Source organism: Bufo gargarizans, chromosome 2 (assembly GCF_014858855.1).
Source record: "Bufo gargarizans isolate SCDJY-AF-19 chromosome 2, ASM1485885v1, whole genome shotgun sequence".
Lineage (NCBI taxonomy): Eukaryota > Metazoa > Chordata > Amphibia > Anura > Bufonidae > Bufo > Bufo gargarizans.
This window is the reverse complement of record NC_058081.1, coordinates 521,106,557-521,250,735: the sequence shown is the minus strand read 5'-3', so window position 1 is coordinate 521,250,735 and position 144,179 is coordinate 521,106,557. Positions and strand designations below refer to the sequence as shown.

The following is a 144,179-nucleotide window of genomic DNA, read 5'->3' as shown; positions in this document are numbered from 1 at the left end:
AAATGTAGTGCCAATATTCACAAAGGGTCCAAACAGAGCCCGGAAACTATAGGCCGGTGAGTTTAACATCTGTTGTGCATAAACTGTTTGAAGGTTTTCTAAGAGATGCTATCTTGAAGTACCTCAATAATAATAAGCAAATAACTCCATATCAGCATGGCTTTATGAGGGATCGGTCATGTCAAACTAATTTAATCAGTTTCTATGAGGAGGAAGTTCTAGACTTGACAGTGGCGAATCAATGGATGTCGTATATCTGGACTTCTCCAAAGCATTTGACACTGTACCACATAAAAGGTTAGTATATAAAATGAGAATGCTTGGACTGGGAGAAAATGTCTGTATGTGGGTAAGTAACTGGCTCAGTGATAGAAAACAGAGGGTGGTTATTAACGGTACACACTCAGATTGGGTCACTGTCACTAGTGGAGTACCTCAGGGGTCAGTATTGGGCCCTATTCTCTTCAATATATTTATTAATGATCTTGTAGGCTTGCACAGTAAAATATCAATTTTGCAGATGACACTAAACTGTATAAAGTAATAATAAATTAGGCTGGCTCACAGTATATTTGCATACACAAAATTTATTTCCCCAATAAATGTATTATTAAAGTATTAAAATATTAAAACATGACCTTATTCTATATCAGCATATACATATATAGATAAATATAATGCAGAGCTCACACATGTATCTATAAAACTGGAGTACTCCAATAAATGTGACCTCTTTGCTTTCAGATGTTATCGATTTTCTCCCATATAAAGAGTAATTCGACAATTTAAGATTATAACAATCGTATTACTATGTGTGATTTTACTGCTAGTTGGAACCTTTGTGGTTCGAAGGAAAATGTCCTTGTTGTGATTTTCAAATGGTGGAAAATTTGCGCTCAAACAGCGCTTGCAGATGGTGGATACCTCGCTTTCAGCCCGTGCTTGTCCGCTGCCGCCTCGTTCTCAGTGACCACTCGTGTCGGTCTACGTGGCGTCCCACGTGACGAACCAGGGAAAGGATTCGCTGACCCAGATAGGTGTAATAGAATATGCGACTCACTTTTGTCTGAAGTAGCCGGTATAGCAAAATCTGATTGGCGTGATCGATATAGCAGAGGCCGATGTAGCAGAGTTCGATTTGGTATACAATTCGATTCGATGTAGCAGAGTCAAATCGGTACAGAAAACATACCAACACAGGCGGATCGGCTGAGATGGTATTTTAGCCTGATATCCCTTGGTGACAGTATTGGACTCACCACCATCGATGTATATAAATTCGATAGAATAAAAATAATCGCAAAGTCATTTAGCGATAATTGGGAGAAATGCACAGAAAGCTGGGTCACATTCACACTAGATGTGTTTCGGAACACAAGTTCCTTCCTCAGTAGTGAAATATAAAATGCTAAAATGGGAACCTGTTGGTCATGCCTATAAATACCCTATTTGGGCATATTGCAATACATGGACTGGATTCTGGATCGCACAATGGCAAACTAATTGCAAATTACACACACAGTCAATACTATAAAAATAAAAATAAAAAATTAAATCTAAAATAAAATTACATATTGTAAAACATGAAAATACAGAAATACAAACATTCAGAAATTTTGAAAACTCAGAAAGACTTAAAACTAAGAAGACTTAAATCTAGAATGTATTCAAAGCAGGAATTGAGCAATGAAATGGCTGCATTTAGAGGGGCAGTAGAGGCAGACATAAGAAGACTCAACCCTAAGACGAAGGGAAGTGTAATTTTTTTCCAACAAGAAATGCAGGCGATAAAAGAATTTCAGAAAGACCTCAAAGTCATAATACGCCCAGCCGACTAGGGTGTCGGTCGATCAGGGGCAATTATATACCAAAATATATAAAAGAGAATGTCTGAGACAGCTGCCAGACACTACAACATACATACAGTTGCATGAGGACACGATAATTCCCTATTACAAAGAATTATCATCATTGTGCAATAGGGCAAGAGAAAAAGGCATTCTGAAGGAGACAGAATTTAATTTTATTTTGGGCACACAGAAAAGAATGCCCATCTTTTATTGTATCCCCAAGGTGCATAAGGATCCTACGAATCCTCCAGAAAGGCCGATTGTCTCTGGCATAGGGTCATTAACATAGAACCTGTCGCAATACTTGGACAGCTTCTTACAACCCTATATCAGAGACACTCCCTCCTACCTTGGGGATACTTCGACAATGGTAACACTGTTAGAGAACATGTACTGTCATCCAAACTGGATGTTTGTTACACTTGATGTGAGCTCATTATATACGAGCATTAACCATAGTCAAGGAGTACAAGCAGTATCCAAAATATTGTCTCACAAGGGCAATTCACCAACAAAACAATTAAAATTTTTACTAGAGGGGATTAATTTTGTACTTAGCCATAATTATTTTTATTTTGAGTCTAGTTTTTATTTGTAGATCACTGGCACCGCCATGGGTACCAGGTTTGCCCCAAGTTATGCCAACTTGTTTATGGCAGCATGGGAGCAGGATACCATCATCCCTCTATATTGATGATATTTTGTTAATTTGGGGGGGACCACATCAATCTCTATTACAATTTATAGAAGAGCTCAATACTAATAGGTTTAATTAGAAATTTACACCCAATATTAATTTACGAACAGTGGAGTTTCTAGATTTAAAGATAGAAAAGAGACAAGAAACCTTTGTATGTAGTACATATTATAAGGATGTAGCTAAAAATAGCTTCATCCTCAACACAAGTTGTCACCTTCCAAAGTGGCTCCTAAATGTTCCTTTTAGCCAGTTTAGGCATCTAAGAAAAAATTGTACCGAACAAGAGCAATTTGAAGTAGAGGCACAACATATGAAAATACAGTTCCTGACGAAACATTACTCAAATGAGCTACTTGAATATTCCATACAAAAGGTGAGACAATTAGACAGAGCAGCCTTTTTTAAGCCTAAAGAAATGCCTGATATTACCCAAAAGTAAAAGATGACGGCTACAATTATTTTACTGTTTAATAAAGACTATAAATTGGTGAATAACATTATTCGCAAACATTGGCATTTAATAAAAGATGACAAGCTTCTAGGCCCTATACTTCCAGTTCAGCCTCTGATTGTCTACACCCGGCCCCCGAATTTGGGACTGCAGGTGGCTCCAACAATAAGGAGGAATACAACAGAACCAATGATAACTCCATGGTCCAATCTAAAAGGTTTCTTCAGATGTGGCTGCTGCCAGACACATTTTGATAGAAACATATAACAGGTAGTATCAACTACTAATAATTTCAAATGGGAAATTAGAGAAATCTTGTCATGTAATAGCAAAGCAGTGATTTATATAATCCAATGCCCATGCCCAAAACAGTACGTAGAATCACAGAGCATATTAACAATATTAAGAAATAGTCAGAAACACATCTATTATCCAAGCATTTCAAATTATATCATGCAGGTGACCCTAGTAAGATTAAATATATGGCCATCCAATCGGTCAAGCAAGACTGGAAATGTCCAGACAAGAATCGAAGAAGATTTTTGAGTTTGGATCTCTGATGCCTTTGGGACTAAATTCGGAGATAGAAATATTCGGTTTTCTATAGAGGGAGGTGGGATGGATTGCACAGGGAGTCGATGTCAGGCTGTGTATCAGCGCATTGACTCCCTCTGCATCTTTCCCCCCTCCCTTAGACGTCTGGAGTCTCTGAGTTTTCGAATTTTTGAATGTTTGCATTTCTGTATTTTCATGTTTTACAATATGTAATTTTATTTTATTTTATATTTTATTTATATTTTAATATACCTAAAGTATTGACTGTGTGTGTGCAATTTGCAATTAGTTTGCCATTGTGCAATCCAGAATCCAGTCCATGTATTGCAATATGCCCAAATAGGGTATTTATAGGCATGACCAACAGGTTCCTATTTTAGCATTTTATATTTTACTACTGAAGAAGGAACTTGTGTTCCGAAACTCGTCTAGTGTGAATGTGACCCAGCTTTCTGTGCGTTTCTCCCAATTATCGCTAAAGGACTTTGCGATTATTTTTATTCTATCGAATTTATATACATCGAGGGTGGTGAGTCCAATACCGTCACCAAGGGATATCAGGCTAAGATACCATCTCAGCCGATCCGCCTGTGTCGGTATGTTTTCTGTACCGATTTGACACTGCTACATCGAATCGAATTGTATACCAAATCGAACTCTGCTACATCGGCCTCTGCTATATCGATCACGCCAATCGGATTTTGCTATACCGGCTACATCAGACAACAGTGAGTCGCATATTCTATTACACCTATCTGGGTCAGCAAATCCTTTCCCTGGTTTGTCTCGTGGGACGCCACGTAGACCGTCACGAGTGATCACTGGGAACGAGGCGGCAGCGGACAAGCACGGCCTGAAAGCGAGGTATCCACTATCTGGATACCTCAGCGCGAATTTTCCACCATTTGAAAATCTCAGCAAGGACATTTTCCTTCGAACCACAAAGGTTCCAACTACCAGTAAAATCACACATAGTTATACGATTGTTATCATCTTAAGTTGTCGAATTGCTCTGTATATGGGAGAAAATCGATAACATCTGAAAGCAAAGAGGTCACATTTATTGGAGTACTCCAGTTTTATAGATACATGCGTGAGCTCCGCATTATATTTATCTATATATGTATATGCTGATATGGAATAAGATCATGTTTTAATATTTTAATACTTTTATAATACATTTATTGGGGTAAATACATGTTGTGCATGCAAATATACTATGAGCCAGCCTAATTTATTATTAATTTATTTTCCTTTTTGATCAGCTGGTAACTGATAGGCTGGGCTCCAGTAGCTTACTGGTGGAGCGTCTCTAGAATTATATCCATTTAGTGTGTAAAGTAATTGACATGGAAGAGGACAGTATACTGCTACAGAGGGATCTGGATAGATTGGAGGCTTGGGCAGATAAGTGGCAGATGAGGTTTAACACTGACAAATGCAAGGTTATGCACATGGGAAGGAATTTTAGTGAACAGCAAACTAAGCTGTAAAAACCAGTGTCAGGCAGCTGCGGCCAAGGCCAATAACATAATGGGTTGCATCAAAAGGGGCATAGAGTCCTGTGATAAGAACATAGTCCTACCACTTTACAAATCGCTAGTCAGACCACACATGGAGCACTGTGTACAGTTCTGGGCTCCTGTGAACAAGGCAGACATAGCAGAGCTGGAGAGGGTACAGAGGAGGGAAACTAAAGTAATAACTGGAATGGGGCAACTACAGTACCCTGAAAGATTATCAACATTAGGGTTATTCACTTTAGAAAAAAGACGACTTAGGTGAGATCTAATTACTATGTATAAATATATCAGGGGTCAGTACAGAGATCTCTCCCATCATCTATTTATCCCCAGGACTGTGACGAGGGGACATCCTCTGCGTCTGGAGGAAAGAAGGTTTGTACACAAACATGGAAGATGATTCTTTACTGTAAGAGCAGTGAGACTATGGAATTCTCTGCCTGAGGAGGTGGTGATGGTGAGTTCACTAAAAGAGTTCAAGAGGGGCCTGGATGTATTTCTGGAGTGTAATAATATTACAGGCTATAGCTACTAGAGATGGGTCGTTGATCCAGGGAGTTATTCTGATTGCCTGATTGGAGTTGGGAAGGATTTTCTTTCCCCTTATATGGGGAAAATTGGCTTCTACCTCACATTTTTTCCCCCCCTTCCTCTGGATCAACTTGCAGGATAACAGGCCGAACTGGATGGACAAATGTCTTTTTTCGGCCTTATATACTATGTTACTATGTATGACCACCATATGCAATAGATGAAGTATTGGTTATCTAGCGGGTGACTTCATACAGCGCTTGTGACATAGAACCCTTCTCTCTGGTGACATTTGTGGTGTCCCACTCCAGTTGGATGGGAGCACTCCAAATTGCTATATGTCATTTCATGTCATTTTATACAATTCCTTTGTCACAGCTGCTAAATTCCTATTTCAGGCTGGTGAATGCATTACATACATACATCAATAGAGGTCTCTGTAACACCATTTATATAGGTTAGCCACAGGAAGTTAGTAGGAGATTAGGAGTGAGCAGTTAGGAGGAGAGGAGACAGACTTGGCTCTGTGAGCTCATACTACTGCAACCTTTGTAGTCCAAGACTAGGACTTATTGATCCTTTACTGTAATACCCCTTCCAGGGACCCTTCCGGGGTTTAAGAGAATAATTGCTGTATCTTGTGCAACCTTTTCAAAGAATGGAGCAGAGAGTTTGCCTGCCATGAAGGAGACCGCCTTTGGGTTGCTGAATTACTGAATCACTGATTATTGCTGAATTGCAGAATAGAACTTACAGAGGATCCATACTATTATTGAAAGGCTGAGTAACCAGGACAAGATCAGGAACCAAGTACAAGTAAGATCATCACTCCTATACAGTTGAGCTGGAACCTACATACACCACCTCACTGAGCCTGTTATTGGGATTTACAGCTTTACCATCTGTATTTATGACAAAGTGCCTGTACCTGCCTCTCTCATCACTCAACTCTATCTCCTAATTGCAACTTACGGTGCTGGCATCACGAACAACACAGGGGCCCAGCCACCAAAGCACCCTAAGCATACCCACTACCATCAAGGGCACCTCAATTTCCATCTGGCTGGTATTCCCTGTGGGAGAGTGCCCCAGAGGATTTAGTGCTGTCTTCCCATACACTGCATGCCGGCCCAGGGAGCTACGGTAAAAGTGAGTAAAACTACTACACCCATTCGGCACACCATTACACTCACATATCGCCCCTGCGGTCTGGCACATTGCAAATTTCTGGCCTCCTATCCCCCCTTAAAGAGGACCTTTCATCGATTATGACACTGTGAACTAAGAATACAGACATGGAGAGCGGCGCCCGGGGATCTCACTGCACTTACTATTATCCCTGGGCGCCGCTCCGTTCTCCTGCTATGCCCTCCGGTATCTCTGGTCACAAAGTTATGGTAGGCGGAGTCTGCCCTTGTTCTTCTGTAGCGCTGGCCAAACGCATCGCAGAGCTCACAGCCTGGGAGAAAATAACCTCCCAGGCTGTTAGCTCTGCGCTGCGATTGGCCAGCGCTAGAGCAGAACAAGGGCAGACTCCGCCTACCATAACTTTGTGACTGAAATCTCTGCCTACTATAACTTAGTGGCCGGAGATACCGGAGGGCAAAGCGGGAGAACGGAGCGGCGCCCAGGGATAATAGTAAGTGCAGTGAGATCCCCGTGATCCGCTCTCCATGTCTGTATTCTTAGTTTACAGTGTCATAATCGGTGAAAGGTCCTCTTTAAGAAATAAGTGACAGGGGACATCACTTTTGGTGCTGGTCCTTTAATTTCTACATTAGCTTTTTGCAACTTTTTAAATTTTTATTTAAACAGGGGTGGTTCCCTGGTACTGAGAGGATAAGGCATGGGTGGTGAATGTAGAGGGGAGGGCGTGCTTTATCCAGAAATGTAATTTACTGTCTTTTTTCACCAGCATTAATGGATTAATTATTCCCATCCTCTCACCTTTTTTAAAACCCTTTTGGAAGGTGTAATGGCAGCTATGTTAGTTTTTCTAGAAAAATATATACGGTAACTTATAAACGGCTGAATGCTTGGTCTACAATCCCTGAACTCAATTTCTTCATCCGTGCAGTTGCATCTTTGCCTGTCTTCTTGCACATTACAAATCTTACATTTGTTTCAGTTTTACTCCTTCCTTTGGTGAAGTTCTACCTTTTTGAAAAATCTCAGCACCTACTACATCATCTGTGCCTTATTCTACGCTCTGCACTCATTTCCCCCACCCACAAAGATTGCTGCCCTTTTCAGGAAAATGTCACTAATTGTGTAGACAACTTTGTCTTCCTTCACTAAAACACCTATGGCCGAAAGCTGTTTTCTCCCGAGATAGATCTATGCTCAGTGATCCTCAGAGTAACTAGAGGTGACATTACCTGTCTCACATTTTCAACCCTCCCCTTTAACAATTTTAGACTCCTTGCCATGTAACATCCTGTCATTAAGACACAACACCCACAATAATTAAAGGGTTCACTGAGAAGGACAAATGGACAATAAACCTGCAGTATGTCCTCCACTAGTTGTCCCCTGTTATTAGCCATTTCAAGCAGTAAAGAGGTTGACTGTTGGACAGTTGAATGCAGGCTATTGTTCCCTGCTATCAGTAATTTTAGGCTATAAAGAAACTTAAAGGGGTTGTTGGCCTAGGAACCGTCAAAGCCAATGGTCAGAAGTGTTAAACTTTAAAAGTCCCACCCTTCTCACGCCGCTAATCCGTCAGTAGCCTCAGCGGTCACATGTGTTAGAACTTCAAAGGCATTGGACATGTTGAAGTCCAACTGACCCATCCCTTTCTCCCAGGACATTTCCCACCTGGGGAGAGTCAAGAGGCCCCATACACATTTGACGTTTAGCAAGTTTCGCCAAAATCAGCTGGTTTGGCTGACATACAGTACGTGACCAGCTTTATGGCTAGCAGTCCTTAAAGAGATCTAAATTCTATAATGTAAAGGGACATTGAGATCAGTAATCATCTCAAAGTACAACTGTCCTTTCAGGTGACTTTTCAGAATATGCTGTCATGTGTTAGGAATAGCCGTATTCCTGGCCTTATATGACTTGTATTCTGCAGGATCTTAACAAGTGTCCGATAGATGGAAAAGAAGCATTTTTTTCTGTAATAAAATACATTACAAAGTTTCATATCATCATTTGAGTTATTAAATGATGTTGGAAACATAGAATCAATGTTTAAGTTTTGTAAAGCTCAATTAAAAAGGTATATCTGTTTCTAGAACGGCTGGCTGACAATATAATATGGCTGCTCCCTGACCTTGCCTTTTTGCGCTTTCTGAGATGCACAAACGGCAGGTTTAGACTAGATATACAGTATGTGGAATTTGTGCCCCATTGGTTACTCTACTGCCAGTCAGAACGGTTGGAAAAGCTGAGTGATCGTCCTTGTGGTGGTGACCATCCGTTGTATCACTTACCCAGCTTTCCCAGAAACAGATTTTTTTTTTTTATGCTTTGCTTTATGCATGATCCTACATTAGGTTAGCAGTGGATTTTTTTTATATATATAAATTCCACCAGTGATCATTTTGTGCGTTGTCGCAGTAAATGGTACTCCACCTGCAGCATCACAGATACTGACACTCTGCTGGTATACATTTATGTCTTCTTCCGTTGAACATTGGACTAGGGTTCCACAGACCCCTGGCTCTCACCATATGGGGGACTTTATTTCCCCCTGTAGCCTGACCCAGACACTACCACACGGCTCTGCAGCGCTTGCCATCACAGATGTCACATTACATTACTTTTGCATCAGTAAAACTCTTTAAAAATAAACTGGTTTCTTATCTAGTAGCACAAACCTGCGAGGCGAGAGAACTAGAGCAGAACAAGGGGATTAACCTGTGCCAATCCACACTATCAACCTCCATTAGCGCCCCAGGTCATTTCCTGACTATCTAATGGTTCTGCTGATTGGTTACTTGCTTATAATTTATTTATGTGGCAGGCCTGGAGGGAGCTCCGACAGCAGTGCTGTACCTATAGGGGGCGCAGCGCATGCAGTCATACATCCTTCCTGAGGAGGCAGTTCCACTACGAGAGAACAGCAATACCAGTTGGGGAAGATAGTACAGGTCTTGCATTTTCACCCCCCCCCCACCCCCCCCCAACAACACACACACACACACAGCTTAAAGTAAATCACTCACTTATTTTTTATCTAAATGGGCCAACATATAGACGCCAGAGCCCCATTTTTCTGAAACATTATACATTTTTCTGATACATTATGTTGGCTACCTGTAGTCACCATTACAGCATACGGTTTATTACTGAGCATACTGATAGCTGTTTAACTCTGTATGCTGTGAGCTCCCTCTAGTGGTAACTGTAAAAAAAAAAAAGCTGAATATTACCCTGTAACTTGCTTGGAAACCCATTATGTAGGTGCTGCAAAATAACTAATTCAACTGCAGGTTTATGAAGTTCCTAACCCCTTTCATAAACATAGAATTCAAGGAAACTAATTCTGGCTGCATGCAGCTACCACTAGGGGGAGCTCATTGCACATGGTTTTATGACCGATAGGGGAGTGCTGCAGTACATGATATTAGGGAAAGAAATGAAGCTCTCTTTGACTGCTCTGTTTGTGTGTCAGTCTTTATTGTCATTCTAGCATTTCATTCATGAACCAGGTAAGGCTACTTTCACATCTGCGGCAGCAATTGTGGCAGAGAACAGCCTGACAGAATTCTCCAGATCTGGCACTGCCGGATGCAACGGAAATGCCCGCCAGCCCCCTTTGAGTATAATGGGGTCCAGACGGAGATCCAGCCGTATTCCGGCAAAAATGCAGAGAATCGGCTGGACTCAAACCTGCTACATGCTGAGTGTCCAATCAATTCTTACCATTTTTGATGGATCTCCATGCCTCAGATGTGAAAGTAGCCTAACTCATGAACCATAGTAACTAAGTTCTGTCTATTTAGGTAAGTTCTGTAGTGTGCTGAATAATGGCAGAAAACAGAACTCTTGAGTACTGCTCTGTTAGTGTCAGTCTCCACTGTACTGAGATTTTATTCATGAAACTGTAAGAAGTGGATGAGCAGAAGCAGAGGATTAGAGAAGAGGGACATGGCCTGGGCTGGGGGTAGGGGGTGGCAGCTAAATATAACAGGTGACAGTCCAGTAACACATCACTGAGACAGTTAAATGTCTGATTGCTTGAGGCCAGTCCTGAAGGCTCCCGCTCTGATAGAAAGGAGCCTGAATGGAAACACAGAGGAAGCGGACGCTTCTTTACAAGTGGAAAATGTGTGAGTGTGGCGGACTGGCAGCGCTGCCAACATGTGACGTGAGCTGAGCTATTTTTACCCTGCTCCGAGCCAAATAACCAGTGAAATGGGAAGGAAATCAGACTGTACTGTACACCGAGGTGGCAGAGAGGGGGTAGTGGGGGCTGGGGACAGGCGCTCACATCAATGACCCTTCCTGTGCAGCCACTGAAGGCAACAATTTATCAGCACGTACAATGTAGCATTCCCAAAACAGTGAGGGTATGGTCACATGGTGCAGCAGTGCCATGGGTGCAATGCAGCCGCACAAGCTGCAGCGGGCTTAAATTAACTAATTAGGACCGCATTATTTATTCTGTCTTCATTATTAAGGGGTTGTGTCATCTCAGACTTTGATAGCAGATCACTAGGACATGCCATCAGAGACCAGCATCCATCTCCAGAATGGGCGAAAGTGAAGGAGAGCGCACAGCGCATGCACAGTGTGCTTTTCTTTCATTTCTATGGGACTACCGAAGATAGCCGAGACACTGCTCTGCTATGTCTGGTAGTCCCATATAAATCAATTCGGAGCAGCTGCTCTTCACACACTTTAAGAGTCCAATTTTGGAGATAGGTACAGGTTCCTGGGACCAACAACTATCTTACATTGGTGGCATGTCCTAGTGATAATATGAGACAATCCCTTTAATGAGTGATTTTGTGGGTCTTATGTCAATAAAGCTGACTGAAAAGTCCTGCGACTCAGATTTATTAAACTGTCCACAGCAACCAATCACAGCGCAGCTTTCAGTGTGTACAGCAGAAAATGAAACGGAAGCTATGCTGCCATTGGTTGCTATGGGTAACAAAGCCAGTTGTTCTCTGAGACTGATTCATTAATCTCTGTGTTACATACAGTGAAGAACAGAAGTATTTGAACACCCTGCGATTTTGCAAGTTCTCCCACTTAGAAATCATGGAGGGGTCTGAAATTCACATTGTAGGTGCATTCCCACTCTGAGACAGAACTAAAAAAAGAAAATCAGGAAATCACATTGTATGATTTTTAAAGAATTTATTTGTCTTGCACTGCTGAACATAAGTATTTGAACACCTGAGAAAATCAGTGTTAATTTTTGGTACAGAAGCCTTTGTTTGCAATTACAGAGGTCAAACGTTTCCTGTAGTTCTTGACCAGGTTTGCACACACTGCAACAGGGATTATGGCCCACTCCTCCCCACAGATCTCCTCTAGATCTGTCAGGTTTCGGGGCCATCGCTGAGCAACACAGAGTTTCAGCTCCTCCAAAGATTTAGGTCTGGAGACTGGCTAGGCCTCTCCAGAACCTTGATATGCTTCTTACAGAGCCACTCCATGATTATCCTGGCTGTGTGCTTCGGGTCGTTGTCATGTTGGAAGACCTAGCCACAACCCATCTTCAATGCTCTGACTGAGGGAAGGAGGTTGTTGCTCAAAATCTCACAATCAATGGCCTCTTTATCCTCTCCTTAATACAATGCAGTCGTCCTGTCCCCTCCGCAGAAAAGCACCCCCAAAGCATGATGTTTCCACCCCCATGCTTCACAGTAGGGATGGTGTTCTTGGGATGCAACTCATCCTTCTTTTTCCTCCAAACACGACAAGTGAAGTTTAGACCAAAAAGTTCTACTTTAGTCTCATCTGACCAAATGACTTTCTCCCATGCCTCCTCTGGATCATCCAGATGGTCATTGGCAAACTTCAGACAGGTCTGGACATGTGATGACCTGAGCATTGGAACCTTCCGTGCAATGCATGATTTGAAACCTTGCCTGCGTAGTGTTCTACCGACAGTGACCTTTGATCTATTTTCACCAAGCTGCTTGGCAATTGCCCCGTAGCCCTTTCCAGCCTTGTGGAGGTCCACAATTTTGTCTCTGGTGTCTTTTGACAGCTCTTTGGTCTTGCCCATGGTAGTAGTTGGCGTCTGACTGACTGGGGTGGATAGTGGTCTTTAAAGAGCTCAGACCGGAGTTACTAAGTTAGATTAATGAGTGGCGTAGAGGTGGACTTTTTAAAGGCACAGTAACAGGTCTTGAGAGACAGAATTCTTGCTGTTTCTAAGGTGTTCAAATACTTATGTTCAGCAGTGCAAGACAAATACATTCTTTAAAAATCATACAATGTGATTTCCTGATTTATTTTTATTTTTATTCTGTCTCTCAGAGTGGGAATGCACCTACAATGTGAATTTCTGACCCCTCCATGATTTCTAAGTGGGAGAACTTGATAAATCGCAGGGTGTTCAAATACTTCTGTTCCTCATTGTATCCTCAACTTTTTCAAGATCACTGCTTACTTTTAGTGAATGAAAACATTCCTGCTACATCTAAAACATTAAAACCCATCCTGACCCAATACTTGCTAGGGTGTAGCCACACGTGACAGAAATGCTACAGATTTTCTGTTATGGTTTTTAGTAGCCTGATTTTAAAACATCTCATCCACACTCAGAAAATGTCCTCCTCAAGAAGTCACTTGACATGTGGTGCGGATTTTAAATCCACAGCAAGGCAGAAAGATTTATGCCACAGATTTCACACAATGCATTGCAGAGTGACATCTGCATCCATATAGAGCAGACATCCTCAAACTGCGGCCCTCCAGCTGTTGCGAAACTACAACTCCCAGCATGCCCGATCAGCCTACAGCAGGGCATTGTGGGAGTTGTAGGTTTAGAACAGCTGGAGGGCCGCAGTTTGAGGATGCCTGATATAGAGCATGGGCAGTATGGTGGCTCAGTGGTTAGCACTGTCGCCTTGCAGCGCTGGGGTCCTAGGTTCAAATTTGATCTGTATGGAATTGTTCTGGGTGGGTTTCCTCTGGGTACTCTGGCTCCTTCCACACTCCAAAACATACTGATAGGGACCTTAGATTGTGAGCTACCCTGGGGACAGCAAGTAGTATGTAAAGTGCTGTGGAATATGTCAGTGCTATGTAAGTGAGTAAGGCCTGTTTCACACTGGCGTTAATGGTTCTGGCAGGCAGGGCCGGTTTTAGACAAAGTGTGGCCCTGGGCAAAATTTTAAGTGGGGCCCTGTAAGATGGAGAAACAGCCACTGATTCTTGAATGCTGTTTCTGAGACTGTCATTCAGGTTTTTTTGCCACAAGAGGCTGCTGTTTCCCCACACAGCGAAGTTACTGCCGGATCTAGATATGCAAAACAGATGATGACTCATGCTGCTGTGTGCCAGACTGAGCAGGAAATGGTGACATGAGGAGACATGCTTGTGCTGAGTCTGAATACAGGATCCAGTGCCATCCTCAGGTCTGTGGGACTTGGAGTGGTCAAAGTGACCGTCAGAAGTGACTGAAGCCTGTCAGCAATGCAGATGTTGCCAAGGGAGAAAGGATCGGTTCCCGGAAGGTCAGTTGGACCGTGGAATGTGGTTACAGACCCTGTGAGGCCTCATGGTGAATGGAAGGACCTGCAAGTTGGTGTAAGTCCCCATCGGATAAGGACCAGGCCAGGGTTAGCGATTCAGAAGGCTTCCCAGAGAGAGAGATAGAGGACCGGGTCCCGGAAGGGCCGTGGAACGGTTGGAGTTACTAGGAGAGGTGGAGTTGCTCATCTTGGAGAAGAAGTAGTCCGCCATTTTGTGAGCTGCATGAGAGAACCGTGTGATTCCGGATTCTGTTCGCAGGAATGAGTATCGGCATCAGGAAGCTGATCGGAACAGAGGGTCAGAGTACAGGTTCTGCAGGGTCACATGTTGTGGCAGGGACTCGCTGTCTATCTGTAGCAACCAGTAAACACAGGACATACCCAGGTCAGTGACTTAGCGGCACGGTTATTGACTTGCAGGCTCTGCCGTGTGCGCCAGCGGTCAGGTCCGTTATCCCTCCCCAGTTCATGGTCTTACAGCCCCAAAAGAAATATTGCACAAACAACACATTCACACATAGCCTACCTGCAAGGATTGCGGATTACACATGGTTTTTCCACGCAGATTATCGTACAGAGAAACTGCAGTGTAATACAGTACCAGCAAGCTGTATAAGATTATCTTTAGGATAGGTCATCAATATCAGATCGGCTGGCGTCCTTCTCCCGGGACACCTGACGATCAACTGTTGGGAGGCCAGTGATGTCACTGTATATGAGTCACATGGCCTAGTTGCTGTTCAGTCCAATTCAAGTGAAAGGAGATGAGCTGCATTATCAAGCATCGCTGCTGTCTAATGTACGGCACTGGGCTTGGTGAACTATAAAGAGACCGCAGTGCTCATCGGAGCTCTGGTGTGCTCCGTGACCTCTTCAAAGAGCTGATCAGCAGGGGTGTCAGGAGTCGGATCCCCACTGATCTGATACCGATGACCTATCCTGAGGATAGACCATCCATATCAAATTCTCAGGTAAACCTTTTAACTGAAAAAAAAACAAAAAGCAGATTGGAAAAACAAACAAATATAGTCTTTAGGCTCCATTCACATGTCTGCAACGTGGTAAGCGGCAATGTGCGTTCCGCATTTTGCGGACCGCACATTGCCAGCACTAATAGAATATGCCTGTTCTTGTGCGCAATTGCGGACAAGTATAGGACATGTTCTATTTTTTTGCGGAACGGAAGTGCGGACCCGGAATGAATGCGGAACGAAATGCAAAATGCGGAACGAAATTGCAAACGTGTGAATGGAGCCTAAAAGTGTAACTCTCCTTTAAAAACACTTTCTACATGTCATAGTGACCACATAACTCTTACGTCCAGGGACATCTCCTGTCATGTAGACCTTCTCTTTCCTCTTCTCCTCCGTTTGACCCAGACCGTCATGACAAATTCTTTCAGCCTCATCTAGTCTCTATAGAGTTTGTAACACAGACACGTTAGATTTCTAAATTTCTCAACCTCCCCATCCTAGTGTCCCCACAGTGTCATCCTGCTGCCACTCCCAATACTGTGCCTGTGGTGCTCCCCAATGTCCCAGGTACTATACTGCTGAAAAAATAGTGACCCTAATAGACATAATTGGGTTCATTTATCAAACTCGTGTTAAGTAGAACTAGATTTCCAAAAGAGCTGTCAAATATGAAAGGTGGAATCTGATTGGTTGCTATGGGCAACTAAGTCAGTTCTACTTTACACCAGCTTGATAAATTACCCCAACTGTCCCTATAGTGTCCACAGCAGCTATAATGTCCCCTAGAGTGCCCCCAGTAATAATAACACCCTATATTGTACTCCAGGTAATAATCCCTGTATAGTGTCCCCAGAAATAACAGAATTGCCCCTACAGTGCCTCCCCAATAGCAAGGCCCCCCATGCTGTCCCCATATAGTAATCCCCCCATAGTAATTTGCCCCCACACACAGTAATTTCCCCCACACAGTAGTTTACCCCACACTGCCCCCACACAGTTTACCCCACACAGTAGTTTACCACACACTGCCCCCACACAGTAGTTTACATTACACTGCCCCCACACAGTAGTTTACCCCACACTGCCCTCACACAGTAATATCCCCCACACTGCCCCCACACAGTAATTTCCTCCACACTGCCCCACACAGTAATTTACCCCACACTGCCCCCACACAGTAGTTTCCCTCACATTGCCCCATATAGTAATTTTCCCCCACATAGTAATCCCTCCCATAATAATTTTCCCCCACACAGTAATCCCACCATAATATTCCCCCCCCACATAGTAATTTGCCCCCATACTGCAATTTCCCCCCGATGTACTGTCTCTTCACATGTCCTCATGTGTGTGTCCCCCATGTCCCCCAAAGTTGGCACATAAAAAAAAATAAAAAAAAAATAAAAGCTAAATACTCACCTATGTGCCAGGCGCGCGATGGCAGGCTCCCGTGCCCTGCCGCAGTATGTGGGCATTCGGGTCGGCATTGGGCCCCCGAACGGTGCTGGGCCTGGGGCTGCCAACCCGAACGTCATCCGCCACTGACTGGAAGGGGGCCCCTTTGGTGACGGAGGCCCAGGGCAATAGCCCAGTTTGCTCCCCCCCCCCCCCTTAACGCCGGCCCTGCTGGCAGGGGAACACTACCGTGCACTGCCAGAAGTCCGTCTGGCCCCATTCACAATAATGGGGACTGGCAGATATCCGGACGCAGGACAGAAAATATGGCGAGAGGTGGCTGGACGAAAACCGCTGCTTGTGCATATTTGCTGTGCTGCAGCTGGATCTCCACTAGTCCCTATTAAGGTGAATGGGGCCAGACGGACTTCTGTCTGCACACGGTAGTTACATATCCAACAGTGGAACCATTAGGCCTCTTTCACACGGGCGTCATATTTTTGGCCCGGATAAGAGGCGGGTGCGTTGCGGGAAAATGCATGATTTTTTAGTGCGAGTGCAAAACATTGTAATGCGTTTTGCACTCGCGTGAGAAAAATCGCGCATGTTTGGTACCCAAACCCGAACTTCTTCACAGAAGTTCAGGCTTGGGATCTGTGTTCTGTAGATTGTATTATTTTCCCTTATAACATGGTTATAAGGGAAAATAATAGCATTCTGAATACAGAATGCATAGTAAAAGAGCGCTGGAGGGGTTAAAAAAATAATAATAATAATTTAACTCAGCTTAGTCCACTTGATCGCGAAGCCCGGCATCTCCTTGTGTCTCCTTTGTTCAATAGGACCTGTAGTGAGCATTAAATACAGGTAAAGGACCTTTGATGACGTCACTCCGGTCATCACATGGTCTTTTACCATGGTGAATCACCATGGTAAAAGATCATGTGACGTACCATGTGATGACCGGAGTGACTTCATCAAAGGTCCTTTACCTGTATTTAATGCTCACCACAGGTCCTATTCAACAAAGGAGACACAAGGAGATGCCCGGCTTCACGATCAAGTGGACTAAGGTGAGTTAAAAAAAAAATTAAAAAATTTAACCCCTCCAGCGCTGTTTTACTCTACATTCTGTATTCAGAATGCTATTATTTTCCCTTATAACCATGTTATAAGGAAAAATAATAATGATCGGGTCTCCATCCCAATCGTCTCCTAGCAACCGTGCGTGAAAATCGCACCACATCCGCACTTGCTTGCGGATGCTATGCGATTTTCACGCACCCCATTCACTTCTATGGGGCCTGCGTCGCGTGAAAATCGGACTATATAGAGCATGCTGCGATTTTCACTCAACACATAAGTGATGCGTGAAAATAACCGCTTATGTGCACAGCCCCTTAGGAATGAATGGGTCCGGATTCAGTGCGGGTGCAATGCGTTCAACTCACGCATCGCATCCGCACGGAATACTCGCCCGTGTGAAAGGGGCCTTAACGCCAGTGTGAAACAGGCCTAAAGTAAACTTTTGCTGCAGAAATTGGTGCTGATTTTCTGCTACAAAATACGTCATGTGTGGCTGGACCTTTACAACTTTACTCCGCCTGAGGCTGAAGTATTTAGTACATTGTCTAGATGGGATACAATTGTAGCCCACTCAGCTGGGTGCAGACAGATTTTCATTTTCTGTCTATAAATAATGCATGTTTCCACTCACTGAAAGCAAGCTGATATCTAAACTGGAAACCCCCTTTTAAAGGGGTTGCCCAGATTTTTATGTTTTTTAAATTCCCCCCCCAGCAGTAAATGTGAAGAGATCTATACTAACCTGCTCTCCACTGCTGTGTTCCGGCTCCACGGCTCTCAGGCTGCTTTTACTGCACTTCCGGTCCCCGTCCATCATGTCCACAGGGACACATGTGCTACTGCAACCAATGACTGACCGCAGTGAGGATGTGTCCCCAAGCAGCACATGACTCAACAGTGACGTGCCGCTTGGGGACATGTCACCGCTGAGCAAGCCACTGGCTGCAATGGCGCATGTGACCCCAAGTTGACAGGCATGGTCCAGAAGTGTAGGAAATACAGCACGAGAGCCATGGAGCTGGAACAGAGTGGGGGAGAGCAAGTAAGTATAGGTTTCTTCACAGATACTGCTGGGGTCGAGGTATTTAAAAAAAAAAATCCTGGACAACCCCTTTAAGGACAAGTAGCTCAGATAGGAAAGGGTTTCTGTACTACTATATACCTGTCAGATATCTGAGTTTTTCACATTTCTGTGGCAACACTCTTTTGCATATGTAATGACCCAGAGTGCCATTACCACTCCGCACCCCGCTACTGTCTCCTATAGGCTAATTCCATGTCATCTTGTGCATTTATTTCAGGTCTGTCACAATGTCCACATCTATATCTTGTAACTGTTATGTTCAAATGTAATGTACCTGATTCACCAGAAGCCGGCAGCAAACATGGCAGTGCTAATTTTGCAGCGGATGGAACCCTTCTTTCCATTCTAAACTCTCTCTCTAAGGAGAGGAGGAGACTAGTTAGTTAGACTCAGTTCAGCTCACCCCCCCTGCCAAGGGAGGAAGCAGGTCCACGTCCCTGCTGGACGTGTCCTGCCTAAGCCAGCTAGAGCACCTTCAGCTATGCTGGACATGGAGGCCACAGCTTGGAGCCTCATCAGCCAGGAGGAAAAGTTCCCTGGATTGATCTAGAGTCAGACTACAGAGAGAGAAGTTGCAGCCTAAAGTAAGAAGCAAAGATTCTATTTAAGCCTGTCAGCACAGCAGAACCAGAGAGCAACAGATGTAGCAGAGTTGAATTTGTTTGCCATTTTAATGTTAACGCCTGCTGGAACCAAGATAAAGTCTGTAAACCGTTTGGAGAGTCGTTTATCCAAAGTAAAGCTGTTATTGAACTTCACCCAAGGTCTGGACTCAGTTTACTACTTTTCTTTTGCACCTGACGGTGCTGCCGTCACGAACACCAGGGACCCTGCCACCAAGGCACCTTAACAAAAACCCATTCCACTCAGGGCACTCAAACACCATATGGCGGGATTCCCTGGACAAACAGAGAGTGCCCCTAAGGAACTGGTGCTGGCCTTCCCATCACTGCACGCTGGCCCAGGGAGGCTCTGCTAACCGTGAGTAAATCAACTACTACCCCCATCGGCCCACTGTGCCTCACGTGTTGCCCCTGCGGACCGAGTCGCTGCACATACACTGCTTGGCTAGGAGGAGAAATTTTACCCTTCACTACATACTGCAAAAGATGCTTGCTGTCAGTGTGCCTTTCCTAACCCGCAAAAAAATAAAAATAAAGACTGTTTACATAATTATTTCTAATAACTTTATGAAAAAGCTGCTCCCAGTGGTCTACACAGTATAACGACATAGAATTTAATATACATAAAATTCCAGTGCTTTTTTTTTTAACCCAGTGGCACAGGTTCACATGCATAAAAACGTATTGGACAGAATGGAATGTGATTTATTTTAGTAAATTCCTTATTTTATTCAATATCGACATCTAATGGCCAGAAGCAGTATTACCAAAAATGCAAACGGCTTGTAATATTTTATTATAAAATGTCTGGAGAGCCACAGGATTGTAGATGCCTACTGGCCCCGATTCCCACCATCACAACTATCAGTTCAGAGTATTGCACTTTTTGTCTTCTTTCTGTTCACAGTGCATCTAAAGCCAAGCTCAAAAACCCGGATACGTTATTTTGAGCATCCGCTGTTCTGTCAGAGATCCATTATTTTAGACGTGAGAGGAAGTCCTCCGTACAATAACGGATCTCCGACAGGAATTACAAAAACGGATGCAAGAAGAGCATGACGGAGGCCCCACACCCGTCCTGACACTTCCAGAGTCAGGATGTAGTACACGTAGATGCGCACTATGACCTGACGCTGTGCGCTGTCAAGTCACAGTACAGCGCGGTGGAAAGAAGACCATGAAGTGTAAGTGAATCTGCCAAGTGGCAGCACAGTCCGGAGCAGGAGAGGTAAGTTTATTTTTTTATTTTTAAATGTCTGATCTGAGGTCTGATTGGGGCTATGAGGCTAATGGAGGATGGGAAGGGTCTGATATGGGTCTGATCTGAGGCTGGGGTGTCTGATGGGGGTCTGATCTTTGGCTGGGGGGGTCGGATGAGGGCTGATCTAAGGCTGGGGGGGGTCTGATGGGGGCTGATCTGAGGCTGGGGGGTCAGATGGGGGTCTGATCTGAGGCTGGGGGGTCTGATCTGAGGCTGGGGGGTCTGATCTGAGGCTGGGGGGGCTGATCTAAGGCTGGGGAGTCTGATCTGAGGCTGGGGGGGGTCTGATCTGAGGCTGGGGGGGTCTGATCTGAGGCTGGGGGGGGCTGATCTAAGGCTGAGGGGTCTGATCTGAGGCTGGGGGGGTCTGATCTGAGGCTGGGGGGGTCTCATCTGAGGCTGGGGGGGTCTGATCTGAGGCTGGGGGGTCTGATGGGGTCTGATCTGAGGCTAAGGAGGGTCTGATCTGAGGTTGGGACGTCTGATGGGGGTGTGATCTGAGGCTGGGGGTCTGATCTAAGGCTGGGAAGGGTCTGATGAGGGTCTGATCTGAGGCTAATGTGCTTTAATTTGAGGGTATTTACATCCAAATCAGGTGAACGGTGTAGGAATTACAACAGTTTGCATTTGTGCCTCCCATTTGTTAAGGGACCAAAAGTAATGGGACAGAATAATAATCATAAATCAAACTTTCACTTTTTAATACTTGGTTGCAAATCCTTTGTAGTCAATTACAGCGTGAATTCTGGAATGCGTAGACATCACCAGATACTTGGTTTCATCCCTGGTGATGCTCTGCCAATCCTCTACTGCAGGCATGTCCAAACTGCGGCCCTCCAGCTGTTCCAAAACTACAACTCCCAGCATGCCTGGATAGCTTACAGCTATTAGAGCATGCTGGGAGTTGTAGTTTTGCAACAGCTGGAGGGCCGCAGTTTGGACATGCCTGCTCTACTGCAACTGTCTTCAGTTCCTGCTTGTTCTTGGGGCATTTTCCCTTCAGTTTTGTCTTCAGCAAGTGAAATGCATGCTCAATCGGATTCAGGTCAGGTGATTGACTTGGCCATTGCATAACATTCCACTTCTTTCCCTTAAAAAACTCTTTGGTTGCTTTTGCAGTATGCTTTGGGTCATTGTCCATCTGCACTATGAAGCACCGTCCAATGAGTTCTGAAGCATTTGGCTGAATAGAGATAATATTGCCCGAAACATTTCAGAATTCATCCTGCTGCTTTTGTGAGCAGTCACATCATCAAATAATGTTTTTGCTATCTCTCTCTGATGCGTTTTGTTTTTTCAGCCTAATGATGGCTTGCTTCACTGATAGTTATTTGGATCTCATCTTGAGAGTTGACAGCAACAGATTCCAAATGCAAATAGCACCCTTGAAATGAACTCTGGACCTTTTATCTGCTCATTGTAAGTGGGATAATGAGGGAATAACACACACCTGGCCATGTAACAGCTGAGAAGACAATTGTCCCATTACTTTTGGTTCCTTAACAAGTGGGAGGCACATATGCAAACTGTTGTAATTCCTACACCGTTCACCTGATTTGGATGTAAATACCCTCAAATTAAAGCTGAAAGTCTGCAGTTAAAGCACATCTTGTCCGTTTAATTTCAAATCCATTGTGGTGGTGTATAGAGCCAAAAATGTTAGACTTGTGTTGATGTCCCAATATTTATGGACCTCACTGTATAGTGCATGCGCCATTTTGTGCTGCAAAAATACAGCGCTCTAGATAATTTTTTTATTGAAGCGCAATGTCTGTAACTTACCCCTAAATCACTTATGTGTTTGAACAAATATAGCAGTCAAATTTTTAAGTTGAGAACTTTGTAGGGCCTCCGAACAAAGTTACAAATATCCAAATGGCCCTTGACAGTAAAAAGGTTCCCTACCCCTGCTTTAGAAGGTTGTAGTGGTCCAACACTGTAGCCGAGGATCCTTTGGGGGCCCAACCACTATAAAACAGGACCCCAACAGACCAACTGGACTGGATATACCATATGTACAGCTGCACAGGGGCCCAGTAGGAAAAGGTGCCCAAACACCAATGCCTCCTAATGTATGGTGATGATAAACTCTGTAAAGTGTTGCAGAATATGTTGGCACTATATAAATGAGTAAAATAAGAAAAAATAAATGTATATTTCATTGCAAGTAAAGTACAGTTGAACAGGTTTTCCATGATCCTGATATTAATGACTTAGGCCGCATTGACAAGACTGTAGGTCCGCCGTGCCCATGTTGCAGACTGCAAACCACAGGTCCGCAAAACATGCGAACTGGCTGTGTGTGCTCCAAGTCTCAATGTGTCCACAATCGGCAAGATGCAACGAAACATAGGATATGTTCTATCTTTTGTGATGCGCGGGCACGGACCCTGAAGCACACATGTGAATGTGGCTATTCGAAGGAAAGGTCATTAATATCAGTGAAAAACCTGCAGTCCCATCAATCAGCTGTTCCCTGCAGACTCCTGTGTTAGACCTAGCACTTTGAATGGAGCAGGTACTAGCACAACTGTTCAAAGTGTAATGGCCGCGCTTGGTTACTGCAGCTTAACTCCCATTAAAGTGAATACATTTCCACCGTTTTAGGGATGAATGCTGTCCTGCCAGAAGCACACATTGCTGCCCCTGTCTGTGCCCGCTCCTGGCAGCTGAAGTCTGGCATAGCACATTGGCATATGGTCTCCTATACTGATGTACTATGTATAGTTTTTAGCCGAGCAAAAGTAGCAATGTGTGCTTCTGCCAGTACAGTGCTCACTACAGCCTCTATGCCTACAATGGAATCCATGCACCCGTACACCACATGTCAGCGGTGTTTGGTTCCAAAGAGCCATAGACAGCCTGAACTGTAAGTGCCTATTTTGTCCATAAAACAGCAAAAAATAATAGTTACAAAAATTAATTACTTTTAAAGAGGCAATCCAGACAAAACGGGCCAGGACAAAGGGAATTAAAAAACACCAAAGACAGAACTCCTTTGCCATGCCCCTTAGGCCGTGGATTAGGGTACTTTCACACTTGCGGCAGGACGGATCCGACAGGCTGTTCACCCTGTCGGATCCGTCCTGCGGCTATTTCGCCGTGCCGCCGGACCGCCGCTCCGTCCCCATTGACTATAATGGGGACGGGGGCGGAGCTCTGGCGCAGCACGGCGGTGTACGGCGAAAGGCCGCCGGACTAAAATTACTGCACACTGCACAAATTATTAGTCAATGATAATACTTCATTTTATAAATGAAATAAAAAAAAACTGTTGCAATTCTATTTTATTTACAGTACTGTACTCTATCAGTCCACTAAAATGAAGAAATTCACTTTGTGCACCGTAAATATTTTTGTAAAAAAAACCATAATCCTCTCCCCCTGTCAATCAAAACCACACACCCCTTCTGTGCGTAAACATGTTGGCTAGTAGCATATATTTATGTATTATGGGAAATGATAATGAGTGCTTGAAATGTTGCTGTGGCTGTGAGAGAGGGAGAGGGAGCTGCCCTGTTTACATTCAGAATACAGAATGGTTCACTTGACTGCTCCAGAGATGTTGTCAGTATTTCAAATAGCAGCCATCTAATAACAAAAGTCTAATGTTTTATTTTTAATCCATTTAGTACACCTACAGTATAAGGCCGAATGCACATGGCCGTTTTTCACAGCCGTGAGCGGTCCGTGGAGCCACGGGCTGGTTTTCTGCTGAGAGCAGGAGTGCACGGCGTCATTGGTTGCTATGACGCCGTGCGCTCCCTGCTGCCGCCACAGTACAGTAATACACTGGTATAGATCATACCAGTGTATTACTGTATTGCAGTACTGTATAGCAACCTTACTGTATAGCAACCAATGACGCCGTGCGCTCCTGCTCTTAGCAGGAATCCAGCCCGTGGCTCCACGGACCACTCACGGCCGTGAAAAACGGCCGCGTGCATTCGGCCTAAGGCCCCATGCACACGGCCGTTGTTCACAGCCGTGTGCGGGCCGTGGAACCGCGGCCTGGATCCCTCCTGAGAGCAGGAGCGCACGGCGTCACTGGTTGCTATGGCGCCGTGCGCTCCCTGCTGCCGCCGCAATACAGTAATACACTGGTATGATCTATACCAGTGTATTACTGTACTGTGCCAGCAGCAGGGAGCGCACGGCGTCATAGCAACCAGTGACGCCGTGCGCTCCTGCTCTCAGGAGGGATCCAGGCCGCGGTTCCACGGACCGCTCACGGCCGTGAACAACGGCCGTGTGCATGGGGCCTAAAGCTGTATAATCCTCATTGCAACAGTATATCTATATCCATAGTATCACTGACACAGGTCCGTGCAAACTGACGGGGCATGTCCTGTTCAGGGTTTGCATTGATATATTGATATTATAACAGCACCAGGCACTGTATGCACTAAGGTGTCATTTGCAGCATTACAAACCATGTAATGGTTTTAGTAGACTAGTGTCATCTACGTATAACATCACGGTTTAGAAAACATAGTATTTCGAAAGGCACAAGTAAACCATAAGACATTTTACCTAGGGTCACTAATAGGGTCAGTATGGTGTGCCGAGTGCTACTGATAGCTACACCTACTGTAAGTCTCTAGGCTGAAATGTGCATTGCCCCCTAATGGGGGATATCTGAAACAGCATCCCTTCCTTTGCTGGTAAAAAAAAAAAAAAGAGGTCAGGTTAAAAGATAGGGATGAGGATGTAATGAGTGATATTGTAGGTAATTATAAAACCCAATGTAATTACAAAAGGAGTGATTCTACAGTATTGTGTCCAGTGGGATGAGGCCCAGAGAAGTAGGGGACCTCTGGCAAGACCCACACTGTTACAATGATGCAATATGTTGGACAGGACAGGAAGTGGGTTGTCAAGGGCAGTAAATGACTGATTTGGACTGCTGGTGTCCAGATACCCTCATGAAGGATAAGGTAGTGGAGTAGGAAAGTCCTTGGCTGTACAAATTCCTTAGTATAGCCGTATCAGAATCGCGTCTCCGTATTTGGCGAGATGAGACCATCTGTTACTTTAACCGCCAAGACTCCACTTTTCTGGAGTTCGCTGAATTCTGAGACATATTTCTTGGGCTGTGGAAGGTCGGGGTGTGGAGTGACAAGCTGCTTCAGCCTCTGAAAGACATGATATAAATATCCAGATATGATATATACAGTACATCCTCATTCTATATTTTATCTAAGTTTTTCTAGCTCTCTGAATGGCTGCCTAAGAATATTCGTTATTCAGTAGTCTGGTGTCACGGCTGTGTCACAGTCTCAGTGTTGTTCACTGTAACACGTTTGCAGTGTATGCTGGTTGCCTGGGGCAACGTGTAGTTTATGCAGCATGTGTGTGCACTGCTCCCTGTATCCTGTTTCCTTCTCTGTCTGGTACTGGTGGGGTTAAGTTCTTGGGCTGGGTGTGGTCCCTAGGTGCTATTTATCCTGTTGCTGAGCCCCAGGAGTTTAGTTTTTCTCCAGCCTTTGTTTGATGCTGGAGCTATGCTTGTGTCCTTGGTGTTCCATCTGCCCGGTTCTTAAGGGCCACCTAATGAGACATCAATGTCACCTCCCCTTCCTACTCTGTTTCTATGTGTGGTATGTCTAGTTGTTGTCCCATGTCTGGTCTGTTTCTGGTGTGTATAGTCCTGCATAGATGCTAGACATTGCCCCTGTCTGTGCCTTTGGTGAGAGGGCTCTTGGGTTCCCCAGAGCGGCAACAAGAAGTCAGTGTGCAGCTCTGCCTGAGGCTGCCATGTATCCTCACTGCGAGGGGGGGTCCAGGCAGTTACTGGTGTGCTGGGTTCTTTGTTTGTTATTTGTAATGTGTCCTGTATGGTGTTTGGATTCCAGTACATATGCATGGGTTCCAGTCATTGTTGTTTGGACTGCTGTTGTCTCTTCCAGCAGCCGCGGCAAGGTAAGTGGCCTAGTATATCAGTGCTCTTGGCCCAGTGGTAGTTCTTGCCACTGGTTTCTTACCGTTCTAGTTTGCTACTCACTATCATTTCTGTGTGTGTGTGTTTTGGTGTTATACTTTAGTCAGGGACATTTTTTGGTGCGGGCAGGCCGGGCAGCCGCCTGGGGCGCTGTCAGAAGGGGGGTGCCGGCAGGGCACATCTGGAGATGAGCGCTGCGCTTCCATTGTGGAAGCACTTACTTATCTCCAAAGTCATCTCATCTGTATCGCCTCGGGACGGCGATACAAATGTCTGTAATGCGGCAGGGCAGGGAGAGGTGTGTCCCCTCCCTGTTCCTCTGATAGGCTGCCAGCACTAGGCCGGCAGCCTATCAGAGGCCGGTGCAGGCGGCGCAATGATGTCATGGCGCCGCCTGAGCCAGCGAGGGACACAGGCCGCAAGAGGCCTGCATCACATCCTGGAGGAGGTAAGTATAAGTTGTGTTTTTTACATATGGGGGAAAAAAAAAAAGACAGTCCTGGCACATACATAAGGATAGGAGGGGGGCTGCTGGGCTGGCACAGACATAAGGATAGGAGGGGGGCTGCTGGCACATAAGGGGGTGGGCTACTGGCACATGATATGGGGCACATCTTACTGGTACATGATATGGGGGCATCTATTGGGGCACTTATTACTGGCACATTATTGGGTGTCACTATAGGGACATCTACAGAGGCTGACAAGAAGGGGTATTTCATATGGGGCATTTTATACTGGGACACATTATGGTGGGTACTATGGGGAAGGGGGGAGAGGAGCACTATGGGGTCATCTAGGGGGGCACTGAGAAGGGGTATTTTATATTGGCACATTATGGGAACATTAGCTTAACTGGGAGCATTACAAGGGGGTATGTTTTGCACATTATAAGGAGAATTATTACTACTGGGGGGGGGCATTATGGTGGGCTTTATTTCTCCCCCATGGTATGACCCCCTAGTAGCAGCACCAGCCTCTCTCTGCTCTGCTATCCCTCTGCCCCTTAATCCTTATTATGAAATCTTTCTCATTAGGATAAAACACATCAGCTCGGCCGAGCCCCCGACCCAAGTGTTGAAGCGGCGTCCGAGATCCCCAAGGGCCAAGCCAAGTAATTGAAAAATGTGAAATATGTTTGTTCTACACACATGGCCTAGACTCTGTGTGGGGGTTAGGCTCCATTCACACGTCCGCATGAGTTCTGCAATTTTAGTGTGTGTGTGTGTGTGTGCGTGTGACTTTAGTTGTAGGATGTTCTAGGGGTCAGGTGGACCCATGCTAGAACATGACAGTAAGTTTTGTCTTCCTCTTGGCTTGAGATTGTGGTTCATCCTTCTGGTGGAGGAACCGATCGTATCTTGTCCAGACACTATTACCAAGGTTCTACAGGGCGAGTAATGGGCCCTAGGTTCTGGTGTATGAACTTCCCTACTATCGAGGCCTGTTCATACTTAGTCAGTACTTGCATCAGGGTTGCTCTAGGGGGTGACAAGCTCCCTTACCCCTTGTGCCCAAGCCTAGTTTCTGTTCCCACTTCCCATTGGTGTTCTGTGTGGAGTTTTCCCCCACATCGCACCATATCATCTGGGCACTCTGGATGACGACCACTGTAATGATGGCCATATTTGTTGCCAACAAGCTTTCCCAGAAACGGGTATAAGTGAGAGGTGGCTGAAAAGAATATTATAAGACTACTCAGGAACATGAAAGTAACACACAATATTTGGGCCAATCTGATTGCATATGATTAATATTGAAGCACTAAGCAGTTCACAAAGTTTGTTTGATGACAGTCATGAGTACTCATAACCCATTAGCAGGTTACCTGAGTAAATGGACCCTTTGTCTTCAGAGTAATATAGGCGGCATACACTGGTATGCAGATCATGGAGGAGATGGCCATAAGCCAGCCAATGGCGTAGCCCCATGGTGGGTACACATAGCGGTTATTGTACTTCAGGGGTGTGTACTTGATGAGAGAGAAGAGGAACGTTCCCTAAGGAAGATGAACAATATGAGATGGGAGAAGACAGGAAGTCTGAAGATATAGGAGACAGACTTTTCTGACATGGTCTCCAGGAGTTGGGAAGGAATTATGGTTACCCCAAATAGTAAGCAATCACACCTGCAAAGGCTTAGTAGGACTCACCATGCACACTGCAGGGGTGGCTATCAACCAACAGTACTTTACCAGCGGCCACGGCCGGTAGCCGATCATGTCTTCTATGTTATCATAGAAACGGTCAGCACCTGCAAGGGAATCATTGTTAATCTTCATGCCATCTGTGAACTCAAACCTTCTTTTTGTCTTTTCCCCAGACTCACCATAAACCCAGCCAACACAGACCACTTCAAAGATGGCAACACAGAGCAAGCAGGTCCCACTGGCTGCATAATAGTCAAATAGCTGGAAGACGTACATCCCACCCTATGTTGATAAAGAAGGAAAGTACAGACTGGTCACTTCATGAGAAAAATAACATTTAAATAAGAAATTTACTTCACATGGTGCTAATCTGGATGTTCCTTTGAAACAGTAACCTATATATCATTACAGCCTTTGGTCCATCAAAAGGTTGAATATTGATACCTCAGTCAGGAGGATAAGACCCAACAGATAGCAGATAATAGCAATGCCTAAAATGAGGAGTTCTCGGCGGTACTTCTTTCGAAACACTTCAGGAAACATGTCGACAATGGCGGTGACCAGACTCTCCACGCAGACGAACTGGAAAGAATGATACCAGTTCAGTTTTCCAGTGACAAAAGTGACACAATAGGACACATTTACAAATTCTGTGGATAGCGTAATCTTAGACAGGCTGCCGAGACATGCACCAAATTTATCACAGCGACAATTATAACTTTATACTAACCATGTAGTGTCCCACTAGAACACTATTGAGCAGGTATTGGAGCTGTAAGCCACACTTCATGTGTAGCCCCAGCCTTAGAATACATTTTTCTGTAAGGCTACTTTCACACTAGCGTTTTTCTTTTCCTGCATAGAGTTCCATCACAGGCGCTCTATACCGGAAAATAACTGATCAGTTATATCCCCATGCATTCTGAATGGAGAGTAATTAATTCAGGATGTCTTCAGTTCAGTCATTTTGACTGATCAGGGAAAAGATAAAACCGTAGCATGCTATGGTTTTATCTCCGGCGAAAAAAACAGAAGACTTGCCTGATTATTATGATTTTTTTTCCCACAGGAATGTATTCGTGCCGGATCCGGCATTCAAAATAACAGAATGCCGGATCCGTACTTCCAGTCTGCGCATGCGCAGAGTGAAAAAAAGGTGAAAAAAAATAAATGCCGGATCCGTTTTGCCGGATGACACCGGAAAGATGGATCCTGCATGCGCAGACTGGTAAAAATGTGAAAAAAGATACAAGACGGATCTGTCTGTCCGCATGACAGGCGGAGAGACTGATCCGTTCTTGCAATGCATTTGTGAGACGGATCCGCATCCAGATGCGTCTCACAAATGCTTCCAGTCACATCCAGATCGCCGGATCCGGCAGGCAGTTCCGACTACGGAACTGCTTGCCGGATCACACTGCCGCAAGTGTGAAAGTAGCCTAAGTCAACTAATGTTCTTAACTCTGGAGGAAGCATTGCAAAACAAATGTGCTTCAGCTTGCAAGTAAAATAAATGTGTAGTTTACTTCCCTACAGCCTGTCTATTATTCCCATCCTATCCACAATCCCCCTAGGTTGCGGCACATCATTTTGGCATCACGGACAGGATTCGAACTAATGTGGGGAAACCCCATTGTATTTTGAGGCCAAACATTATGTGCAGGGGGGTGTGGAGAGGACGGGAGTAGTAGAGATGAAGCCGAACAAGTATATCTTAGATGTAGAAATGTGTTTCTCATGATACAATACCTCAAACAGCAGATTCTGTGCTAAGGTATGTGCAAATTCCATATCTCTAATTTTCTGCACTTAAGAGCAGAGAGATGCAGAACTCCAAATTATAAGCAGCATGACCGCTACAAAAGATGCTAAGCCAGGCCAGAAGCCTAAGGCCTAATCCATGTTATAAGGCCTGTAACCAAAGTGGTCTTCTCGCAGACTATACCATGCACTCCTCTTAGCTGCACACTTATCAGGTCAGCTGCATAAATTGCTAGGCCAGGCTGGAAGCCTAAGACGTAGTCGTGGGCTGTGAGACTCCTGACCTATGTCTTCTCCTCACAGATGCATCCTTCTCCTAAGGGCTTATTCACATGGCGTGTGAAGCCTGTGCCCGTGCTGTGGACCACAAATTGCGGTCGGCTAAGCATGGGCACCTGCCGTGTGGCAGCCACATAGGGATAGCGACCCCATTTACTTGAATAGGTCCGCAATCCCTCCGTTCCACATAAAGATAGAGCAAGCTCTATCTTTTTACGGTGTGGAAGCACGGAACGGAACTTCAGAAAGCACTCCTTAGTGCTTCCGTAGTGTAACGTTCCGTGGTTCCGTTCCACACCTTTCCACATTTCTGGATTTGTGGACCCATTGAAATGAATGGGTCCGCATCTGTGATGCGGTATGGCCATGGAACAGGACCCGTGTATTGCGGATCAGCAAATGCGGTCCGCAATACGACATGGGCTTCACGCGGTCGTGTAAATGAGCCCTAAGACTGCTCCATACTAACTACACTGGAAAGGAAGCACAAACTCAAAGCTAGCCTTGCTCCGCGCTCCTTCAAGAAGACTGTTAATAGAAAAGATAGAAAGTTGCCCCAGCCACATCAATACATGCTCAAGACATATTTAAAGATCTATTACAGCATTTCTTAGCAAGTAAAGACAAACTGTGTAAAACTAGTACAAAATAATAGAGCATTCTCCTGTAAATGTAGAATTATGTTAAGACATATCAAAGAGCACATAATAGTTACCATTTATCCACTAGTACTATCCCAGTTGGGACACTACAACTATTGGTAAGCTTACTTTGCGACAGAATTCTGGCACTATTTTTTGGACTAAAAAGTGTCGCATCTCAGGCCCCTTTACTGCTAAGCCAGACCCTCTGGCACCAAATTTTGCTGCAATTTACAAAAATTTATAATTGCACTCACATTAGTAAATAGGGGCCAACGTATACAACACTGACAGATTTGTCAAAAATAGTGTAAGGCCATTTGCATGCCAAATAAAACCCTGTTTCCAGCTTATTTATTTCTTAAACCAATACCTGGCTATCAAGTCCCAAGAAGATGAGCATAAGGAAGAAGAGACAAGACCAAAGAGGAGACACTGGCATCATGGTCACCGCCTTTGGATAGGCAATAAATGCTAGACCAGGACCTATGAGAAACAGAATATATCAATAAGAATATTTCAAGACTCTGTTGAGATAATGATAAAACATATGACGCTTACAGTGCATACTGAATAGCAAGTATATTTTTGGATGATCCCGCCCCAAGAGAATTACCATTTTTAGTTGTCAATTAGTTTGAGATTTTCTTTTCCACGTGACCTTACTTTTCATGAGGTCAAGACCAGGAGGTCTAGAATGAAGGCTCTACTTCAAGAAGTTAGCAATCCAGGTTCTTCTCAAAGAGGTCTATAATCAAGGTTCTACTACAACAGGTCTATAATGAAGGTTCTACTATAATAGGGATGCATTTAAGGCTTTTCTACAAGATGTCTACAATCAAGGTTCTACTACAAAGAGATCTACAATAAAGGTTTTGCTACAAAGAGGTCTACAATCGAGGTTCTGTTTGCAGAGCTCTATAATACACTATAAAACTACTATAATCTACTATAAAAGGCCATCATGGTTCTTCTACAAAAGGCCTACAGTCCAAGTTCTACTACAATAAATGTACAATCAGTGTTCTACTACATGAGATCTACACTAAAGGTTCTACTACAAGAGATCTAAATTATATGTTCTTGTACAAGAGGTCTTTAATCAAGGTTCTGATATAAGAGAGGTCTGAAAATAACGTTCTACTACAACAGGTCTGCAATCAAGGTTCCACTACAAGTGGTTTACAATCAAGGTGTTTCTACTGGGGGTCTAAAGTCAGGGCAATAAACCATCCTCAGTTGGGCCCCTCTTCTGCATGGGCCCCAGAAGCTGCATGGTTTGACTCGACACTGCTATATTTTTTCCCCATAAATAGTGATTTTGGTCTCAGGCGGCCCATGCAGTCATTTATCTAGAACTGAGAGCCCTTAACTTACCAGATTCAGCCACCTGTGAAATTGGGACACCCTGCTCCCGTGCCATGAACCCCAAAACTGAAAAGATGGCAAATCCAGCCACAAAGCTGGTTATGCTGTTCAGGAAGCAAAGAGCAATGCAGTCCCTGAAGATGAAGAAAAGAAAAGACAATGCTCTGTAAGATGTGGCCAAGCAAGTCAAGAGGCATTTAAATAGCTTGCCCCTTGGTCACTGTGGAACAGTGATAGTTTGCATACCTGTAGCAGTTGTTGTTGTATTTATTATAGCTCCCCAGTGCTGTCAGACAACCCTGACAGATGGCATATGAGAAGAAGATTTGGGTTCCAGCATCCATCCAGACCTGCAGTGGAAACAAAGTACAAGTACAATAATCATGAAATGTCCCGAAATATCTAAACTTATTATGCATGATACTATTTGCAGAGTCACTGTGTCCATCCTTTATTTCCTAAAACTGCTAGGATACAATGACATTTTCAGGACAACCACTTATGCAGAAATGTGAGCCTCCCCCATCCCACAAAATAGTAGCGTATTCATTATTGCCCGCCACCCACCTCACCTGAGGGTCCTTGAGCCTCGTGATGTCAGGTTTCAGATAAAACATGATTCCTTCATATGCTCCAGGAAGAGTGACCCCTCGAACAAGCAGGATGATTAGCATCACATAGGGAAATGTGGCTGTGACATATACCACCTGATACAAGCGGGAGCAGTATTGAGAAGAGTTTGTTAACATATTATGTCATATATGCCTTCAACATAATCGGGAAGATTTACTAAGCTAAATGCACCAGAAGTCTGGCTCAGCTTGTGTCACCTGTGTGGCCCTGCAGGGCACAATAACCTGTCATCCTGAAAGGGGCGCCAGATCCGCTCTCCCAACACTATCCCTGCCCTTTCTTCCCTCAGACTTTACAAGGGGCCATCAGCTCCTCTTACCAGACAGCAGCTGTAACTCGCTGCAGGTTTGGTTGGACTGGCCCTCGCTTCTCATGACATTAAGCTTCCCTGTCTGCTCTAGCAGAAGAGAAAGCTGGATCAGTGCCCCCCCCCCCCCCAACAGCCTGCAGCAAAGGTACGTGGACATATGTGTGTATGTATATATGTGTGTGTATATATTTATATATGCACAGAATAGGTGTGTGCGTGTATATATTTTGTGGGGTTTCACTCTGGTAGACAGGATTAGCGGACGCAGTATAGAGGCAACAACAAGTTCTTTGGATCAAACAGTTCAGAGTTTTATTCACCCTTTAGGCAAGTGACAAAACAAGCAGTCATAATCAAACAAAAAGTCACCTTGCGGTGTTGGTGGTAATTCACACCATGCAGCAATTCTGCCTCAAAGAGTCCTTGACCATAGCAGCACCAACCTGTTTTCATGCCAAACAGGTAGCAAGCCTTCATCCAGACACAAGGCTCCCAGATCCCAACACAGAGACACGGCTTCTGAGCCCAGCTGCCTATTTAAAGACAGCCAGGTGCTGCCAAAACCTGGACCGGCACTTCAATCCGGTCCGGTATTTAACCTCGTCTGACTGTAAATCAGCCTAGCAGCACATGCTGTGTATATAAACTAGCAGAAGGACCCGGCTTCGCACGGGTATATTTAATCTATTTCATTTTATGTTTCCGTGTGTCGTAAAAAGATATCGACAGTTTTCCCCATAACAGTGACCTCTACAGTACCTGCCCCTTTAACATTGACCTCCACTGTGACCGCCCCTTTAACATTGACCTCCACAGTGACCGTCCCTTTAACATTGACCTCCACAGTGCCCACCCCTTTAACAATGACCCTCACAGTGCTCATCCCTTTAACAGTGACCTCCACAGTGCCCGCCCCTTTAAGGCCCCTTTCACACGGGCGAGATTTCCGCGCGGGTGCGATGCGTGAGTTGAACGCATTGCACCCGCACTGAATCCTGACCCATTCATTTCTATGGGGCTGTTCACATGAGCGGTGATTTTCACGCATCACTTATGCGTTGCATGAAAATCGCAGCATGTTCTATATTCAGCGTTTTTCACGTAACGCAGGCCCCATAGAAATGAATGGGGTTGCGTGAAAATCGCAAGCATCCGCAAGCAAGTGCGGATGCGGTGTGATTTCCACGCATGGGTTCTAGGTGACAGTCTATTCACTGAATTTTTTTCCCTTATAACATGGTTATAAGGGAAAATAATAGCATTCTGACTACAGAATGCATAGTACAATAGTGCTGGGAGGGTTAAAAAAAATAAAAAAAGTTAACTCACCTTATCCCCATGATCGCCTAGTTCCCGGTCGGTCTGTTCTTTAGCTGTGACTAAAGGACCTTTGGTGATGTCAGATCACATGCTCCATCACCATGGTGATGGACCATGTGATTGGAGCATGTGATCTGACATCACCAAAGGTCATTCAGCCCACAGCTAAAGAACAGACCGGGATCTACACGATCATGGGGATAAGGTGAGTTAACGTTTTTATTTTTTTTAACCCTTCCAGCGCTATTATACTAAGCATTCTGTATTCAGAATGCTATTATTTTCCCTTATAACCATGTTATAAGGGAAAATAATACAATCTTCAGAACATCAATCCCAAGCCCGAACTTCTGTGAAGAAGTTCGGGTTTGGGTACCAAACATGCGCGATTTTTCTCACGCGAGTGCAAAACGCATTACAATGTTTTGCACTCGCGCGGAAAAATCGCGGGTGTTTCCGCAACGCACCCGCACATTTTTCCGCAACGCCCGTGTGAAACCAGCCTAACAGTGACCGCCCCTTTTAGCATTGACCACCCCTATAACAGTGACCTTCATAGTGGCCACCCCTTTAACAGTGACCTTCACAGTGCCCGCCTCTTTAACAGTGACTTCCACAGTGCCCGCCCCTTTAACAGAGACCTCCACATTTCCCGCCCCTTTTAACAGTGACTTTCACAGTGACCATCCCTTTAACAGGGACCTTCATAGCGCCTACCCCTTTAATAACAGTGACCTCCACAGTGCCCGCCCATTTAATAACAGTGACCTCCAGAGTGCCCACCCCTTTAATAACAGTGACCTCCACTGTACTTACCCTTTTAAAAACAGTAACCGCCACAGTGCCCGCCCCTTTAAGCAGTAAAGAAAAATGGCTGGGTCGTTATGGAAACCTGGAGTAAAACTGTGTTTATGGCAGTTGGGATATGAAGAGAAAGACTTGCATGCTTGTATTGGCTAATGTGAGTCATTTTTGGGGAATATATCAGGAACAGTACGTTCTAGAGAGCTGAGACCCGGTCTAAAACCTTCCCGGACACCTGATGTACCTGTTTGCCAAATTTGGTGAAGATCGGTCCAGTCATTTGGTCGTGCATAAAGAACGTCCAGACAGATGTCTAGACAGACAGAAACTCATTATTATAATATAAGAGATTCGTTTCTGTCTGTCTGTCTGGATGTTCTTTATGCGCAACCAAACGATTGGACCAATCTTCACCAAATTTGGCACACAGGTATCAGGTGTCCGGGAAGGTTTTAGACCTGGTCTCAGCTCTCTAGGATGTACCGTTCCTGAGATATTCCCAAAAAATGACCTGCATTAGCCAATAGAAGCCAACAAGCCTTTCACTTAAATCCGAACTGCCATTTACACGATCACATGTCCCTTATTAGCCAATAGAAGCTCGCAGGTCCTACTCCAGGTTTCCATAACAACTGATCACAGCTTTTAGCTGTTCGCAGGTCCTTAAATATTCAGTCATATGAGGTGTGGCGGTCAATATAAGTTCATATTTAAGTTATCTAGGTTTTGATAACAACACAGCCATAAATAGACCGTACACACGGTCACATATCCCTAATCAGCCAATAGGTCACAGTTAAAGGGGTGGTCACAGTTAAAGGGGTGGTCACAGTTAAAGGGGCGGTCACCGTGGAGGTCACTGTTAAAGGGGGTGGGCACTGTAGAGGTCACTGTTAAAGGGGTGGTCGATGTTAAAGGGGCGGGCTCTGTTAAAGAGTCATATGAGGTGTGGCGTAGGGGTGGGCGATATGGCCTAAAATCTATATTGCGATATAATTTTAAGCATGTGCGATATGCGATATATATTGCGATATATTGTTTTCTATATTGGGGGGGGGGGGGTTTAAATTTTATTTATTTTTTACTTTTTATTTATTAACTATTGGCCTCCTTAAGGGCTAGAACCCTTGTCATATTCACCCTAATAGAGCTCTATTAGGGTGAATAGGACTTTACACTCTCCCTGCTGCCCTGTGCATAGTGCACACAACAGCAGGGAGCTGACCATGGCGGCAGCCTCTGATCTGCCCCCCGCAGCCTCTGATCTGCCCCCCGCAGCCTCTGATCTGCCCCCCCAGCCTCTGATCTGCCCCCCAGCCTCTGATCTGCCCCCCCAGCCTCTGATCTGCCCCCCCCAGCCTCTGATCTGCCCCCCTTCCCCAGCCTCTGATCTTCTCCCCAGCCTCTGATCTGCCCCCCTTCCCCAGCCTCTGATCTTATCCCCAGCCTCTGATCTGCCCCCCTTCCCCAGCCTCTGATCTTCTCCCCAGCCTCTGATCTGCCCCCCTTCCCCAGCCTCTGATCTGCCCCCCTTCCCCAGCCTCTGATCTGCCTCCCTTCCCCAACCTCTGATCTGCCCCCTCTGGTAACGCAAACCCCCCCTCCCTCCCTCGCCAGTATTAATCATTGGTGGCAGTGGCCACAGGGTCCCCCCCCCCCATTGGTGGCAGTTTGCAGTTCCGATCGGAGCCCCAGCAGTGTAATGCTGGGGCTCCGATCGGTTACCATGGCAGCCAGGAGTCACGCTGCTGAAGTCCTGGCTGCCATGGTATGTTAGTGAGCAGAGAGCTCCGATCGGAACTGCAAACTGCCACCAATGATGGGGGGGAGGAGGGGGACCCTGAGGGATATGGCCGGCACATTCATTGGTAGTGCAGTGGCCACAGTCCCTCCCCTCCTCCTCCTCGGTCCTCATTGGTGTTCAGCGGCAGCCGCGCACAGTGGGGAGGGAGGGACTCCCTCCTCCTTCCTCCTCCCTCCGCTGTGCCGGCCGGCTCAGAACATGGTGCGCGCGATCATATCGCGGTCCGGCGATATAGGCGATATGGCGAAAATCCATATCGCATATCGCCTATATCGCCCACCCCTAGTGTGGCGGTCAATATAAGTTATCTAGGTTTTGATAACAACACAGCCATAAATAGACCGTACACACGGTCACATATCCCTAATCAGCCAATAGGTCACAGTTAAAGGGGTGGTCACAGTTAAAGGGGCGGTCACCGTGGAGGTCACTGTTAAGCGGGTGCGCACTGTGGAGGTCACTGTTAAAAGGGTGGGCACTGTAGAGGTCACTGTTAAAAAGGCGGGCATGGTGGAAGTCACTATCAAAGGGGCGGCCTCTGTGAAGGTCACTGTTAAAGGGGCAGCCACTGTGAAGGTCACTGTTAAAGGGGTGGTCAATGTTAAAGGGGCAGGCACTGTGGAGGTCACTGTTAAATGGGAGGGCACTGTGGAGGTCACTGTTAAAGGGGCAAACACTGTGGAGGTCACTGGTAAAGGGGTGGACACTGTGGAGGTCACTGTTAAAGGGGCGGGCACTGTAGAGGTCACTGTTATGGGGGAAACTGTTGATATCTTTTTACGACACACGGAAAGGAAACATAAAATAAAATAGATGAAATATACCCGTGTGAAGACGGGTCCTTCTGCTAGTATCTTTTATATATAAAAATGAATTTCTGTCTGTCTGGACGTCTGTCTGTTCTTTATGTGCAACCAAACAACTGGACCGATCTTCACCAATTTGGCACACAGGTACATCAGGTGTCCGGGAAGGTTTTAGACCGGGTCTCAGCTCTCTAGGACGTACCGTTCCTGAGATATTCCCCAAAAATTACCTGTATTAGCCAAAACAAGCCCCCAACTGCCATACACACGGTCACATGTCCCTTATCAGCCAATAGAAGCTCGCAGGCCCTTAGTCTCCACATACACACAGTTTTACTCCAGGTTTCCATAACAACCCAGCCATTTTTCTTTACTGCTGTAGGTCAGCTTTAGGCTGGGGCTAAACGACGATAAGTCGCACGACATATAGGGCCCAACTACACTGCTATATGCATCCATCTTGGAAGGATTTTTTGCGACTGTCGTGTCACAGTCGCAGCATGTCGCAGTGCAAAACCATAGCCTATCATTATAAAAATTGTTGCACCACATTGGTACGACTAAATGTCACACGACACATGTCGTCATGTAGCCCTATCCTTAAAGGGGCAGGGCACTGTGGAGGTCACTGTTAAGGGGGCAGAGGCTACTATTAAAGGGGAAGCTGCTGTGGAGGTAGGTCACTGTTAAGGGGCAGGGGCACTATTAAAGGGGGAGCTTCTGTGGAGGTCACTGTTAAAGGGGCGGGCACTGTGGAGGTCACTGTTAAGGGGACAGGGGCCACTATTAAAGGGGCAGCTGCTGTGGAGGTCACTGTTAAAGGGACGGGCAATGTGGAGGTCACTGTTAAAGGGGCGTTCACTGTGGATGTTACTGTTAAGGGGACGGGCCGCTGTAGAGATCACTGTTAAAGGGGCAGGGCACTGTGGATGTTACTGTTAAGGGGACAGGCCGCTGTAGAGATCACTGTTAAAGGGGCAGGGCACTGTGGAGGTCACTGTTAAGGGGGCAGGGCACACTATTACAGGGGCAGCTGCTGTGGAGGTCACTGTTAAGTCAGCAGGGTACTGTGAGGTCACTGTTAAGGGAGCGGGGTACTGTGGAGGTCACTGTTAAGGGACGGGTGCTGTGGAGGTCTCTGTTAAGGGGGCAGGGAACATATAAGGGGACGGTCCCCTATGGAGGTGAGTGTTAAGGGGTGGGGTGCTGTATAGGTCACTGTTAAGGGGGCGGACCCCTGAGGAGGTCAATGTCAAAGGAGTGGGGAGCTATGAAACTCACTGTTAAAGGGGCTCCGTGGGCTGTTGTGAAGGTCAAAGTTAAGGGGATGGGCTGCTGTGGAAATCCCTTGTTAAGGAGGTGGGGCACTGTGGAGGGGTCAGTGTTAAGGGGTGAGGGACTGTGGAGTTCACTGTTAAGGGGGCATGGTGCTGTAGATGTCACTGTTATGTGGGATACTGTCGATATCTTTTAAGGACACACAGAAACATTAAATGAAATACATGAAACATACCCGTGCGAAGCCGGGTCCTTCTGCTAGTATATATATATATATATATATATATATATATATATATATTTATATATACAGTAAAAGTTGTAGGCAGCTGTGGAAAATACGCTGCAAAGAAACAATTATTTAAAAAAATACAAGTGTTAGGCTACTTTCACACCTGCCTTAGGTGCGGATCCTCTGGTATCTGCACAGACGGATCCGCACCTATAAATGCAAACGATGGTATCCGTTCAGTACGGATCCGTCTGCATACACTTAGTCTAAAAAAGTCTAAGTGTAAGTCAAACGTATCGGTCCTGACTTTACATTGAAAGTCAATGGGGGACGGATAAGTTTACAATTACAACAATATTGTGCCAATGTAGACAGATCCGTCCCCATTGACTTACATTGTAAGTCAGGACGGATCCGTATGGCTCCGCACGGCCTCCAGAGCGGAATGGAGCCAAACTGATGCATTCTGAACGGATCCGCATCCATTCAGAATGCATTGGAGCTAAACTGATCCGTTTGGGGCCGCTTGTGAGAGCCTTGAAACGGATCTCACAGACGGACCCAGAAACGGCAGTGAAAGTAGCCTTAATAGCTTATCTTTATCAATTAAAAATACAAAGTGAATAAACAATCCAGTCAATATTTGATGTGACCGCCCTTTGCCATCAGAACAGCATCAGTTCTTCTAGGTACACTTCCACACAGTTTTTGAAGGAACTCAGCAGGGAGGTTGTTCCAAACATCTTGGAGAACTAACCACAGATCTCCTGTGGATGTAGACTTGCTCAAATCTATCTGTCTCTTCATGCAATCCCAGATGATGTTGAGTTTAGGGCTCTGTGGAGGCTATATCATCACTTCCAGGACTCCTTGTTCTTCTTTACTATTAAGAAGTTCTTAATAACGTTGACCATATGTTTGAGGATGTTGTCCTACTGCAGAATACATTTAGAGCCAATGAAACACCTCCTTGATGGTATTGCATGAAGGATAAGTATCTGCATATATTTCTCAGCATTAATCCTGACCAAATCCCCAAGTCCATTTGCTGAAATATAGAACCAAACTAATAAGGAACCTTCATCATGCTTCACTTGTTGCCAGCGCTTTGGCAAACAAACTGCCTTGTGTTAGAGCCAAATATTTCAAATTGGCAATTTTTCTGCATCCCATTCCCTATCTTTTCATGCATAGTTGAATTGCTTGCAGGATTTTATTTGCAACTAGGCACTGGAGGCCGTGTGCCTTGGACATCAGCATGTGGGTGGCGGCGGCAGAGAGCTGAAATGTATTTATTTTTCCCATCTACCAGGCACTGATTGAAAGTGATGATACTCACCACTAACCCTTTAGGTCATTGCTGCAGCAGGATTTCATCAGCAGCTTCTGACAGCGGGAGACCTGGTGAAGTCCACTCCACATCAGACCCCCGCCTGCATTGGTAGGCTAATAACTTCAGAATAAGACAGTTTTGACAAATGGTGGTATTTGGGGAAAATGCGGTATCTGGGGGCTATTTATATTAGTGGCACAACCCCTTTAATAGTGTCCTAAGGGTCCATTCACACGTCCGTAATTTGGGTCCGCATTCGTTCCGCAATTTGCGGACCCATTCACTTTAAATGGGGCTGGAACGGATGCAAATCCACATTTCCTGGATCTGCATCCGCATTTTCGGGATCCGCATCCGTTTTTTCGGGATCCGCAATTTCGTTCCTGAAAAAATAGAACATGTCCTATTCTTGTCCGCAATTGCGGACCAGAAAAGGCATTTTCTATTATAGTGTCTGTGATGTGCGATCCGCAAATTGCGGATCGCACATTGCAGGTGTCCGTGTGTTGCGGATCCGCAATTTGCAGATACTTACCCATCATGGAATACCAGCAGGAAGGTGTCTTATTGGCTCCAAATACTTATACTGCAGCTGGACTACAGCCCCAAACATACAGCCAAGCTTATTAAGGCCTCATGCACATGACTGTACCCATATTGCAGTCTGCAAACCATGGTTCCGCAAAATACAGACACCTTCTGTGTGCAAGTCTCATTTACTCCCTTTACTAGAAATTACTATTCTTTTTTTTCTTTTTATATATGGAACGCTTCACGAATTTGCGTGTCATCCTTGCGCAGGGGCCATGCTAATCTTCTCTGTATCGTTCCAATTTTTTTTATATGTGCTGCCGAAGCGAGCATGAAATGACTATTCTTGTCCGCGATATGGTCAAGAATAGGACATGTCCTATATTTTGTGGAATGGACACATAAATGTGAACAGCACACAGATGACATACAGTATGTGTGCTGTTTTTTTGGGTGGACCCATTGAAATAAATAGGTCTGTATGCAATCCACAAAAAATGTGGTTCAGACAAAATACAGTCATGCTCGTGAAGCCTAATAAGAACTATCTTGAGGCTAAAGAAAAACGAGGAGACCTGGACGTGATGATATGGCCCCCACAGAGCTCTGGTCTCAACATCATTGAGTATGTTTGAGATTACATAAAGAGACAGAAGGATTTAACCAAGCCTACATACAGAAAATCTGTGGTTAATTCTTCAGGATGTCTGGAACAACCTCTTGCTGAGTCCCTTTAAAAAATTGTGCACAAGTATACCTAGAATTGATGCTGTTTTGAAGGCAAAGGGCGGTCACATCAAATATTGATTGAATTTATATTTCTCTTTTGTTCATTCACTTTGCATTGTAATTGAAAATTTTAACTATTAACACTTCTATTTTTTTTATGCATTCTGACTTTGCAGCATTTTTTTCACACTTGCCTAAGTATTATAGTGTGTGCAGTATGTGCATATGTGTATGTCTGTATATGTGTAAATATGAATGTGTGTATATGTGTTGTGGGGATTTGCTCTGGTAGACAGAACAAGTGGACGCAGTATAGAGGCAAAGACCAGTTTGTAACAAAAAAAAACTTCAGTGTTTTATTCACACTTATGGCAACAAAACAGTACGACAGTCCATTTGCAGTTTTGGTGTTCGTTCACACCTAGACAGTTCATACAGCAACACAGTCATCTGTTATCCTAGGTGTTAGTTCACACCCGATCGGCATTGCTCAGGACAGAGCAGACCTCCAGCCTAGCACACGGCTCAGATCCCAATCCAGCGATTGCCAGAGCTCCTCTGTCAGAGAGAGAGGTAATCACACACAGCTGACACCACCGGCTGTTTTTTTTATAGGCCAGTCAAGACCCGACCTGGAACATGGGGAGAAGTCACCCACCCAGCACTTTGACTACTCCCAGTAAGAGCCGTCCCGGATCAGCTATACAACTATACGAAATAGCTAGGTGTCAAACAGCAACTGCTGCTGACACATGAAAACTGGCTCTTAGTCCACCAAAGCCAGTAACCTCGGTGACACATACCTTCCGTCAACGTTGGACCCTTGCGCCTTCCTACAGTGTATATATGTAAGTTTGTGTATGTGGGTATATGTATATATGTGAGATTGTATGCATGTGTAGTGCCCTGGAGCAGGGGTACTGTGAAGTCTGGATATTTGTGGACATTTGCCTATTTCCCCTATGAAAAGTTATAAACTTCTTATTTTATTTCACTTGAAAGGGTTAACATGAATTCTCTGTGGCAACTGGCTATACAGGAGAAAGGGGCAAGTTTATCTTCACAATAGTCCACTCAATGTGATGGATGATGGGCTGACAATTCAGCTTGGACAGCTCATGTGGTCAAAGTAACTGAGTGAAGTTCATTGAATGGGTTGTATATTTGGGCATAAGAAGGTAAAAAAAAAAATATATTTGACTAGCTTCCATAAATATGCATTATATGGTTCCCCCACAGAAGAGAAAGACACTCTTACAAATCGCCAGGGAACCTAATTTACAGAAAGGGTTTATCTATAGGGGATTACTACTCTAAGCTACAACACCCCTTCAGATATCCTGATACGACTAGTCCTAGCCTGGTAGCCCAGGTCTGTCTGAGTCCAACCCAAAAAATAGAAACGCAGTGATATTTTGGAATAAAGAGTCCAAATTCACCTTTCCAGTAGACTTGACCCCTTTCCAGATGCAGAAGTAACAGATTATCCAAGCCAGAAGAAGACACAGAGCAAGCTCCCATCGGATGTTTCCCAAGTTCTCAATCCCATTAGAAAGACCTAGTGCTCTATTTCTAGTTATAAAGGTAGAGAACATGGCAACATATATCTTTGGATATGCGGACTTACAGGTATCATGCAGTACAATGTAATATCATGTGGTCTACGCTGACTTACTCCCAGAATTCCACAACAGGGGATGTAGCATTTGAAGATGCTGTAAAACTCTCGTTATTTCCAAGGTCATCAACACAATTTTCTGTGGAGAGAAAACATATGTATTAACGTACTGCATGCCCCATTCCCCTGCCACATCTTGATTCTATAAGGGCCTATTCACACAATATTCATGTCTAAGTGTAGGGCAGAATTAAAGAGTTGCTTAGTTGCACACTGCTAATAGTATACTGTATACATTTCTAGGAGTCGGGTTCCCACCCCATCAAGCAATGTGAAAAAGAACTCCAGAAATGAATCGTAGCTTAATGAATCATACGTGTTTTTATTGGATCTGCGGCAGGTGTTGCGTTTCAGCCAATTTAAGCCCTTATCAAACTTGTGCCGCTGCGGCTCATTCCCTCTGCAGAGTGGACGCACGCTTTCTTCTTTTAAGCGCTTACTGCACAATTTCTATCTACCCTCTTCCCACAGTGACACCAGTTTGATAAAGGCCTAAATCGTCTGAAACTTAACACCAGCCGCAGATTAAATAAAAACACGTATGATTTATTAGGCTACGATCAATTTCTGGAGTTCTTTTTCACAATAAATATAGGGCAGCTCACAGACTGAACACTGACACATTATAGTCAACGGGCCAAGTCACAAGTCCGGTTTTTCACATGGGCCAAAGCATCCACTATTGTGGTCCAATGCTCATGCTAGACTTGCCCCTTCAAGTCCATTGGTCCACTCAAAAAAAAAACGGACAGCACACAGATGGAGAATGGACGGATTTTACACCAAGTGTCTGAATAAGACCTTGGAATGGAAGTTTTCTGTATTCCTAATTAGGCACTGAGTTATAGGTCTGGCTTTCTTACCTGTGTTCCAAACGTGATTGCAGCTAGCCCATGGCAGCTCAGCTGTAAATGAGTTGAAGAGATAAAACAGCGCCCAGGCTAGGATGACTATGTAGTAGATGTTTAGGTAGCTTTCAATCACCTGCGAGGCATAGCCAATACCTAAAGAGAGTATTTAGTATTAGTATCTGGGGTAGACAGTAATGTAATTTACAGAAATGAAGAAAGATCCTCTTAAAGAGGACCTGACACCTCTCCTCACCGCTCTGTTGTAGTAACTAAACAGTTACTGGAGCATATATTCTTAGGACTTTTTGTTGTGCCATGCCTCTACTAGTCCTACTAGAAGTTTATGAATGAATTACCTACAGTCTGCAAGTCCACCTGGGTGTTACCAGATGGAGGTGTCCCTGTCCAATCAGTGCAGCCAATGTTAGACTGTGCAGGGACACATCCCCAACTGGTAACACCCACTTGAACCTTTATTGCAGACTACATTCATAAACTTCTAGTAGGGATGATATAAGAATGGCACAACATAGAGTCATAAGAACAGAGGCCCCAGAATTGTTATTACATGGGGAATGCAAGTAGTTATTAGAAGACATGTCAGGAGAAGTGACAGATCATATGTGATTGTGCAAAATAACAAACCAATAAGATGTGACTTAGATACAGATCAGCGTACTCAATATTTTCTATGTTTGGCAAGCCACATGGTGTAAATGTAGCATAAACTGACATCTAGAAGTAGCACATCATTTTACAACTTTGTCCGTGCTCGCATATTTCACGGATCTACTGCAGGTTTAACTGACGGTCACGCTTGCGCCGTGACATGTGAGTATGGGTATGGCTACAAGATCGGGTTTCTTGATGCAGTTTTAGAAGTCAAAGGGGTGGTTCATAAAAGGAGGAAAAGCAGAGAGGACAGAATCAACTTCTCTTTTTTTAATTAACTTCTGGTTTTGGCTTATAAAACTGCATCCAGGCAGGCTCGGACTGGCCCACAAGGTAACACGTGAATCCTCCAGTAGGCCCCTTGCACCTCCTGCACAAGTGGCACATGGCACAGTAGACCGCACAACATATACTGTAGATAGACAGCATACAGCATTTCAACAACCGACCTAAGTTCATATAAAGACTGGGTACCCAGTTTGTTATTATAGATGCATAAGGAGGCTGAGATGACTTCTAGGTACATAGGCAGACTAGCCAGCATTCTTCTTCCCCAGGGACCTGCCTTCACAGGTCACTGCAGGGACCCCATAATCAATCATCTTGCGCTATCTGCCACTGTGTGAGCAGGAAATATATGCATGTAGTTTTACAGTAAGCCCCTAGCGGACCTTAGACACCCCAGTCCGACACTGCATCCAGATACCTGATCGTGTGGCTGTAACTTAAAATGGATGTATAATGCATTCAGCCTTAGTCAAAGTGAATTAATGGGAATAAACGGTATATGATAATAAACACCTAAACATAAGGATCATAAAACAGCACCATGCCAAGGGAACTTGTCATTATCATTTAACCGCCTAAAGTGGTATCTGCTCTATAAGTCTACCTCCCAGATAATGATTGACACCTGCGTCCTTCCCAATGTCCACCTAATCTCATAAGTGAAAAGTTGATGAGCCTGCTAAGCCATATGAGCAGCTCCTGAACTCTCAGTGGGCACCAGTTTTCAGTGCCATTTACCATCACCTGCTGATGTGGGTTTTATAAGGGACTGTCCCATTACTCAGGTCCTGAGCAATAAGATCCATTCTTTGCTAAGGTGTTTTTCATTCCTGTTATGTTTGCCAAAACCTGGCTTGTCTTCTGACCATACCTTTGCTTCTGCTGCCTGCTCTTACCTTCAAGAAACAAAATTCCAGTGCTCGAGAACATCACTTCATGCTTTATTTCAGCTTCTTTAAAAGTGATACATAAATAGTTACAGTATTTCATAGCCTACGCGTTTCACGCTCCTTCCAAGCTCTTCTTCGCAGTATAGTTTGTGACATAACGCGCTTGCTATTTAAAACAATACCAAGCTACAAAGGTATCTAAGATAGCCCCCCTCATATCCACGCATGCAATGCGCAAAGGGTTTTTAGTGAACCACCATATGTTTCACTGAAATGTCTTTGGACACCTGATGCTCCAATATGTTCTTTCCCAACATCAGAAATGTGTTCAACTACACGGGTTTTATGTTTTCAGGTTGTGCATTCTACCTAGAACTTATTGTAGGCAACACAATCAATTTTGTACACTACATAATCTGAATTTTTTTCCGTTTATGATTGCATGTTATTTTTTTTAATTGCTCTTTATTAAAAATATTGAGCAGTTCTGTCACAAAGGGTTAACTGTTTTTCTAGCTTTTGTGACTTTATCTGTAAACTACTGAGAGGAGAAAAAACACTTATTTAACCCACATTCTTATCAGAAGAACTGAGCTATGATGAGTGTTTAGGAGGTCAGGGAGCAGAGATAAGGAGTCCGTCTGCTTCTGGTCTGACGGAAAACACAGAAAATCCACAGGCTGCTACTAGACCATCTCAGCTCTGTATTACATTTTTAATAAAGACCAATTAGGCTACTTTCACACTTGCGTTTTGTCTGGATCCATAATGGACAGATCCGTTCAGATAATATAACCGTCTGCATCCGTTCAGAATGGATCAGTTTGTATTATCTTTAATGGATCCGTCTTGAACACAATTGAAAGTCAATGGAGGACGGATCTGTTTTCTATTGTGCCAGATTGTGTCAGAGAAAACAGATCCGTCCCCTTTGACATTCAACCAATTAAGCCATTTATATTTTGTATCTCGACAAAAGATTTCCTAGGGGGCTCAATTATAAAACAGATCTATGTATATGTGTATTCATTTATAACTGTATTTTATATATAACTCTCTTCCTCTGATCCTGTCCGACTTTTGCATGCACATTTTCCCCCCATTTGTGCATTGCAAGCGTGGACATGAGGGGGAAGATCTTAGATACGAGAATAACCTACACTGATTGTGGAGGGTGAATGCGTGTTTAAAACGTTACTTTTAATCTTTTTCTAATTGTAAGGATGTTACCAGCCTGCATTTGTGGGAGGGGCGTCTGGCTATTTATCCACCTTCCCTCCGCTCAGCCAGGCGCCCAAGCCTCACGCATCACTGCGGTATCGCGCTCCTTCTTCCGACCAGTGTCTTTACTTCCGGTATACTGTGCTCACGTGCCGCCGACGTCCGCATCGCCACACGCCAGCCTGCCAGGTAATCGGGGCTCAGCTGGCTCCATTCCAGCTGTGCCTCACGCCCGACCTGGTCTCTAGCCCCTGGGGTGCGAGGTTGAGATGCCGCTCTCCCCCAGTATATTCCGCTCACAGAATTACAGGCGGCTGGGTTGGGGGAGCGGCATCCTAGCTTCGTGATTTGCCGGTCACATGCCGGCTCAGGATGAGTGTCAATGAATGAATAAGATGCTCGTTCAGTTATACTGCCTATACCGATTCCTAAATCTTATCTGGAAACCAGTTATGCTCCTAGGGCTTCCAGCACAGGAGGTGTTGGCAATTGTGGTTTTATGATGCAGGTAGTACTGTTTTTCAGGGGGGGCGCAGCTTCATTTGTGCTCCCCAACCCCCAGCAGATTACCTGCGGGCTAAAACACCGGCCCTTAATGTATGTGCCCGTTTAAACTCAGAGCAGCTATACATAGGCTGTTCAAAAAAAAAAAAAGGGGAGGGAAAGGGTATCCTTTTGGAAGAAGTTTTTTTTTTTTTTTTTTTCCATCTGCACGTCAGCACTCGCTTGCCTTTCGCCTTTTGCCATAGCATCATAATACCAGAATTTGCGGTTTAGGTGAAGGGGATGATTTCACTTTACTGTTTTAAGACAGCGGATTTTGTTTTCTGTCTCAATTTGCTTCTGTCTCCTGGTCTTTCCGTTTTCCAGGGTCCCTGGATCACCCAGGTTTTCAATGTTCCTGGATCGCCCAGGTTGTCAATGTTCCTGGATCGCCCAGGTTGTCAATGTTCCTGGATCGCCCAGGTTGTCAATGTTCCTGGATCGCCCAGGTTGTCAATGTTCCTGGATCGCCCAGGTTGTCAATGTTCCTGGATCGCCCAGGTTGTCAATGTTCCTGGATCGCCCAGGTTGTCAATGTTCCTGGATCGCCCAGGTTGTCTATGTTCCTGGATCGCCCAGGTTTTGTCTCCGTTTTCTTAGGGTTTTATATCTATTCTGATGTCGGTTGTTCCTTTCTTTAGATTGGGCGGTTGTTATTTTTCCTTCCTCTCCTTCGTATCATCTAGGAATTTCGAGGCAATTCCAGGTAAGTCGGCTCAGAGACGGTCACTGGGGCAGGGTTAACTGTCAGTTTGATACTCAAGTCCGTTCTTTTTTATTAGTTCCTCTCAAACGATTGTTGTTTTTTTTTGGAAGTCGTCTTTCCAAATCCGTTCACATTCCGTCAGGTAGGTTCTTCCGTTGGTCACTTTACACGCTTCAGTCTCTCACTTTCTTTCGGCTGCTATTACCGCTTCCGTCTGTGCTTCTTTCGTTTTTCCGGTAGACATAAGTTCCCCTTTTTTTCCCAGGTCATCATGTCTCACATATCCGATATGGAGGACAACCTCTCCATGCCAGGATCATCCGTCTCGGGGCATTATAGCAACACATCATTAAGGAGTTGGACTGTGCCAAAGTTGATCGCCGAACTCAATCGCAGGGGGATTCGGCATCCCGCGACTGCCCGCAAGGTCGAATTATACCGGCTCCTGATGACCACTTCGGGTCCGACAGCTGAGCGGTCCAATAACGACTCCATCCGGCTGGCACTAGCTCAGATCCAGTCGTCCATCGCCGGACTCGTTAGCTCAGTCACGGACATTCAGAATAGGGTCGCGGTTTTAGAAACCAGGCCAGCAGCTTCACCGCAATATCCAGGTTCGGCAGTCATTCCTGCCATTCCTCCGGACGTTGCAGGTAGGCCTTCTGCCACCCCCCAGATTGCTCCTTCCCATTTCGTTCCGGAGCATATTAAGAAGGATATCCTGGCAGGCAATGACGTAAATTTGGCATCCATTTTGATTGCCTCCCAGGATATTTCCGAAAACCGGGTGATTAATTGCAGAGAGGTTTCCGTGGTGTTGAAGGCCAAGGATGCTCGGCTAAATAGGAAGTTGTCGGTTTCCGAGTTTGTACTGGCCTTCAGCCTCTACAGGGATGTAATGTGCTCCGCTCACCCTAATCGCAGGGAAGAATTAGACACCTACTTGTACCGGATTACGGATTTGGGGCACAAGTACGGCGGCTCGGCATTTTACGACTATCACCGTTCGTTTTCTGCCAAAGCCGCCGCGGCCCTGAATCAATTTCAGTTCATGTCCAACTGGGCAGACTTGGACATGGAGTTTTTCTGCCGGCACTTCGCAGGTCTGAAGGCTCCCCTGTGTGCCATCTGCCAATCCATCTTTCATTTCACGGAATGGTGCCCTAATCCGGTGCAAGATCCTCAGTCAGCACCCACTCCAGGTCCTTCCGGATCCTCCAGGTCTTCCTCGTCATTAGATAAACTGGGCAGGCCTATTGTGTACCTCGGCAGTAGCCAGGTGTGCAATAATTTTAATGCCAAGGGCTGTGCTTTCAACGCGTGCCGAGCACTGCACATCTGCTCCCTTTGTTTTCGGGCTCACCCTCGTCCTTCCTGTCCCAGGAAGTCAGCCAGGGACTCCTGACTAGCCGACCTCAACTTGGAGTTGCTGGCTGCACTCCTGCAGGGCCACCCAGATCGTTCCTTTGTCACCTTCTTATTGGATGGGTGCAGAGAGGGGTTTCACACCGGCATTATCACGCGCCCTCAGGGCTGCTGGATGGGCCCCAATCTGCTATCCGCCTCCAGTGACCCTGAGGCGGTGACCACCCTCATTCAGGCAGAGGTCGACAAAGGGTTCGTCATTGGTCCCTTCCTTAAGATCCCATTCCAGTCGTGGCGCATCAACCCTATCGGCCTTGTCACAAAGTTATCATCAAATAAAAAACGTCTCATTTACGATCTCTCCGCGCCTCATATGTCCTCCATCCCCAGTCTTAATTCACTCATTCCGTCTGAGGAATATTCCATTCAGTATTCCTCAGTCGACGAGGCCATCCAGTACATTCTTCAAGCAGGTGTCGGGGCTTGGTTGGCCAAGGTAGATATTGCCGATGCTTTCAAGCTGCTTCCAATACACCTGCAGCTTTGGAAGTACTACGGCATCCAGTGGGCAGATAAATTTTACTTTGCCAACCGGCTTACTTTTGGCTCCTAGAGCAGCCCTTGGCTTTTTGAACAACTTGCTAAAGCCCTGCACTGGATTCTCAACCATCACGGTGGCTTATCCATGGTCGTTCACTACTTGGACGACTTTCTCCTCATTGAAAGGCCCAGTCAGGTCCCTTCCATTCCCCATTCACTTCTGGATATTTTTTCCCGACTCCAGGTCCCCGTGGCCACGGCCAAGACTGAGGGTCCGGCCACTACAGTCACCTTCCTGGGCATCATCCTAGATACCGTTAAAATGGAGGCTAGCCTCCCCAGCGAGAAGTTGCTCAGGATTCGCTCAGCCATCTCCCGGGCAGTTCAGTCTCACTCACTGACCAGGGCGGAGCTCCAATCCTTGCTGGGGATGCTTAATTTCGCCTCCAGAATTATGCCTCAAGGCAGGGCCTTCCTTTCCAGGTTGCTATGTCTCCTGCCCTCTGCCCGGAGCAAGATTCCGTCGTCCATTTGGACAGCCAGGCCATTGCAGATCTCGACATGTGGAGCAGTTTTCTCTCTGACTGGAATGGCATTTCTTTGTTCGTTCCACAGTGGGATTCCTCTTCCCCCATGGTTTTCTCCGACGCCGCTGGTTCCTCCGGGTTCGCTGCCATTTTCAGGTCTCATTGGCTGGCTGCCGGATGGCCGCCAGAATTAGCCTCAGACTCTGCAGCCCTAAAATCCTCCCCCCTTTTGGAACTGTACCCCATAGTGGCGGCTGCTCAGGTCTGGGGTCACCACTGGTCTAACACTTCTGTGACGTTCATTACAGATAGTCAGACCTTGGTGGACATTGTCAACAAGGGCAGGGCCCAGTCCCCCAGGATCATGGCGTTGTTGCGCAAGTTAGTGTGGTTATCCCTCCATCACAATTTTCACATGCGCTGCGTACACATCTCAGGCGAACAGAATAGGGCTGCGGACGCGCTTTCCCGTGCTAATTTTGCGATTTTCTTCCAGGAAATTCCCGACGCGGATCGGTCAGGCACGCCGGTGCCCCAATTCAGCGCCCTCGTTCTGGTTTAGATTCGCTCTTAGAGGAGGCCAAGGGTCTGGTCGCCAAATCGTTGTCACGCAATACGGCGAGAAATTATCAGGCTGGCCTAAGAGCGTTTGATAAATTCTCTAAGAGTCATCCGAGGGGTCAACACTCCGAAATCTCCTACATCATGGACTTCCTGGCCTATTGTCACTCGCATCTCTCTCTGTCGTATAGTACCATCAGACTTTATTTAGCCGGACTTCAACATCACGCCATGCTGGCCACTCCTCATCACAGGTCCTTCTTTTCCATCCAAGCTATTAAAGCCACCCTTCGGGGCATTCAAAAGGAGGGGAAGGGGTCCGTGAGCCATAGGCAACCAGTGTCCAGCAAATTGTTCAGGGATCTCTCCTCAACATTGGATGGGAATCCTTTTGGGCCCTCCACTAGCCTGATTCTGAAAGCGGCCATGTATCTCACCTTTTATGGGTTCCTTCGGCCCGGAGAGGTTCTGGCCAATCCAAATCGTAAAAACCATCCTCTGAAGCAACATCTGTCATGGGGCCAGGGCCATTACACTCTCCTCCTACCCTCCACCAAAACCAATCAGACGGGTCCCCCCTCTGAAGTTAAGTTCTACCCAACCTTGAACAATTGGTGCCCCGTTCAAGTGCTGCATCAACTGACAGCACTCATCCGAGGTTCATTGCCCAATAGCCCACTCTTGCCGCATGCAGGCAAGCCTCTCAGCACCTCTCAGTTTATCTCTTATATCCATGCCCGTGCCCAGGGACTAGGCTATGACCCCAAGGTAATTTCAGGGCACTCATTTCGCATAGGGGCAGCCTCCGCCGCTTCTCGACATCGGGTGCCGGCCCACGTCATCCGGTCCATGGGGCGGTGGCGGTCCTCCTGCTTTACCAGGTATATACCCAATCCTCAAGCCGAGATATCTCATGCCTTTCGATCACTGGCTTTGTAATTTGTAAATAAAAGTGTTGTACCTACCTGTTGTTTTTGCCCCCTTTTCTCACTGGTGTACCCACGCCCGTGGCTTCTGGCACAATTCAGCCACTATGTTCAGGGCAGGTTTCTCTGCGTACGCCGACGTTGTCCTAACCCTGACCATAAATTGTAAGGCTGTTACCAAACGATAATTAAAGACAGCCCTATGGGCATAAACTTGTACATATACATACATAGTGTGGCCAAGATGGTATAAGTAGTAAAAAAACAAGAACGTTCTCACCCGATTAACGACCAGGGTTTCTCACAGAGATGGCTAATGATGGAGACGGTCCTGAAGTACTTGATGGCCACACTGGAGACAAATAGGTATAGGTGCCCCTTTGACATAGGTGGGTAGCAGGGCAAGTTCCCCGTATAGGTAGGTAGGACGTACTAGCCCCTGCCCCCTATTCAGGGCCCTCTAGGGTTAACCGCCCTGCTACCCACCTATGTCAAAGGGGCACCTATACCTATTTGTCTCCAGTGTGGCCATCAAGTACTTCAGGACCGTCTCCATCATTAGCCATCTCTGTGAGAAACCCTGGTCGTTAATCGGGTGAGAACGTTCTTGTTTTTTTACTACTTATACCATCTTGGCCACACTATGTATGTATATGTACAAGTTTATGCCCATAGGGCTGTCTTTAATTATCGTTTGTTGTAGAGGCTCATCCTCTGGTGTCTATCTATCTATTTTAGAATATACTGACATTAAATGTTAAGTTTTATCCCTCTGTTCCACGGGATCAGTGCATACGCCATTTAATTTGGGATTAAGTAGGCCCGGTCGCCAAATCCGGCCTTTCTGGTCTTCTAAGGCTGTTACCAGCCTGCATTTGTGGGAGGGGCGTCTGGCTATTTATTCACCTTCCCTCCGCTCAGCCAGGCGCCCGAGCCTCACGCCCCTCCCGCCTTTTTTCAGACTTCCATCAGGTATGCCCCCTTTTCTCACTGGTGTACCCGCGCCCGTGGCTTCCGGCACAATTCAGCCACTATGTTCAGGGCAGGTTTCTCTGAGTACGCCGACGTTGTCCTAGCCCTGACCATAAATAAAAATATAATATACAAAACACCAACATAAATCAGGACAAAACAATAGTGGGGTTATCCTATGAGATACACCCTTGCTGGTAAAAATGTCAAACTATGACAAGTAGATATCAATACTGTAACTCATAAAGTGTAATAGAACGGTCTTACCGTATTCTGTCGATAGCTGTATACTAGATCCGGTATTCAATAGGTGACCATTTGGTTCTGAAAGGGGTCCTGATGTCCATTGCAGTGGTGGTATAGTTAGAACTGGGAGAATTCTATCCCTAGTATAACCCTGAACAAGGGGGGGGGAAAAAATCACTGTTATACCCTACCTATCTACACAGAGCACCCGTCCCTAAAGGGGCGATCCCGTCCTGATGCCTGCCCCTATACACGGCCAATTCCCTAGATGTAATCCCTGATATATGCTCACGAAGATCTTAGATACATTCCTAGTTTGATATCGTATTGTAGCAAAGTATGCTGTGAACAAGAGCTCGGAAAGATCTTGAAATTCGAAGGATAAAAACGATTTATTTATTATTATATTTATATTTTTTTAGTGAAAATGAAATAAAACATGACGTGATTTTTTTGAGCTTGGATTTGATGACGGACCGCAGTTTCTGGATGTTCTAAAGCAGGGGTGTCAAACTCAAATGCATCGGGGGCCGCATCAGCAGTTTGGTCACCCTCAAAGGGCCGGTTGTATCTGTAGGACTATGCGTCCACTCACTGTATAATCGTATCTCTAATAGTTAATGGTTACCGTATGTATATAATCGCATAAGGAGCGCTGACAGTGGCATTGCTAGGGCTGGTGTCACCCGGTGCAGTAGAAAATGGTGTCACCCCCCTAGTAGTTATTAACCCCTTTTAGCAGTCCCCTGCTGGGACTGCTGAAAGGGGTTAATTATAACTACTGTGGGAGCAAAAGAGGGAATAAATAACTACACTGAAGAGGGGACTGAAAGGGGTTAATAAATACTGTTAAGGAGGGACTGCTGAAAGAGGTTACCCTTCACAGTAGTTATTAACCCCTTTCAGCAGTCCCCCTTCACAGTAGTTATTAACCCCAGCAGTCCCCCCTTCACTGAAGGGGGACTGCTGAGTTTAATAAATACTGTGAAGACTGCTGAAAGGGGTTAATTATAACTACTGTGGGAGCAAAAGAGGGAATAAATAACTACACTGAAGGGGGGACTGAAAGGGGTTAATAAATACTGTTAAGGAGGGACTGCTGAAAGAGATTAATAACTACTGTGAAGGGGCTTCACAGTAGTTATTAACCCCTTTCAGCAGTCCCCCTTCACAGTAGTTATTAACCCCTTTCAGCAGTCCCCCTTCACAGTAGTTATTAACCCCTTTCAGCAGCCCCCTCTTCATAGTTATTTCCCCCTTTCAGCAGTCCCCCTTCACAGTAGTTATTAACCCCAGCAGTCCCCCCTTCACTGAAGAGGGACTGCTGAGTTTAATAAATACTGTGAAGACTGCTGAAAGGGGTTAACTACTGTGAAGGGGCTTCACAGTAGTTATTAACCCCTTTTTCAGCAGTCCCCCATTCACAGTATTTATTAACCCCTTTCAGTCCCCTCTTCAGTGTAGCTAATTATTCCCCCCTTTGCTCCCACAGTAGTTATAATTAACCCCTTTCAGCAGCGCCAGCCCAGTAGCCATTCACATACGGTCTTTCCCCCCTTTCAAGTTTCACAATCACCAGCCTTCACCTTTTTATTATCATTATCACTTACACCCGATACAGGAGCCGGGAGGATCAGCTGTGAGGGAGGCGGTACTTACATCTACAAGCGCTCGCCGAGAGGAGGCAGGAGGCAGGCCGGGAGGACAGGCGCTGGCAGCGTGAGTCATACAACATGCGCCCACGCCGCCTGCTTCATTCATAAAGTGGGCGGCGCAGGCGCGCGACGTATGACTCACGCTGCCAGCGCCCATCCTCCCAGCCTGCCTCCTCCCTCCTCTCAGCGAGCGCTTGTAGATGTAAGTACAGCCTCCCTCACAGCTGATCCTCCCGGCTCCTGTATCGGGTGTAAGTGATAATGATAATAAAAAGGTGAAGGCTGGCGGCCGGCGGCGGCTACGCGGGCCACATGACAAGGTCTGGCGGGCCGGATTCGGCCCGCGGGCCTTGTGTTTGACACCCGTGTTCTAAAGGCTCCGGCCGCTATACAGTGGAGCAAAGGTGGTGAGCACCCATTAAACTTTTTTTCTTGTAATATGTGCCCTGACCCTCAGCCTGTCTACCACTTAAAATGCTCTTTACCTGCCCCAATGTCTGCTTCTAGTGTCCAACTATGAGTACTGCCTGCTGCCTTGGTTACTATGAATTGTTGTGTCCTTTGTCTATCTAGACATCATCTATTGCTAACAGAGATGATTCCAGGGGTAGTAACCTAGTGGGTACTAAGATCAATAAATCCCAATCCCGCTGCAGCCTAGTTTAGGCCAACAACAAATCCATAGTAATCCACGTGACACAGACTCCTTAGGCACAGAATAAAGATTCGTCCTTGTACTACAGTTGCAAGAAAAATTAAGTGAACCCTTTGGAATCACCTGGGTTTCTGTGTTACTAATCAAATGTACTCTCATTGTTAACGCACGATCTAAACTAATAACGCACAAACAATTGTACAGTTCATGTCTTTATTGAACCCTTCAATTGAATAAACTGTACACTACCCAAACATTTCCTGCAGATTGTTTGATGTTGGCGCTGAATTTTCGACCATTCCTCCCTGCTAATGTGTTCCAGCTCATCAATATTCTTGGGATGCCTTGCATGCACAGCCTTCTTCAGGTCGGCTACAGCATCTCGATAGTGTTAAGGTCAGGACTCTGACTTTAGCCATTCCTAAACCCATATCTAATACTTCGAGATCACGGACGGCTGCTTTTACCTTCTCCAGTAAAATGTGTTGACACACCTTACAATTCATTGTTTCCAAAATGATCACAAGACATCCATGCCCTGAGGCAGCAAAGCAGCACCAATCCATGGTGATCACTTCACCATGTATCTGGGATGTGGCTTCGGTGTTGGTGTGCGGTGATGTTTTTCCTCCAGACATAATTTGCATTTCTGCTTTTTGTTTCATCTGTCCTTAGACCATTTTCCCAGAAGCATTGTGGAACATCTGAGTGGTCACATGCAAACTTGAGATAGGACGCAATGTTGTTTTGGAGAGCAGCGACTTCCTTTGTGATGACTAGTGTTGAGCGAATTGGGTTCGGGCTTCTGTATCCAATTAGTTTGAAAACTTCATTAACTATATAGCCTCCGTTAGATGACATTCTGGTTTTTATTCATCAAACAAATACCACCCTCCCTCGCATAATGGATCTGGTCGGTCACTTTTCCAACATATCCGGACTTGAGATCAATTGGGAGAAGACAGTACTTCTCCCGATAGACGAGCTGCGAGGCGAATTAAATAATCAGATAACGATCTCTGATTCAATAAAGTACCTGGGGATAATAATTTCCGCTAAACCTCAGGAATATCTACAGCTTAACCTGTTCCCCTTGCTGATGAAGTTGAGAGCAAAAATTAAGATATGGCAGAAAATTCTGCAAGCAAGAGGGGATAGAATTTCATTAATAAAAATGGTAGTGCTGCCCCAGGTTCTTTATGTCGCAACTCGCAACTTGCCTGTATGGATTACAGACAAGCATTTCAGATTGATAGAGCGGATGCTTAATGACTTACTATGGGGGAGGAGGCGTGTGAGACTGAAGCCACTTTATTTTTCCATGCCCTATAGGCGGGGAGGTCTTAATCTCTCAAATTTTAGGGGTTATTTTGTTGCCTCCCAACTCTGCCTTTTTAGTGACTGGGAAAATAGTCCTTTCTGCAGTAAAGTGGTGAAGGAGGCAGGTTTTTCTGATTTCTTCACTGTACTGGAATCCGATTACCTATTAAATATACTGAGCGGGTACACACTTTACTGCAGAATGGCTATAAAAACCTGGTCGGTTATAAGGGCTTGGTGCGCAGTTAAGGCATCGCTTATCTGCACCCCATTATGGCACAATCCGAAACTTCTTAATCTAAACGACTTAAGTGGCAGTCAGTACTGGAGGACTAAAAATATGCAGTACTTAGTAGTCAGCGGTGGACAAATTCTGCCCCTTATGGAACTAAGGGCAAAATTAGGTGAGGTGGCCTGGTTCGCATATTTTCAATTGAGGTCAGCACTCTTTAGCACTTTGAACAGTCACCTTTTTATTATAGACACTCTTTTTACAGGATTTAATTTGTAAGAAAACTGCCACGAGAATTAAACTATCTTACTGTTATAGACACTTAATGGATAATTTTTTTCGGGATGTTCTTTCTCCAGGACAGAGAGCCTGGTCTTCTCTTCTTTCAGAGGAGGGTCCCCTAAACTGGGAGAACATAGGGGAAAGCTTAAAATTGGTTTCACACAATTCTAATCACATTGTTGTTCAATTTAATATTCTGCACAAAATTTATGCGACACCTATATGGCTATACAGAAGAGGACTCCGGACCTCCTCTGACTGCCCCCGCTGCGGCGATCCCGGGGCAGATCATTTACATCTGTTCTGGGACTGCCCAATGGTGAGGAGGTACTGGAGCCTGGTCCAAAAAAATCTGACGCGTAAACTTAAAATTGTTGTTCCTCTGTCTCCTAGGATATGGGTCCTGGGAGATTTATCTGAGGTCAATCATCAACCCATAAAAAGTCACTTGTTGATCAAGGTGATGTTCTTGGCGAGGCTTCTGATTTCTAGATCCTGGTTTTGCTCTTCTGCCCCAGATTGCAAGAACTGGCTGGGTTTGGTGGAGAAAGTGAAAAGCTATGAGAGGATCCTGTACAAACAAAGAGGATCCTACTCAAAGTGGAATAGTCTATGGAAAGATTGGGACACGGCTAATTAATTAGGATCCCCTTCTTTTTTTTTTTTTTTTTTTTTTTTTTTCTTTTCTTCCTGCAGGGTGGGGGGGAGGTGGGGGGGAGGTGGGGGGGTGGCGGGTTGGTGGGAAGAGATGGGGAAAATGCTATCTGTCCGGCTTTTCAGCATTTATTCCATAGTTGTAGAATGTGAAGGTTCAAATGTCGACACTATTATGTATATTCGTATGAAATTATTGTTAACCACGTTCACAGATTAGAATTGGCGGACTTATGGATTTTATAATGTTAATTATGTAATATGTATTTAAGTTTTTGTATCACAATAAATAAAATGTAATTATAAAAAATTAAAAAAAAAAACAAAAAAAAAAAACTATATAGCCTCCGTACTACTATAAAATGTATGGGCTCCACGGAGGTCTTTGCAATCTTGCTGCGAATATCTTGTGACTTGCTTCATCTCGTGTCTATGATGTAACACTTTGGCTATGAACATAAATGACAGGGTCAAAATCCAAAGTTGAATTCGGTTCTGTGCCTCATTATCAGCTTCGGATTTTGACAATGTCATTTCTACGCGTAACCGAAGTGTCACGTCATCTCATCTGAGATGAAGCAAGTCTTGTGATATTTGCAGCAAGATCACAAATACCTCTGAGGGGCCCATACATTTTATGGTAGTACGGAGGCTATATTGTTAATGACGTTTTAAAAAAAAATCGCTGCTGTAGTCGAACCCGATTTGCTCAACACTAGTGATGACCGACAACCATTTGTATTCACTGTTTTTCTAATGTGGAGACAAGAACAGAAGTTTTTGCTGTTTGCAGAGTATTATATTGGTCTTGCTCTTAGGCTACTTTCACACTAGCATTTTGGCTTTCCGTTTGTGAGATCCGTTCAGGGCTCTCACAAGCGGTCCAAAACGGATCAGTTTTGCCCTAATGCATTCTGAATGGAAAAGGATCCGCTCAGAATGCATCAGTTTGCCTCCGTTCAGTCACCATTCTGCTCTGGAGGCGGACACCAAACTGATCCGTCCTGGCACACAATGTAAGTCAATGGCAATGACACAATCTGGCACAATGGAAAATGGATCCATCCCCCATTGACTTTCAATGGAGTTCAAGATGGATCCTTCATGGCTATATAAGACATAATACAACCGGATCCGTTCATGACGATGCATACGGTTTTATCATTGTAATGGAAGCGTTTTTGCAGATCCATGACGGATCCGCAAAAAACACTAGTTTGAAAGTAGCCAAATTTGTCAGTAACCAGGTTTTGTGTAACTATGTATAGAAAAATAGACCATAAAGGACCCTATTAGAAAAGAGGGTAGGTACCCACCCAAAAATTTGGGACAAAGTAATGGGCCAATTAATCAAATAACACAGTACAAGCTCCTGAGTATATCCAGCAACAACAGAAAAATTGACCTCACACGGTACCATTATAAAAATATATACATTTTCATTGTAACATGATTAAAAAATATATATGCCATTAAAAAGGGGAAGGAAAGTGACAGAAAAAACTCCATCCTGGCGCTACACACATACTAAGAAAAGGTAATAAACGTGTCACGGCTGAGGATGGGGAAAACCCTCAGCCGTGCAATGCCAAAAGATGTTAGGCTGCTCGGCCAGGATGACAGGATTAGAGAGCAGGTCACCTCCTAAAGCGTCCCTAACCTGACCCTAACTCCTAGCTGCATGGGCCGACCTTTAAGGTAGGAGGACCCGTGCTCAGGAACCTCGGATCCCTAACTCACCCTCCGACCGGTCCCTGGACTAGGAGTCAAAGTAAGACAACCTGTTCCTTCTGGATACGGAGGAATAGGAGTCTCACTGGCCAAGCTGCAGGGAAAAGGGGAAAGCTAACAGTCTTACGGATATGGCAGGTGAACTGAACTAGTTCCTCCTACCTGCCACAGCCTTGCTAACTGGATCCCTGTGCACACAGGAATCCAGATCCATAAGCTGCACCAAACAACAAAAGGAAAATCCCAACTGAACATCACATAGACATCACACATAAACATGACATAAACTTAATGTGACATAAATCCTATGACCACAAGGGTGGCCCCCACTGGCAGGTGTAAAACACAGGAGGCTGCTCCAGCTAAGCATGGCTGAAGCAACCCTCAGACATGTGCTAACAGTGAGGCTTTATAGGCCCAAGTAGCCACACCCAACAAACACACCCACACTGGGAAGGGAGTTAACCCTTCCAGCACCAGGGAAGGGAAACACAAACTTAAAGGGGAAGTGTCCAAACCAAGATCACACTGTGGCTGTTGCCGCAGGCAACGACATGGGTGGCAACCATGTCCTGGGAGTCAGCCTGAAGGCCGGGACACTGCCACCACATGTACACATCCAACCAAACGTTGCCATGGGCAACCACAGTGAAGGAAAGATGTCAGTGCACACCAAACATAAAACAGAGCGCACACCAGACATACAAAAGTGCATACATACACGCACACAACTCCAAGGGAACCGCACACATACCTGTTGTCCGCGGCAACCGCACCTGAGGCAAACAACAAAATGCCTCCAGCTGCGGTTGACACAACAACCCAAAACTGTGGGCAACTGTATGCGGCTCCCAAGGAGTCACGGCCATAAACATGATCGTGACAAAACGTATCTCAATAGGGTATAATTACAGCATATATAGACAGTAATAAATGAGTTATTAAATGAGCATATTATTGAGCATATTATTCCTGTCTGTGGATCTTACAAATAGATCCGTTCATAGAGTCCCCTCAACACAATGTATCGTAGTGTCCAGGAATTGTAGTCCTGTCTGTGAGTAGATTAATGTAAATTATAGTTCGTCATGTATGGAATTAACGTACTGTTGGAACTTTTTGAAGTTTAGACATAATGTCTCTCAAATGAGAGGAGGTGATAGAGAAAGGCTATTGAAAAGGTTGGAACTTTCATCTGGCAAAACATTGTGAACTAAGTGTCATGATCTGTACAGCGGCACCTGGGGATCTCACTGCACTTACTATTATCCCTGGGCGCCGCTTCGTTCTTCCGCTATGCCCTCCGGTATGTTCGGTCACTTGGTTATAGTAGGAGGAGACTGCCCTTGTTCTCCTGGGCGTCTCCTTCTCCCAGGCTGTAGCGCTGGCCAATCACAGCGCAGAGCTCACAGCTTGGGAGAAAAAAAACGGAACATCTTTCTTGCTATGTTCACACTGTTTGTTGCTTGAGAAAGACCATACTGGTCGAAATGTCACATTGTGTTGGTGATTAACCCCTTATAGACCGGGCTCATTTTCACCTTAAGAACAAGGCAATCTTTAGCAAATCTGACCAGTGTCAAGCCGAATGCACATGGCCCTGTTTTACGGCCGTGAGCGGTCCGTGGTAACCCGGCCTGGATTCCTGCTGAGAGCAGGAGCGCACAGCGTCATTGGTTGCTATGACGCAGTGCGCTTCATGCCGCCGCTGCACTACAGTAATAAACTCTTATGATCTATGATATGTTTTTTAGACACCATCTTGAAGATCCAGTGGGTCTGATGTCTGTATAATACAATACAGTACACTATATAGTGTACTGTACTGTATTTTCACTTTACACTAAGTCTGATCAGACTTCTGCCTTTAGTGGAAGTCTGATCAGCACCATGGAAATCCAGAAGCCTGTAAAGGCGTCCAGTTGCCATGGTAACCATCACTTGCTGCCACAACAGAGCAGCGAGTGATGGGCCCCCTCCCTCTGTGATCCCATCAAGAATCCGGGGCTGAAAAGGCACAGCAGCCCCCTCCCTGTTAACCCCTTCCATACAGCGGTCCCTACAGACTTTCAAGCAGAGTGTCAGCAATGTGCCCCCCTGCCCTGCCGCACAACATAAAATAAAGGCATTTTGAAGTTTCTGATCCCCGCGATCACGGACCGCGGGGATCAGAAACTTCAGAAAGCACTGCAAACCACAAGTCAGAATTGACCTGCGGTTTGAAGTGGTCGGAGATACGGGGGGGGGGGGGGGCACAGTTTAGGGGGCAGGTAGATGGACTTAAAAACCCAACACCCAGGTCCTGCTTTCCTTTAAAGCTGACCTACAGTAGGGAAGAAAAATGGCTGGGTCGTTATAGAAACCTGGTGTAAAACTGTGTGTATGTGGAGACTAACGGCCTGCGTGCTTCTATTGGCTGATAAGGTTCATGTGACCAGGCTTCTATCGGCTAATGTATTTTTTGGGAACATCTCAGGAACGGTACATCGTAGACAGATGAGACCCAGTCTAAAACCTTCCCGGACACCTGATGTATCTGTGTGCCAAATTTCGTGATTGTAAATGAGACGGTGCGGATTCCTTTAGCAGACATACTGTACATACACACACACACACACACACACACATACATACACTCAGCTTTATATATTAGATGAATGCAGAAATCCAGGTATTTTCATGGAACTGTAGATCAACAGTAATATCCTAGAATTGGTACGATTGCAAAGAGTGAAATCCGCAGTGAAAATCTGCAACATTAATTGGCATGCTGTGGATTTAAATGAGGGAACCATGCTAGGAAGCAAGAATTTTATGGGAGCCGTGGTGGGGATAGGAATAAAAGGAAAGCAATAATGGGGATCAATAATTAGAGAGCTGCCAGGATGTGCACCAAGAATGATTTGGCCATCTTGAATTGGAAAATTGGAAAATAGAGGGGTCACCATGGGGACTGAGATAGATGGGGGTTACCTATGGTGATGTGTGTTGACTGGGATGACTTGTATTACAGTATAATGCTGATGTCTAACCCTGTCAATCAAGAGGAGGGGAGAGTGTGCAGAGCACATGGGGTGTTACAAAAGCAGTGCTCCAAGGGTTCAGCCCCGCCTCCTGGTGCTCCAATGTGCTAATCTGCTTATGGTTAGGATTCGCCCTGGTAGGCAGTTTAGCGGACGCAGTATAGGGGCAATCACAAAGCCTTTAACTTAAATAGTTCAGTGGCAAAACAAAACAAAATAACAGTTTGCAGTGTTGGTGTATGTTCACACCATGGAAAGTCCTCAGAACACAAACGTTCACCTTGTTAGCAGTTTTTCATCAGCCATCCACAGTAGGCTTTAGGGGGCCTGTTTTCCAGCAATGCGGCTCTCACCCCTTTAGCACGGCACACTTCATGCAGATCCCAAAACCACAGAGTCTCCACAGCTTCACTGTCAAATGGAGGATAATCCACACAGCTGAGACTGCTGGCTGGGTTTTTATATCTCTAACCAAAACCTGGCCTGGAACGTGGGGAGAAGCCACCCACCCTGCACTTTGGCTGCTCCCAGTAAGAGCCGGCCCGGATCGGCTATACAGCCTTACTAAATAACAAATACTGTCAGTCAGCACTAACTGCTGCTGACACTTAAAATTACTGGCTCTTACCTCACTGAGGCCAGGAATCTCGGTGACACATACCTTCCGTCAATGACGAACCCTTGCGCCTTCCTACAGTATGAATAAAAATTCTGATATTTATTTAAGCCATGCTGGGGACCAGGGATAAGAGGATGAGTCATGGTATGGACCACGAATAAGAGGATGAATCATAGTGTGGACCAGAAATGAGAGGAGGAGCCTTGCTAGGGACCAGGAATGAGAGGGGCACTATGCTGGGTACTAGCAAGGGAAGCCATGCTGTGAACAAAGACGGTAAACCAAGATAGGGACCAAGAATTCGATGGGAGCCGTGGTGGGGAATGGGAATAAAAGGAAAGCCATAATGGGAATCAATAATTAGATAGCTGCCAGGATGTGCACTAAGAATTATTTGGCCATCTTGAATTGGAAAATAGAGGGGTCACCATGGGGACTGAGATAGATGGGGGTTACCTATGGTGATGTGTGTTGACTGGGATGACTTGTATTACAGTATCATGCTGATGTCTAACCCTGTCAATCAAGAGGAGGGGGGAGTGTGCAGAGCACATGGGGTGTTACAAAAGCAGTGCTCCAAGGATTCAGCCCCGCCTCCTGGTGCTCCAATGTGCTAATCTGCGTATAAATAAAAATGCTGATATCTATTCATCCAGACAAAAGAAAGGTATTGTTTTAATCAGCATGATGGTTTAATAGGGTTGATCACATTGACAGAGCCTCTTTAAGTAACATACCTAAAAAGAAGGTATAAAGAGCGAGAAACCCAAAGGACAATAAGGGAGATTTACTAAGGTAAATGCCAATATTTTGTCTAAAATTATACCAAAAAAATGTCATCCATGCTTTATGAATTGCTTTAGAGCAGGCAGTCCGTCATTTACTGTGTGCAAAACCCAGGATCAGGGAGTGTAGACCAAAGCAGAGGGTGAACAGCAGTGTGTGTGTGTGGCTCTGGTTATTTTTAGCCCACTCAGTCTTTTTCTTTAAAGCATTCCTCTGGAAAACTTCTTTAACATGTTTTTGTTCCCTTGGTTTGCTCCTGGGTTTTCTTTTAATTCTCTACTTTCTAGAATGTTAGCTGGAATCCCTTTTCCAGATGTCAAGCTCTTGCCAGATGATTGCTTTGCGGATGTTTGTGAACAGTCTTGTATTACAGTACACAGTAGAGGGTCTGCAAAAAGTTTATATGAGGCAAACATGTTTTTTTTCTGGGGTTAAAGTGGTACATACTTATTGTGAGTCCCAGAGAGAAGCTCATCTTCCGTGTTCTGTCCAGACCCTACCTTGGTTTTCGAGAGAGCCATTGAAATTTACAGTAAAAAATAAAACACAAATTTCTCTAAGGATTTTGTTGTTGAAATGTTTACTCCTCCAACAAAACTGGCAAAAGACTCCACTGGCACAGCACATTTGATATGTTACCCTCTAAATAAACTCTACATACATTTTAGACAGGATTAGTAAAATCTCCCTCACTGTGTGTGCTACATAAACACATTGGGGCTCATGTGTAAATCTTATCATATGAAGTAATTACTGTACATGTTTTTTTTTTAATAGTGTTTATTTATAGAAAGCATTTTAACTTTACAAAACTCCAAATCCCAAAAGGTATACAGAAACGAAGACAGCCAGACAACAAGTCTGAAGACCAGTACTCATACAAGAAGTACCTCAGAATAAGGGCTCTTTCACACCTGCGTTATTGTCTTCCGGCATAGAGTTCCGTCGTCGGGGCTCTATGCCGGAAGAATCCTGATCAGTTTTATCCTAATGTATTCTGAATGGAGAGAAATCCGTTCAGGATGCATCAGGATGTCTTCAGTTCCGGACCGGAAAGTTTTTTTGGCCTGAGAAAATACCGCAGCATGCTGCGCTTTTTTGCCTATCTGTGGGTGCCAGTGGCATAGTCAAGATCACTAGTAACGGGGCATGATCAGAGATACCCGCGTGAGGTATTCCACTTTAGACAGCCACGGCCATAACTCCCTGTTAATAAACACCAAGTCTATGCGGGACAAGGTATCAAAAGAAGACGAGTGACAGGAATATTTACGGTCACTTGGGTGAAGAAATCTCCATCCTTCAGTCAGAGCATGTGCATCGGCCCAATTGACCAGTGAGTGACCTATTATGCGAGGCCTGGGGACGAAGCCTATTCGCAATCGGATCCAACACCGCATTATAGTCACCCATCATAATTAGTGGATCAGTCGGCAAAGTCGACAAATCAGTCAGCACGGAATGCAGCTGAAAAGGGATGGACTTAGATACCAGGACAGAGACTCCCCCAGCGTGATTACTATATACAGCGTGAAATGATGATCCCACCCATGAACACTTCAATGCCAACAGCTTTTGACCTCTCAAGTGAGTTTCCTGCAATAAAACCAAATCTGGGGAAAATTTCTTAAGTTAATTGAATACAAGAGATCTTTTCACTTTGTAATTAAGCCCCCTGACGTTCCAGGAGATAAATTTACAGGTTGCCATCATGTTATAGAGCCAACCACATAAGACGCAAAAGTTCCAGGACATCCAGGCCATTCGCTTACCCACACACACACCACAAGACAGACAACAGACATAAAGGTGGCCATCCGTAAGGTGCACAAAGGTAAGAAACCCCAAGGGGCCATGGATACTCAGCCTCTCCCGTCCCGCCAGTCTGAGGCCTCCTCCGGAGTAGTGAAGAATTTAACAAAATCCCCATTCTGGATCCTTAAGCGAGCTGGATACAACATAGCATATCGGAGGCCGTTTTCCCTCAGACGAGCCCTCACTGTGGTAAATTGGCGTTGCAATTTTTGAACCTCTGAGGAAAAGTCCGGGTAAAACGAAATCCTGGAGTTTTCAAATTTGATGTCCTGTAGCTGACGGGCCGCCACCAGGATACTATCACGGTCCCGATAATTCAGAACTATCAATATGAAGGGGCGCATCTGAGCTCCCGGTGGCAAGGGTTTGGTAGGTATTCTATGTGCTCTTTCAACGACAAAGGAGGTGGAGAGATTAATCGGATCCAGGCATCTTTTAATAAGTTTCTCCGCAAAAACCTCAGGCGACTTGCCCCCAGCACTCTCAGGTAGTCCCATAATACGCATGTTATTTCGCCTATTACGATTTTCAGCGTCATCCACTTTCACCTGCAAGGCCCTCACTTGCTGCTGCAAGGCCCTGCCGTAGATTTCTCCCTGATAAGCCACATCCTCCACTTGACCTAGTCTCCGTTCCACTTCCGTGGTTCTGTCATGGATTTTATCAATGTTATGTCTAGGACAGGTGAGGTCAGACTGTAAGTGGTCAATTTTAACTGTGAGAGTAGTTTGACACTGCGTGATAGCTGACATTATTTTATTCAAGTCGATCGCCTCTTGGTCAGGAGGACCATCAAGACTCTTATCATCCGTTTGACTCATGACGTCCACCATTAATTTAGGAGGAAGGGGGCCACCAGAAACACCCGTCTTGCAGCCCATGTATATAAGGCTGATGCAGGTTGTCCTTCCTTGGACTGCACGTTGAGCAGGTGACACTTAGGATGAAAAGGTTTAGTCCCTTATGCAGAACAGTGAAGGAGGAAACTAGCAAGTCCCAGGGGCCCCAGTAAAAAGCGAAAGAACAATCTAAGGGGTACAAAGTCCCAGCACTCTCCCTGAATACCTGTGTCAGCTGTGCTGGTGATCAGGGCTGCATGCGTTTGACCAGCAGGGCGAAGGAGTAGAGGTGCAGCCAGGTAAGTTTGAGCAGGGACCCCAGGTGTATGGTAGCAGGACCACTGCTCAGTCCCTATGGCTCTCGACTCCCTCTTCAATCCAGGCACAGGCGGCGCGACACCTCCGCTCACCGCCCCTGAACAGAGAAGTTCCGACGGTTAGGCCGATCCCTCCAGGGCATGCACACTGCCGGACCGATCGCCAGCAAGCCGTAGGTTGGATGTCACGGATCGCCACAGGGAGAGAGCTGAGGAAGACGACTCACCAGCAGACCCAGGTCTGCAGGAACCCACCAGTGAACGAGCGCAGGCAGCCAGGAGATCCGGGTTCCAAGATGGCAACTGGGGCGCACGGAGAAGAGCGAGGTAGGAGGCCTCACAGAGATTGTAGTCCCTAGATGGGCAGAGCAGGACCCCCAGGTCTCACGGGCGACTCCTTCTTGGTTATTAAGTGGAACTCCACTGTCAAAGAGGGATCAGAAGCATGGATGGCCAGAATATTGACCAGATTTTAGAGGAGCTGAAGCAAAGAGCGACCTCACTCCATGACAGTTAGGCCACGACCCCGTACATGGTTATGGTTATTGATCCACCATGAGTATTAACGTTGTAGATCACAAAGTCTTTATAATTGGTATATTATATTTCAACAGCCCCCCTCAAAATAAATACATTAAATAAATAAATATTTATACTGTATAAAAACTGAGTGGTGGCTGTATTACCAGTACATTCCACGAGATGGCAATCTTTGATTGAGCAATACATCTGCTTTCATTCATAAGAATAATGTCAAATGGAAAAAAGCAAAGTGAGATGTCCAGGAATTATAAATTCTTAAAATACTTGAGGAAGTCTCAAGGGTATCATATAATACAGTTTGAGGAATCGTGCAAAAAAAAAAAAAAACAATGCCCTAAATGCTGTAAGCATACCAAGCAAATGAGCCTGGGTGGGGAAACGGGGATTGTTGGCTACTAAATACTCCCCAATGCTAATCTAACATAGTCTAAATGGTGAAATATTTCATGGGGTTAACAGGACATAAGTCATCTGCAGAAACGAGGTCATCCTTCTGACTGCAGTGGTGTGCTCATTGCAAACTGTTGACTGAGAATATGCTGCCAGCGTCTTGGTTTCTATGGCTCTTTGCCCTGTCAGGTCGTGTGAAACTGGGTGAAGGAACTGAATGAAGAATGGGGCACACAATACTAACCTTCAAAAAGGGGGCAGATCTTCCTCCATGCTGTGATCCCTCCCTGGCTGGTGTACTGGCCCAGCGCTGTCTCCAGGAAAAACACCGGAATGCCGCAGGTGAAGAGGAAGATGAGATACGGAATGAAGAAGGCTCCTGGTAACACAAGGACAAAATGTCACAATATAAAGTCATGGCAGGCTGTCTACATGTTCACATTCGTCTGCCACCAAAACAAATCCAACTGAGTTTTTTGTCTCTCTCCTGTGCTGTCGCAATGTATCAGTTTGAAGCTCATACTATTCAACAGTCTATCTTGACTAGATACAATTGTAACAAACCCTCAGCTGTAAGAAGTACAGTATTAGTTCTATAGAGATTTTCAGCAAGAACACACAGCATTTTCTGGCAGCCCCCACTAGGGGGAGCTCAGTATAAATTGATTCTTACAGATGCCATAGCATTTAATAATAACAGTATACATTCCTATGCTCTAAGCTCCCCCTTGTGGTGGCTTGAGGCAGACATAGAGCTGTATGTGAAGATTTATCAGTGCATTTATGCCAGTTATATGGACTAAATATAGTGTTCAGAATAAGCACCACTTAAAAAATAAATTTGAAATGTCCTCAATTCAGCAAAAATATCATAGCGAAAGGGGGCATACTAAGTTTTGCTATGGGGCCCTATATCTGTGTACACCCCTGGTTCAACAGTATGACAATATTATTTGAGCATTGTATTGCACCATTTGAATGGAATATACACTGTAGATATTTTACTGTATGGAAATATTTGGACACTATAGTGTTAGTATTTGAGCACTGTACAGCAATACTTGGGCACTATAAGGCAATGTAACATGCGTAATAGCAGACATGTGGGCTCTATATGGCACTACTGCAGCATTAGGGTATGTCTGGGTACTTTTTTCTATTATGCAAATAGAAAACTATTTGTCAGTGCTTGCACACTATAGGAAAAAGGCCTGTCCCATGTGTGCTTCCATGGTCATGGCTACCAGATTTTTCTATGGTGTGCAAGCACGGCCACCGCTGCCGGATTGCAAGGTGGTCGTAACCATAGAAATGAGAAGTATATAATGTGATGGAAAAAATGAATCCAGCCAACAAAGGACAATCACAATACATTAGTAAGTGCCTTGTATTAACTTTCTGTACATGATAAATGCCATTTGCTTAAGGCCGAATGCACACGGCCGTGAGCGGTCCGTGGAACCACGGTCTGGATTCCTGCTGAGAGCAGGAGCGCACAGCGTCATTGGTTGCTATGACGCCGTGCGCTCCCTGTTGCCACCACAGTACAGTAATACACTGGTATAGCAACCAATTACTGGTATAGCAACCAGCCTGTGGTTCCACAGACCGCTCACGGCCGTGTGCATTCGGCCTAAGTCAGACAACCCGAAACGTGCGTCGGGGTGTGCGGTTCTCCTGAAGTGACTTTTCTACTAATGGGTATGGTATGTATCAATGTTACATTTTATATGAGGGGTGTTTTCTGTGGATTATCCCATATACTGTGATGCATTATTTTCTACATACCTACTATTTATCTATTTGTGGATAAGGGATGTCTTTTACTCCGTGCATCTCACCCCTCTTTATGTGACAGTTGTATCAATGTGATTTTCCCTCAGATGTATACCGCACTTTTTCTATGTATTTCTGTCTCTATTTTTATCATCTTTTATATATATATATAGTTAAAGGGTTTCTACCATCAGAATTTCTGTTATGTAGCTGACTGACACTAGCGATGTGCTAATGTCAGCAGTACATAACAGTGTTCTTTTTATTTGTTCCTGCCACCGTTCTCCTAAAAAACACACTTTTACAATATGCTAATGAGCCTCTAGGTGCTATGTGGGAGTTGTATCAGCACCTAGAGGCTCGGTCTACGCACCCTTTATACTGCTCAGGTCCTCTGTCTAGCCCACCCCGCTCCTGTCGAGTGACATCCGAGTTCGCAGCATCGCTGATGAAATCCCGCGCCTGCGCCGTCCACTTCTGTATTCGGCACAGGCGCAGTGAGTGAAGGACGCGCTCATGGTGCCAACTTCCTCACTGTGCCTGCACCAACTAAGTCACAGTGAGGAAGCTGGCACCAGGAGCGTGTCATTCACTCACTGCGCCGAATACAGAAGTGGACAGTGCAGGCGCGGGATTTCGTCAGCGATGCTGCGAACTCGGACGTCAAGAGGAGCGGAGTGGGCTAGACAGAGGACCTGGGCGGGATAAATGGTTAGTAGATGGAGCCTCTAGGTGCTGAATCTACGTCCCATAGCACCTAGAGGCTCATTAGCATATTGTAAAAGTGTGTTTTTTAGGAGAACGGCCGCAAGGATAAATGTTAAAAGAACACTGTTATGTAGTGCTGACATTAGCACATCGCTGGTGTCAGTCAGCTACATAACAGAAATTCTGATGGTAGAAACCATTTAATAAAGACCATTATTTATTTAAGGCCTTTCTAGACTTTTTTTTGTATAGGTGTATTTGTTCCATGTTAAGTGGGCCTTTTTTAGGGGTTTTGATGTGGCCCATCATTGGCTTTGGGCCTTTATGCAATGTAGTTGTGAGTAACCTGTGTTTATCAACCCCTTTAATAGTAGGGGCACTGTAGAGAAGCCATATTACTACCGGGTACACTATGGTGGGCATTATTATTGGGCACAATATGGAAGGCACAACTACTAATGGGCACTCTGAGGGAATATTATCATTACTAGGGGTTTTATTACTAATGATGGCACTCTGGTGGAGAATTATTGCTATTGGTGGGCACCTAAGATGTCTGAGTGGTAAACTGCAGAGAATTGGCTGGGCCTAATGAAGAAAATGAGGAAAGAGAACATGTACATCAGAGGAGACGTCACCTGTGAGGCACTGGATGTGAGAGCTACGGTATGTAGTACTGTATAGTCCTGTATGTTTGGTAGTGTCTGTATAGTAATATATGTCTTTAGTGCTAGGGTGTTTGTGTGTGTGGGCCCTGCATTTTTTGAGACACCCCTGCTCCCTCCCATAAAGCAATGTCGAACGGAGCTGCGGGAGCGTTCATAAACAAGATGTCTTATTTATACCGAACAAGTGAGAACAAGACAACTCCACCCCGATTTCTCCAGCATCAACCTCTTCAGTGCCAGAGCGCTCCAATCTGCCAGATATGTTACATTATAGACAACTTCTGCTGCCAGAAAAGGCTTAAAGAAACCCCCTCTCTACTCACTATCCACCCCCAACCACTATCCCCAAAAAAGAACAATCTTGAAAGCAGCGGAAATTTGGAACAAAACAGCCTGTGAAGTGATCCGGAACTCTATTCTTTTACCTAACTAAGTGTGAAGCGAGCGCGGACTCCCCACGGACACACAAAGGGTCAAACCAACTTTCTCTCAGAACTCCCATGGACGTCTTATACATCCTCGCTCTCAGCTGCCAGCCATGACAGAGCAAGGGGTTAATTAATTATGTATCACGCTGTCTAACGATGGCTGATTAATAGGCCCTATAAATAAGTTGTACGCCTGGGGGCCACCGACCTTCGACCCGAGCAATGATTTCAATGGATGACAAATGCTGGGAAATCTCCCGGTGTCAACGCAAGGAAAAAAGCTAATGGATTCCAGTTTTTCTGTCATTATCTAGTGAACCTGATCACCCCAGGATGCCGAAAAAACACAAGAATGAAATTAATAATAGAGGGATGCCAATGGATTCCACGTCTGGGGCACGTAAAGGGGCGGTTTAAAAACAGTTTGACAGTTTTCACTGTCAATGGACGTTCACAATCTACGGTAAATGACTACAGCAGAAAAAACTACAATTTTATCATGCTTTGTGATGGGAGGAGCTGTGACAACCTGTTATTAATAAAGCTATTGGCCAATAATAGTTCTAATACATAACTGCCAGGAACCGCAAATAAAAGCACAGGAGCTGAAACGTGTGGACTGGCGGACTTGTTGCATGTGCGTTTGGCAGCAGAAGGCATCGGTGTTGGTCCCATGCTTATATCAAGTTTTGCCAGAGTGTTGCCATTACATCCAGAGGCTCTGCATTCTCTGCAACTGCTGCATCCTCTGCACATTGATCAGGGGCGTAACGATCGCGGTCGCAGAGGGTGCGACCGCAACCCGGCGGGGGGGAGGGGGCCCGCTGTGCTCACATGTAATGGGAGCACTCTGACAGGGCCCCCTCAGGGTGCTCTTTAAACATGTATATTATGCGCCCTGGGTGCACAGACAAGAGGGGCGCAGAAGCAAGTGGGTGGGGGGCGCTCATACTCACCTGGCAGTTCTTGACACTGCCGGGCTGTCGTCTCCAGAGTGAAGCAGGAAGCCCTCTGAGATCCCTGCTTCACTGTTCTTCTGAGCTCTGGCGCTCCCCCTGCAGGACACACATGGCGCTGCTGGGTGTGGGAGAAGCGCTGAAAGCCCGGGAATCGGACTCCAGCAAAGACAGCAGCGCGATGTGAGTGTGGGAACGCATCATCAGGGAAGAAGGTAAGTATTTTTTTTCCATAAAGCTGCAGACTGGCAGCAAAAGGTGGGCCACAGCAAGAGTGAGGGGGCACAAAAGTGGGCATTTTTACTGAGGGGGCACCTAATCTGCCATAACTGCTGTGAGGGGGCACATATGTAGGCTTAACTATTGTGAGGGGGTACATAACTGGGCATAACTACTGTGAGGGGCACATAATCTGGCATAACTACTGTGAGGGGAACATCATGTGACATAACTACTGTGAGGGGGCACATAACTGGGCATAACCACTGTGAGGGGGCACATATCTGGCCATAACCACTGTGAGGAGGCACAAATCTGCCCATAACTACTGTGAGGGGGCACATATCTGGGCATTACTACTGTGAGGGGGCACATATCTGGGCATTACTACTATGAGGGGGCACATATCTGGGCATAACCACTGTGAGGGGCATATATCTGGGCATTACTACTGTGAGGGGGCACATATCTCGGCATTACCACTGTGAGGGGCACATATCTGGGCATTACTACTGTGAGGGGGCACATATCTCGGCATTACTACTGTGAGGGGGCACATATCTGGGCATAACTGCTGTGAGGGGCCACAAGCAGGACATAACTATTGTGAAGGGGCCACAAGGTGAGCTTAATTACTGTAAGGGGCCACAATGCGGGCATTAGTACTGTCTTGTAGCACTTAGGTGAAATGTCCTAGATTACCCTGCTATACATTGGCATAGCTCAGTCTTACAGGACCAGCACAGCGCCCCCTGCTGGTGATTTCACAGGGGCAATCACCATCCCTTCCTTATGTAATTATTCTTTTTTTCTCTATCACCTCAGGGACCTTGTTCTGGATCCAGTGGACATCACGCCGACGCCAGCGACACCCTGGATGAGGTAGGACCAGATTTTATTAGTTAGAACTGGTTGAGTGTAGCCATGCATTGGGCTTAGTGTAAAAAAAAAATTGCTGCATGTATGTATAAATTTGGGGGGGGGGGTTGGAGGTGCAATCTAAAGTTTGCAGTGGGGCACATAATACTCTAGTTACGTCACAGAGTCAGGCATTAAAAACAACATCACGCCTGTTCCTGTCAATACAAGTGCAGAGGGTGCAGCAATTGACAGAACAGAGCCTCTAGGTGTAAGAGCAACGCCCCTGTTGCTTCTAGAGGCTCATTTGTATGTAATAAAACATAATTATTCTCAGCAATGTGGAAACATATGAAAATTGGACCAACACAGATGCCTTCAGCTGCCAAGTAACAGGTCAGACAGTTTCATACAGTAGGTACAAATCTGTTGACAGATGCCTCATTCACACAGTGTTCGGTCGGGGAATTCCATCGGTGGTCGTGAATTAAAACCATGAGCAGTGCTATAGCTCCTATAGAGCATAGAATTATGGGAAGGCAGAGCACCAATGGTAAAATGCATATATTATAGAAAATACCCCATGGGATTATCACTGCTGCACTCAATGCTGTAAATTGTATGAAGGAATTTTGAGCAGCCCACCATGGAGTCCAATGTATCGTGCTGTGCACTCACCGCCTCCGTTCTTATAACAGAGATAGGGAAATCTCCAGACGTTTCCAAGTCCGATGATTTCCCCAGCAACAGACAAGACAAACTCGACCTTGTTGCCCCATTGCCCTCTGTCCTCCATTTCGGCCTCTGACTCCGGACCCTTTGTCGAGGCACATAGAACCTCTGACTTCTCTGCCCCATTCCAGGCCTCTTCACAGTTCTTTCGACCCATTGCCCTGTGGGTAGACAAGAATGCGTTATTCACAGTCAGCTGATACTCTGCCATGATATAAGGGACAGTATAGACTGAATTGAGTCATTCATCATCAAGAAAGCAGAACATTCCACGCGACGACGATACCAGCGAGCAAGCGCTGCAAACATCAGGAGCTATGACTGGGACCTCACGCTGCTTCCATATTACTGCCGTCATAATGTGTGATGGACCTTCAGTATACACGGGGCAAACTCTTCTTATGTAGAAATCTTCTTCAGTTAAATCAACAAACAGCACACGTAAGATCTGATGTGCAATGGAACCTGACTCAGGTCCAGGAACCTCAACCCCCTGGGAAGTTACTCTACAGTCTGTTCCCATCTGTACACATTTCTGATGTCATCTAAGCATCTTTGAGGGACACAGTGTGCCCTCCGTCTACCACCACAGAACCCTGAGCAAGAACTGTGTGCGCCAGGTCACTAGAGCTCCAGCTCCAAAGTATGCATGAGACACAATTCTGAACAGCGCTTAGTCATTACCGTGATTGTGACTCTTTAAGCGGCTGTTCCAAGACAAATATTCTACATTTTTCAAAACAGCACCTGGGTCTGAATAAACTTGTAAATGCATGTGCTGGAGGATGGGAGTGGTAGTGGCTCTGGCTGCTGTTATTCACAGTGGCAATTCTCACACTGATGATCCTTAGGGCTGGACAGTGTTAGTAGGGTGCACCCTTTCTTTCCTCAGAGCACAACCTGATGTCGGGGTACCCTTGGTGGTGTGGGTATGGTGTGGGTGATTCTGGACCTTTTAGGTGTTTCCTTCTCTCTATCTTTCTTGAGTACTGTAAAGCAGAGATGTTTTTTTTCTCAGTAGTTCTCTCAGACATAGTGATTCTATGGAGTCCAGGCCTAGTCCTTTGAGGAGTGAGCATATGTAGCTTCCCTCACTTCCTCAGCTAACACACTACATACTGACTGTAGTCTAGTTGTGCTAGTAGGGAGTTTGAGAGTGGGCCTGGATGAAGCAGGAGAGAGAGAATGGGCCGTTGGGGAATTTTTATGGCTACATTGAGAGTCAGCAATGTAACCAGCTTGGAGCATTACAGACTTTGGTGCTGCATTGGGTAAACAAGTTAAGACACCCTATACGCATTATCCCAGACCAGCCGGATTGTTACATCCCAGACCAGGCGGATTGTTATATGCTTTACGTTATATGTGTATGCCATTGCATGTTCTGCCCTGTGTTCCAGCAGAAAAGGTATGGTTGGCAATGGTTGGCAGGAGCAGAGCTAACCACCTTATTCCTCCCCTCTTGGTGGGAGTGGGCTGGCTTTGTTTTCTGCCAAAAGGGGAGTCTGAGCCCAGCCTGGGAGGAGGAAGGAAGTACTTGCCAGAGCATCTTCCCCAAGGGAGCTTAAGCTCAGACACCCATCACCTAGACCACTTACAGACTAGTCTATCTTACACCAGGCTTGTACTACACAGTGGACACCTATACCCACAAGTGCCACTTAATTGCCACATAACCAGCCACCATACCTCATCACCTGGTGACAAAAACTGCACTTTGTACCTACTATTGCTGGATTTTGCACTAGAGAGACTTTTATACTTTTACTTTTGGCCTGATTCTTCAGTACACTTTTCCACTGTACTGATTCCCCAGGGAGCAATGGCCTGAGGGAGTACACCATGACACACCATCTGATCAGGGCCACTACCACTCCCATCCTCTGCACTTAGTCAGCGAGATAGTCAGCATACAGTATTCTCAGGCCCTGCTGCAGTGGAGGAATAATTAGTTAGGACACCCTACATACTTCAGGTACAATTTGGCCAGTCGTATTAGTGGAACCACACGCTGCTGTGCGAATTTTGGACACTGTGACAGATTGCAGCTGCCAGACAGAGATCCAAGTACCAGAGACTGATACAAGAGAAAGAGTAATTTGCGGGCCATTGCTGTAAACATCTGCTTAGCTCATGATTAGACATCTGGGAAGAATTTGCACTGTGTACAGATAATGGCTGGATATACTACAACTCCACAGTACAGTCAGACTTTTGTTAACTTCTATCTAGCCTGGTTACTGAATCTCCTAACATCATACGCTGACCATTGCATTTCCATTTCAAGCCCTGCTTTGTACCCACACAGACAATTAACATCATGGGCATCCCCGAAATACCACCAGACAGGAGCCCTAGCTATAGGAAGTGCCCTGAGCGAATATACGGCACCCTTCCTTCACTGCACCAACACAAGGAGGCAACAGCCTGAGGGTATACACTGTGACACATCATCAGGGCCCCTATCACTTCCATCATCTTCTCTGGTTCCCTAGGGCCTCGCTGCATGTGGGTAAATCACTCCCAGGCAAATCAAAGCACAATTCCCCAGATATCTTCCAAATTTCCATTTTTTTTTAAAGCAGAAAAAATTAAAAACTGTAATAAAAAAGTCACTATTCATCTCACCCACTTTTTTATTTAACCTTTACCTTGGAAAAAGTTGAACAGATGCTTCAAAAAATATGGCGCTTCTTCTGAACACCATATTTCTCACCAGACAACTGGCAAAAATACACTGATAAATCTCCTGATTCCCTATTACAAAACTGACTGCCTGCAGCCACCACTAGGGGGAGCTCAGTGCATAGGAATGTATACAATTACCATGGATGCTGTGATAATATCTTTGCATTGAGCTATTCCCAGTGGTGGTTGCATGAAAGTACTCTGCTTAGGCTACTTTCACACTTGCGGCAGGACGGATCCGACAGGCTGTTCACCATGTCGGATCCGTCCTGCGGCTATTTCGCCGTGCCCGCGGACCGCCGCTCCGTCCCCATTGACTACAATGGGGACGGGGGCGGAGCTCCGGCGCAGCACGGCGCTGCACGGAGAAAGCCGCCGGACTAAAAAGCCTGACATGCAGTAATTTTAGTCCGGCGGCCTTTCTCCGTGCAGCGCCGTGCTGCGCCGGAGCTCCGCCCCCGTCCCCATTGTAGTCAATGGGGACGGAGCGGCGGTCCGCGGGCACGGCGAAATAGCCGCAGGACGGATCCGACATGGTGAACAGCCTGTCGGATCCGTCCTGCCGCTAGTGTGAAACTAGCCTTACATGTCGAAGAAAAGAAGCCTCTCAGTGCCTGCCCCCTCTACCCTGGGCTCTGTGGCAGTCGTGTGTTCTCATTCCATTGAACGTAAGCCACTGCTTACGGGCAATTCAGATAAGCGATGTTCATGTCTATGTGCCATCCAAATGTAGAATGGACAACACACAGACTGCAAACTGATACATTATAGTCGATAGGCCATTTGCTACGCTTGATTTTCAGCTAGTTGGTGCAAAAAAAAATCACAGCATAGCATATTTTGGCACTATTTTCTCGGTAGACTTACTCATTTAAAAAGATTGGTTCTCAAGAAAAATGAACATCACATGAACGCAATCCATTTGTGGTCTGTTCAAGTAGTTGTTCAAGTTTAACATAATTCATCTGAACACGGTCTAATGTGCCTTTGCTGCTTTGTTTTGTGAACCCAACTTCAGTGGCATAGCGGGCACAGATAGCCCTGTGTTCACCAACAGAAGAAGCAGGTTTACAACACTGTGAGTCTGTAACAAATCCAGCTGTGCCTGATGGCCCCCGCTGACAAGGGGAGGGGGATTTATCCCGTGCACTCCAGAATTTTAGCTTGAAAAAGTCGCAAAATAGAGCTTTTGCAGCTTTTATGACTTGTTTGTCCAACAGTTTGCAACTTTTAGCATTTTACCATCATTCCAGTTTTGAAAAGTGGCTGAGAAAATGGTGTGGTTCAAATATTACCTTCCTAATAAATTCCCTCCAAGGTGCTTTTTATTACTTCTGCATGCAGGGACATATTATCATTAAAAACAATCAAATCTGTGACAGAGGCTCCTAACTGCAGCTCCAATGCATATGTGAATAAAGTCATACCCATGGAGTATCTATGCTTCTTTACACTATAGCTTCAAAGTGTGTGAACCCTTTCGAATTTTCAATATTTCTTCATACATTTGACCTAAAACTACATCAGATTTCACACAAGTTCTAAAAGTAGATACAGATAATCAATCAATGTATCAAAAATATTATACTTTGGCAACTTTGTTTTTTTGAGGATAATGATCCAATAGTACATGTCTGTAAGTGGCAAAAGTATGTGAACCCTTAGGATTAGCAGAAAATTTTAAGATGAAATTAGAGTCAGGTCAGGTTTTCACTCAATGGGATCAGGTGTGAGTGGGTGACCTGTTTTATTTAAAGATCGGGGATCTATGAAAGTCTTATCTTCATAACATCAACACATTTGTGGAAGTGTATCATGGCAAAAAAAGGAGATTTCTGAGGACCTCAGAGGAAGAGTTGTTGGTGCTCATTAGGCTAGAAAACTCTAATGAGCTTGGACTCCAACAATCCACAGTCTGACAGATAGAGTACAAATGGAGGACAATCGGATGTATTTTTTTTTGTAATGGAGAAATATAGAACATTCTGAAGGGTTCACAAACTTTCAAGCAACACCATACTTGTCACAGCACTTCTATTGTGTATTCTGCAATCCGATATAAATCATGTTGCCTAGAAACCAATTGACTTCCTTTCTGGGTGACCATAATTTACATATATATATATATAGCTACAGATGCTTAAAGGGGTATTCCCATCTTCACTTCATACTTACCTTCGTTAAATGCAACGTTTACTTCCTGGATTCTTCTCCTGGCCTGGCCGCTCTTGCGCAGAAGACTGAAGATTTTATCCCGGCCGGACCGCGCAATGTCCAGTCTTCTGCGCAAGTGCGGCCCGGCGGGATTCGACAGGAGAGGTGGCCGTAACCAGGGGAGACTAAAGACAACAATCAGGTAAGAGGGGACCTATTTTCTCAAAAAGGTTGGGAATTGGGTAATTAAATGTATTTACAAAAATGATCACTGTCAAATCATTGACAGATTTAACAGTGATCATTGTGATGGGAATACCCCTTTAAGTAGTCACATGAAGGTTTATCTGCAACATTCTGCCCCTCCATGCTACACTGGCTTGTTAGTGAGTGTGAGGGGAGGGAGGGGGGGGGGGGGTTAGGGGAAGGGCTCTGCCACAAAGAAAAGAAGAAGAAAATTGTGCAAGAAATCATAAAACAGGCAAGACAAAAATAGGTTTGCTTCAAACCAAAGGTGGTGTATGCAGTACCCCAGAATAGGGTACTTGAAATTTTTTCTTGTTGTGCAATGTTATTTAATGTTATCTAATGTGTTAATGTCTATGTATGAATCTGTCAGGGTTAATCACCCTGACTCTACCCCTGTATGAAGCTAGGTGATGGACTAAGCTCCACCCCGGTTCACTCTACTGTTAGGTGAGAGGAAGCTACATGTTCTCACTCTTCAGAGTACTAGGCCAAACTCCAGAGAACCTTTATGTCTGAAAGAACTACGTAGAGAATGCCATCTTTATTTGATAGTATTCCAGGAAAAAAGAAAGGAAAGAACAAAAAGGTGTCACCACCAGACATCTGAGAAGCTCTGACAGATGTCTTTCAGAACCTCCTCCTTGAGCTTCCTTTTGTTTTGCTTTCATTTTCTCATCTCGTTAGCCTCTCTCAGCTGTCATGTAGTTGCACTGATTGCATCCCTTTAAATCCCTTCCCAGACGGCTTCACTTTGCGGTTTATATTCCTTCCTGGAGTGTGTGCATGCTGATCCTACTTCTGAGTCTTCTACAGATAAGTTTTGTTCATTCATTTGTGTTTTTCTGTTTGCTGGATCCCAGGTGACCCTGACTCCCTCTGTATCAAGTGTAGGGAGCCGGTGGCCGTGTCCCCTTACTATTATAGGGTGTTCAGGTGTTATACAGTCGAGGTACGAGGATATGCGATCATCTACCATTGGGATTTTCGCATAGGCTGAGCAGTCAGGGAGAGAGCCAGGTCTGATGCAGGGCTCTCCCTTTTGTTCCTTAGTTTTGGATCCAGTGAGTCGGATATTCATTTTGTGTCTTCTAGTTTCCTGTACACCTTCCATGACATTATAAACCGCCAAAACCGTCTCAAGCATGGATCCGGTTTCACTTTTGACTGAACGCATGCAGGGTCTTTCATTGGAGGTAGCAGATCTCCGTAAGACTCTTTCTCAGTTTCAGGTGACCGGTTCAGCTTGCGTTCATGGATTTTGTTCTGAGCCTAAGATCTCGCTCCCGGATACGTTCTCCGGGGGTAGTGAGAATTTTGTTCGGTTTAGAGAGGCTTGCAAACTCCATTTTCGCCTACTTCCCCATTCCTCTGGTGATGAGGAACGGAGGGTGGGGATCATCATCTCGCTGCTCAGGGATAATGCTCAGTCCTGGGCCTTTTCGCTGCCGGTGGGGGCACGGCCCCTCCGTTCAGTGGATGAATTATTTTTCGCCCTGGGTCAGATATATGATGATCCGGATCGTTATGCTCTGGCTGAGTCTAGACTACGTCTTTTATGTCAGGGTAAACAATCCGCAGAGATATACTGCTCAGAATTTCGGAGATGGGCAGCTGATACTGGTTGGAATGATGCTGCACTCCGAAGTCAATTTTGCCATGGTCTTTCAGAGGGATTGAAAGATGCATTTACCTTTCATGAGAGACCTACCTCTTTGGACTCTACCATGTCTCGGGCCGTTAGTAGTGACAGGCGTCTTAGAGAGAGAGGAGAGATCACTCCTTCCTGTCATACTCAGTCCCAGGACAGTGCGGCGGTCTCATTGAGTGCACAGGGGTCTCAGTCGCTCTCAATCCCTTGCCCATGCAGCTCGGTTTGATTGCCTCTGACAGTGGAAGATTCAGTCCTCATAGGAAGGTTTGTTTCTGTTGTGGGGGTATAAATCATTTGGCAAATGTTTGTCCCTCTAGGAGATTCAGACAGTCTTTTGAGAGTAATAAAGAGACTAAAAGAAAAAATCCTTTAAAAATGTTCCATCTGTTACCATTGGCAAGGTTGATGAGGAAATTGAAGGTTTTCCGTTTGCTTGTAATTCCCGTTTTGTCCTACCTGCCAGGGTGGCGCTAGAGAGCAAGAACATTTTTTGTGAGATTTTTGTAGATAGTGGAGCAGCTGTCAATCTTATTGATAATCAATTTGCTATAACTCATGGTTTCCAGGTATGCACTTTGGGAAAGGATATACCTGTTTTTGCTATTGATTCCGCTCCACTTTCTCAGAAATCGTTAAAGGGCATAGTTCACAATATCCGTTTGATTGTGAGTGATGCTCATGTTGAGGATGTGTCATGTTTCGTCCTTAGCGGGTTGCCTACTCCTCTTGTGTTGGGGCTACCCTGGCTCACTAAACATAACCCCACCATTGATTGGCAAGCGAGGCAAATAAATGGTTGGAGTGACTTTTGCAGAGAGAATTGTCTCATGACATCTGTTTCTGAGGTTTCTACTAAGACTGTACCATCTTTTCTCTCTGAATTTTTGGATGTCTTCTCTGAGAATGGTGTTCAGGACTTGCCCCCGCACAGGGAGTACGATTGCCCTATTAATCTCACCCCAGGCGCCAAGCTGCCTAAATCTCGTTTATACAATCTCTCCCAACCTGAAAGGGTCGCTATGCGTGCTTATATCTCTGAGAGTCTGAGAAAGGGACACATACGACCCTCGAAGTCACCTGTTGCCGCTGTTTTTTTCTTTGTTAAGAAAAAAGATGGTTCTTTAAGACCATGTCTGGATTTCAGGGAGCTGAACAGTATCACAATTCGTGTCCCTTATCCACTTCCTCTGATCCCGGACCTGTTTAACCAGATTGTTGGGGCTAAAGTTTTTTTCCAAGTTGGATCTAAGAGGGGCATACAACCTGGTCAGGGTCAGAGAAAGAGACGAATGGAAGACGACCTTCCAGTGGCGTACCGCCCATAGAGGCAGACCACGCCACTGCTATGGGGCCCGCGGCACTGGGGGGCCCGTAGCGCAGAGAAGGCCCCGCCCACACTATTTAGCCCCGCCCACTCATGACCTGCAGCCGGCTATGCGGCTGCTTTTCTCCCCAGCCCCAACGTCATCAACTCATCTTATCTTCCGCAATCACCCTCGACGCACAGACCCCCCCCCCCCTTGTCCTGAGACTGATCCTGACCTCAGTGTCTCAGACGTGACCTGACCTCCTTCTGACCCGGACCGTCTGCCGGGCCCGGAATCAGGATCAAACCAGCCTGCATGTGGCGCTCGAGCCGCTGGCCAATCAGCACAAGGCAACTCTCTGTTGAGGCAGCTGCTGATTGGCCAGTGGCGCAAGGGGGCGGGCGGGAGAATCGGCTCGAACTTCGCCGTCGGCCGTCACCAGAGTCAGTGCCTGCCCTGCCCTGAGCTGAGGAGAGACAGAGACGAGCTGACTGAGCCAGAGGGAGGATTCGAGGAAGATTCTGAAGTGAGTGTCGTGACTGAGCAGTGTGCACCGGCTGTGTCCCTGGCTGGCTGGCCTGAAGTAAGTCACAGTCTGGGCCCCTCTATGTTTGGGGGTCTCCTCTGGCTCTGCTCCGCCTCCTTCCCTTTCATCCTATGTCCAGGCACTGGGCCGGATGGGCCCCCTCTATGTATGGTGGGGCCAGGGGGGTCTTTTTTGGCTCTACTCCTCCTTCCCTTGCATCCTCTGTCCAGGGACTCCAGGCACTGGGCCCCTCTATGTTTGGGGGTCTCCTCTGGCTCCGCTCCCCTCCTTTCCTTGCATCCTATGTCCAGGCACTGGGCCCCTCTATGTTTGGGGGTCTCCTCTGGCTCTGCTCCTTTTCTTGCATCCTCTGTCCAGGCACTGGACCCCTCTATGTTTGGGGCCCCCAAACATAGAGGGGCCCAGTGCCTGGACAGAGGATGCAAGGAAAGGAGCTGAGCCAGAGGAGACCCCCATACATAGAGGGGCCCAGTGCCTGGACAGAGGATGCAAGAAAAGGAGCGGAGCCAGAGGAGACCCCCAAATTGGCCCTTCTATGTTTGGGGGTCTCCTCTGGCTCCGCTCCTTTTCTTGCATCCTCTGTCCAGGCACTGGGCCCCTCTATGTATGGGGGTCTCCTCTGGTTTAGCTCCTTTCCTTGCATCCTCTGTCCAGGCACTGGGCCCATCTGTTTGGGGGTCTCCTCTGGTTCCGCTCCTTCCCTTGCATCCTCTGTCCAGGCACTGGGCCCCTCTATGTTTGGGGGTCTCCCCTGGCTCCGCTCCTTCCCTTGCATCCTCTATCCAGGCACTGGGCCCCTCTATGTTTGGGGATCTCCTATGGCTCCGCTCCCTCCTATCATCCTCAGACTTGATGTAAAGTGTCATCCTTTCACTTCTTGAGATTGTTTTCTGTGTTTGTAGCCTGGGCCTAACAGTTTCTGTAGGTCATGTATAAATGTATTTAATGGGGGTGTGGCATGGGAGGAGCCAGGCCAGGAAGTGGGAGGGGCCATGGTGGGTAGTGGGCGGGGTTAAGGGGCCCAATTCAGACTTTTGCTATGGGGCCCAGTGATTTCTATGTACGCCCCTGCGGCCTTCAATACCCCTGAGGGCCATTTTGAGAATTTGGTTATGCCTTTTGGTTTGATGAATGCTCCAGCCATCTTTCAGCATTTTGTGAACAGCATTTTTTATCATTTAATGGGGAAATTTGTATTAGTGTATCTAGATGACATTCTCCTGATTTCAAAACTCATAAGGAACACTTACGTCAGGTCTTGCTCATCCTGCGGGAGAATAAATTGTACGCTAAACTGCAAAAATGTGTGTTTGCGGTTCCAGAAATTCAATTTCTGGGGTTTCTTCTCTCCGCTTCTGGTTTTCGTATGGACCCCGAGAAGGTCCGTGCTGTGCTTGAGTGGGAGCTTCCTGAGAATCAGAAGGCGCTGATGCGTTTTTTGGGCTTTGCCAATTATTACAGGAAGTTTATTTTGAATTATTCCTCTGTTGTTAAACCACTCACTGATATGACTAGAAAGGGGGTAGATTTTTCCTCCTGGTCGGTAGAGGCGCGTAAGGCCTTTTCTAATATCAAGGAGAGTTTTGCTTCCGCTCCCATCTTGGTACAACCTGATATTTCTCTACTCTTCATAGTTGAGGTTGATGCTTCTGAGGTGGGTGTGGGTGCGGTTTTGTCTCAGGGTCCCTCTCCTGCCAAATGGCGACCGTGTGCCTTTTTCTTGAAGAAACTCTCCTCCGCAGAGAGAAATTACGATGTGGGAGATAGGGAGTTGTTGGCCATCAAGTTGGCTTTTGAGGAATGGCGCCATTTGCTAGAGGGAGCCAGACACCCTATTACCGTGTTTACTGACCATAAGAATCTGGCCTACTTGGAGTCAGCCAAGTGTCTGAACCCGAGACAGGCCCGATGGTCTTTGTTCTTTTCCAGGTTTAATTTTGTTGTCACGTTCCGCCCTGGGGTTAAGAATGTGAAGGCGGATGCCCTGTCGCGTTGTTTTCCGGGAGGTGGGAATTTTGAAGACCCGGGTCCCATTTTGGCTGAAGGTGTGGTGGTCTCTGCTCTTTATCCTGAATTGGAGGCAGAGGTTCAGGTAGCCCAGTCAGAGGCTCCTGATCTTTGTCCTCCTGGGAGGTTGTTTGTGCCTCTCGCTTTAAGACACAAGATTTTTAAGGAACACCACGATACTGTCCTTGCTGGGCACCCGGGGGCAAAAGCCACAGTGGATCTCATCGCTCGGAGATTCTGGTGGCCGGCGCTTCGTAAGTCGGTTGAGGGTTTTGTGGCAGCCTGCGAGACCTGTGCTCGTGCCAAAGTTCCTCATTCACGGCCATCAGGTCCTCTCCTTCCCTTACCCATTCCTTCCCGTCCTTGGACACATCTGTCCATGGACTTCATTACGGACCTGCCTCGTTCCTCGGGGAAGACTGTGATTCTGGTGGTGGTGGACCGTTTTAGCAAAATGGTGCATTTCATCCCTTTTCCCAGCTTGCCCAATGCTAAGACGCTGGCGCAGGCATTTATTGATCACATTGTCAAATTGCATGGTATTCCTTCAGACATAGTCTCTGATAGGGGCACGCAGTTTGATAGGGGCACGCAGTTTGTTTCCAGATTCTGGAAGGCTTTCTGTTCTCGCTTGGGGGTTGGGTTGTCATTCTCTTCTGCTTTCCACCCGCAGTCGAATGGCCAGACAGAGCGCGTCAATCAGAATCTGGAGACATATCTGCGCTGTTTTGTGGCGGAGAATCAGGAGGATTAGTGTTCTTTTTTGTCCCTTGCTGAGTTTGCTTTAAATAACCGTCGTCAGGAGTCCTCTGATAAGTCACCATTTTTTGGTGCATATAGGTTTCATCCGCAGTTTGGGACATTCTCTGGAGAGGGGTCTTCTGGTTTACCTGATGAGGACAGATTCTCCTCGTCGTTGTCATCTATTTGGCAAAAGATTCAGGATAATCTAAAGAGCATGAGTGAGAGATAAAAGCGTGTGGCGGATAAGAGACGTGTGCCTGGTCCGGACCTGAATGTTGGTGATATGGTGTGGTTGTCTACTAAGAATATCAAATTGAAGGTTCCCTCCTGGAAGTTGGGTCCTAAGTTTATTGGGCCTTACAAAATCTTGTCCGTCATCAATCCTGTTGCCTACCGTCTTGATCTTCCTCAGACTTGGAAGATCCATAATGTTTTTCATAAGTCCTTATTAAAACCTTATGTCTAACCCATTGTACCCTCGTCTTTGCCTCCTCCTCCGATTGTGGTTGATGGTAATCTTGAATTTCAGGTCTCTAGGATTGTGGATTCTCGTGTTGTCCGCGGTTCTCTCCAGTACCTCGTTCATTGGGAGGGTTATGGTCCTGAGGAGAGGATGTGGGTCCCAGTGACGGACATTAAGGCCACTCGTCTCATCAGGGCTTTCCATAGGTCCCATCCTGAGAAGGTGGGCTCTGAGCGTCCGGAGTCCACTCGTAGAAGGAGGGGTACTGTCACCACCAGACATCTGAGAAGCTCTGACAGATGTCTCTCAGAACCTCCTCCTTGAGCTTCCTTTTGTTTTGCTTTCATTTTCTCATCTCGTTAGCCTCTCTCAGCTGTCATGTAGTTGCACTGATTGCATCCCTTTAAATCCCTTCCCAGACTGCTTCACTTTGTGGTTTATATTCCTTCCTGGAGTGTGCGCATGCTGATCCTACTTCTGAGTCTTCTACAGATAAGTTTTGTTCATTCATTTGTGTTTTTCTGTTTGCTGGATCCCAGGTGACCCTGACTCCCTCCGTATCAAGTGTAGGGAGCCGGTGGCCGTGTCCCCTCACTATTATAGGGTGTTCAGGTGTTATACAGTCGAGGTACGAGGATATGCGATCATCTACCATTGGGATTTTCGCATAGGCTGACCAGTCAGGGAGAGAGCCAGGTCTGATGCAGGGCTCTCCCTTTTGTTCCTTAGTTTTGGATCCAGTGAGTCGGATATTCATTTTGTGTCTTCTAGTTTCCTGTACACCTTCCGTGACAAAAGGTCCTAAATCTGGATGACCAAGCATGGAAGTAGGTCAGTAAGGTATTTGCTGTTTAAAGGGGTTGGCCACTATACAAGAATGTTTCACTATATAGTGGGAGGTAAGGTAAAAAAGAGTTTCCTAATATACTTTATTTAAAAAAATCTGAATGGTAATGTTTTTATAATGAGCCCTGCCCCCTCAGCCCCGCTCTGTGTGGAGCCAGGTCGTTCCTGACTGCACGCAACATGGAGGAGCTTTAGAGAAAGCTCGTCCATGGCTTTATTCTAACTGCACATGTAGTGTCCCACTAGGTAAATGTGGGCACTACACAGGGGTCAATTGGGCCACGTTGTTCTCCACCTCCTGTGGAACAGGGTCATTGTATTTTATATGATGTTTTTATGTGTATTTTTCCTGTTATCTCCTGTACCAGGCCTGTTAGGGGTAGTTCCTCCTCCTAGACAGTAGAGGGAGCTAGGTAACCCCTAGTATATATTGTCAGGTTCAGGACAGGAAAGGGTCAGTCAGTCCAGAAGGGGGGTAAAGCTAGCACTTTAGCTAGAGAGGAGCTGAAGATCAGTTCCAACATGCAGCTAGATAGCCCAGGTTCCTAGTTTGCATCCAGGGGAAGAAGCTGCCTCCTGAGAAACCAAGTTCCTTTAAAAGTACAGTGCAGAGCTAAGTTTTATCCAGCCAAACAGAGAGCTGAAGGGCTGAAGGATATTCTACAGCAAGGAGACATATACCAGAGGAAGGTTTCCCTACCCAAGGATAAAGCCAGCAATAGGGCATACGGGCCTTGGAGAAAGCCAGACAGGAACTGAGGAGAAATACAGCCTGATCTGTAAGTGTTATTCCCTCTGAGTATCTTGCAAGGACTTTGCCTACCGTTTTATATAAAGCCTGCCTGTTACAACCTTTTACATGTGGAACTGACTAAAGACTGTAAATAGTTGAACTGTTTAGTAAAAGGAAGTTCTGGTTCACTGCAACTTGTATTCCTCAATTATTACTACAATAAATCGGTGTGCCACCGTTACCGGCACTGGCGTCACAAACTTAAAGGGATCTTGCCACCGGCACATTAAACCTGCAACACCCAGGGCACCTCACCTACCACCCGGCCTGGTCCCTATACATAGAGAGTGCCCCAGAGTATCCATGTGCCAGCCTCTCCATCACTGCTGTACGCCTGCCCAGGGTATATAAAAACTGTGAGTACCAAAACCACCCTCGGTTAGTGACTACCCCTGTGACCTCACCATTTGCCTCACCCTGCAGGGCTGCTTACTGCACACATGCGCTGCTTTTCCTACTTAGAGCAGCGCATGCCCAGTCTGTCCCTGCCACCGGTGCGCTCTCTGCTCTGACTCTGTCTCTACAACCGGCTTATTCCTGTCAGAGTTCGGAACAGGAAGAAAAGTAAGAGCATGTCGGGGATCAGACGCGCTCTTACTTTTCTTCTTGCTCCGAACTCTGAATAAGCCTGTTGTAGAGACAGAGTCAGAGCAGGGAGCGCGACAGTGGCAGTGGCAGGCTGGGCATGCGCTGCTCTTATTAGGAAAAGCAGCGCATGTGCAGTTAGAATAAAGCCATCGACAAGCTTTCTCTAAAGCTCCTCCATGTCGCGTGCAGCCATGGACGAACTGGCTGCACGCAGAGCGGGGCTGAGGGGGCAGGGCTCATTATAAAAACATTACCATTCAGATTTTTTTTATAAAGTATATTAGGAAACTATTTTTTACCCTACTGCCCACTATATAGAGGAAAGTACTTATAAAGTGGCCAACCCCTTTAAGGCTGAAAGAGAATTTACTGCAGTGAGAGGAACATTGCTAGTATACCTTTGACACTCTTGGACACACTCTGGCCCTCCGTATCTTAATCCTGTACCCCTCAGCTGAGAATTACAGTCAGACTGGCTAGATTCTGCAGAAAGAGACTTTGATCATATAAGGAAAAGGAGTACTACAATCCCAATCCGGGCTTATATCCATACATTGCTATCTGGGAAGATCTACACTGTGAATTGTTTGGAACTGTGATACCATTGGATGCACTACAACTCCTATTTTGCACTATAGTAAAGAGAGACTTATCTATTTTCTACATCAGTACTGGTTACTGACTCCTGCACTGTTCGCCGACCACTGCACCTACATCTCATGCCTTGCACCCACACCAAACCCACAACTAGGGTACCTAGGGCACCCTAACTACCATCAGGCAGGAGCCTCAACATCAAGATGTAGCCCAAGGGAAGAAAGGGTGCACCCTCCTAACACTGCCAGTCCTAAGAAGCATTGGTGTGAGTGTTGCCACTATGAATGACTTTTGCAGCCAAAGCCACTACCACTCCCATTCTCTCCTTCTCTGGAGCTTGCGGTGGTGTGTATAAAGTGGATGCCTTAGAGGAGAAATACATAGCCCAGCTAATGTAGGTACACTTTGCTATGTCAAATAAAGGGCTGCCTGGCCCCATCCCTGCCCTATTTGTGTACTTGTAGTACAGAAGCTACATAGCACAGGATCATGACCTGAATCAAAGGATTTATGTGAACAAAACCACATCAGACGCAAAGAGCAAACATGGTATCCTTCTGTTCTTCATTTAATTATTTCAGTGCCAACTACTACTGTGTTTCTCACTTACATAGTTCTGTCCCCATCATGTAACATAACAGATTTTATCATCTAAAATTCTGTCTGCTGAGCCGCTGTATCTAAGCCTGTGACATGTGATAGTATCTGCTGAGCCTGTCTGCCTAGACCAGGGGTCAGCAACCTTCGGCACTCCAGCTGTTGTGAAACTACAATTCCCAGCATGCCTCATTCATTCCTATGATATTTCTTAGAAGAGCAGAGCAAGTAAGCATGCTGGGAGTTGTATTTTTACAACAGCTGGAGTGCCGGAGGTTGCCTACCCCTGGCTTAGACCTACTATATGTTATGCTTCCTGCTCAGCTGTGTTTCGAAGGCTCTCTTGTATTATATTGCCGCTAAGCCTATAAGTGTGATACTACCTGGTCAGCTGTGAATCTAAGCCCATGATTTGTGATACTGTCTGATCATCCTGTGTATCTAAGCCTGACATGTGTGACACTGTCTGCTGCAGTAAATTTTTGCTCACTCCTTTTGTAGCTGGCCAGCTAAGACCTGTACTAGGTTGCTAATATAGCTTATATGTTTATACAGCTAAACCAGCCAATAACCTTAATACAGTTCCTATGTTTGTGTGTTAAAGACAAAAGCAGAGTTATTTACAGTGACTTCATGTTTGGATGTCATATAACTGTTATATATATTGTGTCCACAGAAGCAGAAAAGATAATATGCCTTTAAGATTCATTATATAATGTAAGGTAAGCTCAATGACACAGCAGAAACAACAGAAAGCATTAGACTGTTGTTGCTAAGCAGGAGTCTTGACCAATCCTAGCTAGCCTCACACAGCCCAGGAGCTTTGACCAATTACAGCCAGTCTCACACACAGCTTGTGTGGGAAATTCCCCTAGCAGGAGCTGCTGGAGTCATTATTCACCAGAGAGAGGAGCTGAATATACACACACTCCAATAAGAGCTATGTTTTATGGAAGCACAAGGCCAAAATAGGTATTTAAAACAGTTATATAAGTTCCTATTGTTAATAGTGAAGTCTATAAACTATCCATCTCCTGTGGCGAGGAGAAAATGTAAAAAATCCACCATTTTATGTTGAATGACAAGATTGAACAGTTGAACCACCATCTTATGCATACCACCATTTTGTGGTACTTTATTCAACATGTGTTATGTACATGGACTATCTGCTGCGGAGACAGCAGTGTTATATATGAAGAAAAGTTGAAGTTAACAAAGAAGTTATTTCAAGCATTTGTTGTGCTCTTTAAACCTACTGCTTCTATAGACTTGCACTAGAGGAATTACATAGTAATAGACAGTCTGGTTAGACTGAAAAGTCAGAGATATCAAAATTCTTCTAATGCCACAACACAAAAGGCACTTCATAGTGCTGCTCCTGCCACACCTTTGCCCCTATAATCGCAAAGTCCCTCTTCATGTCTTAAATGATATGTCATAGAGGGCACTCAGACCCCCACCGATCTCAAGAACGAGGATAGAGAAACTCTCACATATTGCATTATCCAGGGCTGCACTGTCAATTAGGCAAGATAAGGCAATTGCCTCAGGCGACGCGACTTGAGACAAGTCGGGGCAGGGCAGTTGGAAATCGGCACTTCCAATGTGGAAGCGCTTATCTCTCTATATCGCACTGTATTGCCATCCTCAGAATGGCAATACAGTTGAATGCTGCGGTGGGGCCTAGTACCTGTAGCCTATCAGAGGCTGGGACATGTAGCACAATGACATAATCATCAAAGCACCGCCTAAGCCAGCCAGTGTACACCTCAGAAAACAGGCCAGAAGAGTTCTGCACTGCATTGCTGGCATTACATAGAGGTACGTATACGAGTTTATTCTTTTTGTTTGGGCCATACTGTTGGCCCACTGTGGGAAGGAAGAAATAAGCTGTATGGGAGCATATTTTTCTACTGGCAGTACTAAATAGGGGCATGGAACTGGAACACATATGGGGGCATATTTTTATACTAGCACACATTATGAGGCGCACTATGGGGACATTGGCTCTACTGGGGAGAGGGGGGTATTTTTTGTACTGGCACACAGAAGGGGACATTTTTATACTGGCACACAGAATGGGGCTTTTTTTTTACTGGCATACAGAAGGGGCATTTTTTCCATTGGCACTCATTATAAGGGGGGATTTTTGGCACAGGCACGCATTGTGAGGGGGTATTTTTGTACTCGCGCAAATTATAAGGTGATATTTTTTGCACTGACACATAAGAGGGTGTTTTTGTACTGGCATGCATTATATGTTTTTTTTTACTGGAGCACATTATAAAGGGGTATTTTTCTACTGGTGCACATTATACGGGGGTATTTTTCTACTGACATGTTATAATAATTATTACTACAGGGAGACTATGGGGAACATGATTACTAGTATGGGCACAATGGGGACATTATTACTATTGGGAGCACTGTTAACCCTATGCACTCTGGCAGAGAAATATTACTATTGGTGGGACTTTTGATAGCACTATCACTGTGGCGGCGGCAGGGCTGTGGGAAATTATTGCTTCCATTGTGGAAGCGCTTATCTCTCTATCCAACTGTATTGCCATCCTCATGACGGCAAAACAGTTGAATGCTGCAGTGGGGCATGAGAGCCATGTCCCAGCCATACCCTCTGATAGGCTACAGGCACTAGGCCTAAAGTCTATCAGAGGCACAGGCGGTGCTATGACATAATCATCATCATGCTGACTGAGCCGGGCTCGTACACTTCAGGAAACAGGCAGAAAGAGGCCTGCACCGCATCACTGCCAGGCAAATGGAGGTATTTGAATATATTATTTTTTATTTGGCATGAGGCTGGTGGGCCACCATAGGCAGGCAGGGAGGAGCACTATGGGGGCATTTTTTCTACTGGCGGCACTAAATAGGGGCATTTTGTACTGGCACAGATGAGGAGGCATATTTTTGTACTGAAACACATTATGAGGAGCACAATGGGGACATTGGCTCTACTGGGGGAACAAAGAGTGGGTATTTTTTTGTACTGGCACACAGAAGGGAGCATTGTTTGTACTGGCACACAGAAGGGAGCATTTTATGTACTGGCACACCTTCTGTGTGTACTGGCACACCATTTTAAGGGGGTATTTTTTGCACTGGCATGCACTATAAGGCGGTATTGTTTGCACTGGCATGCATTGTAAGGGAGCAATTTTTTGCACTGCCACATATTATATGGGGGTATTTTTGTACTGACACACTTTATAAGTGGGTATTTTTTGTGCTAGGACGAATTATAAAGGGGTATTTTTTGTACTGGCATAAAGGTGCACCTCTAGTGCTATTTCTCGTTGCTATAAGGGATGGAATCTAGATAGGTCTATAAACTATCCATCTCCTGTGGCGAGGAGAAAATGTAAAATGTGAGCGTTTCTCTCTCCTCGTTCTAACGGTTGGTGGGGGTCTCAGCACTCAGACCCCACTGATCAAAACTTTTATGAAAACTCAGTGAATCTTTAAGCTGCTCTTAAGATGACCATACACAAAAGATAAGTATTTGCCTAAATGTGGCCTATCAATCGCTCGTTGGTGCATTTGTACAAATAATTTGATCATCAATATGTTAAAGTAAACTGGTAGATCAGGGGGGGGGGTCTATAAAAATTAAGGCAGCTAGCTATTGCGAACAATCACTTATAATTACTAGACAAAGTGTACCTAAATGGTCAACATTGTCCAGTTTTCCAGCATTTATCTTATGTACTGTATATGGCCAGCTGTAAATACAAGCAGACTACAATATATTACGGAATGAATGATCTGTTCCTGGTGTTCCTCCAGTCGTGTTCTTGACATAACAATGAGCACATGGCTCAGAATCCTGAAGAAAACTACAAAATTCATTCCAGATGTGTGTCTCAGTGAATGCCATACGCTGTCATATCCCCAGGCTGAAGAACACATGGTAACAGGCAAGTAAGACATACTGGGGCCATAACCTCTGTTCACCTCTGTTGTAATGTTATATGTAGCAGATATTTCTTCAGAGGTATTTCAGATATTTTTGGAAACTGCTGCTGAGTTACCACGGTCCTGAAGAAGTACCTTGTGCCTGGAGACAACTCCCACCAACAGGATCTCACACACATAACTTAGTGGTTGATAGCAGAGTGCTGTAAAATCACTAGGAGAACCCCAAGACAGGTGGAAGAATACTGACTGCAAACATTAGTATCAAGAAAATAGAGCGTAATAGGAGGAGCACTAAATATCATCACTAGATAGATAGATATGAGATAGATTGCTCCTGAAGCTATTGGAGAGAGGAATAGGAGGAAAGACATACAACATCATAAAAAGCTCCTACACCGAGAACTGATGCAGTGTGAAGGTAAATGGGAAAAGAAGGGCTTACTTCCAGCAGAGCCGAGAAGTCAGACAGGGCTGTAGCCTCAGTCCAACTCTCTTTAACATTTACATCAACGAGCTGGCAGTGGCTCTGGAGTCTTCCCCAACATCCTCAATGACACTGAGGTGAAATTTCTCCTGTATGCGGATTACCTTCTCCTACTATCACCAACGGAGAAATAGCTCAGAGACCAGCTAGTCATTCTGGAGAAATTCAACACTACATGGGCCATTCCCATCAATTTAAAAAAGACCAACATTATGGTGTTCCAGAGAAGGAAAACAAAGTCAGCCAGGCCCCCTACCTTCACGCTACACAACCACCCTCTAACAGCCACCAATATGTACACCTACCTGGGCATGATAATTAATCAAACTGGGAGCTTCAAATCAGACATTAAAGAGCTGAAAGACAAAGCATGCAAGACTTTCTACAACATCAGAAGACGACTGTACCACCTCAAAGCACCAGTGAGGGTCTGGCTTAAAATCTTTGACTCCATCATTGCACCAATCCTCCTGTATGGCAGTGAAGTCTGGTGCCCTCACACGTACCACGACTGGTCAAGATGGGATTCCAGCCCAACAGAGATATTCCACCTGGAATTCTGTAAGCATCTCCTCCAGGTCCATCAGAGCACCTCTAACAGTGCCTGTCGAGGGGAGCTGGGCAGATACCCTCTACACTTTACAAACCCGAAGAGGGCGCTATCATTCTGGGGCCATCTAGAGTAGTAAAGGCTCCCATCACCATAAAGCCTTTCTACACCAAGGGATCCCAGGCAAGGCAAAGCCCCAATACCAACTTACTGAAACCCAGCCCGACCAGATAATCACCCCACATCACCTCACAAAAAAGCACAGATCAGGAACACAGTAAACAAGAGACAAGAGGAATATTTCAGTGAATGGAGGAAGGAGGTGAGAGCATCCCAGAAGCTGACGGTGTTTCAGAGCCTGCAGAGAGACTACAAACTGGCCCCATATCTAGAGAAACTAGGGAACCCCAAAGACCGGAAAATCCTGAGCCGCTACAGACTGAGCGCCAACAGCCTGGCCGTCCAATCCAGACAACATCGACAGAGCTACATGCCTAGAGAAAGCAGACTGTGACAGCTTTTCGAGGTGGTGGAGGATGAGGCCCACTTCCTGATATACTATCCCAAATACTCAGCAGTGACACCCACTTTTGGAGACTCTCTGATTTACTCCAAGACTTCAGCTCCATGGAGGAGGAAGAGAAACTGCCCATCCTGCTGGGAGAGGAAGAGAACACTGTGGACATAGCAGCACAATATAGCAGTGCTTGCCACAGACTGAGAGCAGCGAGATATGCCATGGACTCCGATACCCTGACCCGGGGTGTGTCCGCACTCCTCCCTTCCCCTGTCTTGATATGCCATGGACTCCTATACACTGACCCTGGGTGTGTCCCCATTTCTCAACCCCCTATTTCCCACATGCTTTGGCAATACTAATGTATAATTTCAGACGTGCCAATAAAGCTTTATTGATTGAGTGATAGATAAATAGATAGATAGATAACAGATAGATAGATAAATATTAGATAGATAGATAGGAGATAGATAGATATTAGATAGATAGATAGATAGATAGATAGATGGACTCTGATACCCTGACCCAGGGTGTGTCCACACCCCTCCCTTCCCCTGACATGATATGCCACGGACTCCTATACACTGACCCTGGGTGTGTCCCCATTTCTCAACCCCCTATTTCCCACATGCTTTGGCAATACTAATGTATACTTTTAGACTTGCCAATAAAGTATTATTGATTGACTGATAGATAGATAACAGATAGATAGATAAATAATAGATAGATAGATAAATATTAGATAGATAGATAGATAGATAGATAGATAGGAAATAGATCGATATTAGATAGATAGATAACAGATAGAAATATGTGATTGATAGGTAAATATTAGATAATTATGAAATAGATAGACAGATAGATAAATATGAGACAGATAGAAATATGTGATAGATAGATACTGTAAATTGATGATAGATAGATATTAGATAGATAGATATGAAATAGATAGATATGAGATATACAGATAGATAGATATTAGCTAGATAGGAAATAGATAGATAGATAGACAGATAGATATGAAATAGATGAATATGAGATAGATATGAAATAGATAGACATATAGATATGAGATAAATAGATAGACAGATAGATAGATATGAGATAGATAGACAGATAGATAAATATTAGAGAGATATGAAATAGATAGACAGATAGATATGAGATAGATAAAATAGATAGAAAGATATAAGATAGATAGATAGGAGCTGGGCAGATTCCCTTTACATGTTACAATCCAGTAGAGGGCGCTATCATTCTGGGGCCATCTACATGGTAATAGTGAAGGCTCACATCACCATAAAGCCTTGCTACACTAAGGGATCCCAGGCAAGGCAAAGCCTCAAAATCAACTTACTGAAACCCAGCTCGACCAGATAATCACCCCACACCACCTCACAAAAGCCAAGATCAGGAACAGAGTAAACAAGATACAAGAGGAATACGTCAATGAATGAAGGAAGGAGGTGAGAGCATCCCAGAATCTGACGGTGTACCAGAGCCTGCAGAGAGACTAAAAACTGGCCCCATATCTGGAGAAACTAGGGAACCCCAAAGACCGGAAAATCCTGAGCCGCTACAGACTGAGCGCCCACAGCCTGGCATCGACAGAGCTACATGTCTAGAGAAAGCAGACTGTGCCAGCAGTGCCACCTGGAGGTGATGGAGAAAGAGGCCTACTTCCTGATATACTGTCCCAAATACTCAGCAGTGAGGGACATCCACTTTAGGAGACTCTCTGATCTCTGCCCAGACTTCAGCTCCATGGAGGAGCATTAGAAACTGCCCATCCTGCTGGGAGAGAAAGGGAACACTGTGGACATAGCAGCACAATATATCAGTGCCTGCCACAGACTGAGAGGAGCCTGATATGCCATGGACTCCGATACCCTGACCCGGGGTGTGTCTGCACCCCTTCTTCCCCTGTCATGATATGCCACGCACTCTTATACACCGACCCGGGTGTGTTCCCATTTCTCAACCCCCTATTTCCCACATGCTTTGGCAATACTAATGTATAATTTTAGACCAGCCAATAAAGTTTTATTGATTGATTGATTGATAATAGATATATAGATAATAGATATGAGATAGACATATCTAGGTAGTCTTTGTCTCATGCACAGCAATTCATGGCAAATCACTCAATGTCATATAGCACTAAAAGGGGCACACAGGAGCTGTAAGAATCATGGGGTTATGGGAAGCACCTACACATTGGAGAAGTTATACATTTCGATAGGTCTTAGTGATTTTAATAATCAGGTAACATCATGAAAATCACCTGGGAGAGGCCCCTTTTCAGTACCTCTGAGGTTCAGGGGGCAGACCCAACCTGATTAGTGGACAGCGCTAACATCAATGTTATAATAAGAATCCTGCATGTTTTATTATAAAGGGTTTTATGGCAACTTTGTTTTCTTGCCAACACCATATTACATTTTAACTGTGTTGTAATATTGTAAAGAGCAAGGTACACCGTGAAGGACAGAATGGTTAACTGGTTACAATACACACGTATACTTCTGTCTATTTCTAAGAAAGCTGGATGACAACCTCTCTGACCCACAGCTTTCCTACAGTCCTGAATTACAGACACTGGACCTCCATAAGACAAGGGAATTATACTGCGACCACCACATGGTGCCAGGATATGCAGTGTACAATGCGGCTAAAAATGTCAGTTCTGTAAATATTGAAAGAATAGGGACAGACTATATATGACTAGTCAGCTGTTATGGAAGGAAACATTCAGGACCTGGAAGAAGGCAAAATTGTCACAATTAATTTTAATTGCAGTACCTCGAGCAGCCTGTAAGAGCGCTAATTGCTGCATTTTTTTGGTTCCTGATCATAGGTTACATTAGTACATATCGCCCCTTGAGGCTGTGGCAAGTATTACAGTATATTAAAAATTGCTATGTAGTATGATAACCCTTGATTCCATCCCTACATAGTATTCAATGTTTCCCTTGTTTTATTATATAGTGATCATGGGGTCAGATAGCATCAACATCAAGTGACTCATCTCACATAAGAAAACTTCAGTTAGCCTTTCCCCAGATTGCTATGATTGAAGGAGTTACAGTGAACTTTTCTGCAACTAGATAGGTTGAAGAAGACGTAGTGCCCCTGTAAAAGTTAACAGCTAAGTCAGAGAAGGTAGCAGTATTAATGTAGGATCAGTCCCTAGGTCAGCATGAAGAATAGCTGCGGGCTGGGTACAAAAGATTGCATTCAACTGCATAACACTAGATAGGAGTAACTGCAGGGTTAGCGTCCCTTTAGGAGCTCATGAATGTGCTTGTAACATATGTAATAGAAGAGAAAATGCAAAAGAAAATGTTACCATATTGCAATAGTATACACACCTCAGAGCCCCCTCACAGCAGCACAGGACAGCAACAGCTTTGCAGCAGCAGTCACAGCAGTGGGTAGGAGTAGCCCGATGCCTTATTTACAGAGAATCTAGCAGCCCTGCTCCCAGCTACTTCCAGCACTAAAAGGATTGATTGTCTGACTATCAAACAGGGGAGAGGGGGCGGGCAGAGGAGGCGGAGGCAGAAGACAGGACATCTAATAGAGAGGTATTTACAACATCACATGGACCAGCTCCAGAATGTCCCTTGTACTGCCCAAATCAGCACCTGCCCACAACACACAGTGCATCAGTCAGAAAAATGGCACAAGTTTGTCGAAAGTTATGGTCCTCAAAATGTGAGCTGTGATATCTTCATGAAATGTAGGCACTCAGACATGAAATTTAACAGCAACTCCTTTTATTAGCACTTCTTCGTATAGATATTTCTTCTTCCATCTCCCAGCTCGTAGGAAGCCCTTTCCACTTTCTGCCTCCTTTCCCATGTGCTCTTCTCTTAAACCGAGAGCTTGCTGTATATTACATCTCCATCTGTTTGAGACAACATAACTTTGGTTAAAACAAAGCAAAAAAACCCCCCCAAAAAATAAAAAAGAAGCTCAACGTGACCATCAGAACTTCACAATTTCTTCTGGGAACCACCACCATCCATAAAAACATTCACCAACCTTTTCTGTTGGTAGTCCTTTAAAACGGACACATTCCTGGTTATGGAGTGACCATTTTGCTCACGCGTAACCGGGTTTCCTTTCTTGGACATGACATAGTATTCTGCTCGGTCAATAGGTCTTGTTTTACCTGTGACGTACAACCACTGGCGTTGCGAGGGGGGTGTGGGCCGCATCGGGTGACACCAGTCTGATGCAGTGTCACCCACGACCCGCCGGAGTTCTCACTCACAAGCACGTCAGCCCGCCGTCACGTGGTAAGGGGGCGGTGTCTGCCTGGTGAGTGGCGCCGCGGCGGCTACACTACAGGAGCAGCCAGCAGGGACTGGAGTCTGGAGCTAATGGGTGGTGAGTCAAGTGACAGCAGTGACTCACTCACACAGCCAGACCTGCCACTGCCACGCCGGGCCGGAGGGAGAAGACGTGGGTAGAGTGCAGAGAGCGCATATTGACTTTTTTTTTATATTTTTAGACCGACGATTTAAATTTTTAATACCCCATTATAGCTTAATTACTGGGGGATTATTAGAGAGATGAGACATAAGGGGTTCTCTCTGTCTGCTAAACTGTGGGCTGAGGCCACATTTACTAATCTTTGCTCAGGGAGGCCCTCAGAAATATAGACCTGCATGGTGTGGACTGGTCATTTTTACTAAGGAATATAGTTTAATCGTTTATGTGCAAAAGAAAAAAAAAGAAGTCAGCTCCAATCAGATATCTGCATAGACCAAGAGTCTTGGTCTATGTGCAGATATCTGATTGGAGCTGACTACTTTTTTTTTCTTTTGCACATAAACGGTTAAACTATATTCCTTAGTAAAAATGACCAGTCCACACCATGCGGGTCTATATTTATGTGGATGCTATGTGAATTGGTGGCACCATCTAAATATTTAGTAATAATGTAGGTAATCTTTGTCAGCTCCCTTTTTAGACTTCTCCGACTCCTTCACATCCAGCTTTCCAAATACTGGGTCCCATAACGTCAACTACTTGTGGACTGTTGTAAAATGTCCACCGGGACCACATGTAACACTGCAAGGATGTTCCTTTTTCCATTATGCCTACTCTATGGCAAATCCAGCTCTTACAACCTGCTTCCCACTCCTGTAGCTGCAATGGGGACCCCATAGTATTTATTATATTTAGACAATGGGGGGTAGGGGGGGGGGGGGGGTTGGGGCCTGACATAAGTGAGGTTACGGAAGGTGTGCAGCCCCTAGCTTCATGGCTGGGTCCCTCATTCCAGTCCCATGGCTTGGTTTAACGGGTAATGTCCTGCAAAGAATATAATGCAAGTGTCAGTGAGGTCACCAAATCCTGCCCTGTCCAGGGGCACCTGTCAAAGTCAGCACGCGGGCACCACAGGGCCAGTCCTCCACACAGCACAGTCTGCGGCCACCTCTATAGGACCAGCTATCTGCCTCTCCCCAGCCATCGTCAGCCTGATATAGGGAGAAAGACAGTGTGTTCCCCACTGCCCCCACCCTTGGCCATGCCCCCTGTGCCCGGGCACCTTCCTGGCCTCCTCATGTGGCAGACTGCAGTGTTCTTACAGCCTTGCACCTGTCACTGGGGCCGCACTGCATGTGGGACTTCTTATACCTGCTGAAATCACAGCACACCTTAATTCTTCTCTGTTATCACTGCGTACAACAACCTTTTGTATAGAGGATGGCAGGGCATTTTCTCCTTGTTATGTGATTCTGTTAGTCTAAATGTCCTTTCACATGGACTGATGTTTCAGTCGACTATTGGGAATGAACCAGATATTCCTGATAACTGCCTTATTGTCAGCAGAGTAATTTTCGCTGTATATGGACAAATGATCACTAGAGCGATCGCTTGTGCCACGACCCAGGAGGAGTTGGGAGCAGAGGACGGGAATGGTAATGGCTCTGGCTGCAACAATAATTTACAGTGGCAATCCTCACACCGCAATCCTTACTTCACTCAGGGCACTCTGCAATGTTGGGGCTCCTGCCAGACAGTAGTTTGGGGTGGGCTTGGTTGGGTGCAAGGCAGTGGCCGGTGTATGATGCAGGAGTCAGTAACCATGGCAACCATGGTAGAAGAATAAGCATCTCTCTTTACTAAAGAGCAGAATGGGAGTTGTAGCACATTCAACGATATCGCAGCACAGTTCCAAGGCAAGTCACAGTGCAGTTTCTTCCTAATAGCTGTATATAGGCAAACAGCAACAATGATGGTAATTGGAGTAGTAGTGCCTGAGTTCCTTCTAAACACCTTGCAACATTTCCAAGATGATCACAGACATGCAAAATTCTCAAAAAGGTGGCAGGCACCCCAGACTACAAACCATGTACACACATAGCAAGAACGTGAGGGAGGCACCAGGGGCAAACCACCCACATGCAAAAAGTCTCAAAATCAGCTGTGCAATTCCCAGACTGAGGGATGAAGATCCACAAATGGTTGGCCAAACCATTATATAAGCATGAAAGCTGCCATTAACTATTAATCCTTCCACAAACAGCAAAGACTATAGCCATAAACAGCAAATACCTTGCTGACACATGCAAACCTCGTTATCCTGGACAGTTTATTAATGTCTTCCCCAGATTTCCTTCAGGGATTGCGCCCTCAACAGGAATGATGTTTCTTCTGGAGCTGGACTGGCATCTGCCCTGAATGGCAGGCAGAGCGAAAACTCAGGTAGTGTCTAAACTCCATGAGCTGTAGGGACCTTATGATGTCAAAGGGTCGCTTGATATTGAAAGTCTTGATCCCAAACTCACTATGCGACGTGGTAAAACACCATGTTTAGGCTTGGATTTTATTTGTATATTATATAATTAATACTTAAGACAACAGCCCATGGGATATGAATATTACCATTCTGCTAAATCCTGTGCTGCCTCAAACCCATGTGACTTTAGCAGCATGTCACATCACCCTGGGACATCACAAGGTTGGCTAATGCAGTTGGTCTGTCTTAATACACGCTGACACAGTGTGCAGTCTGACATTCAGCATTAACCATTCCTGTCTTTCAAATAAGAGGACTGTTCTTTGTAGTCTAACTTGTTTATTGGTCAACAGGTTTGTTTGATTGGCAAAACAGGATTGTTTGGTAAAACTACAAGAATACAAATAGCATGTATAAGTATAAAGTATAGATAGCATGTACTATAACATTTGCATTAACACTGAAGCACATGGTAAAATGGCTGCCTATACATAATATTACATATCTATCTAACAGTAGTAACTCCCTGAATAACAATTACAACTAGCTGAACAGCTCTGCATAACACAATATCCCTGAAACAAAGGTAGATCTCTCACCAGATATGATTTTACAAAGATGGTGGAGTTTGAGAAGGAGATATGCAAAAGGACAGCTCTACAGATGTGTCCTGCAGACTGGAGGCTTCTCTTTCCCAGGAGGCTTTGCACTGCAACAATGCTTTGCACCACCCACAATGCAGTAGTCTTTGTAACAGGAAAACAAAGTGTAATACAACTTAACACCACTAGATGGTGCCATAACCACATTAAACGCTTGAGAAATACCAAGACTCTGGCAGAATGAACTAGAATTATTTTCCCTAACCCTGCTGGGCAGAACACTCCCCATCTGGTGTCAACAAACGCCACTACTGAATCCCACTTTCTTAGCAACCAATTTTGGTCAATGATGAGATCAAGCTTCTTCAAAGCGCTATCCTTGGAGTTTGTTTGGCCTTCGCTGAGGTGGTCTATTTCTTTAGCATAACATTCATGTTGTATAGTGCGAATTATTATGTTTTTGAACTTTTCCAGATTAGCAGCAGTAAAGGTGTGTTTGCAGTGATGCCAACCTTTGCAGGGCTTCTGGCTCACAGGTAATGTCTGAGCTGTCTGAACTACACAGGCTATAGCACAAAAGAGCAACATCCAGGTGGAGAACCTGTTGAAACAATGAGATTTGAGTTGGTGGTCCGAAGTCACTGTACGTAGAACAGATACTTCAGGTCGGATTTCTTCATCTGCATCTGGGTCTACGAATTCAAACATGTCGGCTCTGGTACTGCAAGACTTTGAATGGTACAGGAATGCAGGACCCGTAAACCATGTTGTGTCCTTAAGGTGGCTTGGTGCGACGGATCTAGTCGCGTGTTCCACAGGATTATGATGTGTAAGCACGTAGTGCCACTGTTTAGGACAAGTGGATCTCCTGATCCTCAGCACCCGATTGCAGACGTAGACGTAAAAGTGTCTAGTTTTGTTGCAAATATATCCTAGGACTACCTTTCTGTCCGTATAAAACTCAACTTCCTCGATTTACAGGTTCATACCTGTTGTTCTAAGTTCAGCCAACTCCACTGCAAGCACAGCAGCTTAGAGCTCCAGTCTGGGAATCGTGTGTTCGCGGAGTGGCACCAGTTTGGTCCGGCTCATGACAAATCATATATGGCATTGTTCTTTGACGTCAATGGTCTTTAGGTATGCTATGGCTGCAATCGCCTTGACTGAAGCGTCGTAGAAGATATATAGTCTTTGCATCGTGACTTCAGTTGATGGCACGGAAGCATATGGTCGTGCCACATGAAGGCTGAACAAAGCTTTGAGAGATTTCTTCTAACCTGTCCTCAGGTCCTTTTTCTCCGTGGGAAGTGGATCATCCTAATCAGATGTCTCTGTGGTGAGGTATCTTAACATAATTTTGCCTTGGATGGTAATAGGTGCTGAGAATCCCAGAGGATCATATAAGCTGTTTATGGTGGACAGAACTCCTCTGCGTGTAAAGGGCTTTTCTTCCTTGCTGATTTGGAAGGTGAATGTGTCTGCCTTTAAATCCCAGACCAAACCAAGGCTCTGCTGCATGGGAAGAGAGTTGGTGCTAAAATCCAAGTCTTTTAGATCACTTGAATGGTCTTGGTGTGAGGAGGCCTCCATTAACTCACGGTTGTTGGAGGCGATTTTGTGCAACCTCAAATTAGATAGAGCGAGCATCTCTTGAGTAGTGTTAATCGCGAATATTCTAATCGCGAATTTCTATCTCGAATATTGGCATTTCGAAAATTTGCGAAGATGTAGATTATAGTGCTATATAGTCGTAATCGCGAACATTCTAGATTTTTTTTTCATCAGTAACCTCCCTTCTTGCTTCTGGGCCAATGAGGAGGGTGCAATATCTTTGTCATAGCTTAGCAACATCCCTAGCAACAAACAGGAAAGTTGCCTACCCCTTTACTATATAAGAAATGGCCCAGCAGCTATTTTCTGCAGTTTTTTTGCAGTTCTGAGAGAGAGCAGTGACATTGCTGTGTTCTGTGCTTTCATCTGGATCCTATTCCTTATCCAATTACATTAGATAGTTAGTTAGCTCATATATATATAATACAGATAGTTAGTGGGAGATAGTCAGTGTAGGTTAGATAGTGATATAGTGTAGCTGATAAGTTCCAGTACAGGGTGTTAGGTAGTGTGATAGGAATTACAGTTTTTCTGCTGTCCATACATACATGCTACAGACATAGTGCTTTGACGTCACAACACTACTTAGTGCACCAATCAGTAATATCTACTCAGACTTGATAAAATGTGAAGTTGCATGTATTGCGCAAAAAATATGCGCATCATTAGTGCCAATTTGCACAATCACAAAAATAATGATTGGAGATCACGAATTCTAGAATTCGTGAATTTATTGCAAATATTATGCAAAAAATTCACGAAATATCGTGAAAACGAATATTGCCTATGCCGCTCATCACTATTCTTGAGCCCTTTTCAGGAGACTGGTTGCGGTCGCGTTCGTGGGTGTTGATTTCAAGCAGTCGTCTACGTAGAAATCGGTTTCCACAAAGGATCTGACCTCTGACCCATACTTTGCTTCACCCTCTCGGGCTGAATGTCTGAGACCGTAGATAGTGACTGCAGAGGAAGGACTGTTTCCGAAGATGTTCACTCTCATTCAGTACACTACAATGTCTTCATTGGGTTCGTTGTTGTGGTACCAGAAGAACCTCAAATGGTTTCTGTGTTCTTCCTTGACGAGAAAACATTGGAACATCTGTTGTATGTAGGCCATAAATGCTACAGAATCTCAGCGGAAGCGGAGAAGTACCTCTTGAAGCCTGTTGTTGAGGTCTGGACCAGACAGTAAGACATCATTTAGCGAGACGCCTTCGCACCTGGCGCTTGAATCGAATACTACTCGTATCTGCCCTGGTTTTTTAGGTTGATACATGCCGAATATGGGTAAGGACCAACACTCCACAGAGTCTTGGCGCACAAGTGCCATTTCTGCATGGTTGTTCTGGAATATTCTTTCAATGAAGGTAAAGAAATGTTCTTTCGTCTCTGGTGTCCTCTGAAGTTTGTGCTTGATGGAGATGAATCGACTGTAGACAAGTTCTTTGTTGTCAGGTAAGCGTTGTCTCTGGGGTTTAAACAGTAAAGGTGCGACCCAGCTTTTTGACTTGTCTTTTACTATTCCTTTATCCATGATATTCAAGAACATCCTGTCTTCTATGGACATTGCTATCCACTTGTCTTCCCTTGTCCTGTGGAAGACTGTGCACCCTAAGTAATCTTGCTCACCATCACAGGAGTAGTCTTCACAGGAGGTATCTGCGAAAGGACAAGGCACAGGAGCACTTTGTGGCAGTTCTTTATCAGGAAACGACTATGACATGGCTGAAATAGGGAAGGACATCCATTTTCAAGTGTGTTGGTGAGCATACTGTTGATTGAGGTGAGCTTGTGTGCTCCTCCTAGACAGATGTCTACTATGATGACCCATCCTAGGTCAAGTCTCTGGGCGTATGGAGCTTTTTGGGGACTATTCATTTGTCCTCTATTCTTTTGAACTCGTAGTATGTCTCTTCCAAGGAGTAAAACTATTGGTGCTTTTGGGTCCAGTTCTGGTATCAGGTGAGCTATACGCCTCAGGTGGGGGTGGTATGCTGCTACCTCTGGTGTAAGTATCTCAGACCGGTTGTCAGGAATGTGATTGCACTCTAGTATGGTTGCCAGGGACAAGCAGGTCTGATCATCCACTATACCCAATTTCTTTCCTCCCCGCCTTCTCAATGGTACCTGCACATGTCCTTAAAGAGTAGGGAGAACCAGGCCCTACAATGTTGAAGGTGTCGAAGAGGGTGGATTTAGCTAAAGACCTGTTGCTTTGATCATCTAAGATTGCAAATAAATTGATCGCCTTATCTTGGTGGCCGACCGGATAAACTTTGACAAGGTGGATTTATGAGCAGGACTTCCCTCCTGCAAGTCGTTTACAGATCTCTGTACAGTAAGAAGTGACTACTTGGGTATCTATGTCGGTGTCTGTCTGCTTTCCGTCATGCTCCCTTGCTTGGAATGATACCTGAGAAGGTGGTCCAGGGTGTAAAGCCATGTTGTGTTCTGTGATACCGCATTCTGTGCATGTTACAATGACCTTACAGTTCCTGGCGAAGTGTGATGTGTGCGCAGCACCTGAAACAGATGTTATTTTCTTTGAGAAATTCTTTGCGATCCTCTAAAGACTTCTCCCTGAAGGCTCTGCATTTTAGTATATTTTAGTTTTTTTGTGCAGGGGCATTCTTTGGTAAAATCTTTTCGGAATGTTCTCTTCTTGAGAAGACTTAAACTGCCTGTAAGGAGAACCTGTGGAGGCAACATTAGTTTTGTGGACTGCCACTGGTGTTTTATGAGGTTTGACATCAGGGGTAGTGGGACATGACAATGTAAAGTCAAAATCCTGCCTGTTCAGTGACAAAGTCTACAAACACCACGAAGGGGGGAAATGGTACATTATGAACCTGTTTATAATGGGACCCATGTGTGATTTACTTCTCCTGTAGGTTATAAGGGAGTTTTTGGACAATCAGGTTGACACCTCTGGCGGTGTCCAGGAATGCTAGCCCTGGCAGATCGCCTTCTGCCTGAGCAACCTGTACCTCTATTAACAAGTCACTGAGTTCCCTGAGCTTCTGGTAACCCCTACCCACTATTCTGGGAAAATTATCAATTCTCTTATATAAAGCATTTTCTTTAGCTTCTATTGATCCATAACACTCATCAAATCTTACCCACACCATCTTTAGGCCTTTGCCCGGATAGTTTATCTAAATGTCTTTGATTCTTTTGGCGTGTTCAGCAGACTCGCTTCCAAGCCACTTTACCAAGAGATCTAACTCCTCACCACAGGAAAGATCTAAGCCCCTTATGGCATTCTGGAAGGAGGCTCGCCACCCTGTAGTTCTTGGGGCAATCGGTAAAAGTCCTTTGGTAACCAGCTCCCGTTTAGCAAAGAACTTAACGAAGTCCATGGTGGCCTGGATACCTCCAATACTACCCGGTGTGTTGTTGTTATGCTGCAAGTGTGGTGTATCACCATACCTTTTAGGGGTTTCTGGCTTAGGGAAGTCTGTATAATACCGTTCTGACACGAAGGTTGTCCCTTTAAGTCGAAACGAAGGTTGTAGCTTTTGTTCTGCAGGGCGGTAGTTATAGTCAGCATCGTATTGTCCCATACCGCCCTGCTGGAGGTACTGTGGTTCAAAGTAGGATCTTTGAAACTCTGTATAAGCTGGCTGATATACTGGATCATAGTTGTCATCTGTCTTGGGATGCTGATGGACATATTCTGAGACACGCTTTTTTGGATTTTATTCATCTAGGTCTGGCCCAAGTACTTGGCTGTGTTTCTCAGATTTGGGGAACTCCAAGGCTTCTAGGAACTCTGCTTTGTCTACTGCAGCTGCAGCTTCTTTCTCTGCGGCAAGTTTTTCCAGTGACACTTGCAGGAGTACACTCCTTTTCCATTGACATTTGACGGTGTACTCTCTGTTCTTCCAGTGAAGCTTGCAGGCGTACTCTCTCCTTTTCCATTGACGCTTGGCGGCGTACTCTCTCTTCTTCCAGTGATGCTTGCAGTTTGGAATTCCAGATCGCCAAGATTATTGACTCTTGAGTTCTCCGTAGATCTCTTCGGTATCTTGTTCACCGGAAGTGTTATGGACTAAGGCCTCATGCACACGACCGTTGTGTGCACCCGTGGCCGTTGTGCCGTTAGACGTTTTTTTCTGCGGCTCCATTGACTTTCAATGGGGCCGTTGAAAACTCGGCTTGTGCACCGTTTTTACACCGCGCCCGTGACCCGTGTTTCTAGGCCGTGAAAAAAATATAACCTGTCCTATTTTTTTCACGGGAAACGGGTCGCGGCCCCATTCAAGTCAATGGGGCCGTGAAAAACGCGGTTGCACACCCGTTTGTCATCCGCGTCAGAGCCCTCTCCGCGCACGTTTTATTTCTTCTTATGGCATGGGCAAATTGTCTGGCCAAAACTTGTGGCAATAAAATTGAAAAAAAAAATTGACAGGAAGTTTGAGGTGACAGGATATGCTAATTTCTAGTCATCTGTGGTAAACAGCTTCTGTATAGTGAGGCAGCGATTGCAGCAGGTGCAAATACAGCCACAATGCCACGATGGGATGTAGAAAAACTTATTTCCCTCGTCCAGGAGAGGCCGGAGCTTTGGGATACCCGGCATAATTCATATATTGACCGGCAAAAAAAGGATGCTTCATGGGAGCAAGTGGCACGGAGCATGCGCCGAAGCGAATGGGCCAAGGCTGATAGCCGAGGCCGGGCCGAATTAGGTAAGTGTCCTTGTCCTCTGTGTGGCCCTAAGATGTAGTTGGAAATTCCCTGAGGGGACAATAGTGTTTTTGGGGTGGTCCATCCTCCTTTTGCGGAAAGGCCTGTAAATGGTTGGTAAATGAGGCGTCTAATTTTTCCCCTATATTAATTATTTACCTCACAAATGTCTTCTATGTCATTTCTAAACAGTGAAACAAACCAAAACCCGCTGGGCAAGTTGCCGCGACCAGTTCAGGCGGGAGATGACCAGCAAAGGCCGGAGTGGGGAGGGGTCGTCGCGTAAACGGGCCTATATATATACGGCCCAGTTGCAATTTCTTCGGCCAGTTATGGAATTGAGGCCGTAAGTATTTTTCACTTTTTTTCCCCAAAAGTTTCATATTTGCACACTTACGTTTGTTTGGACAAAGCGAAAGTTTCCCTGTTAAAAATGGATACAGTTCAGTAGTTCTATTACAGACCTATACTTTCGGTGTGGCAGCCATGTCAGAACTGACTACATCCTGCTTTTAAACTACTGAAACTCCCAGCATGATAGAATAGCTGTAAGCTACTCGGTCCTGCTTGGAGTTGTAGTTGGCCATCAGCTGGTGTGCAACAGTTTCTAAATGCATGGTGTTGGTTGCCTACCTCAGTTTAGTGGTGGAGTCAAACCAGGGTCCACCGCTTTGGAGCTGAATGATGAGACGACACGTGAAGTGTGCAGATGTCGCCTCCCTTATCTGTTTTGTTTGTGTCCAAGCAATTTATTGTCCCTCCTGGAACATAGATGTTTGAAATTGGAACTTGAAAAACGAATAGAGATGACACTTGCGCACTGCACGCATTATTTCCTCATACAGTAGATCATCGTGTTTGTCGGCTCCTAGTCACACACCAATGTTTATAAACGCTTTTCATATGCCTCCCATTTTAATGGGAGCCCGGACTAGGGTTTTTTGATTTAAAATTTTCGGGCGACATGAGAATTGTACCATATCAACATATTATCAAAATTTCTTTTAGTTTAGAAATGGGTACCCTTTGCCTATTGGCATTGTAATTTATATAGCAGAATTGGTATTGCACCGAACCCCACATGGTTTCCTACCATTCCTCCTATAATCTGACTATAACCACATTCTAGGCAAAAGTGGAAAGCTGAGGTTGCAACAACGCTTGAGCAGCAGGATTACAACTAGGACTATCATCATGGTCAAGTGTGGCCTGGTACATGTTGTTTATCTGTATATGTAGTTCTACTAGGTTCTAATTACATCTTGGATATTTACATGTTGGTAGCGGGGCACATGCAGATGAGTTGGCCTCAATTTCAGCACTGGTTTTGGTCCTTGAATGCAGAATCCTCTTCAGAGGCTGGACAGCTCCAAGCAGCAAACAATGTTTTCCCTTTTCCAAAACAATAGGCCTTTACCAGACGTATCCCATCAATAGATTACAAATGTATTTGAAATGGGATTTCCACATTTCACATTGAAGCAGTTTTTTGATGAGTAAATAAAAATTTCAGATGTATGCTGCCTGTCCGTATATTTATTCTATTTGCACAGTTTGTTTGCGCCTAATATAATCAATGTGCTTTTGGAATGTGTAACGCAAATGATCTAATGTGTTTTTTGTATTCATTTTTTTACGTACAGTACTGTGGACAGTCTGGATCCATCCCACGAGTCTGAATCGTCGGGCAGTGAAACCCCTGCAGTCTTTTCCCCGCAGGCAAGTCCGGAACCAAGCCGGCTCAGGACCCAGAAGACTCCACGCAGGCTGAGGCCCCCCTACCACTGGCCAGTCCACCCAGGATTGTCCAGTCTCAGCCCAGACGGCGCCGCCAAGTCCCTCCCTCTACCTCTGGGCCAGAGAGTCGGGAGGTTATTGATGCACGCGTCATCGATTTTCTGGCCAGGAGGAGGAGTGATAGCAAGGAGGAGAAGCTGTTGAGGGGACTGGGCACGCTCCTGCAGCAGGTTCCTACAAATGAACATCCGGACTGCGTGGCCTCCATAGCCATCGTCATAAAAATGTTCGCTTGCCCCAACCATGGGGACATCATTGGGCGATTAAATAATATGCGCATTGAGGTTGAAAATGCAGGCCAGCAGCCCAATCCGGCCCCATACCAATTCCCTCCCCAACCCACCCAAGGCCCTTCTTATGCCCCCCCTCAACAGTACCTTCCACCTCAGGGGCCAAGTCATTCTGTGGGGCAGCCCCTTTACCATCCCAGTCTAGCAACTGGGGCACCACCACCGGCCCATGTTAGGCCACGGTCCTCTTTTCCGCCTGGGTCGTTCTCGCAGGACCTTCTGGATTTGTAATTTATGGTTGCATTGTTTGAAAAAGCATTTTATTTGTTCTTTGTTTATTGTTGTAAAAATACCATTGACTGTGTTTTGGGTGGGCCCAAAATTTTACTAAATTATGGTTTGGGTCCCAAATCATTGACTAGTGTTTTATTTGCACACTACACACAACATTCTCATTTGAAAACACAATGTAAAACATAAGCTACACACACTGTATCTCACAAAGCCACACTTTATTTGGACAATCAACATCTTTATTTAGGGTTCCTGTGCAGATGAGGTATTAGAAAAATTTTTGGACCCGAAGAGCCAGATATCAAGATGTTTCAGTAAATTAACATTTAGACAGAAACATCTTTAATATTTTTATTCCAAAAATAAAAATCTCAGCCCGCAAGCCCACGTCAAGGGTCCTCATTATCTTGCGAGTCCCTACACTCAACTAACACAATCATTTATAGTAAGTTAGCTAGAAAATAAAAAAAAACTAAAGAGCCCAGAAGATTTCAAAAACTGCCACGAATAGCGTCCCTCTGCCACGGCAAAGACCCCTCTGGGCTGATAAAGTAGTCTGCAAAGAGTTCCCGAACTGCAATGCCTGCAGTCCCAGGTCGTCTATGCAGGGTCCTTTCCAAACCCAAATCTGATGACGTAGGAAGATCTTCCATGTCAAGAGAAGAGGAAGCCTCGTGAATCCTGGTGAAGTTGTGTAGAACAACACAAGCTTGAATCACCAGGGTAGCATTCTCCGGATCCATCTGTATGGATGACAGAAACACCCTCCACTTGCTAGAGAGTATCCCGAAAGCGCACTCCACATACCGACGGGCACGAGTCAACCGGTAGTTGAAGATACGCCTCCTGACATCCAAACCACGCTTTGGGAAGGGCCGCATAACATGTGGAGTCAATGCAAACCCTTCATCTGCCACGATGACAAACGGAGCCGGCGGACCTGCATATCCAGGCAGTCTTCTGGACTCGGGCAGGGCAAGCTGGTTGGCACGAAGCCGCTCACCCATTCTAGAAGCACTAAAGATGCGAGCATCCGCAGTGCTTCCATAGGACCCGATATCTACCATTATAAACCGGTAATGACTGTCAGCAACAGCCATCAGCACTACCGAGAAAAACTGTTTATAATTGAAGAAACGGCTCCCTGAGTGTGGCGGCTTCTTCACACGGATGTGCTTGCCATCCATTGCCCCGATGCAGTTTGAGAACTGCGCAGAATTTTGGAAGCCCTCAGCGATCCGAAGCCAATCGTCCACCTTGGGCTGTGGCATCACCGTCTCTCGGAGTTGCTGCCAGATGACATGGCAAGTGTGTCGTACAATTCTCGAGATCGTTGAGGTCCCTAAAAGAAACTCAAAATGCAGGGATGCAAAAGAGTTCCCAGTGGCAAGGAATCTGTAGGAAAAAGGAAATAAAATAAAAAACAGTCATCAACAAATCGCATGTAAGAACAGATTCAGGATTCTAGTATAATGCTGTATACACTACACGATTGAAAACACCATATGTCTAGTGGTGGGGAACCTATGGGACGGGTGCCATAGTCGGCACTCAAGGCCCTGTGTGTGGGCAGTACTACCACAACTAAGTGACAACAACTATGTTTAGACCCTTTTTAATGCAGTAAATGCTGTGCAAGTGCACAATTATGTTAACATTATGCATGATGAGGACGATAGCTGGAAATCTCGTGGGTTGCCAGCAGCACAATCATCCCAAATAGGGTCCAGACCGGTACATCGACTTGGACCAAGGTGGTGCACGCAGAGAGAGATCCTGACAGAGGGACCAATTTCATTCAGACACTATCAAAAACCACGGCACTCGACAGTATAGGATGAAAATTGTTGACAGATTAATAACTCTGAAAGGAAGGTTACAGCTGCTGAATCACGGCGGACTGAGTGTATTAAACACCATTTTTAGCAAACGCCTGGCGAGTGCAGTGTATTTTTGGAGTGTCTGGAGGACGATAGCTGAACACAAGTTTTGAACTGTATCCAAATGGTAAAAAATACACAAAAAATGTTAGGTCATGTGACAGGGATTAATGTGTAAAGAAACAAACCATTAAACTCCCCCCCAAAAGAAAAAAAGGGCAAAGAAATGCTACTTCAGCAAACAGTAGCACATGTCTCACAGCAGCCATTTTGGAGCACATGTTACTCCTAACACAAGCACTGCACATTTCTGGTGAAACTTAACAAGTACTATACTGCTTACCTCAACTTGACAATGAGCCTTTCCTCAGGAGTAATGCTGCGCCTCATATTGGTGTCCATAAAGGTAAGGACAGTACGTAGAGACGACAGCAATCGGTCAAAGGTACCCACTGACATCCAACAGAAGGAAAAGAACTTCTCCGGATGGCGGCGAAGATCTTGGTATAGCGTATGGAAGTGTCCTTTCCGGTGCCGTTGTGAAACAATCGGATGGACCCAAAATCGTCGCCTTCTCCTCGGTTCCTCATTCATCAAAGGAGTGCGCTGTCCCCAACGCCGAGAAACCAGCCAATGCAGCAAGACCTCGTCCTCAGAATCAGACATGGTGATACAGCAAGAGAGCAGCCAAAATAACCTCTGTACTCTGGAAAGACTACAGAAAATGGCCACCAATGCATACTCAGGTGCCCCTGATTTATACCAGTATCCTGGGTGGAGATATTAAAATGACATTTTTTTAACCATTCCTAGATTTCTGACGGGCCGCAAAAAAAACGGGAACACGGACACACGGAAGCACAACGGAAGCAAAAACCGCCACGGATCACGGAACAACGGAACCACGTTTTGCGGCCCGAGAAAAAAAAAACAGTCGTGTGCATGAGGCCTAAAATGAACTCATTACATGCAAAGCGAGATATGTCAAGCCTTTATTTGTTACCGTATATTTGGATGATTGTGGCTTACAGTTTATGAAACCCCAGAAGCCTAGAATATTGAACCTTTTCACAAAATTCTAATTTTAAGCTGCATTAATGCAATTCCTTTTAATTTGCATTACTGAAATAAATGTACTTTTGCACAATATTCTAATTTGAGTTTCACATATACATATATATATATATATATATATATATATATATTTAGCAAATACCGCAGCAGCACAGTCAGACTTTGTGTACTGGGTGCAATTCCTCCTGGAGGCCGGCTTCTCCTCCACGAAATATACGTTCCAAAAAACGAGGCAGCACTTCCAGGCTTCAGTAAAAGGGTGAAGACCCCAAATTTTATTCCCCAGCAGCGTTTCGGCCTGCTCAATGAGGCCTTTCTCAAGCTATACAATAGTGCAAACATCGGGGGTTGGTTACTGTCGGACCTGGCGCATGCACAGAGCTGAGATGGGGACGCCAATACTCGCTGACATGAGGATACACCGATGGTAGGCCCTTTGTTTTTTAAGCTTTATGTTATACAGCCACAACACTTCGGTTAATGAGAATGTTTTTAACCCCTGACATAACGAGCACTTTTTGAATATGATCCATACAGGTTCTTGGCTCCGACTCGTTGGCGGAATGGGGGGATAGAGAGATAAATATGTATGATTTACTTTATGCACTGTAATTTTACACTTGTAGCACTATTGTAATTGTTTCAAAATTTTGTACTATTTAGTATTTATTATATGGGGGAGAAAAAAAGAACTGGGTCGCACATCCACAGTGCTTGGCTTTGACCTAAAAAGTGTACAGCCCCCCGTATTGCATGCTGTACAAGAGGCATTAGTGTACATTTTGATCAAAAGGCATAAGCCCACTCACCACGTCAAGGAAGCCTCTATTGAGTGGGACCTACTCTGACAAAAGGGCGCAGCACGGTGCGATGACAAAGCGGCGATATCCTGGTAGGCGGCGGGACCCAGGAGTCAAAGCAGCAACCATGCTGTCTGACGATGCCACCCATGGCACTGGGTCCCACCAACCCACCAGAACAGCACCACAAAAACAAAGGCCACCGCACAGTACTGCACCATATGAACAGCTGTCTAACACAGCATGTCCATTACTATCAGGAGCTACAGGTCAATGACCACTATATGCAATCCTGTGTGATTAAAACCACCTGTGCCGAATGGGAGGAGTGCTGACACCAGTAATAAAGAAGAAAGATTCAAATAACAATTATATGGGGGAGAAAAAAGAACTGGGTCGCACATCCACAGTGCTTGGCTTTGACCTAAAAAGTGTACAGCCCCCCGTATTGCATGCTGTACAAGAGGCATTAGTGTACATTTTGATCAAAAGGCATAAGCCCACTCACCACGTCAAGGAAGCCTCTATTGAGTGGGACCTACTCTGACAAAAGGGCGCAGCACGGTGCGATGACAAAGCGGCGATATCCTGGTAGGCGGCGGGACCCAGGAGTCAAAGCAGCAACCATGCTGTCTGACGATGCCACCCATGGCACTGGGTCCCACCAACCCACCAGAACAGCACCACAAAAACAAAGGCCACCGCACAGTACTGCACCATATGAACTATTTAGTATTTATTCACGTTTATGATATTGGTATAGAGAGCGTCATATGACGCAACACAGAGGATGATCATGTGACTGATCATTTGGAATTGTTAACATGTGTATCCACTAATTGTATAAGATGCCTGCACTGATTTGTGGTTATATATACCCGATGTTTGCACTGTTGTATAGCTTGAGAAAGGCCTCATTGAGCAGGCCGAAACGTTGCTGGGGAATAAAATGTGGGGTCTTCACCCTTTTACTGAAGCCTGGAAGTGCTGCCTCGTTTTTTGGAACATTTTTTGGAACGTGTATATATATATATATATATATATATATATATACACACAAAAAGGCAGCAGCACTAGTCAAAATTATGTGGGTGCAATGCCTCCAGGCTGTATGATATTGAGCCTATATATTAAGAAATCCAAAAATGAGGCAGCACTCCAATGGTTGTGACAAAAAGGTGGTGGACCCCTGAAGGTGTTACCCCTATCAGGGCAGGTGCTCTGTATGTGTTAGGTAGGGCAATCTAAACGCCATCCATTGCCCCTATAACGCCTAATAGGGCTAGTTAATACTCTAGCCCCTAACGCTTCTACAGACTCCCACGCTGGATTATCCCTGACATTGGGCCACCCCACTTAACGGAAGCATCATCCTGAGGAACCGGCACAGCATCATGAAGGGACTACTACAGGATCGGTAAGGGTGAATGCGTTCCCTTATTTTTACCTACTGATATGTGCTTGTCACTCAATTATACATCCACTGATACAAATGCAGTGGAGTGGTAATTGCTAGTGTTGAACAAGCATGCTCGGCCGAATACCAGTTCGGCTCGAGCATCGCTATGCTCGGCACATGGCAATATTCGGCTGAGTACCGCATGTGCTCGAGCGCAATGCTAGAGTCTCCTTCCCTCACGTTTCGCGGCTGCTAGGCGTGTTCAGCTCATTCGAAGTAAGGGGGAGCTGGGCATAGGAAGGGACAGAGTGTGTAGGGAGTGTAATTGAATATTTTTTGGGTACAAAAACGTTTCAGAGATCCAAAAGTCCTTGTAAGGACTATTGTGTGTGACACCAGCAATATATGTGTTAGGGAGAGCTGTGCATAGGAAGGGACAGACAGTGTAGGGAGTGTAATAGGAAGATTTTTTAACCCAAAAACTTTTCAGAGACCTAAAAGTCCTTTTAAGGACTATTGTGTGTGATAGCAGCAGTATATATTTTTGGCTCATCTTGCACTAAATACAGCGTAATAGGCCGCTGCGGACAGTTAAATTATTAGCGCCACATCTCCTGTGTAACGTGTGCACATCCCTAAAATATCAGTGACATCCAGTGCACTTTTTCCGTAGACATTGTCCGCTGCGGACAGTTAAATTATCTGCGCCACATCTCCTGTGTAAAGTGTGCGCATCCCTAAAATATCAGTGACATCAGAGCACATTCTCCATAGACAGTGTCCCTTGGGGACAGTTAAATTATCTGCGCCACATCTCCTGTTTAAAGCGTGCACATCCCTAAAATATCAGTGACATCCAGTGCACTTTTTCTGTAGATACTGCAAACAGTGACATTACCTGGGGAATATCTCCTGTATAACGTTTCCTCATCACAAATACCTTTGTACGTTTTTTTGCACATACACTTATAAATCCTACGCTACTGTATATGTGACATTCTTTCAAGCATATATCACATTTAAAATGAAGAAGGCGAGCAGTAAGGGACAGGAAAGTGGCCATGATGCTGATGGTGCACGCAGAGGCGTTGGCCCTGGGCGCAGAGAAAATGTGCCTGCTGCCAGAGCAAGATACCTAGTTTCATGTCCCAGTTTGCAGGGCGGTGCAGGACACCACTCTTGAAGTCAGACCAGTGCGAGCAGATGGTCGGTTGGATTGCAGCAGATAATGCTTCCCTGATCCTCCTTCCTCCCACCATTTACAGTCTGGCCAAACAAGTGATCCCACACTCGGATATTCCGAGGACCTCTTTTCATCGCCATTACTTGATTTGGCCCTCTTGCCAAACACGCTTGAAAAGGGACCCAAGATCTTGTGCCCTGATTCCCAACCTCTTGAGCATCCACAGTCACAAAAACATGACGGTGGGGAATGACAATTAGTGTTTAATGAGGTGGATGATGATGAGACTGCAATTACTGTCTTAAAAGGTTGATGAAGAGGATGAGACACAGTTGTCAAACTGAGGTTGTGGTTAGGTCAACAAATCAGGAGGATGATCAGAGTGAGGAAGTGAAAGAGGATGTGGTGGACGATGAGGTCACTGACCCAACCTGGGAAAGTGGCAAGCTGAGCGAAGACAGCAGTACAGAGGGGGAGGGATCTGCAGCACCGCAACAGGATGGAAGAGGCAGTGGGGTGCCAAAAGGGAGAAGGTGGGCCACACCAAACAGGCCGCAACTGTTCCATGGAGCATCCCCTTGCGCCGGGGCGTGAACACTAACAACCTCACCACCACCAGCATGATCCACCACATGGCATCCAAGCACCGTAATATGTGGGACGAAAGGCCTGGGTCCACAATCTGTGTCTGCGGGTCACACCACTGCCTCATATTCCCCTATGTTACATGCTGGCCAATCCCCTGTCAAAGGCGCAGGCCTGGATGCCTCCCATCCTGCACCTGGACCTTTGCAAGCACCATCAGCGACAACATCCACTTCCGTGTCCAAGCGCAGCGTCCTTACCCCAGGCCTTTGAACGCAAGCGAAAATACCCAGCCACCCACCCACAGGCCATAGCACTAAATGCGCAGCTTTCCAAATTACTGGCCCTGGAAATGTTGCCATTTAGGCTTGTGGACACTGAGGCCTTCCGCAGCCTGATGTCGTGGACAAGTGCATTCGGCCAGGGACGTTACATTTCCCTGGCGGCACACTGGGTGAATGTTGTGGAGGCCGGGAGCGAGTCGTACCCTGGGATGGCACAGGTGCTACCAACGCCAAGGATTGCGGGCACTACGTCGATCAGGGTTTCCACCAGCACCTACGTTAGTGGCTCTAACCCCCACTTCTCCTCCTCCGCCTCCTACTCCACTTCCACCTCCAAATTTTCCGCATGCAGCACCAGTCAGTCATCAGTCGGTAGCTGGAAGCTGTGTAGCACTGCAGTGAGGAAGCCTCAACAGGCCATGCTGAAGCTGATATGCTTAGGGAACAAACAGCACACCGCCGCAGAGCTGTGGCAGGGGATAAGAGACCAGACTGAGCTGTGGCTCTTTCCACTCAACCTACAACCAGGCATGGTTGTGTCTGATAATGGGCGTAACTTGGTGGCGGCTTTGGAGCTCGGCAAGCTCAGACACATCCCATGCCTAGCCCACGTGTTCAACCTTGTGGTTCAGCGGTTTCTCAAAACCTACCCCAATTTGCCTGAGTTACTGGTGAAGGTGCGCCGCGTGTGTGCACATTTCCGCAAGTCATCGACAGCTTCAGCTGGACTGTGCGATGTGAGCACGTGCTGAAACTCCATCTTCCACATGTTGGCCAGGCTTTGTGAGCAGCAGAGGGCAGTAGTGGAATACCAGCTGCAACATGGTCATCGCCTTTCCAGTCAGCTTTCGCTATTCACAAGCGAGGAGTGGGCATGGATGTCTGACCTCTGCGAGATTTTAAGAAACTTTGAGGAATCAACACAGATGGTGAGTGGCGATAACGCTATTATCAGCGTAACCATCCCACTTCTGTGTATACTCAAAATCTTGCCGCTCACAATTAAGGACGACGCTTTGCATGTGGAAGAGCTGGAAATGGGGGAAAACATTACACAAGGTGATAGCCAGACCACCTTCAGTTTGTTTTCTCAGCGCGAATTGGACTATGAAGAGGAGGAGGAGAAGCAGGAGACGGTTGCCTTACAGGGTCAGCTCACCAGCAGGCCTTCACCTACAATCTTTTACTGGGTCAGCTCACCAGCAGGCCCTCACCTAATTATACCTAATAGGTAATTTGCGCTCATGATGCCTTGCTTGGATGTGGTAGCCGTAGCCGTTTCTCAGACTCTCTTTCCAGAATTAAATCCTGATTTCCCGTTACCCGTAGTCACCATGGTTTGCGCTGACATTAACATTGAAAGTTTATAGGCCAGACATCCGAATGGATCGTCACCATCACGGGGACGTGAAATCGGCCCCAGGTTAACTGGAGTCACCAAAGCAGCAGCAGGCCCTCACCTATAATTTTTAAATTTTTTAGATGGTCAGATCAGCAGGCCGTTGCTCCAAATGTTTTTGAGGGTCACCAGCAGGCCATCAATCATAATTTTTCAAGGCTGTGTATGATGCCCTCCTTTGTGTAACAAAGGGTGTATTTGAGTGCCAGTTCCTTGTAATTTTTGGCAACCCTTTCACTTAGTGCATAGGCTTTATGAGTGTAGGAGTCCCATTACATGAACAATTGTACCAGAATGTAAATGAGGCCCTCCTTTATATGATATACAGGTTGTATCAGAGTGCCTCTTCCTTGTAATTTTTGGCAGCACTTGGACTTTATGTACAAGTAAATATACAGGAAAGAATGTTTCCTAACAATTTTTCCTCTAAAATCAAATTTTTTATTCAGTTTTGTGCGTATTATTGTCAGTCTGTAAAAGTGGCGTACTATTCGGACAACATCGTTCCCAGCTGCGACCTGGGAGTCCAAGATGCTTCCAGACATCCTCCCCATGCTGTTCCCGAACCATTTCGGTAGTATTTCCATCATTTTCTAACCTTTTCCTATGAACCAGGCACCCTCCCGTCTTCAGAGCAGGGGGTGTCTGGTTTAATGCTCGGGTTCTCCCATTGACTTCCATTATACTCAGGTGCTCGGTAGAGCACCCGAGCATCCCGATGTGTTCGGCCCGAGCCCCCGAGCACTACGGTGCTCGATCAACACTAGTAATAGCTTTTTTTGTATTGTTGCAGCAATATATTTTTATTTTTAACGTCTTAGTAAAAGTTACGCTTTATCTATTCCCACTTTTTGGCTTTCTGGAAATTTACTGCTTTTTATTCACCCAATTTGCAATGTTTCAGCCCAACACAATGAGGCCTTTCTCAAGCAATGTGACATGTGCACAGACAGAGTATATATAGAGCAACATACAAAATCAACCAATTAGGCAGTGTAATCAAGTGAATGACAAGTCATTAATCTAGTATCTTTAATATATTATTGAATCAAACTTACAAAATTAACCACAACAACATATATTCAATATACAGTACAGACCAAAAGTTGTGAATATAATGAATTAACTATGTGAATATAATACATAAAATTTGTGTCCTTTATGTGCTTTTTACATTAATAAACTAATTGTCAACCCTGGTGTCAATAAGTAAAAAGAATCAGTACACCTGTATTGGTGCATAAGAACTTACAGGATCATTGATATGGAGGCGTGTGTCTTGCTACTAGAATAGTTGGCGTCTACGGCAGATATCTGTCCATGCACCAAACCCAGCGTGTACTCAATAGTAGGACGGGGAGGCAAGGGAGAGCACATACATGCATCTGCATGATGACGTGAACCTACGTGGTTTCAGTACAGAATGAGCTGACGCTAAAAACGTCAACCTGCGCACACGCACAGTCGTGCCAGCGCCATCCATTAAACTGTGGATAGTGATAGTCCTATGCGCATGCGCGAGTTAGCGCAACCATGTAATGGATTGACCAAATGTTAGATGTTAAGACACAAAAAGAGGATGGCTACCACTATTCTGCCACAGATGTACGTTAGAGAAGTCTCTGACTGGTTGTGAGTGGTAATCTCTGTGCAAGCAATGGTAGACAGCTGAACTCACTATCATCCCTAGGTCGTGGTACCAGTTGTTTGTGAAGATCCAGTGAGAAAGATACAATGGAGATGCTTTGGTAATTTATTGAGTTTACCTTGAGCAAAGACATATAAAGGACATTAGAGGTCAAAATGAAATGCTCTCACCAGCTCTGAGTCTGCTGCAGAAAAAGAAGCACACAGGAACAGAGAAAACAGGATGTAATGTCACCAAAATGGAGGGGTAGACAGAGAGCAAAGGCAATGGGATTTACATAATACATTCAGAAAACCGATAACAAGAATGAGAAGGGTGGCAGCATTACATAACATGGTAATTAAATGATAACACAAATATAGCAATTTATCTTAAATGGAAGAAATAAATGGGACAGCAAATCCTAGGATTTCACACTATATGCAAAACATAAATGTCCATATGATGTTCAATGAAAATACTGGAACCTGAAATACAAAAGGCAATAAAGAAAATACTTTAAACTGGAACAGTTGGCCAGATGTTGAACGTGTTTCCACCGTTGATATAGGTTACCAGGAGAAGACTCTTCAGGTGCACATTTCCGCAAGTCATCGACAGCTTCAGCTGGTCTGTGCGACGTGAGCACGTGCTGAAACTCCATCTTCCACATGTTGGCCAGGCTTTGTGAGCAGCAGAGGGCAGTAGTGGAATACCAGCTGCAACATGGTCATCGCCTTTCCAGTCAGCTTTCGCTATTCACAAGCGAGGAGTGGGCATGGATATCTGACCTCTGCGAGATTTTAAGAAACTTTGAGGAATCAACACAGATGGTGAGTGGCGATAACGCTATTATCAGCGTAACCATCCCACTTCTGTGTATACTCAAAATCTTGCCGCTCACAATTAAGGACGACGCTTTGCATGTGGAAGAGCTGGAAATGGGGGAAAACATTACACAGGGTGATAGCCAGACCACCTTCAGTTTGTCTTCTCAGTGCGAATTGGACTATGAAGAGGAGGAGGAGGAGGAGAAGCAGGAGACGGTTGCCTTACAGGGTCAGCTCACCAGCAGGCCTTCACCTACAATCTTTTACTGGGTCAGCTCACCAGCAGGCCCTCACCTAATTATACCTAACAGGTAATTTGCGCTCATGATGCCTTGCTTGGATGTGGTAGCCGTAGCCGTTTCTCAGACTCTCTTTCCAGAATCAAACCCTGATTTCCCGTTACCCGTAGTCACCATGGTTTGCGCTGACAATAACATTGAAAGTTGATAGGCCAGACATCCGAATGGATCGTCGCCGTCATGGGGACGTGAAATCGGCCCCAGGTTAACTAGAGTCACCAAAGCAGCAGCAGGCCCTCACCTATAATTTTTTAGATGGTCAGATCAGCAGGCCGTTGCTCCAAATGTTTTTGAGGGTCACCAGCAGGCTATCAATCATAATTTTTCAAGGCTGTGTATGATGCCCTCCTTTATGTTTAACAAAGGGTGTATTTGAGTGCTGGTTCCTTGTAATTTTGTAAATGAGGCCCTCCTTTATGTGATATACAGGTTGTATCAGAGTGCCTCTTCCTTGTAATTTTTGGCAGCACTTGGACTTTATGTACAAGTAAATATACAGGAAAGAATGTTTCCTAACAATTTTTCCTCTAAAATCGAATTTTTTATTCAGTTTTGTGCATATTATTGTCACTCTGTAAAAGTGGCGTACTATATAGAGCAACATACAAAATCAACCAATTAGGCAGTGTAATCAAGTGAATGACAAGTCATGAATCTAGTATCTTTAATATATTATTGAATCAAACTTACAAAATTAACCACAACAACATATATTCAATATACAGTACAGACCAAAAGTTTGGACACACCTTCTCATTCAAAGAGTTTTCTTTATTTTATTTATGAAAATTGTAGATTCACACTGAAGGCATCAAAACTATGAATTAACACATGTGGAATTTTATACATAACAAAAAAGTGTGACTACCTCTTGAAGCTCATCAAGAGAATGCCAAGAGTGTGCAAAGCAGTAATCAAAGCAAAAGGTGGCTACTTTGAAGAACCTAGAATATGACATATTTTCAGTTGTTTCACACTTTTTTGTTATGTATATAATTCCACATGTGTTAATTCATAGTTTTGATGCCTTCAGTGTGAATCTACAATTTTCATAGTCATGAAAATAAAGAAAACTCTTTGAATGATAAGGTGTGTCCAAACTTTTGGTCTGTACTGTACGTGAATGTGTACGTTAACTACAGTTGCAAGAAAAAGTATGTGAACCCTTTGGAATTATATGGATTTCTGCACAAATTGGTCATAAAATGTGATCTGATCTTCATCTAAGTCACAACAATAGACAATCACAGTCTGCTTAAACTAATGACACACAAAGAATTAAATGTTACCAGGTTTTTATTGAACACACCATGTAAACATTTACAGTGCAGGTGGAAAAAGTATGTGAACCCTTGGATTTTATAACTGGTTGAACCTCCATTGGCAGCAATAACTTCAACCAAACAATTCCTGTAGTTGCAGATCAGATGTGCACAACGGTCAGGAGTAATTCTTGACCATTCCTCTTTACAGAACTGTTTCAGTTCAGCAATATTCTTGGGATGTCTGGTGTGAATCGCTTTCTTGAGGTCATGCCACAGCATCTCAATCGGGTTGAGGTCAGGACTCTGACTGGGCCACTCCAGAAGGCGTATTTTCTTCTGTTTAAGCCATTCTGTTGTTGATTTACTTCTATGCTTTGGGTCGTTGTCCTGTTGCAACACCCATCTTCTGTTGAGTTTCAGCTGGTAGACAGATGGCCTTAAGTTCTCCTGCAAAATGTCTTGATGAACTTGGGAATTGATTTTTCCTTCGATGATAGCAATTCGTCCAGGCCCTGACTCAGCAAAGCAGCCCCAAACCATGATGCCCCCACCACCATACTTCATAGTTGGGATGAGGTTTCGATGTTGGTGTGCTGTGCCTATTTTTCTCCACACATAGTGTTGTGTTTTTTCCAAACAACTCAACTTTGGGTTCATCTGTCCACAGAATATTTTGCCTGTATTGCTGTGGAACATCTAGGTGCTCTTGTGCAAACTGTAAACGTGCAGCAATGTTTTTTTTGGACAGCAGTGGCTCATGAAATCCATGAAATCCATTCTTGTTTAGTGTTTTAAGTATCGTAGATTCGCTAACAGGGATGTTAGCATATGCCAGGGACTTTTGTAAGTCTTTAGCTGACACTCTAGGATTCTTCTTCACCTCATTGAGCAGTCTGCGCTGTGCTTATGCAGTCATATTTACAGGACGGCCACTCCTAGGGAGAGTAACAGCAGTGCTGAACTTTCTCCATTCATAGACAATTTGTCTTACTGTGGACTGATGAACATCAAGGCTTTTGGAGATAGTTTTATAACCCTTTCCAGCTTTATGCAAGTCAACAATTCTTAATCATAGGTCTTCTGAGAGCTCTTTTGTGCGAGGCATCATTCACATCAGGCAATGGTTCTTGTGAAAAGCAAACCCAGAACTGGTGTGTGTTTTTTATAGGGCAGGGCAGCTGTAACCAACACCTCCAATCTCATCTCATTGATTGGACTCCGGTTGGCTGACACCTCACTCCAATTAGCTCTTGGAGATGTCCTTAGTCTAGGGGTTCACATACTTTTTCCACCTGCACTGTGAATGTTTACATGGTGTATTCAATAAAAACATGGTAACATTTAATTCTTTGTGTGTTATTAGTTTAAGCAGACTGTGATTGTCTATTGTTGTGTCTTAGATGAAGATCAGATCACATTTCATGACCAATTTGTGCAAAAATCCATATCATTCCAAAGGGTTCACATACTTTTTCTTGCAACTGTATGTGAATATAATAAATATAAATACATAATACTCAATAGTAGGACGGGGGAGGCAAGGGAGAGCGCATACATGCATCTGCATGATGACATGAACCTATGTGGTTTCAGTACAGAATGAGCTGACGCTAAAAACGTCAACCTGCGCACACGCACAGTCGTGCCAGCGCCATCCATTAAACTGTGGATAGTGATAGTCCTATGTGCATGCGCGAGTTAGCGCAACCATGTAATGGATTGACCAAATGTTAGATGTTAAGACACAAAAAGAGGATAACTACCACTATTCTGCCACAGATGTACGTTAGAGAAGTCTCTGACTGGTTGTGAGTGGTAATCTCTGTGCAAGCAATGGTAGACAGCTGAACTCACTATCATCCCTAGGTCGTGGTACCAGTTGTTTGTGAAGATCCAGTGAGAAAGATACAATGGAGATGCTTTGGTATGCTTTGGTAATTTATTAAGTTTACCTTGAGCAAAGACATATAAAGGACATTAGAGGTCAAAACGAAATGCTCTCACCAGCTTTGAGTCTACTGCAGAAAAAGAAGCACACAGGAACAGAGAAAACAGGATGTAATTTCACCAAAATGGAGGGGTAGACAGAGAGCAAAGGCAATGTAATTTACATAATACATTCAGAAAACCGATAACAAGACTGAGAAGGATGGCAGCATTACATAACATGGTAATTAAATGATGACACAAATATAGCAATTTATCTTAAATGGAACAGCAAATCCTAGGATTTCACACTATATGCAAAACATAAATGTCCATATGATGTTCAATGCAAATACTGGAACCTGAAATACAAAAGGCAATAAAGAAAATACTTTAAACTGGAATGGGTGGACAGGAACATTCCAATGTCTAGAATTTTAGGAATAGTCTCGAGATGGACGACTAAATGGAAGAAAAGTTCTTACAAAGTTCCTCAAGGTAGAAGAAATCATTTCTCAACAGGTAAGAGGAAAACAATCTCAGATGCAGGCCTGATGAAGAACTTGGGATCGCCTTGTTTTGCGATGGTCACTCCCACCTTACGGATCTTGCCATCTTCTCTGGCAAAGATTTTTGAGATAAGACCCATGGGCCAGGAGTTTCTTCCAACCTCCTGGTCCTTCATTAGAACAAGATCTCCTATTTGTAAGTTTGGCTTGACCTGCTGCCACTTGCTACGTCCTTGAAGGGTTAAGTACTCCTTTTTCCACCTGAAACAGAAACAGTTGGCCAGATGTTGAACGTGTTCCCACCGTTGATATAGGTTACCAGGAGAAGACTCTTCAGGTGGATTAGGAACAGTTCCAAACTTCTGAGTGAGAAGAGTTGCTGGAGTGAGAATGGCAGGGGATTCTGGGTCCATAGATACAGGTACAAGAGTTCTTGCATTGACGATAGCAGATACTTCAGCTACAGTAGGAAGGTGGTCAAAGTCTCATGGCTGAGCCTTGAGAAGTTTGAGTCCATAAGCATTCAGTCTAATATTTAGCAGGTGATGCCTATCATTCTTTCCCATGGCCAGCCCATATGAGAGGCATGAGGGGGGTTAAAGATCCATGTACAACCATTGTTGGCCAAGTAGTCTTGAACTGGCTTAGAGCTGATCTGTAATTCTCGGCAGGCGCCTATGAAGTTGCTTCCACAGTCAGATCTCATTTGCTTTACTGGTCCTCTGATGGCGAGAAATCGTTTTAAAGCATTGATGAAACTAGAAGCGTTCATGGATTCTATTACTTGAATGTGTACACTTAAGCATGTAAACAACACTGCCCATCGTTTGCTGGTTCTTCGTGCAGTGACTGTCCATGGCCCGAAGACATCCAGACCAACATAAGTAAACGGTAGTCCGGTGCTTGTCCTATCAATTGGCTAATCAGACATTTATTGATGTTGAAGTTTTTCCCTTGCCTTGCGACATTTAACCCCTTAAGGACCGGGCTCATTTTCACCTTAAGGACCAGGCCATTTTTTGCAAATCTGACCAGTGTCACTTTAAGTGCTGATAACTTTAAAACGCTTTGACTTCTCCAGGCCATTCTGAGATTGTTTTTTCGTCACATATTGTACTTCATGACACTGGTAAAATAAAGTAAAAAAAATTAATTTTTTTGCATAATAAAATACCTAATTTACCAAAAATTTTGAAAAATTAGCAAATTTCAAAGTTTCAGTTTCTCTACTTCTGTAATACATAGTAATACCCCCAAAAATTGTGATGACTTAACATTCCCCATATGTCTACTTCATGTTTGAATTATTTTGGGAATGATATTTTATTTTTTGGGGATGTTACAAGGCTTAGAAGTTTAGAAGCAAATCTTGAAATTTTTCAGAAATTTACAAAAACCCAATTTTTAGGGACCACTACAGCTCTGAAGTCACTTTGCGAGGCTTACATAATAGAAACCGCCCAAAAATGACCCCATTCTATAAACTACACCCCTCAAGGTATTCAAAACTGATTTTACAAACTCTGTTAACCCTTTAGGTGTTGCACAAGAGTTATTGGCAAATTGGGATGAAATTTGAGAATTTCATTTTTTTGCCTAATTTTCCATTTTAACCCATTTTTTCCACTAACAAAGCAAGGGTTAACAGCCAAACTAGACTGTATCTTTATTGCCCTGACTCTGCTGTTTACAGAAACACCCAATATGTGTCCGTAAACTACTGTACGGCCACACAGCGGGGCGTAGAGTGAAAGGTGCGCCGTATGGTTTTTGGAAGCCAGATTTTGCTGGACAGTTTTTTTGACACCATGTCCCATTTGAAGCCCCCTGATGCACCCCCTAGAGTAGAAACTCCATAAAGTGACCCCATCTAAGAAACTATACCCCTCAAGGTATTCAAAACTGATTTTACAAACTTCGTTAACCCTTTAGGTGTTGCACAAGAGTTATTGGCAAATTGGGATGAAATTTGAGAATTTCATTTTTTTGCCTAATTTTCCATTTTAACCCATTTTTTCCACTAACAAAGCAAGGGTTAACAGCCAAACAAGACTGTATCTTTATTGCCCTGACTCTGCTGTTTACAGAAACACCCCAAATGTGGCCGTAAACTACTGTACGGCCACACAGCGGGGCGTAGAGTGAAAGGTGCGCCGTATGGTTTTTGGAAGCCAGATTTTGCTGGACAGTTTTTTTGACACCATGTCCCATTTGAAGCCCCCCTGATGCACCCCTAGAGTAGAAACTCCAAAAAAGTGACCCCATCTAAGAAACTACACCCCTCAAGGTATTCAAAACTGATTTTACAAACTTTGTCAACCCTTTAGGTGTTGCACAAGATTTAATGGAAAATAGAGATACAATTTCAAAATTTCACTTTTTTGGCAGATTTTCCATTTTAATATTTTTTTTCCAGTTACAAAGCAAGGGTTAACAGCCAAACAAAACTCATTATTTATGGCCCTGATTCTGTAGTTTACAGAAACACCCCATATGTGGTCGTAAATTGCTGTACGGGCACACAGTAGGGCGCAGAAGGAAAGGAATGCCATACGGTTTTTGGAAGGCAGATTTTGCTGGACAGTTTTTTTGACACCATGTCCCATTTGAAGCCCCCCTGATGCACCCCTAGAGTAGAAACTCCAAAAAAGTGACCCCATCTAAGAAACTACACCCCTCAAGGTATTCAAAACTGATTTTACAAACTTCGTTAACCCTTTAGGTGTTGCACAAGAGTTATTGGCAAATTGGGATGAAATTTGAGAATTTCATTTTTTTGCCTAATTTTCCATTTTAACCCATTTTTTCCACTAACAAAGCAAGGGTTAACAGCCAAACAAGACTGTATCTTTATTGCCCTGACTCTGCTGTTTACAGAAACACCCCAAATGTGGCCGTAAACTACTGTACGGCCACACAGCGGGGCGTAGAGTGAAAGGTGCGCCGTATGGTTTTTGGAAGCCAGATTTTGCTGGACAGTTTTTTTGACACCATGTCCCATTTGAAGCCCCCCTGATGCACCCCTAGAGTAGAAACTCCAAAAAAGTGACCCCATCTAAGAAACTACACCCCTCAAGGTATTCAAAACTGATTTTACAAACTTTGTCAACCCTTTAGGTGTTGCACAAGATTTAATGGAAAATAGAGATACAATTTCAAAATTTCACTTTTTTGGCAGATTTTCCATTTTAATATTTTTTTTCCAGTTACAAAGCAAGGGTTAACAGCCAAACAAAACATTATTTATGGCCCTGATTCTGTAGTTTACAGAAACACCCCATATGTGGTCGTAAACTGCTGTACGGGCACACGGCAGGGCACAGAAGGAAAGGAATGCCATACGGTTTTTGGAAGGCAGATTTTGCTGGACCGTTTTTTTGACACCATGTCCCATTTGAAGCCCCCCTGATGCACCCCTAGAGTAGAAACACCAAAAAAGTGCAATGTGCTGGCACCCTGGTATAACCCACTAGACGCCAACGATTATGCAATGGGAGGCGGGCGGGGGATCGCGATCCCGCCTGCCGCACCGCCCGCCTCCCGCAACGCCCCCACTGCCTGCGACACCCCCCCTGCACCACCCGCCGCCATCAAATCATGCAGGGGTGCAGGGGGGGGTGCGCAATATTGATTTTAGGCACTCTGAAGTTTCTGATCCCCGCGGTCAGGGACCGCGGGGATCAGAAACTGCAAAAAGCGCAGCAAACCGCAGGTCTGAATTGACCTGCGGTTTGCTGCGATCGCCGACACGGGGGGGTCAAATGACCCCCCCCTGCATTGTTACGGGATGCCGGCTGAATGATTTCAGCCGGCGTCCCGTTCCGATTAACCCCCGCGGCGCCGGAATGCAGATTTTAAGTCAGGACGTACCGGTACGTCCTCGGTCCTTAAGGACTCGGGAAATAGGGCGTACCGGTACGTCCTCGGTCCTTAAGGGGTTAATGCAATGGTGAATTATATGAGCAACCTGTCTTTTTACTCCCACAATCCAAAGACCTGCTGCTCTTAAAGCACACTCAGTGAAATGTCTGCCTTGGTGTTTGATTCTTTCATGAAAATGCCGTATCAGCAGTGTAGTAACATGGTGATTGGCAGGAATAATGAGGGGATTCCTTTCTGTTATCTCTAACTTAACCTTGTTTAGGCGACCACCAACCCATAGCATGCCATGATCGTCAATTACTGGTTTCAAGTTGACAATAGGGCTGCTTTTTGGAATATCTTGCTTGTCATCTATACAGTAAATTTCAATTCCATGTGAAAGGCACTCTACTGTACGTTACGTATGACAAGCAACTCACTTAGTACAATATCTTCTGCAGAGAGAGGTTTATGGCACACATGCGAACTGTAACATTCAGGGTTATGTTTGTCAGCGGGAAAGCAATGTACAATGTGGACTAATCTTGCAATAGTGTGAACGAGCTTTGACCATCTGGAGAAGCATTAAAAGCGGTGACAGCCCAAGCCAGCCCTCCTTTCAGACTAGGTGACAAGGGTACTAACTTCAGGGCGTATCTCTGGATCTTCATGAGGGTCTTGGAGACTGAAGATGTCTTAAATAGGAGTTTACTCTGGTTCAGCAAAAACTCCGGACCTTGTTTTCTTTTGAGCAGATCTATGGCTTCCTCCGCTGTGGGCAAGGATTTGAGTGGGCAAGGATTTTAGTGTGCGTCGTTCACGTAGAACGACGCACGTAGCCCTACGTAGGCCGTATGTAGCAACAGCAGGTGAAGGACTGCTACCGAACATGTGCACTTACATGAGTTATTCAACCATTTCTTTGCTGATGTCATTGTCTCTGTGCAAAAGAAACCTGAGGTAATTTCTGTGGTCTTGCCATACGATAAAGCATTTCTTTAATGTCTGCAGTAATGGGAACTGGCTCCTTTCTGAATCTCATAAGTACTCCAACTAGATTATTGGTCAGGTTTGGACCGGTGAGAAGGACGTCGTTCAGAGATATGCCATTATGTTTGGCACTTGAGTCGAATACCACTCTTATCTGGTTTGGTTTCTGTGAGTGATATACTCCAAAAGGAGGGAAGGTACCAGCGATCTTCATGCTCTGCATGGTCATTGTGAAATATCTTTTCCATGAAGGCCACAAAATGATTTTTCATTTCAGGCTTATTTTTTAATGTACGTTGCAAGGAGATGAATCTGGATAGTGCCTGTTCACGATTGTCAGGAAGTCTGGCTCTTATAGCACGGAAGTGGTTGGATGCATCTTTGAAGTCCATTGTCTATTGTCCATTATTTTAATAAACTCTTTGTCATCTATGGACAAGGCTAATCTGTTGTCCTCTGGTGTTGTACAAAACACTGATCTTCCCAAGTTATCACAAAGGGTAGGAATGAGGTTAGAAAGCTTCTCCTTTACCTCGTAATGATGAACACATGGCTTAAAGTGAGTTGTCCGACCAATTTTGAGCACAAAAGTTTTGAAGGAGTTCACTTGAGATGGTTTGTGGCTCTTATTTATATATACATCGCCCTCAATCACCCAGCCTAAGTCGAGTCTCTGTGCATATGGGGCATTGTCAGGACCGTTGCGCTGCCGCACTTTGTGGACCCTCAGAATGTCTCTCCTGAGCAAGAGTAGGATGCCAGAATTTATGTCCATAGGAGGAATCTCACTAGCTAGATGTTTCAAGTGGGAATGATGGTATGCAGCTTCTGGAGTAGGAATTTCATCTCTTTCATCAGGTATCTGCTTGCATTCAATTAACGTTGGAAAGAGTATATGAACATTCCCTTTAATCGAGGAGATAGGGTATCCAGCGGCTCTTCTGCCATAAGTCTCTACACAACCAGAACAAGTGTTTAGGGTGTATGTTGTTGCTTCTCCCGTTATGCCAAATAGCTCAAAGAATTTAAGTTTCGCCAGAGACCTATTGCTTTGTTCATCTATAAAGGCATACATTCGGCTGGCCATTTCAGATTGCCCTTCTGGGTAAACGTTGACCAAACACACTTTTGCACAGCATTTGGAACCAGTCTCCTTGCCACATATTTCCATACAGGAAGAGGAGACAGTTGTTGTAGCTAGCTCTTGAGCCGGTGGCTCCCCACTATGAAGTGCGACGGCTTTGGTTGCGGCTTGAGATGGTGCGTTTTTTTGTGGATAGGACACATGAAATAAGGATCCTTTTCATTATGGACAGGGGTGTCCTTCCTACTGTGTTTCTCTGAAAATAAGACAGGGTCTTATATATTTTTTTTTCTCCGAAAAAAGGGTTAGGGCTTATTATCGGGGTAGGGCTTATTTTGGCTCCATGAACAACAATCACACATTTATGCTTGAACAAAAAAAACAGGGAGATCCAGCGCGATAGATGACAGGGTGCTAATTGGTAGAGGCGGGGGAGGGAGCAGGACGCGCTTACCACCAATCAGCACCTCCAGCTCAAGGCAGCAGAGAGGAGAAGGACATCCTCCTGCTGCCTCATTGTTAGAACGTGCGGGCTGGCGGCAGTACAGGGTAGAGAAGCCACCCAGCCCGCCCAGCGATGTACCCGTATGGTAGATGGAAGCGCGGCTGCCGGCATAATTTTGCATTTAGTGAAGCCGCCAACCGCGATGTATGCGCGGGCTAGCGGCTTCACTGAAGGCTTAGTACTGGCAGCCTGCGCTGCTGTAACTCCTGCCCGCCTCTGATCAGCTGGGGGAGCGGAGATTTCTGGCGCTGAGGTCCTGCCGGCAGCCCTGGCAGCTCAGGAGCCATTAGTGAGCGCTCCTGAGCTGCTGAATCACCCACACTTCCATAAATATAAAATTTATCTAGGGCTTATTTTTGGAGTAGGATTTATGTTTAAGGCTACTTTCACACTAGCGTTCGGGTTTCCGTTCGTGAGCTCCGTTTGAAGGAGCTCACGAGCGGACCCGAACGCAGCCGTCCAGCCCTGATGCAGTCTGAATGGAGGCGGATCCGCTCAGACTGCATCAGTCTGGCGGCGTTCAGCCTCCGCTCCGCTCGCCTCCGCACGGACAGGCGGACAGCTGAACGCTGCTTGCAGCGTTCGGGTGTCCGCCTGGCCGTTCGGAGGCGTGCGGATCCGTGCGGATCCGTCCATACTTTCAATGTAAGTCAATGGGGACGGATCCGTTTGAAGATGCCACAATGTGGCTCAATCTTCAAGCGGATCCGTCCCCCATTGACTTTACATTGAAAGTCTGAACGGATCCGCGCAGGCTACTTTCGCACTTGCGCACTTGCGAATTTTTTTAAAGTTATTAATGCAGACGGATCCGTACTGAACGGAGCCTCCGTCTGCATTAATATGAGCGGATCCGTTCAGAACGGATCCGCCCGAACGCTAGTGTGAAAGTAGCCTTAGTCCTAGTCCCAAAACCCTGCAAAATAGGGCTAGGTCTTATTTTCAGGGTAGGGCTTAATTTTGTGGAAACACGGTAGTAGTGGAGTTTGTAATAAGTGGGACGTTTGTTTTCCTAATGGATACTGTTCCCCTTAAAGGGAACCTGTCACCTGCAAAATGCATATTAAACCGACCCCAGTACCTTACAGAATCCCCCAGTGTGTTGCTAATCATGTTTTTCTTTCCTCTTTGTGTTTCTTCATACTTGTTAAAAACGCTGTTTTAATGACGGTTGGCGCTCTCTCCGAGTCAGGCTTGAAGTCAAGGGGGCAGTGGCCTCCTTGCTTCAAGTAAAGCTAAGCCCGCCCCTTACCCCTCCTCTCTACAATTAGATGGACGTGATGAAACCCACCTGCATTTTGTTGACTGCGGATGCGCCGGACAGTTAGATCGCGTGCGTCCGGCCGTCACGCTGTAACAGGCAGCTTACCGCGCATGCGCAAGAAGAGCATGATCACGGCGGCATGTCCATCTAATTGTAGAGAGGAGGGGTAAGGGGCGGGCTTAGCTTTACTTGAAGCAAGGAGGCCACTGCCCCCTTGACTTCAAGCCTGACTCGGAGAGAGCGCCAACCGTCATTAAAACAGCGTTTTTAACAAGTATGAAGAAACACAAAGAGGAAAGAAAAACATGATGGGGGATTCTGTAAGGTACTGTGGTCGGTTTAATATGCGTTTTGCAGGTGACAGGTTCCCTTTAAGTCTCTACGTTTACTTGTTGTGTTGTCATACCTTGAGCATGAGGATACAGCAGGTAGAGTGGATTCTGTGAAGTCATAGCTGGGTTCATTCTTATTCCAAGCTTGGTGATGAATCTGGAAAAAAAGGAGAGAGAGGGAAAAGAGGTTCTTTTATACCTGGAGCCCTGGTCTGCCCATTTTTCTTGCATGCCGTATGGTAGTTTCAACACAATTGGATTGTCACTATGGGCAGTATCAAGGTAACTCAGTCCTGGCAGATGTGGGTCCATTTTAGCCAATTCTAATTCCTTTAGTAGGTTGCTCAGATCCTGGAGCTTGCAATTGTCCTTGCCAGTTATCTTTGGGAAGACTTGAAGTCTCTTGAATAAGGCGCTTTCTATAGCTTCAGAACTGCCATAGGTCTGTTCAAGTCTCTCCCATGCTGCAGCGAGACCTTCCTCTCAGTGGCCTGCATGAACTGCTCTTAATGTCTTTACGCGTTCTGCAGATTCTGGGCCTAACCAGTTGACAAGCAAGTCAAGTTCTTCCTTGGCAGTGAGGTTAAGATCGCTGATTACTGCTTCAAAGGTCGATTTCCAGGCTCTGCAGTTTTCAGCACAGTCATTATACTTCGAGAGACTAATGTTAATCAGCATCATGTATCTGGCAAAGTCCAACATGTCTGATCTCCCATTCCTTGTTGCTGGATTGCATTGTGGTGTCTCTGGGGCATGTAGGGGCTCTGGCATATAAGGCTGAGATTGATCAGGATAGAATGATGTGGCATAAGGATTAGTCTGTGGTTGAGTCTCTGGAGGATCAGCTGGCTTGACGCTAGAAATTACCTTGTTATCGGTGGATGACGATATCTGGTGCTCTGTGGATTCACCCAGTTGGTGATTTAGAAGTGGGGTTGATACTTGCGATATAGCAGGAGGAGCAGGTGATGATTGCCTTAACACATATCTGGCAGTGCGGTCGGCTGGGTCTTCCACTTCTCCTGGGATGAAACAGTCTAGGTTGGTACCTTGCCCTAAAGCAGGGCTCCAGGTTCATGTGGGCCCTTGGGCGATAAATCCCAGTGGGCCCTATACAGTATAATCAAGAAAATGGATCAGCCAGCACTCACCCTGTGCACGCTGCACGGGATAGGAGCAATATCCACTAATGGTATAGAATAAATCCCAGCGGTCGTGTCTTGATAATATGATGTTTTTTTATTGCATCAAATCAAAGTGTCCTACACCTAGGACGCGTTTCGGAAAGCATGCTTGCCGAAATGCATCCTGGGTGTAGGACACATCGATTTGATGCAATAAAAAAACATCATATTATCAAGACACGACTGCTGGGATTTAGTCTATACTATACAGTATAATGACCATTAGTGGCCCTTCACACAGTATAATGAACCCCAATGCCCCGCCAAACTGTATAATAACCCCCAGTGGCCCCACACACAGGATAATGACCCCACAGCGGCCCTCCATTCAGAATAATGACCCCCAGTAGCCTCCACACTGGGGGAATACTGTATGGAGGGGACACAGGGTGTCATTATACTGTATAGTGGTCACTGGGGGTTATTATATTGAATGGGGGCTCTGGGGGCCATTATACCGAATGGAGGGTCATTGGGGATCATTATACTAAATCGGGGACACTGAGGGTCATTTTACTATGTAAAGGGCCCTCACAGTATAATGACCCCACAGTGGCCTCCATTCAGAATAATGACCCCCAGTCGCCCCCACACTGGGGGTTATTACTGTATGGAGGGGGCACTGGGGGTCATTATATTGAATGGGGGCTCTGGTGGTCATTATACTAAATGAAGGGTCAATGGGGATCATTATACTAAATGGGGGGCCCTCACATTGTAATGACCCCCCAGTGGCCCCCTCACATACCTATCATTGCTGGAGCGCAGGGGAACCGGTGCTCCTGTCATTCATTAACTGCAGCTCCCTGCGCTCATTCTCTCCACAGGCCCGCTGCAGCAGTGAGACACACATCATGACGTCACCCCTGGGCCAGGCCTGGAGGAGAGAAGGAGATGTGCAGTGATGTAGCTAGAACTGACTGGGCCCCACAGTAAATTTTAGTATGCCCCCCCACCCACCCCAGTGGGTTCACATCACGTTTTTCCTATCGGTATACAAATGTGCAGCACTCCACGTTTTTGTATCATGCAGAGTCCAGTAAAAAATGCATATGTTAACGTACATGTTTTTTTTACAATGGAACTGTATGGTGTACGGACGCCACTGTACGGCATCAGTCTGAGGCATCTGTTAATGTATACATTTTTGGTATACATTAAATGGATGGCAAAAATAGTATGTGAACCCAGCCCTAGTGTCAGAATAAGCACCAGTACACAGCGGAGCAGCGTGGTGAAGAGGGGAGGCCACCATGTACTGACAGAGCGCTACCTGGTCCTGGTGGTCAGGGATGAGGACTGTGTTTCCCAAGGATCATTTTCTACTGGGAAATACAGGGCCCAGTATAGTACACTATAACCTATATAATATAAAGATATTAGCCCTACCCCGAATAAAAATACAATTAGGGGGTCATTTATTATATAGAAATATGTCTATATTAGGCGTATTTCTGACACAGATGTGGCGCAAAGGTCTTTAGCACCGCAATCTGTATCTTTTCCCGCTCATGGCAGGTCTAAAAAAAGTGGTGTGGGCAGGGAAGGGAATACAGTTATGGCCATACAGTTATTGGATACCACCGCCATACAGTGATAACACCGCCATACCATGATAAAACCACCATACAGTGACCGGATAAAAGGGTATAGGAGGGCACAGTACAGGGAATGGCTAGGGGCACTGTAAAGGGTGTGGTAAGAGGGCACAATGCAGGGTATAAAGGGGCACAGTACGGGGTGAGGGGCACAGTCACATGACCCTGTGATGTCAGGTCAGTATGGTGAATGCGGTTCAGATGCCACCATAATGAGAGGCAGAGGAGTGAGACAGGGGCCCTGGATGGACAGGAGGAGTGGACACAGCACGTAGGTGGAAGGGGCTCTGAGGGGGATTCATGCAACAAGTAGTGGCAGGAGGTCTGTGCAGGGCAGCAATGGGAGATAGGAGGGTAGAACAGGAGCTCTGGATACATGAGGGAGGAAAGGAGACAGCAGGTGCTCCATGAGGAGGAGATAGTACAGGATATTGGGGGGGGGGGGGGGGCGGGTGTCATGAGGGCAAAAACAGTAAAACAACTAAAAAGAATGAAGCAGCATATCGAAGAGTTCCCCCCCTCCTGTCCCACAGAGAAGAGACAGTCACAGTGCAGACTCACTGACAACCTGTGTTCACAATTCTGCTCCAGCCCTGCTGGTCTCTCTCCTCAGGCAGCATGTCCTGTGTAGAAGGGGATTGTCTGAGTCACTGCAGCAGCCGGCCTCGTGTGACTCAGAGGGCCCATAGCAGCTCAGTGGGCCCCCCCCCCCCCCCGGAGCATTGGGCCCCGGCACTTGCCCGGGTTTGCCGGTTATGACGCTGGCCCTGCCCTAATGCTTGCTCGAAGACCTTCAGTTTAGCTAAGGTAGCTGCTTCTTCCCTTTCTGTTTGGAGAATTTTTAGTTGGGCTTCTGCCTCCTTCTTAGCAAAGGAACTTCTTACACTAGCTTCCTCTGCTTCTGCCCGGATCTCTAAAAGCTTGTCATGCAACGCCGACCTTTCCGGAACGAGAGGTTTTGGAAGATGAAAGCATATATTTGGTTGATCAATGGGATCTCACCTCCTGCAAGTGTGCGATGCGGAGTTCTGCCTTGCTCTTAGTGTCTTGTATTAAGGCATCCTTCTCTTGGAGGAGATTCTTTCTCTCTCTCAAATCTTCTGAAGCATCATGAAAATTGGAGTTGCTCAGGAAAGTGATGTACCTTGCAGACAGTCACTGATAGCGGACATAGGCGTTAGTTAAACGATTCAACTCTGTGGTTACCTTTGGTGCATTATTGTTATGGCGTGAAAGAGCTGCATATAGTGTTCAGTTCTTTGCCATAAGTCATTTAAATTGTCACTGAACTCTTCTTTTGTTGTTCTCTCTAATATTTTGTATTTATGTGAAGATCCAGTGAGAAGGATACAATACTTTGGTAATATATTGAGTTTACCTTGAGCAAAGACATATAAAGGACATTAGAGGTCAAAACGAAATGCTCTCACCAGCTCTGAGTCCGCTGCAGAAAAAGAAGCACACAGGAACCGAGAGAACAGGATGTGATGTCACCAAAAGGGAGAGGTAGACAGAGAGCAAAGTCAATGGGATTTACATAATACATTCAGAAAACCTATAACAAGAATGAGTATACTGTAGGGTGGCAGCATTACATAACATAGTAATGATATGATAACACAAATATAGCAATTTATCTTGAATGGAAGAAATAAATGCTGGAACAGCACAACCACACAGATACATATTATTTAAATGTCTATGCTAAATGAATTATTATATGTACATTGATTTCTGGTACCTAGAGAAAACAAAGCATGGTGTGCAACTGTATTGTTTTGTCCACACCCAATTATGCTAGGTGAGGACTGTTTGTAAAATGTAGAACAAGCCCAAAGGTACATTAATGTTCAATAGCCACTATGGTCATCCAAACCACCATGTGGAAAACCCGCTCATGTTCAGTGAATGGGTATTACCATCAGTGTGGCATCGCCAAAAGGTGGCACAATCAGTGTCATCATTGGCAGCGTCAACATTTATTGGGGTGGAGATCATTCTCATGGCATAAAAAAATCCTCATGAAGAATATAAACTCCAGTTTGTGCGATGTGATAAGTTTAATTTAATTAGAAATGCGGTAAATCATATATGTGTGATGTTTCGGCCACAATCCGGCCTTCATCAGACTATGATAAACAAAGAAAAAATACAAAAAGAGTACAATAATATGTCATCATGATAGTGGTAAGAAAATAGTGTATATATATATATATATATATATATATATATATATATTATATATACACACAGTAAAGACCAAAAGTTTGGACACACCTTTTCATTCAAAGAGTTTTCTTTATTTTCATAACTATGAAAACTGTAGATTCACACTGAAGGCATCAAAACTATGAATTAACACATGTGGAATTATATACATAACAAAAAAGTGTGAAACAACTGAACATATGTCATATTCTAGGTTCTTCAAAGTAGCCACCTTTTGCTTTGATTACTGCTTTTGCACACTCTTGGCATTCTCTTGATGAACTTCAAGAGGTAGTCACCTGAAATGGTCTTCCAACAGTCTTGAAAGAGTTCCCAGAGATGCTTAGCACTTGTTGGCCCTTTTGCCTTCAATCTGCGGTCCAGCTCACCCCAAACCATCTCGATTGGGTTCAGGTCCGGTGACTGTGGAGGCCAGGTCATCTGGCGCAGCACCCCATCACTCTCCTTTATGGTCAAATAGCCCTTACACAGCCTGGAGGTGTGTTTGGGGTCATTGTCCTGTTCAAAAATAAATGATGGTCCAACTAAACGCAAACCGGATGGAATAGCATGCTGCTGCAAGATGCTGTGGTAGCCATGCTGGTTCAATATGCCTTCAATTTTGAATAAATCCCCAACAGTGTCACCAGCAAAGCACCCCCACACCATTACACCTCCTCCGCCATGCTTCACGGTGGGAACCAGGCATGTAGAGTCCATCCGTTCACTTTTTCTGCATCGCACAAAGACACGGTGGTTGGAACCAAAGATCTCAAATTTGGACTCATCAGACCAAAGCACAGATTTCCACTGGTCTAATGTCCATTCCTTGTGTTCTTTAGCCCAAACAAGTCTCTTCTGCTTGTTGCCTGTCCTTAGCAGTGGTTTCCTAGCAGATATTCTACCATGAAGACCTTATTCACACAGTCTCCTCTTAACAGTTGTTCTAGAGATGTGTCTGCTGCTAGAACTCTGTGTGGCATTGACCTGGTCTCTAATCTGAGCTGCTGTTAACCTGCGATTTCTGAGCCTGTTGACTCGGATGAACTTATCCTCCGCAGCAGAGGTGACTCTTGGTCTTCCTTTCCTGGGGCGGTCTGCATGTGAGCCAGTTTCTTTGTAGCGCTTGATGGTTTTTGTGACTGCACTTGGGGACACTTTCAAAGTTTTCCCAATTTTTCAGACTGACTGAGCTTCATTTCTTAAAGTGATGATGGCCACTCATTTTTCTTTAATTAGCTGCTTTTTTCTTGCCATAATACAAATTCTAACAGTCTATTCAGTAGGACTATCAGCTGTGTATCCACCTGACTTCTCCACAACGCAACTGATGGTCCCAACCCCATTTATAAGGCAAGAAATCCCACTTATTAAACCTGACAGGGCACACCTGTGAAGTGAAAACCATTTCAGGTGACTACCTCTTGAAGCTCATCAAGAGAATGCCAAGAGTGTGCAAAGCAGTAATCAAAGCAAAAGGTGGCTACGTTGAAGAACCTAGAATATGACATATTTTCAGTTGTTTCACACTTTTTTGTTATGTATATAATTCCACATGTGTTAATTCATAGTTTTGATGCCTTCAGTGTGAATCTACAATTTTCATAGTCATCAAAATAAAGAAAACTCCTTGAATGAGAAGGTGTGTCCAAACGTTTGGTCTGTACTGTATATATATATATATAATGTTACATACAGCGTATCCACAATAGAGTGCCACAAAGTTTTCTCTTCAATAAAAAATCCTCATGACATTTGTGATAAAATAAAAGAGAATAATCAGTCCATTTTGATCCATCCATGCAACTGTGCAAATAGGTAATGAACAACAACTGCACACTAAAAAGCAAGAAATAGCGGAGCCTGCCAAGAGTGTAAGTGTCTACATCAATAGGTGCAATAATATAATCCCCAAAACAAGGAAAATGAAAACATAACAATACAAAAATAGTCTAACTCCACTTCCAAAGGAAAATAAAGTGAACAATGAATCCGTGTGAATGATACACATATCACAACCTCTGAAGTGCCGTGCCCGGCTAAATTTGAAAAGTAATAACGCCTCCAAGTTCATCTAAATCGCCTCCCAGAGGCACGGCTAAGTGCTTAACACCACACCGCCGCCCCCCAGCGCCGCGCTCTGCAGCAAACAACCCGATCCTCCTCTCGCCGGCATCCCATATCCCGCGCATGCGCATTGCTTTTTTTATACCGTTTTTATTTTTATTTTTTTACGGTGTTCATCTGAGGGGTTAGGTCATGTGATATTTTTATAGAGCCGGTCTATATGGACGCGGAGATACCTAATATGTATACTTTTTTTTATTTATGTACGTTTTACACAATGATTTCATTGAAACAAAAAAAAATCATGTTTTAGTGTTTCCATAGTCTAAGAGCCATAGTTTTATTCAGTTTTTGGGCGATTATCTTGGGTAGGGTATGATTTTTGCGGGATGAGATGACAGTTTGATTGGTACTATTATGGCGTACATGCGACTTTTTTAATCACTTTTATTACCTTTTTTGGGAAGTAAGGTGGGCAAAATTTCAAATTTTTAATTTTTTTATTTTTATGGTGTTCACCGTGTGGGAAAAGTAACCTGACCGTTTTATAGATCAGGTCGTTATGGACGCGGCGATACCCAATATGTGTAGTGTATTTTTATTTATTTTTTATTCAGTGATAAATGTGTTTTTTTATCTTTACTTTTTTCACTTTTTTTTTACATTTTTTTTACATTTTTTTGACCCAGACCCACTTGGTTCTTGAAGATCCAGTGGGTCTGATGTCTGTATAATACAGTACAGTACACTATATAGTGTATTGTACTGTATTTTACTTACACTTTGTCTGAACAGATCTATGCCTTTAGCACAGATCTTTTCAGCACCATGGACAGCAGGATACCTGAGAAGGCATCCTGTTGCCATGGGAACCTTCCTCCTGGATGCGCCGATGCGTCCTCTCGCGAGACACGAGATTTTGGGCAGAGCCGGGAATCGCATGTGCGGGCCGGGAATCGTTAAAGGAGTATTTCGTCACCAGCCTGCCAGCCAATGATCAGCGCTGGCAGGTTGGTGACTTTTAAAAAAATCGAATCAGAAGCCATATAACACCTTATATTTATAAATATAAGGTGTTAAATGGCTTCTATGCTCCTCTGCTGGTCTTTTTCATCGGTTGGTCCCAGCAGAGGAGCACCCATCACAGTGAGTACACACCAAACACTACACTTAGCCCCCAGATCATCCCCCATCACCCCAATTAACCCCTTGATCACCCCTGTCAATCACTAGTGAAAGGGAAAAAAGTGATCAGTGTAAACTGTCACTTTTTTTTTCACTAGTATTGACTGTTAGGTTTTAGGATAGTTTAGGCCTCTTTGTTAGGTAGTTAGCGTCGGTTAGCGCCCAGCCCACCGCACCGCAGTCACTGATTTGCTGATTAGCGTATCGCTAATCAGCATTGGTACTTTTATAGTATCTGTAAGTGATCAGAACTGATCACAGTCAGATCTATAATAGTATTAGTGTCACCTTAGTTCGCCCTCCACCCAAAACGCAGTGTTTTGATATTTTTTT

At 45.2% G+C, this 144,179-nt stretch overlaps 1 protein-coding gene and 1 non-coding gene across 2 annotated transcripts; both read right to left on the bottom strand.

Moving 5' to 3' along the window:
* Nucleotides 1-24,914: 24,914 nt before the first annotated feature.
* On the bottom strand, nucleotides 24,915-100,045 carry LOC122928503 (sodium- and chloride-dependent betaine transporter-like). Its single transcript, XM_044281404.1, has 15 exons — nucleotides 99,900-100,045; nucleotides 75,757-75,971; nucleotides 69,710-69,844; nucleotides 45,160-45,300; nucleotides 44,294-44,375; nucleotides 44,058-44,190; nucleotides 33,411-33,545; nucleotides 33,085-33,188; nucleotides 32,848-32,972; nucleotides 31,844-31,956; nucleotides 29,234-29,371; nucleotides 28,969-29,071; nucleotides 28,793-28,893; nucleotides 28,469-28,639; nucleotides 24,915-25,834 (listed from the first exon to the last, which is right to left on the bottom strand). The coding sequence occupies exons 2-15, from the start codon at nucleotides 75,965-75,967 to the stop codon at nucleotides 25,688-25,690; spliced, it is 1,839 nt and encodes a 612-aa protein (XP_044137339.1). The 5' UTR covers nucleotides 75,968-75,971; nucleotides 99,900-100,045; the 3' UTR covers nucleotides 24,915-25,687.
* LOC122929806 lies at nucleotides 42,115-42,222 on the bottom strand. The gene has a single exon (XR_006388025.1). It is a non-coding gene; the product is annotated as a U6 spliceosomal RNA (small nuclear RNA).
* Nucleotides 100,046-144,179: the final 44,134 nt, after the last annotated feature.

Excerpts from the sequence above, each read along its gene's own strand:
- LOC122928503 (XM_044281404.1), bottom strand. The coding sequence starts at position 75,967 with ATGGGTCGAAAGAACTGTGAAGAGGCCTGGAATGGGGCAGAGAAGTCA. Across the intron at positions 69,845-75,756 it reads CTGTTATAAGAACGGAGGCG|GAGCCTTCTTCATTCCGTAT; the intron begins GTGAGTGCACAG and ends TTGTGTTACCAG. Across the intron at positions 44,376-45,159 it reads CAATCACGTTTGGAACACAG|AAAATTGTGTTGATGACCTT; the intron begins GTAAGAAAGCCA and ends TTCTCTCCACAG.